Below are 125557 nucleotides of genomic sequence, written 5' to 3' on the forward strand. Positions count from 1 at the left end.
TTTTACAAACATTTTATCTTGATTTCAATACTGTTGATGTACTGTTCTAATGATAGGAATGTTTGCTTTGCATGAATGCTTTTGGAATGTTGTATGTTGCCGTGTTGGTCGTGTTCAGACGGTGAGGAAAACGTTGGAGACCAAGAACTCTTCGATGACCAGCAGGACCAGCACGAGTTTGTGAACCAAGGCAAGTATAACATGGGACTTCCTTGATGTCCTATTTCACTTTAAGCAATTACTCATTTGCATGTGTCTAATTTTGATACCCATAAGGACATCCTAGTGATTGTTATCCTGTTCTTTGTCTCCTAAGGGTTAAATGCATATGGGTAGATTGCTAGTGCTCTAACTGAACTTGATATACATATTGATGAATGATACTATGGAACAAAGAGAGTAACCTGAATTATAACAACTGTTCCATAGGGCGAAAGTGCAAATGACCTTTGTTCATGTTGCTCCCGGCCCTCCATAAGGACTTATCTGTCGGCAAAAGCTGGGACTGACAGTGCAACCGGGAGAGTCATATGGCTCTGACTTTAGCTCAGTAATAGGACCTTTCCTAGCTGGTTAGAGGTTACCTTTTTGGCGCAAATGGGGCTTGCCACTTTGGGTATAGGGCTGCCTCTGTTCCTATGAGTATAGCCGTGATGGATTTGTGCCATAGGAAAGGGGGGTCCCTACATCTGCCTGCCAAGGAAACCTAGCGGCCCTAACTTGTTAGGGAAACCTATGAAATGGCTTCATAGTGTACCCTGCCCGCTCACCTTGGAAGTGACATGGGAGTAATTAACCCGGGCATATGGGGATCACGACTCGCAGTGAACGTGCACCACCTCTGCAGAGGGTAACAAACTGTTATAACAGCCGTGCTCACGGTTACGAGCGGCCCAGAAAACTCATAGAATAACTGGTTACTTGATGATGATCATTTAAGTTGTTCTATGATGAAATATGGTAAACCTGACCTTGATATATGTTCTTATGGGAATTAAATGGGAGCTTAAGCATAACTTGATAATACTTGAGAATAAAAGTTTGACCTATTAAAAATGCTAACTGCAGTAAACCAGAGTCTATCCTTTTTGAGCTTCATAACCCCATGTTAGCTTGCTAAGTACGGAACATACTTACACTTGTTTATTTTCTTTACTTGGATAAAAATCCTGGATGGGTAACAGATGACAACGGGTATGAGGATTTCCCGGAGGATTATTAGGCTTGTGGTCAACCAGTTGACCTTCCCTGTGATGACGCCCACGAGAGTTTCATTATCTTTTTATTATTCCGCTGTGATGTATAAGACTAAATTTTATTATAACTCTGATGTATGAGACACCGTGATGATACTATTGTAATTTGTCAGCTTGTGTGTGTGATTGATTCCTGGGCACACATGAGTTTTGTGCATTCAATTTTATCCTTAAAATTGGGTGTGACAAATTGGTATCAGAGCCGTGTTGACCGTAGGACGCAAGCCTAGTTAGAAAAAGGTCGTTTTAGCATCTTTACTCCTCTAGTTTCTTGCTTACTGACTTATTTTTATTATTTTATTAAAACATTTATGCTTTTCATACCTTAATCTATTATTTAAAATTGTTGATTCTAATTTCTATCTCACTTTAAATCTATAGATGTCTCATAATCCGAAGACTGCTCGACTCAGCACAGCCGGCTATCGTGCCATGTTCACCCCGCGTGCCCCACCGGCGGAGAGGGAGATTGTGATCATCTCCGACGACGAGGAGATGGCTACACCGATGCCTACACCTACTCCTACACCAGTCGCCGTGCCCGTCTATCCTGTGGTAGCTACACCTGAGGAGTCGACGGCTACTTCCCTTACACCTGCACCCGCCCCAGCTGCCCCCGTGGAGGACGAGGAGATTGGCTGGAAGTGCAAGTACTACTTCAAGCCAGCTCCAGAGATAGCCTACTACCACACTCTCCTCACCCACGTGCTGGACGACTACTTCCCTGACTTGCACGCCTCCATCAGCTACCACTGCGCCGAGTACAAGCACCCACTGGAGGCTACCTTCTGGAAGGTAGAGCTGGTGGTCACCGCATGGAATGATATCATCAATGGACATGAGGTGGAGACTGTCCACAGTGCCCCTGCCAGGAGAGCCCATGCTTTGGATGGCATGGAGGATGCAGCACAGAATGCCTACATCCACTACCATGGTCGTCGCTTCGAGGCCATGAGGGAGGATCGTTTCAGGTTCCTTCCTCGAAATGATCATGAGGGTGTTTGGCAGGTTTTGGCTCCACCAGAGAATGACCCCACTTTGGAGGCAACGGTGCAGCATGTCCACGCTATGTAGGGAGTGGATGATGAGGTCAAAGGAGAACTACGTGTATCTCAGAGGGCGCAGAGACGTCTTCAGAAACAAGTGGATGAACTTCGAGCACAGCTGGGACAGCCTTCCATCTACAAGAAGAAGCGCCGTTCCTTCACCATGATTGACACCGCTCCATAGGTGTTAGGTGCCTTGATCTAGATTATCACGTCGTTAGTTCGTGTCCTTATTTAGTCTTGTTGGTCTTATGAACTTGGTTGATTAGATGTTTGATTTGTGAACTTGGTTGAGTTGGTATTTTGCTTGATTGCTGGAAGTTTGTGGGCATGTCCACAACTTCCTTAGATTGGAACTTTAAATTTAGAATGAAATCTTAATGCAGAAGTATCATTTTATCTTATCTCTGCTGTGCTGATTTCTGGAGCAGCCTGTGTTCTTTATCTGGTAACTCAAAATCTGGGATGATAAAAATTCTGAAATTTTTGTGGAGATAACTAGACCTCTGTATCTCTCAAGTGTCTTTGGAATCACATCAATAGCTATTCAGGTTCGGGAGATCTAGCTGGCACAAGTTGATGTTCCTGCGCTGTCTGGAACTCAGAACAGTTTCGGTTTAGCTCTATTTTTGACTATGTGCGAGTTCGAATCTGTAAAAATGGTATAAATGAAAGTTGTAGCTGATGTCCTAAGCTTTCTAACGAATCTTGGTGCACCTCTGTTGGATCTCGGAAACTTGAGTTATAACAGTTTTACTGAACTGCTGAAATTGAATCTTGCCCAGAAAATTTTCAGCATTGTTTCTTATCTTTTGTAAGCTCTCTATAATTGGAAAAATCTCTAAGTTTTGCACATTTGTTGGAAAACAGATGGCCGCAAGAGGAGGAAGAGGCAGAGGCCGTGGTCGTGGGCATGATGCTCTTATGAATCCACCACCGCCACCTGTGACCATGGAGCAAATATTGGGAATGCAAGCGCAGCTGATGCAAGCTATGATGCAGCGCTTGGACAATGAACCTGCAAGAGGTCCACCGCCTGTCCAGGTTAGAGATAAGCGTGGAGAGTTTATGAAAGGTCGTCCACCGGTGTTCATACATGCCACAGACCCTATGGAGGCCGATGATTGGTTGCGTGCTGTGGAGAAACAATTGAACATAGCACAATGCAACAACCTGGAGAAGGTGTTGTACGCTTCCGGGCAACTCCAAGGAGCTGCTCAGGATTGGTGGGAATCATTCCAGTTTGGACGTCCCAACAATGCTCCTGATATCACTTGGCAGGAATTTAAGGACAGTTTCAGATCATACCATATTCCTGATGGACTAGTGGAACTGAAGCAGGAAGAATTCAGATCTCTCAAGCAAGGATCAATGACTGTGGCGGAATATCGGGACAAGTTCGCACAACTATCTCGCTACGCTCCTAATGATGTAGCGGATGACAAGGATAAGCAACGCCGTTTCCTCAAGGGACTCTATGATGGACTGCAGCTCCAGCTGATGTCTAATACTTATCCTAACTTCCAGTCTTTGGTGAATCGCGCAATCGTGATTGATGATAAGCGCAAGGAGATGGAAGCTAAGAAGAGAAGGCTCCAAGGGCAAGCTTCTGGAAGCAACACTCGCCCACGTGCTTATCCCCAGCAAGGTTTCCAGCAGAGGAATCAAGGACCAACTCATCAGGGAAACCGTGGTCAGTATCCTCAGCGGAATCAGTTCCAGCAACGCCCTCAGTATCAGCAACAGTTTGGAAATCAGCGTCCTCCGCAACAGACTAGCAATCCTACAACACGCCAGGGAGTGCCTAACAATGCTCCTGTGAAGAGTGGTGCACCCAACAATCCCAATGCCTGTTACCGATGTGGAGAAGTAGGTCACTATGCTCATCAGTGTCCTAAGAAGCAGAACCAACAAGCACCTCAGAACCAGACCAATAATCAGAAGATCAACGCCCGACCACCTCTCACAGCGAAGGTGAACTATGTGTCATCTGATGCAGCTCAGGAGACGACTGAGGTCATGTTGGGTACATTCAGTGTCAACTCTATTTCTGCTACCGTACTTTTTGATTCTGGTGCTTCGCATTCTTTTATCTCTCAAGCTTTTGTTAGAATGCATATCATACCTTTGTGTGCCATGAAAAACCCAATACTAGTGAATTCCCCGGGAGGTAGTATGCCCACTTCTTATTGGAGCCCCTCAACTAGCATTTCCTTAAGGGGGGTAGACTTCAAGGTGAAGCCTATTGTGTTGAGAACAGCGGGAATTGACCTTATCCTGGGAATGGATTGGATGAAACAACACCGGGCAGTGATTCAGTGTCAGGAGAAATCTGTGGTTGTGACCTCACTCAATGGGGATAGAATCTGTGTAGAAGTAGTAGTGCAAGCTCAGCCTACAGCCACAGTGAATCAGCTAGATGGTGAAATCAATGAACAAGATCATGTCGTGGAGGAATTTCCGGATGTCTTCCCCGATGACTTGCCAGGTATGCCACCTGACTGAGACATTGAATTCATTATTGAATTATTACCTGGAACTGCACCAATAGCTAAACGTCCATATAGAATGGGAGTTAATGAATTAGAAGAGCTTAAGAAACAACTAAAAGAGTTGCAAGAAAAAGGTTTCATACGCCCCAGTTCTTCCCCGTGGGGGGCACCTGTGATCTTTGTGGATAAGAAGGATGGTAGTCAACGGATGTGTGTGGATTACCGCTCACTTAATGAGGTTACCATCAAGAATAAATACCCTTTGCCTAGGATAGATGATTTGTTTGATCAGTTGAGAGGAGCTCATGTGTTCTCCAAGATTGATCTCCGATCTGGTTATCATCAGCTTAAGATTCGGAACTCGGATATACCCAAGACAGCATTCACTACACGGTATGGATTATATGAGTACATCGTTATGTCTTTTGGATTGACCAATGCACCTGCATACTTCATGTATTTGATGAATAAGGTGTTCATGGAGTTTCTGGATAAATTTGTGGTAGTATTCATAGATGACATACTAATATTCTCCAAGACAGAAGAAGAACATGCGGAACACATAAGGATGGTCTTGCAAAAGCTTAGAGAGCATAAGTTGTACGCTAAGCGGAGCAAGTGTGAGTTTTGGTTAAAGGAAGTCTCTTTTCTAGGTCATGTTGTCTCCAATGGTGGTATAGCAGTGGATCCAGGCAAAGTGCAAGATGTACTGAATTGGAAACCACCAACTACTGTAAGTGAGATTCGTAGCTTTTTGGGATTGGCTGGTTATTACCGAAGGTTCATTGAAGGCTTTTCCAAGCTAGCCAAGCCTATGACAGCTTTGTTGGAAAAGAATGCTAAGTATGTATGGTCAGATAAATGCTAGGCAAACTTTGAAGAGCTAAAGAAGAGATTGACTACAGCTCCAGTATTAATTTTGCCCGATTTAAACAAGAACTTCTCTATATATTGTGATGCATCCCATTTGGGTCTTGGATGTGTGCTTATGCAAGAAGGAAGAGTGGTTGCATATGCATCCAGACAACTAAGGAAGCATGAGTTGAATTATCCTACTCATGACTTGGAATTGGCAGCTGTGGTTCATGCTTTGAAGATCTGGAGACATTATCTGATTGGACATAAGAGTGATATCTATACTGATCATAAGAGTTTGAAGTATATCTTCACCCAATCAGATCTGAATTTAAGACAACGTCGTTGGTTGGAATTGATCAAAGACTATGATTTGGAAGTGCATTATCACCCGGGAAAGGCAAACGTCGTAGCTGATGCACTTAGCAGAAAGAGCTATGCCAATGGAATTCAGACAACACCTATGTCAGCAGAGTTGTGTGCTGAAATGGAGTATCTCAACTTGAGCCTGGTCACTAATACAATGGAATTGGTAATAGAGCCTACACTGGAGCAGGAGATACGCAAAGGTCAATTGGAGGATGAAAAACTTAAAGAGATAGCAGAGAATGTAGTGCTTGGAAAGGCACCCGGATTCAGAATGGATGAGAATGGAACTCTTTGGTTCGGGAAAAGGATATGTGTACCGGAAGTGAAAGCTATCTGTGATGCAATTCTGCAAGAGGCCCATGAGTCTGCTTATTCTATACATCCCGGAAGTACCAAGATGTACTTGGATCTCAAAGAAAAGTATTGGTGGTATGGTTTGAAGAGGGATGTGGCAGAATATGTGGCTTTGTGTGACACTTGTCAAAGAGTGAAAGCTGAGCATCAAAGACCTGCAGGGTTACTACAACCAATGAAGATCCCTGAATGGAAATGGGAAGAAGTTGGCATGGATTTTATTGTAGGATTACCCCGCACTCAAAGAGGTTATGATTCAATATGGGTAATAGTGGATCGACTCATCAAGGTCGCTCACTTTTTACCAGTCAAGACTACTTATAATGGTGCAAGATTAGCAGAGTTATACATGGAACGAATAGTGTGCTTACATGGTGTTCCCAAGAAAATTGTGTCGGATAGAGGCACCCAATTTACATCACAATTCTGGCATAAAGTACATAGATCTTTGGGAACAAAGTTGAATTTCAGTTCTGCTTACCACCCGCAAACCGATGGACAGACTGAAAGGATCAACCAGATTTTGGAAGATATGTTGAGAGCCTGTGCACTTCAGTATGGTGATAGTTGGGATAAGAGTCTGCCTTACGCAGAGTTCTCATACAACAACAATTATCAAAAGAGCCTCAAGATGGCACCTTTCGAGGCGTTGTATGGACGTAAGTGTAGAACGCCTTTGTTCTGGAATCAGACTGGAGAAACCCAAGTGTTTGGTCCCGATGTCCTTAGAGACGCGGAAGAACAAGTAAGAATGATTAGAGACAATTTGAGAGTGGCTCAGTCTCGACAGAAGAGTTACGCTGATACCCATAGAAGAGAGCTGACTTTTGAGATTGGTGATTATGTGTACCTGAAAGTGTCACCAATGAGGAGTGTGAGAAGATTCAATATGAAGGGAAAGTTAGCCCCAAGGTATATAGGACCTTTTCAGATCCTAGAGAGACGTGGAGAAGTAGCTTATCAGTTTGAAAATTTTATTTATAAAAAGAAAAAAAAGGAAATTTCCTTCCATCTCCTCCCCTTCCTCACATTCGGCCCGCTGGCCCCTCTTTATTTCTTTCCGCGGCCCAGCACCAGCCACAGCCCAGCTCGCCTCCCCTTTTCCCGCTCGGCCCAGCTACGCGCCAGCAACCAAACCGCGCCAGCCCAGCCACGTGCTCCGCGCCAGCCCAGCTACGCGTGGCCCAGCAACTGCCGTCGCCGCGCGCCTTCGCCCCGCGCCCAGCTGCTGACGCCCGGGCCCGCTTGTCAGCGCCGTCTTCACTGCGCGGCTCGGCAACCGCCCGCTCCTAGCGCTGCAGCAACCGCCGCCACGATGCGCGTCGTGGGAGCATCCTCCCCGCCCCTCGGCCTCGTTAAAAAGGCAGCCGAGCCCCCCCCCCCCTCGCGCGCCCCCTGCTGCCCCCGCTCCATTTTCGCCTCATTCCCGGCCGCAACTGCCGCACGGAGGAGCTCCGAGGATTGCCGTCCGCCGTCCGAGCTCGCCGGCGTGTTCCATGCCGCCGGCCATGGCTAGCCTCGCTGGTGTTACTGTTCCGGCCGGCCGAACCCCCCCAGGCCGATCCTAGCCGTCCCTTGCGTGATCAACGGCCAGGAATAGAAGATACCCCTTCGCGGGTAGATTTGCTAAAGAGCCCTTCTAGTTTCACCGAATTGAACCCGCAGTCCAAGGCGTATTTCCTCGAGTACGCATTCTCGTTTTGAAAGCGTAAAGTTCACTGTTTAAGTCAAAAGTACGCTTTCAGTATTTACAGAAATGCCATTCGAACTGTTTCGCTTATAAAATTGTCGTTTTAGCTCCGAATTGGTCCATTCAAATCGCGTTAGCTTCGTAATTTCATAAGCTACATGTTGGAGCTACTGTTAGTCAAGTTTGGAACTTTTTAATTTCATGATTAGATTTAATTAAATATAGGGCTATAGGAAAACCCGTTTTAATCATAACTATCGCATTTTAGCTCCGTTTTTCGTGAAATTCGCGTTGACGTGATCGTAGCGAAACGTAGATTAGTTTTACAAACATTTTATCTTGATTTCAATACTGTTGATGTACTGTTCTAATGATAGGAATGTTTGCTTTGCATGAATGCTTTTGGAATGTTGTATGTTGCCGTGTTGGTCGCGTTCAGACGGTGAGGAAAACGTTGGAGACCAAGAACTCTTCGACGACCAGCAGGACCAGCACGAGTTTGTGAACCAAGGCAAGTATAACATGGGCCTTCCTTGATGTCCTATTTCACTCTAATCAATTACTCATTTGCATGTGTCTAATTTTGATACCCGTAAGGACATCCTAGTGATTGTTATCATGTTCCTTGTCTCCTATGGGTTAAATGCATATGGGTAGATTGCTAGTGCTCTAACTGAACTTGATATACATATTGATGAAGGATACTATGGAACAAAGTGAGTAACATGAATTATAACAACTGTTCCATAGGGCGAAAGTGCAAATGACCTTTGTTCCTGTTGCTCCCGGCCCTCCATAAGGACTTATCTGTCGGCAAAAGCTAGGACTGACAGTGCAACCGGGAGAGTCATATGGCTCTGACTTTAGCTCAGTAATAGGACCTTTCCTAGCTGGTTAGAGGTTACCTTTTTGGCGCAAATGGGGCTTGCCACTTTGGGTATAGGGCTGCCTCTGTTCCTATGAGTATAGCCGCGATGGATTTGTGCCATAGGAAAGGGGGGGTCCCTACATCTGCCTGCCAAGGAAACCTAGCGGCCCTAACTTGTTAGGGAAACCTATGAAATGGCTTCATAGTGTACCCTGCCCGCTCACCTTGGTAGTGACATGGGAGTAATTAACCCGGGCATAAGGGGATCACGACTCGCGGTGAATGTGCACCACCTCTGCAGAGGGCAACAAACTGTTATAACAGCCATGCTCACGGTTACGAGCGGCCCGGAAAACTCACAGAATAACTGGTTACTTGATGATGATCATTTAAGTTGTTCTATGATGAAATATGGTAAACCTGACCTTGATATATGTTCTTATGGGAATTAAATGGGAGCTCAAGCATAACTTGATAATACTTGAGAATAAAAGTTTGACCTATTAAAAATGCTAACTGCAGTAAACCAGAGTCTATCCTTTTTGAGCTTCATAACCCCATGTTAGCTTGCTAAGTACGGAACGTACTTACACTTGTTTATTTTCTTTACTTGGATAAAAATCCCGGATGGGTAACAGATGACAACGGGTATGAGGATTTCCCGGAGGATTATTAGGCTTGTGGTCAACCAGTTGACCTTCCCTGTGATGACGCCCACGAGAGTTTCATTATCTTTTTATTATTCCGCTGTGATGTATAAGACTAAATTTTATTATAACTCTGATGTATGAGACACCGTGATGATACTATTGTAATTTGTCAGCTTGTGTGTGTGATTGATTCCTGGGCACACATGAGTTTTGTGCATTCAATTTTATCCTTAAAATTGGGTGTGACATTGACCCTCCGAAGATCATGAGGCAGCCATCCAGTGTCAAAAATCCACCGTCCTTCCCCTTGGCGTCGTCTGCGAGCGGCCTAGGCTCCTTCCTATGCTCCCCTTTATTGGAGCCTTGGACAAGAACCGCTTCATGAGGATGCAGTCCTTTTATAGGTGCTTGATGAGGAAGGCATGGTGAAAGGACCTAGGATGCCTGCCTAGAGGGGGGTGAATAGGTGTTTCTAAAATTAACACCTTTAAATGTGGAAACGATTAGTAAAGAGAGTTTCCAAAATGGAAACTCCAAATTAAGAGTAATACCACCCCTCATAAGTTAGCCACAGAGTAAACAAGGTATAAAGAATATATCTAGAAGCTACAACCCTGCAACACAAAGTTAGAACAGAGAATCAAATAAATTCAGCACTGAGCTCTATTACCGGATGTGTCCGGTAGGTATACCGGACGTGTTCGGTACACACGTGTTACTGAAGAACACCCTAGCATAGGAACCAATACTAGATGTGTCCGGTACACATGTGTTCTGAAGAACACCCTAGGCATAGGAACCAATACCGAACGTGTCCGGTATACATGGTTTCAGTGGAACAGCCCCAAACTTGCTCCTTTCGATTTCTATCTTCCAACCAAACTGCAAGTACCTAATAGAGATGACAAGATACACAGAGAACCTACACAAGAGCTAGAGCAACACAAATATCAAATGAAATGCGAATTAAGACACGATATTTGTTTTACTGAAGTTCGGACTCGTTCGAATCCTACTCTCCGTTGAGGGGGCTATGGGCGAAGGTGGAGGCTTGGGGGTATTTATAGCCCCCTTGGGAAAACTAGCCATTTTATAGTCGTTGCCATACCGAACACGTCCGGTATGACTTACACTGCGCCAACGGTAACTGAGTTACAGTGACATTGTGAGGCGTCGGAACTCCCGACCGTCGGAACTCCTGACCCTCAACACATTTGAAAGCTACAGTAACTAAGTTAAAGTATGTGAGGTCTTGGAACTCCCGACGCATGCCGGAACTCCCGACCGTCGGAACTCCCATCTCATGTCGGAACTCCCGACCCTCAAGGTATTTGAAAAATAGCCAGTTGGCCTCTGGCCGTCCATACCGGTATGAATACTGGACACGTCCGGTATGACCAAGACAGTGAACCCTCCAAGTCAGTTAAGCGTGAGACGTCGGAACTCCTCGACCATTGCCTGGAACTCCCGACTCACGTTGGAACTCCCGACGAACCAACCCTGAGAACAACTTTTCCATTGCTGGGCAAATACCGGACACGTCCGGTATTGACAGACCAGCAAAAATGGGTTAGCTCTTTTGTCTCTCAAACACTCAAAACTCACATGGGTTGGCTTAAGCACTAATGAAACATTATCTATCAACATGATGCATCCCTCTTAATAGTACGACATTCCTATTAACTCAAATTTAAAGAGTATAACAAATTTAAACCTTTTGAGTTGATCTCTTTCAACCGAAGCCGTGTATTCCAATCTTCATCAAGTGAGGGTGCCAACATGTTAACTTTGATCTTTTTCACTTGAGCATAGCCATCTTGAGCACGTGACTTGATTCCATTCATCAAATATGAGTAACTCCAAATGCATCAAGTCACTTCCAACACTTTGTCCAATATAGATTTGATCCTCCACATCAATATGACTATCATAGCTTGATTAGTACCTCAACTAAATGCAAGTACTTTCTTCTTCACCCTAGCTAGGTTCTTTGGCCGCCAAGCCGTCGCTTGCCCTTCACCCTTGCTTAGTACCTCAAAGCCTTTCCTTGCTATCTTCACCATCTCAAGCCATCAAGTCACATCTTGTGTTGAATCATCCATTCATTTGTATTGTTATCTTTTTTATTTTAATTTAGCAAGCTTCAATATAAGACCATTCCATATGCAATCCCTCATGTCTCATCAACTAATTTTTACCGAGCTTGCTTTCACATAGTACATGGAAATCCCACAATAAATAAGCCTTTGCATGAATTCCATTTGCATTGTTGTCTTGTGCTTGAACTAGATTGTTTATACAACAACACATCATTTTGGCTTTCATTAAGTACCTGTGAGATAACCTATTACCTGTCCACACTTAGCAAATGGGTTAGACCTTTAATCACGTTGTCATTCAATCATCCAAAACCCACTAAAGGGCTAGATGCACTTTCAATCTCTCCCTTTTTGGTGATTGATGACAACTTGATTAAAGCTTACAAAAGAAAATAAACATTTAAACTTTTGGGTTCAATGATTTATGAGAGGCTCCCCCTTAATATGTGCTTGTGATTAGAATTCATAAAATGACCTCAAATGTCAATTGCACATACTAAAACATATAGGAGACTCCCCCTAAATCATTGCATCCGTGGGGTGCATGTGTGTGTAACAAAGTAAAACCGTGATGCATATGACAAGATATATCACACAAAAATAAATATAAAGGCATCACATCAAATATTTTCATTCTAGCATGCATAGTCCTTATGAAAATAAATAAAACACATGTATGTCACACATAACACTCAATACACATTTTCTCAAGTCCACAAGCCACTAATATATAAATAAAGATCATGTCTCAAGAGATACATAGATAAAGCAAAAGTAAGTCTCATCTCTCAGATGATACAATCTATCTCAAACTCAAGATACATCAATGAAGCTCAAAAACTACGGCCTATCAGTACATATCTTCAGATACAAAGATAAGCAAATGAAACAAATATCCTGAAGCTTTAATCAGTCACTCTCCCCCTTTGTCATCTATCACCACAAAGGTCCAACAATGACATACTGGGCACAAAATAGGCTGCAAGTTGTCTCTAAAAGCTATGATCACTCACCATCATCTTCATCTCCTCCAACATCCTCATCATCTGAGCGTGGAGCACTGGCTGGACGAGAACCACCCGCACTAGATGAGTCAAAGCCACCAGACCCATAGTAGCTAAAACCACCTATGAGGTCAGTCCACCAGTCAGAAGCATACTCGTCTGTAGCACTGGGATGTGGCTAAGAGTGAGTAGGCACCTGAGCCTATAGTGGTGGTGCCTGCTGCTGCTGCTACTGCTCCTGTCGCTGAAGAAACTCAACAAGCTCTATGTCGTACCTGGCCTACTGCTGCTCCTCAGTCTCAGGCTCACTGGCTCCCTCATTTGATAGTGGAGACCTAGGAGGATCAAGCTCAAGTCTAGCAGCAAACTACTTCAAAATCCGAAGTGTCCTTCCTCCTAGCCTCCCTCTCCTTCTGCTGACAGGTCTGGATGTCCTTGCACATCCCAAAGATAGCACTGAATATCTTATGAATAGGAGAAGGAGGACTGCGGACAACATGAAGGAGCATGTGGTAGAGGGGAAGCTCCTCCTGCTACTGCACCACCTGCAGGTGCATCTGCCTCTGGTGCTGCTGCTACTCCTCCTAGACCTGCTAGAAGTACCCTAATCTCATGCAAGTCTGCAACAATCTTCAGGGCCTTATGTACCTTGTCAAACTCAAAGGTATGCCCTATGACCCGCTCAATCATGTGCGTAATGTAGGGAGCAAAACTACAGCCCTTGAGGGGCCTCTCGCCAACGCTCCTGATCTCGCACCATATGAAGTCAAAGACGCTGAAAGGTCATGCATCAGGTGCCATCCTATGGAGCAGGTTCCTAGAATAATCTACAATGTTTCCCTTGTCTCCACCCTTGTAATCAATGGTCTTCCTGAACATCCTGTCTAGGTATCTATAAGTAGGGTGAAGACCTAGAACCTTCCCCACTGCTCCTCTCTCACCCCCTGGTGGGTACATGTAGGTCAGCTGCTCTAGAGGGAGTACCTGCTCTATATGGATCTTGTCTCTCTGAAGATCCTCCTATGAAAAACCAAGCAGGGCGGCAAAAGCATCATAATCCACACTTTACCACTGGCTCTCAAGCATCCAGTGCATGCGCCTCTCATCCTCCTCAACATACAGGGTGGCATAGAATTGAGCTACCACCTCTGTGTTCCAGTAATACTGGAACTCCATAATCTCATAAACCCCTGTATGCTGGCAAATGGCAATAGCGTGATCAATGGAGGCCTTCTGCAACTCTCTGACATACTACCAGTCAATCCACTGAGACCTGACAATCACTGTGTTCCTGGTGAGGATCACACTAGTGTAGAAGTCTACATGAAAGGCTGTCTGAAATCGATGATCAAACTGAATCCTAGGCAAGCCCCTTGGATCAATTCTCCTCTCATCTCTAGCTCTTCTGGTCATGCCTTTCCCTCGATAGTCAACTCTAGACACATAAGAGGGTACACTAGGTGGATGTGTCTCAAGTAATCCATAGTGCATACCCTGGCCTGGCTGGTGCTAAGCTGGAGGTACTGCCTGCTCCTCCTCAATCTCGTGCTCATCATCTGAGTTCCCACCATCTGAACCTCTGTCAGTGCTCTTCCTCTTTCTGGTACTGGGCTCCACTCTATACTCCTCTATATCTATGTCAGAGGAAGAACTGTTGTCTCCCTCTCTGTATTGTGGAGCACCCCTAGTAGCTCTAGAGAGTCCCCTGCTGCTGCTCTGCTCCTGCTGACTGTATCTAGGATGCATGTCCTGCCTTGCCTTCTTGTATTTCTCTAGTGCTGGATCATGCCTATGCTTGGATCTGGGCTCCTATCTTCCACTCATGGTTGCTGCCCTGTATCCAAAAAGATTTGCAAAGAATCTTAGATACATGCCCAAACAATATTTCTTATATCATCATCCATATATACAATTATTTATCCAAAATCTCGCAATCACTTATCCCAACCATGGTCAAGGTTTGCAAAATTAATTTAGACAAACAATCATACATAAAAGGATAATAATCAATGAGTATTGAGTTGAGGCTGCAGTTGAACCTGCACTGCTAGCTCATACCAGACACGTCCAGTATATGTACACAGCAACCCTAACCAGGGGCTCACGCTCAATCTCATCTTCAATTCAATCCAAACTTTGGGCATTGCTTCTAGACAGGTAATGTAGCATCTCTACCAAAGGGATTTCAAAAAACATGCCCTAACCGCTTAGATCAGAAGAGGTCCGGGATTAGGGTACCTTGAGAGAGTGAATGAAGATGCGATTGGAAAACCAAGTCCCGGAGCCTTCGATCTTGATGCAAATCTCCTCCGATCCAATCTCCATCTCTTCTTTTTCTCGGTGGAATCACTCGATCACCAATTTGGTGGAACAGCGGTGGCTGCATCGGCTTGGAGGAGAGAAAAGAGAGATAGAGGACCAGGGCCGAAGGGGAACCGGCTGTTTTATAACCTCGCTCATACCGTGCATACCGGACATGTCCGGTATTTATGGGCTGGCTGTTTTTGTTCCAAATTTCATTCACTTAATTCCAATCCCCTTCTCTATCATTTCTTGATCCAAAAACATATATGTCCTTGATCCAAATATGGTGTAATTACTTTTCTTATCCAAATGCCATGAGTATCACTTCTCTTTTTCAAATATTTGGCATATATAGATTTTGATTACTTGAGAGAGATATTGTGAGACATAGTAGATTGTGGACTTAAGAAAGCCATGTCATGTGTAATTAGCCAATCAAACAATCAAGGTGAACTATAATTATCACATGACAAGGCTAGGTCACAAAGACCAAGATTCAAATAGTTTTTCAAATTCACACCACCTACACATGCTAGTTATGGGTTTTGAAAAACATCTCTCCTATGTCACACAAATGCACATTCTAACATATAAAGGGCCTTAGATGCACTTACAATGCATATATGTAAATACATACCTTTGCCTTGACCCCACAAGAATACCACTAAGAAGATACATAGCATGATAATCTTTATGTTGACCTTAATTGCCAAATAATCATGCTAGATACGAAATCAATTTTTCATCCAAAGGACTACAAAGAATGCGAGATAAATTTGTTAGTCCACAAGGTGCAAAATAGAAACTGAGCTCCCCCTAAATAAGTGCTTTAAGTAATTTGAATGACTTTTATCTAGCACTTCATTCTATTAAGAATTTGGGCGTCAATTTTCTATTTTGAATCACAACCAAATAATTTGCCATATTTAAATTTGAGTTCAAGAGATGCTCACAATCCATTAAGATTTGATAAACCACAAGCTTTGAGTAAATTAAGGATATATGAAAATATATGGATCAAAGACTTAGTTGCAATCCAATTAGTGTTCTGGTTCCTGCAATACCGGACACGTCCGGTAGGTGCAAGACAGAAACAAATAATCCGCTGCTTGTGATTCTTCGTTTAGCTCTATTATTTATTGTATACCTGCATCTCAACAAATGAATTGCTCTACTAGAGGGCTATTAAAAGCACCATATGACAAACATGATAATTATCAAGTAAAACTAATTAGCCAATTTCAATTTTTCACAGATATGCCTATTTGTGAGTCATTGAGTACAAAACAAACAAAGTGGCTATCCTATAGGGTTTAGGTACTTGTTACCAATGGTGAAGATGAAGTAAATGATATATTCATTAAATTATCTTTGGGTCAACCATATAAGAGATTATGATAAGAATTAGTTGATAGATTGAGTGAATATTTTCAATTTACTTGCTCAACCACCCCGAGGCCATCATCTCATCACCAAGTACCTACATCATTAACCTAAGCACACTTTGGTACACAACTCTTATTGGGTCCTTTTGAGTTAGTCAACAATTGCTTAGGCACCCAAATGGCTTTAGCACTAGTTTGTGGTGAACACATCACCTTGCTAGTGCTAACTCCATTTGTGGTCTTCCTAAGCATATCATTATAAACAAATGTGTTTGGCTTAGGAGCGTTACCATTTGGGCATTCATAGCTTAGATGCCCCTTTCTTCTACAAGCATAGCATATGCGGCCTTTGTTTGCTCTATGCTTGCTTTGCTTGTATGGACATCTATCAACCTTGTGGCCCATCTCATTGCATCCATAGCATCTTCTTGTTGCAACTTGGGCTTCCTTTCTTGCCTCTTTGTACATTGGGCATTTCTTGGTAGGATGCCCCAATTTCTTGCTCATGAGACAAGCGCTTTGTACATCACTTTTCTTTTGGTTGGCCAACTTGCTTGAGGCCTTTTGTTTGGCCGCTTCACACTTGTCGGCCCAACTCTTATGTGGACACATTGCCCACTCATGTCCATATAAGCCACAACCATAGCACATCCTTTTTCCATGTTTCTTGCTCTTGGTTGTGTTGGCCTTGCTTGAAATGTGGTTCTTTTGTTGGGCTTTGGAGGAAGTAAGGTTTGAACCCTTCTCAAGCTTCTTCACCATGTTATCACGGTTATCATGAGAAGGTTGTGCTTTCTCCTTACCCTTCAACCGAATCACATCTTTCTTTAATCTATCCACCTCTTCTTTGAGCTCTATGTTTTCTATGAGATTTAGCTCAATCGAAGATTGGCTTGCTTGAGGAGCACACTCATTAGTACAAGAAATATTTGATTGAGATGGTGTACTAGTGAGTGAATGTGTGAGAGGTTGAGAAAATTTTACCGATGTGATCACAACCTCATGAGCCACCTCAAGCATAATGCTTGATTCTACTACTTCCTCATGTGAGCACTTGAGACGAACATAGTTTGCTTGTAGCACATCATACTTGCTTGATAGTTCATCTAGCCTTGCCTTGAGCTCAAAGTTTTCCTTCTCTAGTTGTGAAACACTAGAAGAGGAGTTAGTAACTAAGGCATGCTCAATTGACAAATTTTCATACCTTTCACTTAGAGCCTTTAGTTCTTTCATCTTGGAGATGAGAAACAATTCTTGCTTTTGAAGTGATTGCTCTTGCTTCTCAATCTCTTCTTCAAGCTCATCATTCTTTTCAACTATCTTCATGATGATGAACTTGTCTTTGTGGTTGAGATGATTAAGGTTGTAGTTGTCTTCAACTTCAACATCACTCTCATCTTGATCATCTACTTGTGCTTTCTCCTTTTCTTGATCTTTCTTGTTACTCTTCTTCTTGCTTTTCTTGGCCAAGAGACACAAGTGATGAGTATCATGAGATACTAAGGTTGACTCATCACTTGGTCACCACTGGGCTTGAGCCTCATCATCACAGACAGCCTGCTGTCCTGCTACCACGGCCATATCGGACATGTCCGTTATGTGTAGGCAGACAGCAGGTTATGCGCTGCTTGCACTTCTTCCTCTGGCTCGGCGCTCTTGAGGTCTTGTGAGGCTTCTTCGCTGTATGAAGACACAATGGACAAATTTTCCATTGACTCGATCTCAAGTGCATCATCACATTTGGATTTTCCATATAACTCAACAAGCCTAGTCCAAATGAGATGAGCACTCTCTGGAGGTGGTTGTCCATTGAAGATTGCCTCATCTTGAACCTCTACACTCAATGTACTCAACATGACATTAATAGCTTAAGCATTGAGTTGCACGCATATCTCTTCCTCTTTTGACAAATTTTTATAGTTGCTCCAATCAACTATAGGAAGAGGTATGCTTGCATCCACAATATGCTCAACAAGAGGACTAATATCCCTAAAAGCATTGAGTACATGAATTGACCAAGGTAGAAAGTTTGAACCATCATTTTGGAGAAGCTCCGGCTCCAACTCGATAGGCGTCAACATCCTTTTCTCACGGCGGTGAAGTTTTAGGTGAGAACCTCGCTCTGATACTAATTGAAAGGACCTAGGATGCCGCCTAGAGGGGGGTGAATAGGTGTTTCTAAAAATTAACACCTTTAAATACGGAAACGATTAGTACAGAGAGTTTCCAAAATGGAAACTCCAAATTAAGAGTAATACCACCCCTCACAAGTTAGCCACAGAGTAAACAAGGTATAAAGAATATATCTAGAAGCTACAACCCTGCAACACAAAGTTAGAACAGAGATCAAATAAAGTCAGCACTGAGCTCTAATATCGGACGTGTTCGGTAGGTATACCGGACGTGTCCGGTACACACGTGTTCTGAAGAACACCCTAGCACATGAACCAATACCGGACGTGTCTGGTACACTTGTGTTCTGAAGAACACCTTGGCACAGGAACCAATACCAGACATGTCTGGTACACATGTGTTCTGAAGAACACCCTGGCATACCGGACGTGTCCGGTATACACGGTTTCAGTGGAACAGCCCCAAACTTGCTCCTTTCGATTTCTATCTTCCAACCAAACTGTAGGTACCTAATAGAGATGACAAGATACACAGAGAACCTACACAAGAGCTAGAGCAACACAAATATCAAATGAAATGCGAATTGAGACACGATATTTGTTTTACCGAAGTTCGGACTCGTTCGAATCCTACTCTCCGTTGAGGGGGCTGCGGGTGACCCAGCGAAGGTCAGCCCTAGAGGGTACCACGAAGGTCACTCTAGTTGGAGTCTTTTCCAACTCCTTTTCCTCCTTCCACTAGTTGATTCCGAGGAGGCGCAATCGACCATTACAAACTTTCCGAGGCACACCATAATCTCTCGGGTGCTCTCCGACGACGCCTAGCCGTCTAGGACTGAAGAGTCCAAGAGTAACTAATGCAAATCATGAAATAGACAATGTGCACAAGTGCTCAAGTGCTGGCTTGCTCTCTTTTTCAAATTCTCTCTTAACCCACAAATGGATTTTGCGATTTGGATCACACACTCACTAAGAGAAGGTTTGGGAGAGTTGGCAAGGCTCAAAAATGTGTATTGCAATCAGTAGAATTAGCAGCCTCCAAAGGTGGAGGCTTGGGGGTATTTATAGCCCCCTTGGAAAACTAGCCGTTTTATAGCCATTGCCATACCGGACATGTCCGGTATGACTTACACTGCGCCAACGGTAACTGAGTTACAGTGACGTTGTGAGGCGTCGGAACTCCCGACCCTCAGCACATTTGAAAACTACAGTAACTGAGTTAAAGTATGTGAGGTGTTGGAACTCCTGACACATGCCGGAACTCCCGACCGTTGGAACTCCCAACTCACGTCGGAACTCCCTGACCCTCAAGGTATTTGAAAAATAGCCGTTGGCCTCTGGCCGTCCATACTGGTATGAATACCGGACATGTCCGGTATGACCGGGATAGTGAACCCTCCAAGTCAGTTAAGCGCGAGACGTCGAAACTCCCGACCATTGCTGAAACTCCCGACGAACCAACCAGAGAACAACAACTGTTTCCATTGCTGGGCAAATACCAGACACGTCCGGTATTGCCAGACCAGCAAAAATGGGTTAGCTCTTTTGTCTCTCAAACACTCAAAACTCACATGGGTTGGCTTGAGCACTAATGAAACATTATCTATCAACATGATGCATCCCTCTTAATAGTACCGCATTCCTATTAACTCAAATTTAAAGAGTATAACAAATTTAAACCTTTTGAGTTGATCTCTTTCAACCGAAGCCGTGTATTCCAATCTTCATCAAGTGAGGGTGCCAACATGTTAACTTTGATCTTTTTCACTTGAGCATAGCCATCTTGAGCATGTGACTTGATTCCATTCATCAAATATGAGTAACTCCAAATGCATCAAGTCACTTCCAACACTTTGTCCAATATAGATTTGATCCTCCACATCAATATGACCATCATAGCTTGATTAGTACCTCAACTAAATGCAAGTACTTTCTTCTTCACCCTAGCTAGGTTCTTTGGCCGCCAAGCCATCGCTTGCCCTTCACCCTTGCTTAGTACCTCGAAGCCTTTCCTTGCTATCTTCACCATCTCAAGCCATCAAGTCACATCTTGTGTTGAATCATCCATTCATTTGTATTGTTATCTTTTTCATTTTAATTTAGCAAGCTTCAAATATAAGACCATTCCATATGCAATCCCTCATGTCTCATCAACTAATTTTTACAGGGCTTGCTTTCACATAGTACATGGAAATCCCACAATAAATAAGCCTTTGCATGAATTCCATTTGCATTGTTGTCTTGTGCTTGAACTAGATTGTTTATACAACAACACATTATTTTGGCTTTCATTAAGTACCTGTGAGATAACCTATTACCTGTCCACACTTAGCAAATTGGTTAGACCTTTAATCACATTGTCATTCAATCATCCAGAACCCACTAAAGGGCTAGATGCACTTTCACATGGTTTGGACATGGCCCTTCGAGCAGCTTCTCGAAGTGGTCTAGGGTACCCTTAGTTGGCTTTCGACCCCCCTTGTGGTCGGCGATGGCCATGAGCGAGCCCTCATGTCACTGCTTGTTCTTCTTCTTCTTGGGATGGTTGGAGGCACCTTCGCCGACATCCTCGTCCCGCTTTGCCTTGCCTTTGAGGTGCTCAAAAATTGCCCCGTTCGCCTCCTCGCCCGAGGCATGGCTGGTGGTGATGTCAAGGAGCTCCTTGGTGGTCCATGGGCCCTTATATCCTAGCTTGTGAACTAGGGACTCGCAGGTGGTTTTAGACAAGAAAGCTCCTATGACGTCGGCATCGGCGATGTTGGGTAGCTCGTTGCACTACCATGAGAAGCACCGGATGTACCCACAAAGAGTTTCCGCAGACTTCTGTCGGTAGTTTTTGAGATCCTATGGGTTCCCAGAACATGCATATGTGCCGTGGAAGTTTCCCACAAAGATCTCTTTTAGGTCCGCCCAACTTTGGATTCAGTTGGGCGGAAGGTATTCCAACCACGTTTGCGCTGAATCAGCCAAGAACAATGGAAGGTTGCGGATAATGAAATTGTCACTATCCGCTCCACCGGCTTGGCAAGCAAGCCAATAATCCCCGAGCCATAGTCCAGGGTTCATTTCCCTAGAGTATTTCAGGATGTTGGTCGGTGGTCGGTACCGCGGTGGGAAGATGGCGTTGAGGATGTGTCAGCCAAAGGCCTGAGGTCCCAGCAAGTTAGGGCTCAGGCTTCAGTCCTCACCATTGTTGTAGCAGTCCTACCATGATGTAGGGTGGTAGCCACGGCTAGCCTCCTCCCTTGCATCACTATGGGTACGCCTACGAGCGTCGAGGGTATCACGCGCGTCATGGTGGAGGCCGAGACGCTCATGCATCGGGACCGTGGTACGTGGCCTACCGCCTTGCTGCGTCTGGTGGACTAACATGTCCTTAGTCGAGTCACTCTGAGGGAGTGTGCTGGCTGGCGTCGAGCTCACATCATCGGAATAGCGAGCTCTTGGCCTGCTACGCTACGCCGCATGCTCGAGTAACATGTGAATCTCGTGATGGGCCCGACGATCCTCTGGTGTCGCAGGCCTTGGAAGCCCCTGAAGCTAGGCCACCACAGCAGCGATGTTCTAGCTTGCTCGATGAAGTGTGGGAGGGCTTCGTTGTCCTTGATGATCCTCCAGTTCATCATCGCGGGCCACGACACACGCACACCCACCGTCTCGGTGGCGCTCGATCTCTCTCTTGAGCTCCACACATTCCTGCTCGAGCTGGAGTCATGCTTCCTCGATCTCTTGGTGTCGGGCCTTCAGCTGCTCTACCTGCAAGCGAGGTAGGGGCCCCTGCATCCCCCTCGACCTTGTTGTTGAGGTCGTTCATTAGGGTAGCCTCTCCCTCATGGATGCTTTCAACGTATCCCTCAGGGGTACCTGCCATGAAACATTCATGAGAAGGGTGATGGCTATCCCTGCTGGAGTCAGAGTCAGAGGGTGACCCCGATTCACCTGTGAGGAGGTCGTGGAAAGATTCTGTGACATATTCGGTCATCCCCATGAACTCGTCATTCGCGGGGGATGGAGGCATGCATTGCGCGACAAGGTGGCCAACGGTCTCTATGGCGTTGCGGAGACCAGACGTGAGCGCTGTTGGGGCACTTCGGATGAGGTATTCTGGGGAGAGCAGCTCTCCTCTAGCAAGCTAGTGTCATGACTGTTGGCAAACGAGAAGGTGAGGTGGCATAGGTCCTCCTAGGATAGTCGGGGTCCTAGGAAGGTGCTGAGCTGGTGCTCTAGCCTCCCATAATCGAAGCCGAGGAGCTGGTCACTCTCGGGGGCATGGGCCTCCGGTGCGTGTAGCTGTAGCTCTTCAAGCGCCTCGGCGATCGCATCGAGGCTGGCAGAGTGGAGAGGTTGGACGATGATGGGAGCCCGCACCAACTCTCCCTCCATCGTGATGATGAAGTCTAGGTTCCCGAAGTGCACGTGTGTGCCCAGGACCCAGCTGATGCTATGACTAGCCATCCGAGGCCTGATGTGGACATCCAGATGCGCAAAAAGCCCCTACCTGGCACGCCAACTGTCAGGTGTTTTGAGTTATCAACTAGTAAATTTCTAGTATTGCACGTCTGGCTCGGATGGTGTGCTTAGAGGACATGAGGTTTATACTGGTTCGGGCAGAAAGTCCCTACATCCAATTCGTCGCTGCTGCTTATGTTACTAGCACTGAAAGTTTGTAGTAGGGGTTACCAACGAGCGAGAGAGGGACAGGTCCCAAGTCTCTGATGTGTGTGTGCTCCTAAGGAGTGTTAGGGCGTGTGTTTTGATGTCTACAGCCATGTAGAGTGGTGAACCGCCGTCCCCCCTCCTAGGGCATCCTGCTTCCTCTTTTATAGATGAAGGGGAAGAGCAGGTTACACAGAGAGAAAGAGGGAGAAGCGCCAAGGAGAGGAAGGCTTCCAGGACTCGCGCGGGCCTTTCTTCTCCTTTATGCGGGTCCCGCCTGACACTACAGATGGTGATAGGGATGGCTCCACGCCGGGCGCCTGTTCACCGCTGATGCCATGCCTCGGCGTTGTCAGCAGGTCATGACTGTCCCATTCCATCTCGGCGGGCGACGTGGTGAACCAGCGTGCTAGTTAGCGGCCGTACATTGAGTAGGCAGCATAGTAACCACGTGTCCATCACTGTTGGTGATGTGAGTTCCCTAGAGTGACATGTCGCGGGCATGGGTCATGTTGAGATGTGCCCGCTCCCTGCACGATGCCAGAAGATTGACCTTGGGTTGTACTTTCTGGCACGTAGTGGTTGGTGGTGGTACGGGCTTCTAGTCAGGAGCCATGCCTGAGGGGTCGAGCGAGATGGAGCCCCCGACCCTAGAGGCCGAGCAAGGCAGAGCCCCTAACCCTAGAGGTCGGGTGAGGCAGGGCCCCCGACCTAGAGGTCGGGCAAGGTGGAGCCTATGCACCTAGGGGTCGGTTGGAGCTGTAGTTGCGCTCTTGACTGCTCGGATGAATCAATGTTGATGACCATTAGCTCCTCCTCTTCGGGTACCCTAGTATTGGTCCCCAACATGTGGTGTCTAGGCTAGAGGCTACCTTCATTTGCCTCGTACTCCACGGTTGAGGGGTAGGCGGCAGGTGGTGATAGCCATGTCCGCCCCCCATAATCCCCCATGTCTAGGTATGGCGTAGAGCTATAGGCCGGTATCGCCTGGCAGACCAGGTGCGCTCCGGTGCCCGAAGCAAGTCTATAGTGGCAAAGCTATCTTAACTTAGGATCTATATCCTTAGAAAACCTCGCTACCCAAACTATCTTTCTTCTTGTTATCATTAGGTGAACTAGCTTAAGAGACTCTTACACCTCTGTTCCTTATGGAAATACGATACCCTGAAACTTCTAGATGAAATGCTACAACGGTAATTCCGTGCGCTTGCGGATTACTTCTGTATGCGTTAAGAAATACCAACGGAACCCACAGATAGATTGTGGTAGTTGGCAGGTGGTGACAATCCTATCCGTCCTATGTATTCCACATGTTCAGGCTAGTTCTTAAAGCATAGGTTTCAATTGTAGTATATCTCTATCAACCCTTCTCATCCTATTTTTGTTGGTGTTTGGACCGTACCCCGAAGTGTTATCCATTCCTACTTGCTATTCCTTGGCTTAGTTATATTGCTATAGTCTTAACTAGAGTTGTGCTTCATAGTAGAATTAACTCAGGGTTCTTGTACTCACTCGTTGTAACACCCCAGCTCGTTAGAAGCCTATAGTTGTTATGTTGTTGGCCTATGTGGCACACCGCACATGAGGAGATGTTGGTGGTGGGATACCATCTTGGAAGTTTAGGAGGGTGAGGGCTAGCTTATAATCTTTATCGTTCCAAATGTATCACCTCTAGGTTAACCCATTTACACAAAGTGAGGACGGAAGTGTAAGAGAGGTGTTACACATATGTAGGCCCATTCCACATGCGGAGCTGGCTATATAAGGAGATCTTGGACGCGGTGTTACACTCCTTGTCCTCCCATTAGCTTTGCATTTATCTTATAGCTTTCTTCATGTCTCTTGTATCACACTACCTTTGTTTATTATCATCACCCCTGTCTAGAGTCAAAAGATTGTTTGTAACTTAGTCATTATAATGTTTATCTTATAGCGTTCTTCTTGTCTCTTGTATCACACTATCTTTGTTTATTATCATGACCCCTATCTAGAGTCGAAAGATTGTTTGTAACTTAGTCATTAGAAATCATACCGATCAATCATCTCTTAGCCATACATCTATTTTCCCCGATGATATAAATACGAAATTGGAATACTTCAGGGTAAAGTGCTGCATCGATATTCTATGCGCTTGCAGATGAGCATAAAAATATCAATAGACCACATCCAACCACTGCAACGACAACATTAACAACGTCCATAACAATGACAACCTATGGCAGAACCGCCCAAGTTATATGGCCCACATGTGCCTATCATTGTGCTTCAGACTTCTGACTGCTACACATGGGAGCCAAACAACTCGGTAGTCTGTTGGGTGTCCTCAGGGAACCCCGAATCATCCATGTTTACCTTTTCGAGCAGGATACATCACAGGAAGCATTGCAGTATTACAATAGTTGTACAAATATACAAATATATTACATCAGAGTAAGTAGCGGAAGTCTTACAAACCATAAGTTTTACAAGCCATTTATTTAGTTATTACAAACTATAAGTTTTAGCCATCCAGGCAGTGGGGGAGCAAAACAGGTACCACTTATACTACAATCAAAAGAAGTTCACCCTGCCCAAGGGTGCACAACAACTGCTCTACTGCTAGGACTCCTCCTCCAGCAACGTCATGCAGCAGGTGCAAAAGCCTAACTGCTCATGAGGCTCACCTGCAACAAGGGTTTAAAAAACCCTGAGTACAAAGGTACTCAACAAGACTTAACCGACAAAAGGGAAAGACTCCAAGGATATGCAGGCTTACGAGGAATCAAGGTAAGTTTGTAGCAAGAATCAAGATTAACTTTTGCAGAAAAGGTTACTAATAATTGATCCTTACTTTCAATGTTTTAGCTCAAGTTGAATAATTATAAGTCTCTCATTTGCATCTAATCTAAATCAATCACTTCTTTAATCATCACATCTCATAACCAATTCACTAAAGTTTCAGCTATTAACTACGATGTAGAGCAGAGAATTGAGTCTTCTTCTCCGCGAAGCAAAGGTGATTCGAATCGATTTGGCCCAGCTGGGGTTTCCTTACCACACGACATATGCAGGTCTAGGACCAGTCCTGAACCTACATATATCAACCCTCACTCGGGTCCCCCAAAACATGAATGGGTTGACGCTACCCGAGAGCATAGTACTCCACCTCCCTGCGCCACTCCTGGCGGATTCATAGGATGTGTACATGCTACTCTCGCCATCTCTCCACTCCCAGTGCGTGGTTGGCCTTTCACATAGTGGAATAGCCAAGGTATTAGGCTTACCAGAGCATGTGGCTAGTACTACAAGGTCTCGACTTACAACAGGTCTACAATGGTACAGGTCCTCAATCGACACAAACAGGAACAAGCATGACCAGGTAAACCTGTCGGCTTAACCACCAGACACACAACCCATGTCTCGTCCGGTCTTTAGTTAAACATTATTCATTATTAAACTCTTAGGACATTTCCTAAGTAAGGAACCATTGCGAACGATGAAATCACCACTCAACCCTTATCACTAAGCAAGGCTAAGCATAACGAACTTATGTGACTAAAAGGGTACAAGGAATGGTATTAGAATATCAAGGCAGGTAATGCAAGCAATTGGTTTTCAATCAACTGATATAGTACTCAATGCACCAAGCATAAGACTTAAGTGAATAATATTTGTAAAACACAAGGAAGTGGTTGTATGCTCTGGGGCTTTCCTATGGTGTCGGGGTTGTTAGTTACTCTAGAAATACCATAGCCCTCAGACCCAACCTCCACAGAGTGAAAACCCTCCTCTGGGCTTTGCTCAACACTAGGATCACCACTCTCGTTCACTAAATGGAAGTAAATATGCATGCTTTAGAATGATGATGTGCTAACACAACATAAGTGTCGACACAGAATTTTCATCCCGTGCCGAGGACACACGTAGCAAGCCGGAAGGGTCTGCTCGATGGAGCAGATCCACCTAGCTTCAGCGCAGGGATGGTCGATCCTGCGCAATCCTCCCGAGACATGCCAATCAATTTGACCCTATAATTGACAAGGAGAGAAAGTTCATCAGTAATTAAGGGCGGAACTTGCCGATGTTGCCAGACAGTCCCGATTGTGCGGCTATGAGAGCCGATATGAGAGGAGATCGACTAAATAGTCAATTCCAGCATATTCATAAGAATAAATCGATTAAAGCTCATTGGGTTGTATAAGAGGAATCGGTTATCATACAAGATAGATATCATTATTTGAGCAAATATTAATCAATGGCAATAAGATACTGACAATGATCGGTTTATACTGAGCCAATGATTACAAGTAACCGAACCCCTTTTATATAAAGAAACAACTCAACACCATTTAACCATTTAATAAAGATAAGCCTAATGGACATGTTAGATCTCATCTATCACCATAACCAGTGGGGCATGAGGCAGAATCATGCAGGCCGTAGAAACAACAATAGACTCGATGACCCTAACTCATTACTAATATCAGTGGGGCATGAGGCAGAATCATGCAGGCCATAATACAATAATAAGATCATGGGGCTAATACATCTTTCAACCTATCTTTACTTCAACTGGTCTCGTGATGCGAACTGTTCGTGAAAGCATTCGATATCGGCTAAAACAACCGATTCAGGCATAGCGCACAGTTAGGGTCATGCCTTATCAGGAATAGATCTACTAAATAATGATCCCCACTCTACGGTGCTAACAGTGGGGTGTGAGGCAGAATCACACAGGCCGTGATAACAGGCCATGGAACGGTTTTCACTAGCCAATAGATCTACTCGAGACACAGCATGCCTTAACCGCACGCTATGCACGATTAAGATTGATATAAAACAGCCGATAAAAACATAACTCATCGTTTAGGGTGTAGATTAGGTCAGTTCTAGATTAGCAAATGATGGGTTAAATAAGATATAAGGCTGATCCAAATCAATCTCAATCGGGCAGAGTGATATTGCTGTAATTAGATAAACAATGAAGGCAATAAGCAATATCGGTAACTTAATGAATCTACCAAAGACTGTCATTCTAAGGTAGAGCCGATAACTTGACCTTGATCTAGTTCATGCAGTGGGGGTCGACCGGATCGATGCAGCCATACTTGAACTAGACAAGAATCGATAACTAACTTATACCAGAGTCGCAGTGGAGGTCGACCGGATCGATGCAGCCATACGAATAGATGTATAAGCCATGACGGTACTTACAACAAGCAGTGGAGGTCGACCGGATCGATACAACCGTACTTGCTGAAGAACTCACCGAGATCTACTCTACTCCTACTCCTAAGGGGTGGCCAGAGCCGAAAAAAAGTAATTAACTTGTATTTGATTGATTCGTTGTTTTTTACAATAGCCGGGGTTTGATATTTATACTCGGAGTCTAAACATGAATCCTGTCCAAGCATGACTCATTACAATTTTTGATACTAGAGAAAACATTCCTAATTTAAGATAACTTGGACTCTAATCTTTCCCTTTTTGTAGAGTCCGGCATGTCTCGTCCCAGCACCGATCGTAGCCTCTGTCGTTGCCTGCTGGCGCTATCTGAAGAAAGCCGATTCCAGCGCTGCATCTGAATCAGCTAGTTCCGATCTGCATGCAACTGATTCCTTAATGACATGATCTCAGGGAGCTTTCAAGTCCCTACGACTCTTCTTCCAAATTCTAGGTGTAAACACATGCCCCCCAATTTTGGGATAAAAGAAATTTTATTCCAAAATGATCACGTCTATGTCCCCGATAGGTCCGCAATCACGGGACAAGAATCTTGATCTAGGGGTCTACTATTTGTCGCCGTCTATACCAGCTCATGAGCCCATGCCTCAAAACTTTTATGAGAGCATCACTGCTTCATGAGCACTTTGACTCATCCTTCCAGGCCGGCTATAAAATGTCTATCCGACCCTGGCAAGAGCAACTCGACAATTCAGCCATGTTTCTCTTCTATCTGCCTCCTCGAGTGCTCCCAACTCCGCTGGACCCTCCATGGTCTATCTTATGAAGATCTCAAGTGGCTAGAAGAATTCTTGTGCATAGGGTGATTGTGTCACTTATTCTAGCGCCTCGTTGAGCAAGAAGACCAGCCATTGTGGTTAGGAGAACTCTTGTGATATCGTCTGAGTCTTCTCTCCATGCTCACAAAGTTGTTCTAGTGTTTGTGAGGGCTAGAATGTATGGACATCTTCCCTTTGTTGCTCCTCCAAACACCCACCGGGAAAGCCTTAGGCTTCTTTCCCATAGTTTCTCAATTTACCGAGAAATCTACTAGGCATATGTTAGGCGGGCGACCTTTCTTCTTCTCTGGTACAATTTTATCGATGGGCCAATGTAACTTGGTTCACAATGAGTTTCGGCCTTATGGAGATTCGGACTCCCTTCAATCCAAAGAAGTCTTGGCGGGTTAATCTCTGGTCAATGTATCCATCCCACGATACTTTGTAATCTGGGGAAGCAAAAAATTCGAGTCCGTTATCTCTTCGTCATCCGTCCCCTGAATTTCCAGAGTGTTGATCCGTTTCCGTTTCTGATTTCAATTCCACACTTCCATCGAAATCTATCTTCTCGCTTTCCCGGGCTATATATACGGGCTACGGTTGTGGATAAAAAAACAACCCTCTTCGTCTCAATACTCCTTCATCTTCAGTATATTTCCTGCCTTTCCGTAGGTTCGAGGTCATGGAGAACAACAAGAGGTCTGCTGAAGAAGCCCTCAACGGATCTACATCATCACGCCAACATCTTCGTCGTCAAGAGGATGCATCTTTGGGTACTCCCATCGCTCTAGATCAAAGGGCTGACTCCGCCCAGCCCTTGGGGTCATCTTCTGCACCAATTCACCACCAGTTTCCTCATCACTTGAGGCGACAGATCGGTAATGACGATCCGCTAGCCTCCATCGATCGGACCGACCAGCATCTAGCCAACTAGCCTTTCCCTAGCGGAATCAGCTTTGGCCATGATTGAAGATCGATCACCCCCCGAGGTCGGTCTGGTGAGAGAAAGGTTGGCCAGGGCTGAAGCTAGAATCATGGGTGAGATGTCTGCCATTATTTCTCTATTTTTTCCTTGATTTTGCCCTCAAGATTTCTGATCACTCTTTCCTTGAATATTTTAGATCTAACTGCTCAGTTGGAGAGTCTTCGATCAATCGCGGATCATGCGGCGGGATTTGTCAATGCCAGGGGCACCGTTCCAGTGGTTCGCTTGCATGACATCCCGAATCAGTGTCAGGGAGGTTGCCCTTCATGGCAGTTCGTCATGGTGCTGCCATGGCGTTGGCTGCTGCACAAGCCCATTCGGGCCAAAATCTTCGGCTTCTTCCCCATGGTTTTCTGGATGCAACGCACCCTAGGGAGCATGAGCGCTTGGTTGAGGATTTTATGAGCGCCGCCAACTCTGTAGCTTTTAATACCCTGGCCGATGATATAGTAGGCAAAGTGTTTTCCGGCCCAGTAGCTTGTAATAGGTGACGTTTAGCAAACAACTTCCTTGCCTTGAGTGATTTCCCTTTGTTTTGTGCTTCATACCCTTCACTTTATTCGTGTTTGCTTTGCTTCTATAGGCGATACACATCGTATCGGCTTTTACTCCTTTGGGTTCATTTTTTGCACTGGAGACGATATCTTTCCAATATCGGCTATTAAAGCTATTGACCGAACAGATCGTTTATTAAGTATTGATCCAAACGCTAGGATAATATTTCTTTAAATATTTCCCGTTGATTGCTCGGCCAAATTCTTCCTCTCCTTTTAGTGTTTCCAAGATATAAGCATTACCAGGCGCACAACGTTTGATCCGATAAGGTCCTTCCCAGTTAGGTGACCATTTACCGAATTCACTGTCCTTTGACCCGATCGGCAATTTTGCTTTCCTGACCAAGTCTCCTTCGGAGAATTGCTTAAACTTGACCTTTTTATTATAATATTTTGCAACCCTCAGTTTATTGGCTTCGATACTTTCAAAAGCGCGCAGCCGAAGGCAACTCAAGTCCTCCAAATTGTCTATCATAAGATTCTTGTAGACTTCGGCTGACAAATCATTCTGCAGTGTGACACGCCTTGATCCAGTCCAAACTTCCCAAGGAAGAACTGCATTATGGCCATACACAAGTTCGTAGGGCGACGTTTTAATTGATCCATGGCAGGCCATCCTATATGCCCATAGCGCCTCATTTAGCGTCGAATGCCACTTCCTTGGCTGTTCCTCGATCTTTTTCTTGATTAGCTTAATCATGATCTGGTTGGATGCCTCTGCCTAGCCATTAGCCTAAGCATAGTAAGGAGAGGAATTTAGTAGCTTGATTCCCATACTGGCAGCAAAATCCTCGAACTCTTCTAATGTGAACATTGTCCCTTGATCTGTAGTTATGGTTTGAGGAATCCCAAAACAATACACAATGTGTTCCCTGACAAAATCAATCATGTTCTTTGAGGTTACCGTCTTCAAAGGAATTGCCTCAACCCATTTAGTGAAGTAATCTGTTGCTACTAATATGAACTTATGTCCTTTGCTTGAAGGCGGAAAAATCTGGCCAATTAAATCAATTCCCCAACCTCGAAACGGCCATGGCTTGATTATTGGATTCATGGCCGATGCAGGCGATCTCTGGACATTACCAAAACATTGACAGTCCTGGCACCCCTTGTAATATTCAAAACAATCTTCCAATGTTGTTGGCCAAAAATATCTAGCTCTGCGGATAATCCATTTCATCTTATAAGCCGATTGATGAGCTCCACATATCCCTTCATGTACCTCACCCATCAACACCTTAGCTTCTTCTTGGTTTAAGCATTTGAGCAACACCCCATCGACTATTTTATAATATAACTGGTCATCTAACAAAACATATTTAGTCGATTTATACCTTAGCTTTCTGGTAACTTTCTGAGACGGATCTCTAAGGTAATCGGCTATTTCGACTCTCCAATCATCACTTGAGGTTCCACTACTCAAGACTTCTTGAAACACTCGATACCCTGATGCACTTTGAGCTAGACGGTTAGCTTCTTGGTTTTGTGCTCTTGGAATATATTGGAAAGAGATATGAAGAAATCCCTTGAGTAACTTTTGGCACTCATCATAGTATCCTTTCAACGTCTCTTCTTTGCACTCATATAGGCCGATCAATTGATTAATAATTAACTATGAATCTCCAAATACTTCAATTGCTTCGGCCTTTACTTCATGAAGAAGTTGAAGTCCCTTGAGAATAGCTTTGTACCCCGCTTGATTGTTAGTAACCATTGGCTCAGTTAGAAGAGAAAACTCAAAACTTGCCCCTCGAGGCAAAATAATAACAATACCGATGCCACCACCCTACTTGCATGATGACCCATCAAAGAACAGCGTCCAAGGCATCGGCTCTACATAACTAATGCTTGGCTTGTGATGCTGGGTGATAAAATCGGCCATTACTTGTCCTTTGACTGCTTTAGCCGATTTGTACTTCAAGTCGAATTCCGATAAAGCAAGAATCCACTTTCCAACTCTTCCATTCAGTATTGGCATCGATAGCATGTGCTTAACCACATCAGCCTTGGAAATAACTGTACACTCGACCGATAATAAGTAGTGTCGCAATTTAGTGCAAGAGAAATATAAACACAAGCATAATTTTTCGATGGGAGAATATCTCGTTTCCGGGTCCAGTAGTCTTCTACTCAGATAGAAAACAACTCTCTTTTCCTTCAAATTCTTGCATCAGGGCCGATCCAATTGTCTTGTCATCAGCCGATATGTACAGCTTAAATGGCTTACCTTGCTGAGGAGGGACCAGCATAGGTGGACACTTCATATATTCTTTTATCTCTTCAAACACCCTTTGTTGTGTGTCACCCCACTTGAATTCTTGATCATTTTTCAACTTCAACAAAGGAGAAAACGGCAGGATCCTTTCCGACAAATTTGAAATGAACCTTCTGATGAAATTAATCTTACCAAGCAGAGACTGCAACTCTGTTTTGGTAGTCGGGGGAACTGCTTCATCAATTGCCTTCACACTTTTCTGACCAACTTTGATCCCTCTCTTGTGGACCATGAATCCTAAAAATTGTCCGGCTGATACTCCAAAAGCACACTTATTAGGATTCATTTTCAAACCATGCTTCCTCATGCATTCCAGAGTCTCACGCAAGTCAGCCAGATGTTCTTTGTACCCTTTGGATTTTATCATCACATCATCGATGTAGATCTCAACAATCCTGCTGATCAACTTATGGAAAATATAATTCATCGCCCTTTGATAAGTTGCACCAGCATTCTTCAGACCAAAGGTCATCACAACCCACTCGAATAGACCGATTGCGCTGGGCCACCTGAAAGCGGTCTTCGCTATGTCTTCCTTAGCCATGAAAATTTGATTGTATCCTGCATTATCGTCCATGAAGCTAATAACCTTGTGCCCGGCTGCTGCATCTACTAACATATCAGCTATCGGCATTGGATAATCATCCATAGGTGTGGCTTTGTTCAGATCCCTGAAATCAATGCAAACCCTCAATTTTTCATTCTTCTTATATACAGGGACAACATTCGATATCCACTCTGCATATCGCACGGTCGGATAAATTTTGCTTCCAGTAACCTTTCAGTCTCCTTTTTGATATCATCAAGCACGTTCAGGTTGAATATCCTCGGAGCTTGTTTAAACTAGCTGATATCCAGGTTTGATTGGCAACCGATGTTCGACAATCGACCGGTCTAAACCAGGCATCTCATAGTATTCCCAAGCAAAGCAGTCTTTAAATTCTTTTAATAAATCAATTAATTCCCGCTTATACTCCGGATCCAACTTGGCACTTATGTACGTCGGCCTAGGTCTATCTCCAGGACCAATATCTACTTCTTCTAATTCATCGGCCGACGTGAAGCCATGTCCTAGTTTGCCATCTGTACCATCTATTAGATTATCCATTAATACAAAATTTTAAAGCCGACAGCTTGGATCGGCTGTTGGCTTTCACCATTGACTCTGAATTCTAATGGTAATAGGAAAGCCATTTGGATATTAGCTGATGGTTGCTTCCTATCGGCGATTTGCTTAGTATGCCACACTTGAGTTTTACTCGGATGCCTGAGCCTGTTCCATCTCTTTATTCCTTAGGCGTTGCACCCTTCTCTTCTGGCTTCTTGTTAATCCTCCTAGGACACCATTGGCCTTCCTGCCAAGCATACTTTCTTTCGTTGCCTTCCTCTTCATGATCAGCCCAGTCTTGATCAACAACTCTTTTTCTAAGCCGATCATGAACACTTTTATTTTTTAGGCACCGATCCATGCTATTATGATGACATGCATCTTGAATATGGATAGACCAGTGGTTGGTTTGAGACTACCTATACTCCCGATATTGATTGCTGCATTCTAGGATAGTCATGTCTGGTAGGCAACTTCAAACCTTCGTTCCAGCAATGTCTGAAGAAAGGACAATTCTAATGTAATTCGACTTGTTTCCTTTCATACCTCTCTTCTTCCTAGTTGATGCCAGTACGCTTGATCTTTCAACCAACTGCTGATAATCTTTTTCCTTCTGTCGCTGCCATTTATTCAATAGAATCCGAGATGTGACCCGCGGCTTTGTTGTCTATGTTTTTTATGTCTTCCCCTGCTCATATCGGCTCTTTTGCTCGGCACGACGTCTTCTAATCTCTCTGTACTCAGTCAGCCTGATATTTGCATCTTGGGATCGACTGTTCCAGCTTCTTTTGATTTGGTTGATGTTAGGACCTTAGTTTTTCCTTTGAATAGCCCAGCATCAACCATGTTTTGATCTCCTGGGAAAGGATTATCATCAACTTTCATTTTCCGAGGCGTATCAAATTTGAGCCTCCCCTGCTGAATAGCTCTCTGTATATGCTGCCTGAAGATTCTGCATTCATTAGTGGAATGAGAAGTAGCATTATGGAACTTGCAGAACTTCTTGTTCTTCAACTGATCATGGGGCAACATGACATGACCATCGGGCAACTTGATCTGCCCTTTCTCAAGTAAGAAATCAAAGAGCTTGTCTGATTTGGTGACATCAAAGTCATAGCTCTCTTCAATTCCTCTTCTCCCAAGGATTTGGCACCATTACTGTCTTCTTACCCCAATTCCACTCAGCTACAGCAACCTCTTCTTCTTCATCCTCATAGTCAGTCATCGACTGAGTATGGATCATAAGCTTCGGCTACTGTGGCTACTCTTCTGGAATCGGGTATCTCTACTGTATACTCTAGAATTGGCTATTGAGCGCTGCTACTAGTTGAGCCAATTGACCCAAGTTATCAAATTCTTAGTCCCAGTAGCTTTTCTTTCCACATCGGCAGCATTCCTTGAACAGCTAAAGCATCTAATTAATCATCGGCCAAGTTTAAGGAGAAGCATAAGTTCCTGGTTTCTCGGAACCTCTGAAGAAATTCAGTGCCCGATTCATTAATCTTCTGTCTCATAGTTGTCAGATCGGTAATCTTCTTTTCTCCAATCCTAGTGTAAAAATATGTATGAAACTTCTTCTCCAGGTCAGCCTAATTGGTAATGGAATTGACTGGCAATGACAAAAACCAAGTGAAGGCTGGCCCTGATAAGGACAGAGAGAAGAAACAAACTCGATGGGCATCCTCAACTGATGCTTCGCCCTAATTGTGTAAGATACCGACTGACATGTTCTATCATGCTTGTACTGTCTTGGCCAGTGAACTTAGCGAATTCTGGGAGCCTATAATTTGTGGGAAGAGCGACCAAATCATACCATTCTAGATATGGGCGTTTGTACGAAAAGGTCAGCCCTTTTGGCTTTAGGCCGAACTGATTCTTCATCATCTCGGTCACCTTCAGCAGCAACTCGTCAGCTTGCTGATTTGGATTTCTTTGTACTTAGTTGACCCATCTATGGATTGAAATCCCGTGTGCCCTGATATCCTGGATTTGGCATCATGTGAAGAGTGTTATAATCTGTGCCATAGTGATACCCTTGTGGAATCTCGATCTGTTGAGTCCTCTGCTGGCTTGCTGCTTGAAGTCTCTGATTATAGATATAAAGATCTATATCACTATGGATCCTTTGAATTGATGGTGCTATTTTCTGAGCCTGACGATGGTATGTGGCCTGATGCGCCAAAATTGATCACCTGGTTCTGACTTTGCCCCACTGGCTGTTGCACATGCTGTACTAACGGTCTAGGATTATACTATGTCTGATTTGCAGTAGTTCCTTGAGTTTGTTCAGATGAACCCTGAACTATCTAGACTGTCACCATTACTAGCTGGTGCTGCTTCTTGATGGCTGGTACCGACTTGATTAGTCCCTTGGGTTGACGGATCTGGAATGTTGTAACAAGTCGATCCAACCTGACCAACTGGAATCCCATGAATCACCTCTTTCATGGCATTGTGAAATGCGTCCACGAAGGCTTCATTATAGGCTTGATATGGCATCACGAATAGGTTTGTCTATGACTTCCATAAAGAAACGCCTGTTTTTAGCTTCGACTGTATCTAGTGTGTCCAGTGTAGTAGAACTCTTGGTAGTGAAAATTTCTAAACAATTGTGTTGTCACGTGTTTTGGTGTAGGACAACAAACACTTCTTCTAAAATTCTTGTAGCTTTGCAGATGACATCTTTGTCTCTATCAGGTAGATCTTCATAATGCACCATAAGGATGTCGTCGTTGTTGTGAGCCATCATGACGATTGTGGGGTCCCACCGGGCGTGCCAGAAACATGTGTCGACATAGAATTTTTGTCCTGTGCCGAGGACACATGCAGCAAGCCGGAAGGGTCCACTCGATGGAGCAGATCCGCCTAGCTTCAGCGCAGGGATGGTTGATCCTGCGCAATCCTCCCGAGATGTGCTAGTCAATTTGACCCTGTAATTGACAAGGAGAGAAAGTTCATCAGTAATTAAGGGTGGAACTTGCTGGTGTTGCCAGACAGTCCTGAATGTGCGGCTATAAGAGCCGATATGAGAGGAGATCAACTAAATAGTCGATTCTAGCATATTCATAAGAATAAATCGATTAAAGCTCATTGGGTTGTATAAGAGGAATCGGTTATCATACAAGATAGATATCATTATTTGAGCAAATATTAATCAATGGCAATAAGATGCTGACAATGATCGGTTTATACTGAGCCAATCATTACAAGTAACCGAACCCCTTTTATATAAAGAAACAACTCAACACCATTTAACCATTTAATAAAGATAAGCCTAATGGACATGTTAGATCTCATCTATCACCATAACCAGTGGGGCATGAGGCAGAATCATGCAGGCCGTAGAAACAACAATAGACTCGACGACCCTAACTCATTAATAATATCAGTGGGGCATGAGGCAGAATCATGCAGGCCATAATACAATAATAAGATCATGGGGCTAACACATCTTTCAACCTATCTTTACTTCAATGGTCTCGTGATGCGAACTATTCGTGAAAGCATTCGATATCGACTAAAACAGTCGATTCAGGCATAGCGCACAGTTAGGGTCATGCCTTATCAGGAATAGATCTACTAAATAACGATCCCCACTCTATGGTGCTAATAGTGGGGTGTGAGGCAGAATCACACAGGCCATGATAACGGGCCATGGAACGGTTTTCACTAGCCAATAGATCTACTCGAGACGCAACATGCCTTAACCGCACGCTATGCACGATTAAGATTGATATAAAACAGCCGATAAAAACATAACTCATCGTTTAGGGTGTAGATTAGGTCAGTTCTAGATTAGCAAACGATGGGTTAAATAATGATATAAGGATGATCCAAATCAATCTCAATCGGACAGAGTGATATTGCTATAATTACATAAACAATGAAGGCAATAAGTAATATCGGTAACTTAATGAATCTACCAAAGACTGTCCATTCTAAGGTAGAGCCGATAACTTGACCTTGATCTAGTTCATGCAGTGGGGGTCGACCGGATCGATGCAGCCATACTTGAACTAGACAAGAATCGATAACTAACTTATACCAGAGTCGCAGTGGAGGTCGACCGGATTGATGCAGCCGTACGAACAGATGTATAAGCCATGACGGTACTTACAACAAGCAATGGAGATCGACCGGATCGATGCAGCTGTACTTGTTGAAGAACTCGCCGAGATCTACTCTACTCCTACTCCTAAGGGGTGGCCAGAGCCGAAAAAAGTAATTGACTTGTATTTGATTGATTCGTTGTTTTTTACAATAGCCGGGGTTTGATATTTATACCCAGAGTCTAAACATGAATTCTGTCCAAGCACGACTCATTACAATTTTTGACCCTAGAGAAAACATTTCTAATTTAAGATAACTTGGACTCTAATCTTTCCCTTTTTGTAGAGTCCAGCATGTTTCCTCCCAGCACCGATCGTAGCCTCTGTCGTTGCCTGCTGGCGCTATCTGAAGAAAGCCGATTCCAGCGCTGCATCCGAATCAGCTAGTTCCGATCTACACACAACTGATTCCTTGATGACATGATCTCGGGAGCTTTTAAGTCCCTGCGACTCTTCTTTCAAATTCTGGTGTAAACAATAAGTAAGGTGCAACATTGATTAAGATGACTTAACAAGATTAATTACTTGAGTACAGCTTTCCTTCACTTAACATTTAGGTTAATTACTCACAAAGCATCATTGTTTTTATAATTAACAGGTTAATTATGAGCACAACATGAAAATGATTAAGTTGCCTAAGGAACAACAAAGGATTAGTGTTCCAAGGTCTACAATCAAGTCAAAAATTACATCAAAGCCATTTAGGGATTTATAGAAATCATTTTGGTATTTTTATTAATCCATAAAAGACATTTGAATTAAGTGGACAATTTATTTTCATCAAAACAGAGCCAAACTTTTTGTGAAGGCTGATTTAAGCATGAAAAGCATTTACAAAACGTTTCATGATTTTAGGATAATTATTTTAGTCTATAAAAAACATAGAAGGTTCATTTATTAATTAAAAGATGCAATTTTTATACCTAGCAAAACTACTGATTTTTACCAACTCATATTTTTCCATGATTAAGCACATGATAAAAAGCTTACACAAATTTTTTTATAATTTTATCAGCTGTAATTATTTAGTTATGAATTAAACAAGTTTCATGATTTATTAGCATTTTCAGAAAAACGAAAAAGGATGAAAATCCTTTTCTCACTCAACTCTCCCTTACTCTCTCTGACTGACAAGTGGGACCGGTCAACTGTGCACAGTGCGCCCGCACTGACCGCGGCGAAGACGCCTTTGACCTGGCGGGTAACTCGTCGGCGACGAGACCTACCCCGCTGCACTCCTCTCGTCCTCGTCCACCTCCTGGTGGTACTGGTTGAACGGCTGGCGCCCGACGGCGAGCACTACGGCGGCTCCGGCGAATCGGTGGTACTCCGGCACGGTGGCTACGGTCGACGGAGGCGATTCCAGGTGACGCAAACTAACTCTACGCGATCCTCTCGACCTCGCGAACTCGCTAGCGGTGACAAATGAACATCTACAGGCATGGCAGCATACCCGCCGGATGCCATGGCGGCACGGTGGAGCTCCTGGCACGGCGGACCAGCCCAACGGCGAGGTCCCCAGCGACGCAAAGGTTACATGTGCACTCAATACACACACACGCGCACGCGCCCAAGGGGTCGGTTGAGCGCGCGCAGCCTAACTACACTCGCGATCGCGGCCAGCGGTGGCTCAGCAAAGTAGAGCACACCGGCACGCCGTCGCTCCTGGCCACTAGTCCATGGTAGAGGTAAAACGGACGACGGTGTTAGCATCAGGAGCTCACCCCAACTTTGGAACGGTGGCTAGTTGAGACGAGAACACGGCGGAGCTAGGTCGTCGACGTTGGGGACGAAGACGGCGGCGCGGCTCACAGGACACGGCGGCGTTCCGGCTCGTCAAGGGCTCCTACCGTGAAAACCAAAAGGCTAGTGAGCAACAAGGTGACAAGATGAAGTGGAAACACACGTCAAGGTTGAGACGGAGGTGTGCCACAGAGGGCTGCCCACGGTGAGGGGCTCACAGCGGCAATCTGCTCGACGCCGAAGAAGAAGAAGGCGCCTGGGCGACTCCGACGGCTAGCGATGGCGCTGGGTTGCTCAAATGATGCGCACAGGTGAGGCAAGCGTAGTTGCAAGGCGAATTGCAATGCGGTGGAGTGGTGGCGGTGATTCTACCGGCGAACTGGGGTGCTCGATGGCGGCGCGAAAGGGAAGAAGGTGAGGGCAACGACCGGCTGGGCGAGGTATAGGCGAGGGCGAAACGTCTGGGCATCCAGCAGTTGTTTGCGAACATTGAGGCAAAGCAGCTGCGCGTCACATGCGCATTAGGCGACGAAAACAATCGGCGGCGGTGGTGAGCAGGCAGGCAGAGTGCTCCGGTGACGTGCACTATAGCAGCTTGACAGTGCCCCTTCTCTCCCCTTTTTCTCCCAATTCCAAATGGCAACTCACTGACCTCCAAAAACAAAAGTTGTTCATCATACTTCGATCTTCAACTTTGCTTTAAGCATGAACATCGGAATCTAACTGGATAGAGAGATCTAATCTAAAGAAGGAAGCAAGATTGAAACTGAAATGCAGAGTTTCAGTTCAAGCAGTTAGGGTTTTGGAAAAACAGTTAGGTTAGCATCTTTGGTAAATTAATTGGTGAGTAATTAGTGAGCAAACAATTCAACTAACAACACCATTGTAAAGTACAAACTTTATACTTCAAAATGATGATTTTGTTTGATCAAGATTATTTGTGAAATTCCTTTTAATAGATTCCCCAAAATGGAATCCAATACTGAAATCCTAGCACTTGCCAAAAATGACTTAAGTATTGAAACTCAAGTTTGAATTAAAATTTGGAGCTCAAATTTTAAGGGTTTGGACTTGAATTCACACCCCATACTTGACACTAGTGTAAAGCACCTACTTTACACCTCAAAGTTTATTAGGGCATAATTTCAAGTATTTTAGTGAAATTCAAAAATAAAGGCCACAAAGTACCTTAAAAGGATTTTTTAGTTTAAGCACAAACCAACACAAAAAATGCATTGCAATACTAGTAAATAAATATTGATTTTAGTAAATACAAAGCATGGTGAGCTATTATAGATGATTAACATGATGATGACATGATCAAGTTTTAGTGATGCTTAACACCAGGGGTGTTACACAACCCTCCGGCCATCGTTGTAGGTCTCAAATATTCATTGCAATACTCGTTTAACTAAATACAAAAGGATTATATTAGGCACAAGTAACTTTGGGGTATGAGTGGTAAGGAACGTGTGTGTATTTCACATGTAAAATTGATACACCCGGTTTTAAGGACAAAACCTGATGCACACCATATGTGAGTCTTTAGAAACAAATCTCACATATAGCTACAAATGAGGGGTGTTATCAAATAATAATGCTTAATAACATAATGTACATAGTATAAAAGATATAACCTTAGGAACAATCAACGGATAAACAACTCCGATCTTCGGGTGTAGACTCCACTCCACTTGATCCAAACTGACTGGTTGATCACAAGCCTAACTCCTTTGAAAACTAGCAATCTGAACTTCGTCCTGAGGTGTGGGAGAAATTGCAAGAGTGAGTCCTATGTCGAACTCAACAAATATAGCCAGGGGTTTATGAGGCTCAAAAAGCTGACGCTGGTTTACTACGGTTAGCATTTAAGTCATCATCAAGTTTAGCATTTATTAACATCAAAGTAGCAATAATCCCATAACACATGATCAATGAACATGAATAATCAATATCTTAAACAATTAACATAAATGATCATCTTAACAAGTAAAAGTCATTATCCCTTAATGTAAGTGTTCCAAGGTCGCTCGTATCCGTGAGCACTGGCTAGTATACCAGTTTGTTAACTCTACGCAGAGGTGTACACTTTCACTGTGAGTCATGTTTCCCAAATGAGTGGGTTAATTACTCCCAAAACACCGGAAACCATATAAAGCCACCCAAGAGCTCAGTCTAATCGGCCAGGGCCGCAGGGTCATCAGATATAGGAACCCCTTCCAATAATATAAAAGACCGCTTCCATAGCTAGGCTGAACAGGACAGAGGCTTGTCCTATACCCAACTCGCAGACCTCTAACCAGCTAGAAAAGGGTTTCTCAAGCAACTAAAGCCAGAGCCATATAGCCCTCACAGCTGTACGTTAAATCCCGGATAATCAGTTACAAGACAAGTCCTTCTGTTGCTAAAAGTCATCTTGTTTATGTTTATAGCATATTCATTAATCAAGTTTCAAGATCATGATTGTTGCACTAGCAATAGAACTACCCAATGCAAACCTCCCTAGGATGACAAGGTAATTAAGTATTCAAAAGCTAGGAAATCCTACCATAGGTAGCAAGGAAGACACATGCATATGTATTGTAGTGAGCATCATGAATAGGACAACAAGGAAGGTCTTTAGCTATACTTGCCTTAAACTCAGATCCTTCTTCAAGTCCAAACCTTCAAAGAACTGCTTCTTGCTCACCAACTTGTTCTAGATCACCTGACGTAAATCTCACCGACTGGACATGATCAAAGAACACCACACAAGCATCCGATCAAACATGCATAGCAAACATAGAAAATTTAGAACAACACACCAATCAATAAAAAGGTTTGAAAACTAGCCTACGCATTGCTACGATCACACAAACGCGAAAATCACACTAATCAGACCTATGGTGAAACGAAAACGTCTATCGATATGCTTTATTTATTTTAATGATTATAAAACATGTATAAGATATCTCAGAGAAATATCTAAATTGAGTTAAGTCATTTTATACTTGAGTTATTAGATTTAGAAAACTAAGATAAACTATTCATATCTTAATTATAGTTATTTTGATATCATTTATGCAAATTAAATTTTGACTCACAAAGATATAATAACAAGTGAGAGTATATATTCAAAACATATATAGCGCGTATAAGCCCTTGCATTTATTATTTTTAAAAGGAAAACCAAAATGATGTAAGCATTACATCAGTTTAGGATTTATCAATGGAATAATTAATAATGTATTAAGGAGCGGATGTGCATGTATTATTTAATCAAAATAAACTTTAACTTTTCAAATTAAAAGAACATGTAAGAGCATCTACACTATAACTGAATATGACGTGGGTTCAGCTAAACAAATTATAATCAAAACATATATTTAAATTGATATAACCAGTTTAATATTCATTTATTAAGGCCGACGTGGAAAACCTATATTGCTTTTAATTAATTTAGAAAGCTAGTTGCACATTAATTAGATTTACAATAATTTATAAAAGACCGAAGTATATGCCTATGTTACTTTTAATTAGAGACTCAATTGCATAAGCACAAATCAAATTAATATTTACTTATAAAATTCAAAGATGTGAAACATGATAAATTTTCCTACTAATGTGTACCTCATGATCAGCACGGTCGTAAAAGAACAAGAACGAAATTAAACTGATTGTTTTTAATTGGGAAACCATTAACTAATTATTAATGTAATTAGTATTAGGTTAATAAATTCATAATTAACTGACATGATAAACTTTACTACTACTGCGTAGAGCACAAAATTACGAAACTAACGCAACTTAGAATCGCTCGAAACGGAAGTTAAGACGATGAAACGGTAAAGGATTAACGATCGGTGGCAAAACTGTAAATACATCATCTTGTACCTCTGGCCTCCTCCATCTGGACGTACGTGGCCATGGCAAAGAGGTTGCCTGCTGCTGCTGTGTTCGTGCAGGCAGGGAAGGGAGGGACTCGGCAACGATCATCTAGGCACGACGATGAAGCAGCATGTGAGGTCTTTGGCGGCAGCGGTTGTTGTCGAGATCGGCGAGATCACGATCGGTGGAAAGCAAGGCTATGGGCAGTTTCTGGCGGCGTAGATGCAAAACCACTGGACAAGGAAAGGGCTTAGACTCTTATAGGAACGGTTGGGCGTGGCGATCACATGAATCTCAGTAGAAAACAGAGGCAGCGGCGGTTTCCATCGGACGGAGACCGTCTCCGGCTCCTGCACGGCACCAGGAAGAGGATGGGGCAGACGTCTGGTGCTGGCCAGACGGTGGCCGCTGTGCTTACGGGAGGAAGCACGCTGGGCTGTGCGGCTACAACTAGGAGAGGTGATGTTTCTTATTTCTTTTTCTTTTATTTCAATGCTTTTTTTTGTAAATCCTTTTTAAATGAAATTTGAATTATTTTTGAGTTTTGGATCAAAAGCACTCAGTACATTAAATCATATGCACCAGCATGAATGCATCAACGATGTTGCTACAACTTATGATGAATTTTAATTTAATGAAAAAAATATTATTTTCATAGGTTTTCATGAGCACAAAAATACATAATTAAATCAATTTAGCACTATTTGAAAAGCGGCAAATTTTAGGGTGTTACAATTCTACCCCCTTAAGATGAATCTCGTCCTTGAGATTCGAAAGATAGTGATCAAAGACACTGGAATACACACTACCATTGGATCCACTTCACTTTCTCGAGTAGTTCCATCATCTTGATATGAATTCCACTTGACTTTGCACACTTGTTAACTTTACTCCAAATAACATACTCGTTGATCCCAGTGTTGACAAGCCCTCTGATTAACTCTCAAGTAACCCTAAACCAACTCTCGGGCAACTTCCAATTGTTAGGACTTTTTTTAGTCACCTTAATCGATCTGCTGCAACGGAGTACTAGCTTACTCTTCACACCAACACTCTATGTGCTTCTCATAAGATCCAATTGTATGACAAACTTTTGTTCTTACTGATCCCAAACTGCAACACAATAACTCTTAGCATGCTCTGCTATATCCTTTTTCAAATCCATGCTATCCAATCTCCTACTTCAAATATTCACCTTCTAATGAAGCCTTTTACTTGAAATTTCTCGGTTCAAAGTGAGTTCCAATCTTCAAAACATTATTGACTATATATACTCACTTTATGTTGCTCAACACAATTCTTAGTCCATGGTGTCGCTCGAATATTCTTAGCACATCTCCTTTTTGCTAAAAGCATTGGCAACGACTTTTACCTTCCCTAAATGATAGCATAGTCATATACATCTTGATTAACTCAATCCAACAATGATGTCACAAGCTCAATACCAACTTACGGAGGATGTCCTATAGATTCTTATGGTCCACATAGATATCACCTTTTCATCCAAAATAACAGTACTTCCATGCTCCACAATGGATAACTTCACCCTATGTGTTGAGTTGTCCAACGCACACTTACTTAATTGACTTGAGGCATAAACCACTTCTCTTCTTACATAAAGCACATCCATATCCTTGCTAACTGCATTATAAAGAAACTCTTGTGTTCAACACTATAGTACTTCTAATGAACCTATGATAGAATCTTACCATTTCAAGGAACTCCGAATCACTCTTGCATACTTAACCGGGTTCCAACTCAACACATCTCCCTTGAGTGATTCTCCTTATAATTCTATCATTAGAGACATCCCATAATCCAAGAAGAGAACTTCTTCCAAACAAAATTCACTCACTTAAGTTGCCATAGAACCAACTGTAGAGAAGTCCAATCATCACATTTTCGTATGCCATCAGTGCCAACATGTCTTGAGTTGAAGGTTGAACTCCCAAGTGATGATAGCTTAGCGAAGACCAATCCTGATAAAATATTTGAGCTCCTTGTAGATGATCCAACTTGTTAACAACCTTGAACAAAGATCTTTGTGTCTGATAGTGATTCATCAACCATAGGAATAACCGATACTTCCAAGTAAAGCTCTAGATTGTATGAGACCTCCATCTTGTGATTCCTTTATGCCTTGGCTACCCCCCTTAAGAAAAGATCAAGTAGGGGCACCAAAGGATAGCTTGAATCTTCTTCTAAGTCAGTTAACTTATCAGGATGACCTTTGATAACCAAGAGGAACTCATGTGTATAAGTAGGAACAAGTAACCTCAGTTTATTCGCGAGTAGAAAAACAGCAGTGCAGTAAAACTACTATAATTCCTGTTCTGTAAATCCAATAATGTCGTACTTTACACCGTTGGAAAGCTCATTAAATCCTTTATAACTTTCATGTAGAAGAATTCTCCATATTCTACAGCTAAGTTGGTCGAAAATAGTGCACAACAGAAACTGTTCCAGGTTTCAGACTACACAGAAACTTCAGCTTGTGATGACTATATTTCCCAAACTAAAATAGCTATGAGGGTGAATCCGGAGGCATATGATAGGTACAGAAGTCCAGTTGATCCCATAGAAATTTCGTAACATTTTCTCAAACAGGTATTGTGATATAACCAGAAAACCACATACTGCTCCAGATCTCAATCAGCACAGCTATATCCTCTTGAGATTTTGATAACTCCATAACCAAATTAGATATCAGGGTGATTCTTGTGGTCAAAGAAACATGTTGAAGTCTACTGTTCTCCAGAATTTTGTCATGATTTTTAATTACCCAAGAATAGAGATATAAACCAAAGATGATAGGTTGCTCCAGAAAGACAGGATATGAAAACAGAAGAAAACCAAAACCCAACTACCTATTTCATTAATCCTTATACCTTAGGCCTATTAACTAAATGAAATTGTGGACAAACCCACAATATCATTACAATCACTACAAAGATCCAAAGCAAGTAAATGCATAATGACAAGTCAACAAGCAATTAAGGAGCACGACTCACTCAATGACTCGACTTGCAAAGCTATCGTTTTCTTCATATTAAGGGCAAATTAAAGATCCTAAAGCTCTTCCTCCGATGACGTAAGGATATGGTAAGAGAAGATTCTAAAAGAATTTCAAAGCAAGGAGTATATAGAAACAAAGGCTTTAAAACGAGCATCAAGGAGATAAGAATTCCGTAGCTCAAAGGAAGCTATCAAGAAGGAGATAATAAGACAAGGATAAGAAATAGCAAACCAAGGAGCCAAGGAGATAGAAAAATACTTTTATAGTAAAGTAAGCTTTGCAAATCGACTAGTGCTAACTAGGCTTGCGTCCTACAGTCAGCATTGCTCTGATACCACTCTGATACACCCGGTTTTAAGGATAAAATCTGATGCACACCATATGTGAGTCTTTAGAAACAAATCTCACATATAGCTACAAATGAGGGGTGTTATCAAATAACAATGCTTAATAACATAATGTACATAGTATAAAAGATATAACCTTAGGAACAATCAACGGATAAACAACTCCGATCTCCAGGTGTAGACTCCACTCCACTGGATCCAAACTGACTGGTTGATCACAAGCCTAACTCCTTTGAAAACTAGCAATCTGAACTTCGTCCAGAGGTGTGGGGGAAATTGCAAGAGTGAGTCCATGTCGAACTCAACAAATATAGCCAGGGGTTTATGAGGCTCAAAAAACTGACGCTGGTTTACTGCGGTTAGCATTTAAGTCATCATCAAGTTTAGCATTTATTAACATCAAAGTAGCAATAATCCCATAACACATGATCAATGAACATGAATAATCAATATCTTAAACAATTGACATAAATGATCATCTTAACAAGTAAAAGTCATTATCCCTTAATGTAAGTGTTCCAAGGTCGCTCGTATCCGTGAGCACGGCTAATATACCAGTTTGTTAACTCTGCGCAGAGGTGTACACTTTCACTGTGAGTCATGTTTCCCAAATGAGTGGGTTAATTACTCCCAAAACACCGGAAACTATATAAAGCCACCCAAGAGCTCGTCTAATCGGCCAGGGCCACAGGGTCATCAGATATAGGAACCCCCTTCCAATAATATAAAAGGTCGCTTCCATAGCTAGGCTGAACAGGACAGAGGCTATCCTATACCCAACTCGCAGACCTCTAACCAGCTAGAAAAGGGTTTCTCAAGCAACTAAAGCCAGAGCCATATAGCCCTCACAACTGTACGTTAAATCCCGGATAATCAGTTACAAGACAAGTCCTTCTGTTGCTAAAAGTCATCTTGTTTATGTTTATAGCATATTCATTAATCAAGTTTCAAGATCATGATTGTTGCACTAGCAATAGAACTACCCAATGCAAACCTCCCAGGGTGACAAGGTAATTAAGTATTCAAAAGCTAGGAAATCCTACCATAGGTAGCAAGGAAGACACATGCATATGTATTTTAGTGAGCATCATGAATAGGACAACAAGGAAGGTCTTTAGCTATACTTGCCTTAAACTCAGATCCTTCTTCAAGTCCAAACCTTCAAAGAACTGCTTCTTGCTCACCAACTTGTTCTAGATCACCGACGCAAATCTCACCGACTGAACATGATCAAAGAACACCACACAAGCATCCGATCAAACATGCATAGCAAACATAGAAAATTTAGAACAACACACCAATCAATAAAAAGGTTTGAAAACTAGCCTACGCATTGCTACGATCACACAAACGCGAAAATCACACTAATCAGACCTATGGTGAAACGAAAACGTCTATCGATATGCTTTATTTATTTTAATGATTATAAAACATGTATAAGATATCTCAGAGAAATATCTAAACTGAGTTAAGTCATTTTATACTTGAGTTATTAGATTTAGAAAACTAAATTAAACTATTCATATCTTAATTATAGTTATTTTGATATCATTTATGCAAATTAAATTTTGACTCACAAAGATATAATAACAAGTGAGAGTATATATTCAAAACATATATAGCGCGTATAAGCCCTTGCATTTATTATTTTTAAAAGGAAAACCAAAATGATGTAAGCATTACATCAGTTTAGGATTTATCAATGGAATAATTAATAATGTATTAAGGAGCGGATGTGCATGTATTATTTAATCAAAATAAACTTTAACTTTTCAAATTAAAAGAACATGTAAGAGCATCTACACTATAACCGAATATGACGTGGGTTCAGCTAAACAAATTATAATCAAAACATATATTTAAATTGATATAACCAGTTTAATATTCATTTATTAAGGCCGACGTGGAAAACCTATATTGCTTTTAATTAATTTAGAAAGCTAGTTGCACATTAATTAGATTTACAATAATTTATAAAAGACCGAAGTATATGCCTATGTTACTTTTAATTAGAGACTCAATTGCATAAGCACAAATCAAATTAATATTTGCTTATAAAATTCAAAGATGTGAAACATGATAAATTTTCCTACTAATGTGTACCTCATGATCAGCACGGTCGTAAAAGAACAAGAACGAAATTAAACTGATTGTTTTTAATTGGGAAACCATTAACTAATTATTAATGTAATTAGTATTAGGTTAATAAATTCATAATTAACTGACATGATAAACTTTACTACTGCGTAGAGCACAAAATTACGAAACTAACGCAATTAGAATCGCTCGAAACAGAGTTAAGACGATGAAATGGTAAAGGGTTAACGATCGGTGGCAAAACTGTAAATACATCATCTTGTACCTCTGGCCTCCTCCATCTGGACGTACGTGGCCATGGCAAAGAGGTTGCCTGCTGCTGCTGTGTTCGTGCAGGCAGGGAAGGGAGGGACTCGGCAACGATCATCTAGGCGCGACGATGAAGCAGCATGTGAGGTCTTTGGCGGCAGCGGTTGTCGTCGAGATCACGATCGGTGGAAAGCAAGGCTATGGGCAGTTTCTGGCGGCGTAGATGCAAAACCACGGACAAGGAAAGGGCTTAGACTCTTATAGGGACGGTTGGGCGTGGGGATCACATGAATCTCATAGAAAACAGAGGCGGCGGCGGTTTCCATCGGACGGAGACCGTCTCCGGCTCCTGCACGGCACCAGGAAGAGGATGGGGCAGACGTCTGGTGCTGGCCGGACGGTGGCCGCCGTGCTTATGGGAGGAAGCACGCTGGGCTGTGCGGCTACAACTAGGAGAGGTGATGTTTCTTATTTCTTTTTCTTTTATTTCAATGCTTTTTTTTTGTAAATCCTTTTTAAATGAAATTTGAATTATTTTTGAGTTTTGGATCAAAAGCACTCAGTACATTAAATCATATGCACCAGCATGAATGCATCAACGATGTTGCTACAACTTATGATGAATTTTAATTTAATGAAAAAAAGTATTATTTTCATAGGTTTTCATGAGCACAAAAATACATAATTAAATCAATTTAGCACTATTCGAAAAGCGGCAAATTTTAGGGTGTTACAAAAATTACGTGACTTAGTGACATGCGACGACACGACCGCAGGAGTTGCCTGGTGAGCTTTTCTCATGATTATTCTTCTTGCCATTTTTTGGCCTAATAATTTATAAAATTGTAAACTGACTTACGGAGCTAGCTATATTTCAGCCCGCCAATAGAAAATCGATTTATAGAGCTTGCAGTGTTCTAACATTCAGAAAGCATTGACATATATAACTATAGAGGCGAGCGGAGCCGCCGCCTTTAAAAACCATTCTAGTCATCTCTAAAGAAACTTTCTGTGGTGATAATTCTAGATTTGGATAAGACAAAAAAATTTAAATTTAGCCATTTAAAGAAAAATAATATAAATATTTTTTTCAAATGGATTTGTTCTAAAAATATAGTGTTTAATTAATCTAATACTATTTATTTGAGTTTATAAAATTAATATCTTTTATATATTAATTTAATTAAACTAGAATTGTTTGACTAGCGAGGAGCGAGAATTGTCTTTTTATTGCACAGACAGAGGGAGCAGTAGGTTGCTCTTCCAAGCTGCGCTGCACCGCGCGCGCAGTGCAGAGCTTCGGAGCACCAGGTCAGAGTATTTGGTCGGGGGAGGAGCAGGCGAGCAGCCATTGTAGTTGTCTGCTCTTTGCAGCAGCAGCAGCACCAGGTAGGTGATTCGTTAATGGTTTTCTGTACAATCCTTTGTTCCTGGTGGGATTGGATCGATAAATCATCTTTGAGGCTTTTACCTGTGTGCGATTAAAAAAGTTTACAATTACGCATAAGTCATTAAAAAAATTAAGCTCTCACGAGTGTCATTGTTCTGAACTTCTTGGCTCTCCAAGCCATTCCGTCTGTGTTCTGTTTGTTTTTTACCGTTTGGCAGCCCTTACATATGGATCCGGTCAGTGTAAACGTCCAAAATACCTTTCTCTTGTTCTATCCTCTTGCTTCTTTCTCTCTCTGTCTAGTGGGGGCCAAACTGTCAGCGACCCGGCTCCACCTTCCTCCTCGCTGCGCGCCAGCCTCGCGCCGCGCAGATGCCGGAGTGGAGCTCGCTCGCTCGCGCTCACGCTCGCGGCGGCCGGGCGGAGCTCCTCCCTCGGCATCCGCTGGAAGGACGCTGCCGAGGTTCTTGAGCCGCTCGTGCCGCTGCTGTAGCTCCCCTTTGCTGACCCTGTCCATCACCGCCTTCACCACCACCTCCGCGGTGGCCGTGCTCTCGCCGACGACCACCACACACCGCTTGGTCCCGCTCGCCATGCAGTCGAGCACGCGCATGGCGTCGTCGTCGGACTTGTTGGGGCGCCTGCTGCTTGGGTGACCGGAACCTGGTGCAGGAGAGCTCGTCGTGTGGTCGCTGGATGGTATCGTCGTGTTCGGTTGATGCTCCGGTGACGAGATGGCCTTCTCGACGTTGGCCTTGACCTGGGAGCTGGAGAAGCCAGCCTCACGCATGACGCGGCTGACGCTGGGGTCATCGAGGATGGAGATGATGAGTTGCTCGATGTCGACCTTGGCGGCGAGCACCGGCTGCGGCGGTTGTCCCTGTGCCTGCCCTCCTTCTACGGCGTTGGTGTGCCTGCACGCGCTTGAATGCGGCGACGAGCGCGTTGGACAGCACGGGCGTGTGCTGCTTCCCGTGCCCGCCATGGTGGAGGGGGTGGGGGTGGAACATGACGGCGGCGGCGGGGCCGGCTGTGGGGAGGTGATTGAGCGCGACATTGAAGCAGAGCTCGAGCGCATTGCACTGCAGCGGGTGGGAGTGGGAGCGGATGCAGGCGGCGTGGAGGAGCCCCACCGCCGAGAGCAAAGCGCTGGCGACGTGGAGCGGGGTCACCTGAGCGTGGCCGCGCCGCCGGGCCAAGGCCACGGCCTGCCGCACCACGGCCGCCGCCTCCACGGCCAGCGCCTGCTGCACCTCGCAGCCTCCAGCTCGCATCCTGCGCTTGCTCGCTTGCTGCTCCTGCTGGCTTTGGCGAGATGTCTGTCCTCGGCAACTGATGTAATTTGGGAGCAACGTGCAGGCGCAGGTGCCTGGCTGGACTGGATCCTCTTGCTTGCTACCTGTGGTGCCTGGCCGTCAAGTTCCCTAGCGTCCCCGCGGGGACCGCCACGCGGCCGTTCTCGCAAGAGAGCCCCGTCCACGAGCACGCGCCCGCGGCGTCCGAGGCGTTCCACGCCAGGCACCGCCCACAGCGTCACGGAACGCCAGGAGCTCACGAGGTCGCCGGCCCCCGCCCGCGCCGCCGGCGCCGCGACGACGAGCAGGAGCACGGGGAGCGCAGAATGGAGGCGCAAGAGAAAGAGAGAGAAAGAGAAAGTTTGGGTGGCTGACAAACGGACTCCACTGTAGGATAAAATGGTTATTTCACCTGTCTGTTTGACACCGTTAAATAGAAAAGCGGACGGAATGGCTTGGAGAGCAAAGAAGTTTAGAACGATGGCACTCGTGGGAGCTTAACTTTTTTAAAGGCTTATGCGTAATTTGAAACTTTTTTTAATGGCACAGGTAAAAGCCTCGTCATCTTTCTATTGAAATGGAATTTTTTCTACTGCGTCAGCCCGACGGCCCCACATTCCTGAGCACGCCGGCAGGGACCAGCCGAGGCGACCTCGCCGGCACCACGGTCTCTTTACATCTCTACTCTCCGACGCATTGGACGGACTCATACTCCGCTCGATCCGCCTCCGCCGGTCCTCAACCACTTAAGGCCACGCGTCAGAGGTCGGTCCCTGAGCACACTGACCTGCTTGACGAATTGCTGCATTGCAGTGCCGAATAAAAATACATGGCTCTAAGCCTCTAATCTTCTTTTCTGTCATATCTTGGCTTCGTAGTCCTCAGATGTATCCTGCTCAAGGTCTGATGACTGATTGCGAATTGGGATTCACCAATCGCCATGCCACAAGGATGCAACTTGCAAAGCTAATTTCATCGTTTGGTTATCTGATTGTTCAATGGTGGGCATTTCTTACCTCCTTGTTATAATGTTACTATATTCGGTCCTCTGTTTTCTTTCGTTTGAGATGAACGTCATTGGTAGGATATGTTTTTTGGGAAAAAAATCTTGGCATAAAAAAGTGTATTGTTCTCTTGTTTGCTAAATTCTGATTTAAATTATTTTGAATATACACCGCAACATCTACCCATGTCTCATGACTCATTTTATATTTTGATCCTGATGAATTGAGATGGCCACAAAATCACAATGGGTGTTTCGATTTTATTGCAGAGGTTCTTGGTAGACATCATACTAAGAATCTTAAGTTTTTCCATATACTTATCCATGGTATATCATGTGCATGTTATAATCTAGATAAACAGATGTGTGCAGCGTAATGGGTTCAAACCTAGTAATGGATAAAGATAAAGGAGAGTTATAATTAATTCTCTAAAATGAACTAGAAAGTATGTATGACTCTATAGTAAGTTGGAGTCTGAAGCATCCGTTTCTGTTTATAGAAGAATAAGCTCAAGTATGAACCATCGACTCTGCTAACTACCCAAGATACACTTGGTTCTCTATAAGGCATAGATCACGTCTAAGTATGAATAGTAATGTTTCGAGGCAACACATTGAACATATGGATAACACACACATATATGAAAAAAACCATTAGGTCTGTTTACATTCCTCCAAAATTCAGGAGTAGCTCATTCAATAGGGATTTTAAAGGAGTTGTTGGGTACCATCCCTTAATTTAAATACTTCTTTGCATAATGATTACAATGAAAAGATATTTGGAGCAGCAGTTCTGGTGTTGATGGAAGGAATATAATGTGATAGTTTCCATATCTGAGATGATAAAAGAAAGGATCTTATTCCAAAAGGAATTTCGGGCTGTCTACGAATAATAAATATGCTTTATCCATCTTGGATATCGATCTGTCATCCTCTGGAGGCCAATATGTTAGAAACTCGCTGGGACTGAGAGGCCTAAAAATTCCAAAGGATATGTTAGCATTGGCAGAATGTAGCATGAACCATATGATGTTGTATGTGCTGGCTTTTTGGAGCAGAAAACATAGTCCAAATTATGAATAGAAGGCAAGAAAATAGGAGTAGCTGATGCACATATCTTGATTGTAACTTTTTAACTAAACAAATGAAAGGAAAACCCCAATCCTTTGTAAACATATACATGGAACTTAGATTACTTAAACAATTGATAATGCAAACTATGGTCTCTTTGTAACATGTGTAGTTGGACCTGAAAGTTATAATGTCCTTAGGCCAAAGCATCCCATAAGTTTCCAATTATTACAAGTAAGTAAATTGATCAGCAAGTTTTATTCAGAATAACAGGGCCTGAGCATAACTGCAAACCATTTTGGCCTTAGGTTTGTCAAAAGTGGGTAGCATTTGTGCAAGAAACTGACCAAAGGGATTCACTGTTCCAGTGTTCATACCTCATTCCTGCATTGCATTGAGCTTTTCAACAATATCCGCTATGGAAGGTCTCATCTTGCGTTCATGTTCCACACATTGTAACCCAATTTCAACACACATTTTAATTTGCTGGAGGCGATCTGGATCAAATGATGTGTACTTGGATGGTATGTGGCCATCTGTCCAACTTTTTTGTACCTACAGGTTTCGATGTTCCTCCTGTTATATCATATATGCAAACTAAATCTAATCTAGTCTATTTGAAAAAATTGAAATCATGAAAATACCAAATAACATGATCTTACTTTCTCAATAAATTTTCGTCCACACTTGTCTTCAGCGTTAGGAGTATTCTTTTCTCCGGTGCTTATCTGAATGATTAGTAGACCCAAACTATATATGTCTGACAGGGTAGAGATTTCACCTCTGTATAGATATTCTGGAGCCATATATCCTCTGAACAGAGTTCATTAAAACTTATTTACTGTGATTTTTTTAAAAAAATTGAATCTAGTAATAAAGGAAAATAGTCATTTCACATTTTTTTTACTTACAATGATCCCACAACATTTTGAGTGTTCATTCGGGTTTGCTCTTGACCAAAGAGTCTTGAAAGTCCAAAATCAGCAATTTTGGGGACCATATTATCCCTCCGAAGATCATGAGGTAGCCATCCAGTGTCGAAAATCCACCGTCCTTCCCCTTGGCGTCGTCTGCGAGCGGCCTGGGCTCCTTTCTATGCTCCCCTTTATTGGAGCCTCTGGACAAGAACCGCTTCATGAGGATGCAGTCCTTGTATAGGTGCTTGACGAGGAAGGCATGGTGAAAGGACCTAGGATGCCGCCTAGAGGGGGTGAATAGGTGTTTCTGAAAATTAACACCTTTAAATGCGGAAACGATTAGTAAAGAGAGTTTCTAAAATGGAGACTCCAAATTAAGAGTAATACCACCCCTCATAAGTTAGCCACAGAGTAAACAAGGTATAAAGAATATATCTAGAAGCTACAACCCTACAACACAAAGTTAGAACAGAGATCAAATAAATTCAACACTGAGCTCTAATACCGGATGTGTTCGGTACACACGTGTTCTGAAGAACACCCTGGCATAGTGACCAATACTGGATGTATCTGGTACACATGTGTTCTAAAGAACACCCTAGCACAGGAACCAATATCGAACGTGTCTAGTATGGATACCGGACGTGTCCGGTATACATGGTTTCAATGTAACAGGCCCAAACTTGCTCCTTTCGATTTCTATCTTCCAACCAAACTGCAAGTACCTAATAGAGATGACAAGATACACAGAGAACCTACACAAGAGCTAGAGCAACACAAATATCAAATGAAATGCGAATTAAGACATGATATTTGTTTTACTGAAGTTCAGACTCGATCGAATCCTACTCTCCGTTGAGGGGGCTACGGGCGAAGGTGGAGGCTTGGGGGTATTTATAGCCCCCTTGGGAAAATTGGCCATTTTATAGTCGTTGCCATACCAAACACGTCTGGTATGACTTACACTACGCCAACGGTAACTGAGTTACAGTGACATTGTGAGGCGTTGGAACTCCCGACCGTCGGAACTCCCGACCCTCAGCATATTTGAAAACTATAGTAACTAAGTTAAAGTATGTGAGGTCTTGGAACTCCCGACGCATGCCGGACCTCCCGACCGTCAGAACTCCCAACTCAAGTCGAAACACCCAACCCTCAAGGTATTTGAAAAATAGCCGTTGGCCTCTGGCCGTCCATACCGGTATGAATACTGGACACGTCCGGTATGACCAATACAGTAAACCCTCCAAGTCAGTTAAGCGTGAGACGTCGGAACTCCTGACCATTTCCAGAACTCCCGACTCACGTTGGAACTCCCGACGAACCAACCCGAGAACAACAACTTTTCCATTGCTGGGCAAATACCGGACACGTCCGGTATTGATAGACCAGCAAAAATGGGTTAGCTCTTCTGTCTCTCAAACACTCAAAACTCACATGGGTTGGCTTGAGCACTAATGAAACATTATCTATCAACATGATGCATCCCTCTTAATAGTACGACATTCCTATTAACTCAAATTTAAAGAGTATAACAAATTTAAACCTTTTGAGTTGATCTCTTTCAACCGAAGCCGTGTATTCCAATCTTCATCAAGTGAGGGTGCCAACATGTTAACTTTGATCTTTTTCACTTGAGCATAGCCATCTTGAGCATGTGACTTGATTCCATTCATCAAATATGAGTAACTCCAAATGCATCAAGTCACTTCCAACACTTTGTCCAATATAGATTTGATCCTCCACATCAATATGACTATCATAGCTTGATTAGTACCTCAACTAAATGCAAGTACTTTCTTCTTCACCCTAGCTAGGTTCTTTGGCCGCCAAGCCGTCGCTTGCCCTTCACCCTTGCTTAGTACCTCGAAGCCTTTCCTTGCTATCTTCACCATCTCAAGCCACCAAGTCACATCTTGTGTTGAATCATCCATTCATTTGTATTGTTATCTTTTTTATTTTAATTTAGCAAGCTTCAAATATAAGACCATTCCATATGCAATCCCTCATGTCTCATCAACTAATTTTTACCGAGCTTGCTTTCACATAGTACATGGAAATCCCACAATAAATAAGCCTTTGCATGAATTCCATTTGCATTGTTGTCTTGTGCTTGAACTAGATTGTTTATACAACAACACATCATTTTGGCTTTCATTAAGTACCTGTGAGATAACCTATTACCTGTCCACACTTAGCAAACAGGTTAGACCTTTAATCACGTTGTCATTCAATCATCCAAAACCCACTAAAGGGCTAGATGCACTTTCAATCTCTCCCTTTTTGGTGATTGATGACAACTTGATTAAAGCTTACAAAAGAAAATAAACATTTAAACTTTTGGGTTCAATGATTTATGAGAGGCTCCCCCTTAATATGTGCTTGTGATTAGAATTCATAAAATGACCTCAAATGTCAATTGCACATACTAAAACATATAGGAGACTCCCCCTAAATCATTGCATCCGTGGGGTGCATGTGTGTGTAACAAATTAAAACCATGATGCATATGACAAGATATATCACACAAAAATAAATATAAAGGCATCACATCAAATATTTTCATTCTAGCATGCATAGTGCTTATGAAAATAAATAAAACACATGTATGTCACACATAGCACTCAATACACATTTTCTCAAGTCCACAAGCCACTAATATATAAATAAAGATCATGCCTCAAGAGATACATAGATAAAGCAAAAGTAAGTCGCATCTCTCAGATGATACAATCTATCTCAAACTCAAGATACATCAATGAAGCTCAAAAACTACGGCCTGCAGTACATATCTTCAGATACAAAGATAAGCAAATGAAACAAATATCCTGAAGCTTTAATCAGTCACTCTCCCCCTTTGTCATCTATCACCACAAAGGTCCAACAATGACATACTGGGCACAAAATAGGTTGCAAGTTGTCTCTGAAAGCTGTGATCACTCACCATCATCTTCATCTCCTCCAACATCCTCATCATCTGAGTGTGGAGCACTGGCTGGACGAGAACCACCCGCACTAGACGAGTCAAAGCCCCTAGACCCATAGTAGCTAAAACCACCTATGAGGTCAGTCCACCAGTCAGAAGCATACTCGTCTGTAGCACTGGGATGTGGCTAAGAGTGAGTAGGCACCTGAGCCTGTAGTGATAAAGTGTCAGGGTGCCCTAGTGCCTGCTGCTGCTGCTGCTCCTATCGCTGAAGAAACTCAACAAACTCTATGTCATACCTGGCCTACTGCTGCTCCTCAGTCTTAGGCTCACTGGCTCCCTCATTTGATAGTGGAGACCTAGGAGGATCAAGCTCAAGTCTAGCAGCAAACTACTTCAAAGTCCGAGTGTCCTTCCTCCTAGCCTCCCTCTCCTTCTGCTGACAGGTCTGGATGTCCTTGCACATCCCAAAGATAGCACTGAATATCTTACGAATAGGAGAAGGAGGACTGCAGCAACATGAAGGAGCATGTGGTAGAGGGGAAGCTCCTCCTACTGCTGCACCACCTGTAGGTGCATCTGCCTCTGGTGCTACTACTGCTCATCCTGGACCTGTTGGAAGTACCCCAATCTCAGGCAAGTCTGCAACAATCTTTAGGGCCTTATGTACCTTGTCAAACTCAAAGGTATGCCCTATGACCCGCTCAATCATGTGCATAATGTAGGGAGCAAAACTACAGCCCTTGAGGGGCCTCTCGCCAATGCTCCTAATCTCGCACCATATGAAGTCAAACATGCTGAAAGGTCATGCATCAGGTGCCATCCTATGGAGCAGGTTCCTAGAATAATCTACAATGTTTCCCTTGTCTCCACCCTTGTAATCAATGGTCTTCCTAAACATCCTGTCCAGGTATTTGTAAGTAGGGTGAAGACCTAGAACCTTCCCCACTGCTCCTCTCTCACCCCCTAGTGGGTACATGTAGGCCAGCTGCTCTAGAGGGAGTACCTACTCTATATGGATCTTATCTCTCTGAAGATCCTCCTATGAAAAACCAAGCAGGGCAGCGAAAGCATCATAATCCACACTTTACCACTAGCTCTCAAGCATCCAGTGCATGCGCCTCTCATCCTCCTCAACATATAGGGTGGCGTAGAATTGAGCTACCACCTTTGTGTTCTAGTAATGCTCGAACTCCATAATCTCATAAACCCCTGTATGCTGGCAAATGGCAATAGCGTGATCAATGGAGGCCTTCTGCAACTCTCTGACATACTACCAGTCAATCCACTGAGACCTGACAATCACTGGGTTCCTAGTGAGGATCACACTAGTGTAGAAGTCTATATGAAAGGCTGTCTAAAATCGATGATCAAACTGAATCCTAAGCAAGCCCCTTGGATCAATTCTCCTCTCATCTCTAGCTCTTCTGGTCATGCCTTTCCCTCGATAGTCAACTCTAGACACATAAGAGGGTACACTAGGTGGATGTGTCTCAAGTAATCCATAGTGCATACCCTGGCCTGGCTGGTGCCGATCTAGAGGTACTGCTTGCTCCTCCTCAATCTCGTGCTCATCATCTAAGTTCCCACCATCTGAACCTCTGTCAGTGCTCTTCCTCTTTCTGGTACTAGGCTCCACTCTATACTCCTTTGTATCTATGTCAGAGGAAGAACTGTTGTCTCCCTCTCTATATTGTGGAGCACCCCAAGTAGCTCTAGAGAGTCCCCTGCTACTACCCTGCTCCTACTGACTATATCTAGGATGCATGTCCTGCCTTGCCTTCTTGTATTTCTCTAGTGCTGGATCATGCCTATGCTTGGATCTAGGCTCCTATCTTCCACTCATGGTTGCTGTCCTGTATCCAAAAAGATTTGCAAAGAATCTTAGATACATGCCCAAACAATATTTCTTATATCATCATCCATATATATACAATTATTTATCCAAAATCTCACAATCACTTATCCCAACCATGGTCAAGGTTTGCAAAATTAATTTAGACAAACAATCATACATAAAGGGACAATAATCAATGAGTATTGAGTTGAGGCTATAGTTGAACCTGCACTGCTAGCTCATACCAGACACGTCCAATATATGTACACAGCAACCCTAACCAGGGGCTCACGTTCAATCTCATCTTCAATTCAATCCAAACTTTGGGCATTGCTTCTAGACAGGTAATGTAGCATCTCCACCGAAGGGATTTCAAAAAACATGCCCTAACTGCTTAGATCAGAAGAGGTTCGGGATTAGGGTACCTTGAGAGAGTGAATGAAGATGCGATTAGAAAACCAAGTCCCGGAGCCTTCGATCTTGATGCAAATATCCTCTGATCCAATCTCCATCTCTTCTTTTTCTCGGTGGAATCACTCGATCGCCAATTTGGTGGAACAACGGTGGCTGCGTTGGCTTGGAGGAGAGAAAAGAGAGATAGAGGACTAGGGCCGAAGGGGAACCGGCTGTTTTATAACCTCGCTCATACCGTGCATACCGGACATGTCCAGTATTTATGGGCTGGCTGTTTTTGTTCCAAATTTCATTCACTTAATTCCAACCCCCTTCTCTATCATTTCTTGATCCAAAAACATATTTGTCCTTGATCCAAATACGGTGTAATTACTTTTCTTATCCAAATGCCATGAGTATCACTTCTCTTTTTCAAATATTTGGCATATATAGATTTTGATTACTTGAGAGAGATATTGTGAGACATAGTAGATTGTGGACTTAAGAAAGCCATGTCATGTGTAATTAGCCAATCAAACAATCAAGGTGAGCTATAATTATCACATGACAAGGCTAGGTCACAAAGACTAAGATTCAAATAGTTTTTCAAATTCACACCACCTACACATGCTAGTTATGGGTTTTGAAAAACATCTCTCCTATGTCACACAAATGCACATTCTAACATATAAAGGGCCTTAGATGCACTTACAATGCATTTATGTAAATACATACCTTTGCCTTGACCCCACAAGAATACCACTAAGAAGATACACAGCATGATAATCTTTATGTTGACCTTAATTGCCAAATAATCATGCTAGATACGAAATCAATTTTTCATCCAAAGGACTACAAAGAATGCTAGATAAATTTGTTAGTCCACAAGGTGCAAAATAGAAACTGCGCTCCCCCTAAATAAGTGCTTTAAGTAATTTGAATGACTTTTATCTAGCACTTCATTCTATTAAGAATTTGGGCGTCAATTTTCTATTTTGAATCACAACCAAATAATTTGCCATATTTAAATTTGAGTTCAAGAGATGCTCACAATCCATTAAGATTTGATAAACCACAAGCTTCTGAGTAAATTAAGGATATATGAAAATATATGGATCAAAGACTTAGTTGCAATCCAATTAGTGTTCTGGTTCCTGCAATACCGGACACGTCCGGTAGGAATACCGGACACGTCCGGTAGGTGCAAGACAGAAACAAATAATCCGCTGCTTGTGATTCTTCATTTAGCTCTATTATTTATTGTATACCTACATCTCAACAAATGAATTGCTCTACTAGAGGGCTATTAAAAGCACCATATGCCAAACATGATAATTATCAAGTAAAACTAATTAGCCAATTTCAATTTTTCACAGATATGCCTATTTGTGAGTCATTGAGTACAAAACAAACAAAGTGGCTATCCTATAGGGTTTATGTCACACCCAATTTTAAGGATAAAATTGAATGCACAAAACTCGTGTGTGCCCAGGGATCAATCACACACACAAGCTAACAAATTACATAAAGTATCATCACGGTGTCTCTTACATCAAGAACCATAATATAACTTAGTCTTACATCACACAGCGGAATATAAAAAGATAACTCCCTCGTAGGGCTTCATCACAGGGAAGATCAACTGGTTGACCACAAGCCTAAAAATCCTCAAGAAATTCCTCATACCCGTTGTCATCTGTTACCCATCCGGGATTTTTATCCAAATAAAGAAAATAAACAAGCGTAAGTACATCCCGCACTTAACAAGTTAACATGGGGTTATGAAGCTCAAAAAGGTTGACACTGGTTTACTGCAGTTAGCATTTTTAGTAAGTCAAGCTTTTATTATCAGGTATTATCAAATTATGCTTAAGCTCCCATTTAATCCCATATGAATAGATATCAGGGTCAAGTGTATCATATATCATCATAGAACGTCTTAAATGATCATCAACAAGTAACCAGATATTCTATGAGTTTTTCGGGCCGCTCGTGACCGTGAGCACGGCTGTTATAACAGTTTGTTACCCTCTGTAGAGGTGGTGCACATTCACCACGAGTCATGATTCCCATATGCCCGGGTTAATTACTCCCATGTCACTGCCAAGGTGAGCGGGCAGGGTACACTATGAAGCCATTTCATAGGTTTCTCTAATAAGTTAGGGCCACTAGGTTTCCTCGGCAGGCAGATGTAGGAACCCCCTTTCCTATGGCACATATCTATCGTGGCTATACACATAGGAATAGAGGTAGCCCTATACCCAACGTGGCAAGCCCCTTTTGCGCTATAAAGGTAACCTCTAACAGGCTAGAAAAGATCCTATTACTGAGCTAAAGTCAGAGCCATATGACTCTCCCAGTTGCACTGTCAGTCCCAGCTTTTGCCGACAGATAAGTCCTTATGGAGGGCCAAGAGCAATGATCAAAAGTCATTCGCTCAGTCGCCCTATAATTCAGTTGTCTAAAACAAAGTTTTACCTTTTCATTCCATAGAACCATTAGTCAATATGTAGATCATGTTCAGTTACATTGAGCGCTAGCAAACTATCCATATGCAAATAACCCATAGGAGACAAGGAATAGGATAATCAATCACTAGGATGTCCTTACGGGTATCAAAATTAGACACATGCAAATGAGTAATTAATAATGGTGAATAGGCATCAAGGTAAATCCCATACTATACTTGCCTTGGTTAGCAAACTCCTATTGGTCCTGCTGGTCGTCGAAGAATTCTTGGTCTCCAACATTCTCCTCACCGTCTGAACGCGACCAACACGGCAACATAAAACATTCCAAAGGCATTCATGCAAAGCAAACATTCCTATAATTAGAACAGTACACCAAAAGTATAGAAAACAAGATAAAATGTTTGTGAAAATAATCTACGTCTCGCTACGATCACGTCAACGTGAAGTTCACAAAAAACGGAGCTAAAATGCGAAAGTTATGATTTAAACAGGATTTCCTATAGCAATATATTTAATTAAATCTAACCATGAAATTTAAAAGTTACAAACTTGATTAACAGTGGTACTAATGCGTAGATTATGAAATTATGAAGCTAACGCAATTGGAACGGGTTAATTCAAAGCTAAAACGACGATTTTATAAGCAAAACAGTACAAATGGCATTTCTGTAAATACTAAAAACGTACTTTGAACTAAAATAGTTAACTTTACGCTTTCAAAACGGGAAAGCTTACACGGGGAAATGCGCCAAGGACGGCGGGTTCTATTACATGAAAACAAAGGGGCTCTTTAGAAATTCTACCCACGAAGGGGTATCGGCCAACGGTGGCCGTCGGATTTGAAATGAAGGGCTAGAAATAGATCTAGGGAGAGAGAAGAAGGGGTGGTTGGCCGGAACAGTGTTTTTGGTGGCTGTTCAGCCATGGCCGATGGTGAGAGCTCGCCGGCGTGCGGGAAACTCGGCCTATGGCCACGGGGTGCCCAACCGAAAGCACCAGGGAAGAGAGGGGGGGTGCGGCGAACTCTCCTAGGCCGATAGAGTGGTCGGAGGGTGCGGCCGTGGCGGTGGTGGCCATGGCCGGCGGTCGGAGGTTGACGGCGCTTGCGGATAGGGCGCTAGAAGCCATGAAACATGAAATTAATGGCATGGTACGAAGGAGGGGAGCATGGGGGTCTCAACATGGGGAAGAAAGTGGTCGGACACAGCTCGGGGAAGGCGGGCCACGCGGCGGTTCCAAGCTCGGTGGATGGCGGATCACGGCGTCCATGGTGCGGCAGTTTCCTCGGGCACGGGCAACGCGAGAGGAAGCGGGGAGAGGCAGCAGGGGGGTGGCTCGGGCGTGGGCTCTGTTTTGTAGAGGCAGGGGCGCGGGGGGCGCTCCCATGACGTGCGACGTGGGCGCGGGCGACGGTTGCGGCTGACGCACGCTGCGGTTGCGGGAGGAAGGGGGCAGCTCTGATGGGCGGGGCCGGCTATTAGCGGCTGAAGAGAAGAGAGCGGCGGCGGTTGCTCATGAGTTGGGCTAGCGCAGCTTGCTGGGCCGAGCAGCCGAGGCGGTTGCCAGCCCGCCCGAGTGGGCCGGCGCCTTGCTGGGCTAGCGCGGTGTGCAAGGAAGGAGAAAAAAAAGGGGGCTGGGCCAACGGGGAGAAAAAGGCCTACGGGCCGAAATGAAGAAGGGAGGGGAAAAATGAATTTTGCCTTTTTCTTTTTCCAAATAGATTTTCAAATAGGTTTTGAATTCATTTGAACTTTGAATCAAGATTAATCATCACAAAATTAGATATGCGGCAGCATGTATGCATCAAGAAGTTTCAAACCTTATATTTAATTTTAATTCCACAAAATTTATTATTTTCCTATATTTTAATGCACACATATTTGCATAAATAAATCAAATTTACTAATTTTAAAAGAATGTAATTTTTTTAGGGTGTTACAATTCTACCCCCCTTAAGATGAATCTTGTCCTCGAGATTCGGACGACGTCGACTTGGAGATAGGGATACTCAGTCTCTAGATTCTCCTTTACTTCCTCATGTAGTCTCATCGTCTTGATAAGGATCCCACGTTTCAACGAAAATTCCTTACTTTATTGGTCAGAAGGAAATTCTTCCACCAATCTTCAAAACATGAATGATTGAGGTTAAGTTGCTCGAACTTGGAATACAATTCTTGATCCTTGGTGTCACCTGAACCTTCTTAGCACAACTCCCATTGGTAAGGGCATCGGTCATGACTTTCGCTTCTCCAAGTGATAGCACTTTTCCAAGTCATAATCAATTTTCATTCCAACGAGGATATCACCCATTCAAGACTAACTTAGTGAAGATGTCCTGTAGATTCTTGACCCAAACTAACTTAAAAGCTTCTCCAGTAGCTCAACCAAAATCTTAATGATCTTGGATAAACCTTCGTTGAACCTTTAACCAAACCTCATTGAGACTCTGAGTTTCTCTCACATCTTTGGGTACCACCACGCTTCCGCTACGCAAACAAGAACGTAGGACACTTCGGCTTGCAAATTCTTCAACTTGGCTACCCCCCTTAAGAAAAGATAGACTAGGGGACACCAAAGTATAGCTTACATCTACTTCTTTTAGATGAGCTAGCTAGTATCAAGATGTCCTGACATCCCAACGATACTCTTGTGTATGGGCAAGAAACCTGAAATTCCTCGCGAGATGAAAAACAGCTATGCAGTAAAACAGCTGTAACTCTCATTCTGTTAATCTAATGAAGTTGTAGCTTATACCTTGGAAAGCTTATAAATTTCTCCACAACTTACTTATAGAACACTTTTCCAAATTCTGCATTTAACTTGGTCAAAAATAGTACACATCAGAAACTACTCCAGATTCCAAACAGCACAGATGCATCGCCTTGTGATTTTTGTATCTCCATAACTAACATAGCTATCAAGTTGATTCTTGCGCTCATAGAAAGATATTGAAGTGTACTAGTGTCTAGAATTTGCTCATGATTTTTGGTTATCCAAGAATAGAGATATAAACTGAAGAGTGTAGACTGCTCCGAAAAGACAGGATGAAGAGAACAGAAGAAAACCATAACCCGACTATTTGTTTCACTAATCCTTATACCTTAGGCCTATAAACTAAATGAAATTGTGGGAACACCCAACAAGATCATTGCAATCATTACAAAGATTCAAAACAATTATAAGCATAATGACAACTCAACAAACAATAAAGATGCACAATTCAATCATTGACTCAACTTGCGATACTATTGTTCTCATTGCACCAGGGATAACAATCCTAAGACTTATATTCAGATTACGTAAGAAGGTGATGAAGAATAGTTCTAAAAGCATATCAAATCAAGGAGTAAAGATGAGAACAAAAACTTCAAAATAAGCAGCAAGGTAGAGATGAATAGCAAGGATAGAGTAGAGAAGAAAATATCAAGGTTCATAGAGCAAGGGTTGTTGTAGCAACATCTAAACCTTAAAACGACCAGTTTCTAACTAGGCTTGCGTCCTACAGTCAATACTGCTCTGATACCAATTTGTCACACCCAATTTTAAGGATAAAATTGAATGCACAAAACTCATGTGTGCCCAGGGATCAATCACACACACAAGCTGACAAATTACATAAAGTATCATCACGGTGTCTCTTACATCAAGAACCATAATATAACTTAGTCTTACATCACACAGCGGAATATAAAAAGATAACTCTCTCGTAGGGCTTCATCACAGGGAAGATCAACTGGTTGACCACAAGCCTAAAAATCCTCAAGAAATTCCTCATACCCGTTGTCATATGTTACCCATCCGGGATTTTTATCCAAATAAAGAAAATAAACAAGCGTAAGTACATCCCGCACTTAACAAGTTAACATGGGGTTATGAAGCTCAAAAAGGTTGACACTGGTTTACTGCAGTTAGCATTTTTAGTAAGTCAAGCTTTTATTATCAGGTATTATCAAATTATGCTTAAGCTCCCATTTAATCCCATATGAATAGATATCAGGGTCAAGTGTATCATATATCATCATAGAACGTCTTAAATGATCATCAACAAGTAACCAGATATTCTATGAGTTTTTCAGGCCGCTCGTGACCGTGAGCACGGCTGTTATAACAGTTTGTTACCCTCTGTAGAGGTGGTGCACATTCACCGCGAGTCATGATTCCCATATGCCCGGGTTAATTACTCCCATGTCACTACCAAGGTGAGCGGGCAGGGTACACTATGAAGCCATTTCATAGGTTTCTCTAATAAGTTAGGGCCGCTAGGTTTCCTCGGCAGGCAGATGTAGGAACCCCCCTTTCCTATGGCACATATCCATCGTGGCTATACACATAGGAACAGAGGCAGCCCTATACCCAACGTGGCAAGCCCCTTTTACGCCATAAAGGTAACCTCTAACAGGCTAGAAAAGGTCCTATTACTGAGCTAAAGTCAGAGCCATATGACTCTCCCGGTTGTACTGTCAGTCCTAGCTTTTGCCGACAGATAAGTCCTTATGGAGGGCCGAGAGCAATGATCAAAAGTCATTCGCTCATTCGCCCTATAATTCAGTTGTCTAAAAACAAGTTTTACCTTTTTGTTCCATAGAACCATTAGTCAATATGTAGAACATGTTCAGTTACATTGAGCGCTAGCAAACTACCCATATGCAAATAACCCATAGGAGACAAGGAACAGGATAATCAATCACTAGGATGTCCTTACGGGTATCAAAATTAGACACATGCAAATGAGTAATTAATAATGGTGAATAGGCATCAAGGTAAATCCCATGCTATACTTGCCTTGGTTAGCAAACTCCTGCTGGTCCTGGTGGTCGTCGAAGAATTCTTGGTCTCCAACGTTCTCCTCACCGTCTGAACGCGACCAACACGGCAACATACAACATTCCAAAGGCATTCATGCAAAGCAAACATTCCTATAATTAGAACAGTACACCAACAGTATAGAAAACAAGATAAAATGTTTGTGAAAATAATCTATGTCTCGCTACGATCACGTCAACGCGAAGTTCACGAAAAACGAAGCTAAAATGCGAAAGTTATGATTTAAACAGGATTTCCTATAGCAATATATTTAATTAAATCTAACCATGAAATTTAAAAGTTACAAACTTGATTAACAGTGGTACTAACATGTAGATTATGAAATTATGAAGCTAACGCAATTGGAATGGGTTAATTCGGAGCTAAAACGACGATTTTATAAGCAAAACAGTACAAATGGCATTTCTGTAAATACTGAAAACGTACTTTGAACTAAAACAGTTCACTTTACGCTTTCAAAACGAGAAAGCGTACACAGGGAAATTCGCTAAGGACGGTGGGTTCTATTACATGAAAACAGAGGGGCTCTTTAGAAATTCTACCCGCGAAGGGTATCGGCCAATGTTGGCCGTCGGATTTGAAATGAACGGCCAGAAATAGATCTGGGGAGAGAGAAGAAGGGGTGGCCGGCCGGAACAGTGTTTTCGGCAGCTGTTCAGCCATGGCCGACGGCGAGAGCTCGCCGGCATGCGGGAAACTCAGCCTACGGCTACGGGGTGCCCAACCAAAAGCACCAGGGAAGAGAGGGGGGTGCGGCAAACTCTCCTAGGCCGATAGAGTGGCCGGAGGGTGCGGCCGTGGCGGTGGTGGCCATGGCCGGCGGCTGGAGGTTGACGGCGCTCGCGGATAGGGCGCTAGAAGCCGTGAAACATGAAATTAATGGCATGGTACGAAGGAGGGGAGCATGGGGGTCTCACTGCGGGGAAGAAAGTGGTCGGAGACGGCTCGGGGAAGGCGGGCCACGCGGCGGTTCCGAGCTCGGTGGATGGCGGATCACGACGTCCACGGCGCGACAGTTTCCTCAGGCACGAGCGACGCGAGAGGAAGCAGTGAGAGGCAGTAGGGGGGCGGCTCAGGCGTGGGCTCTGTTTTGTAGAGACAGGGGCATGGGGGGCGCTCCCACGACACGCGACGTGGGCGCGGGCGGCGGTTGCGGCTGACGCGCGCTGCGGTTGCGGGAGGAAGGGGGAGGCTCTGACGGGCGGGGCCGGTTTTCTACGGCTGAAGAGAAGAGAGCGGCAGCGGTTGCTTGCCAGCCCGCCCGAGTGGGCCGACGCCTTGCTGAGCTGGCGTGGTGCGCAAGGAAGGAGAGAAAAAAGGGGGCTGGGCCAACGGGGAGAAAAAGGCCTGCGGGCCGAAATGAAGAAGGGAGGGGAAAAATGAATTTTGCATTTTTCTTTTTCCAAATAGATTTTCAAAAGCATTTTCAAATAGGTTTTGAATTCATTTGAACTTTGAATCAAGATCAATCATCACAAAATTAGATATGTAGCAGCATGTATGCATCAAGAAGTTTCTAACCTTATATTTAATTTTAATTCCACAAAATTTATTATTTTCCTATATTTTAATGCACACATATTTGCATAAATAAATCAAATTAACTAATTTTAAAAGAATGTAATTTTTTTAGGGTGTTATAGTTTAGGTACTTGTTACCAATAGTGAAGATGAAGTAAATGATATATTCATTAAATTATCTTTGGGTCAACCATATACGAGATTATGATAAGAATTAGTTGATAGATTGAGTGAATATTTTCAATTTACTTGCTCAACCACCCCGAGGCCTTCATCTCATCACCAAGTACCTACATCATTAACCTAAGCACACTTTTGTACACAACTCTTATTGGGTCCTTTTGAGTTAGTCAACAATTGCTTAGGCACCCAAATGGCTTTAGCACTAGTTTGTGGTGAACACATCACCTTGCTAGTGCTAACTCCATTTGTGGTCTTCCTAAGCATATCATTATAAACAAATGTGTTTGGCTTAGGAGCATTACCATTTGGGCATTCATAGCTTAGATGCCCCTTTCTTCTACAAGCATAGCATATGCGGCCTTTGTTTGCTCTATGCTTGCTTTGCTTGTATGGACATCTATCAACCTTGTGGCCCATCTCATTGCATCCATAGCATCTTCTTGTTGCAACTTGGGCTTCCTTTCTTGCCTCTTTGTACATTGGGCATTTCTTGGTAGGATGCCCCAATTTCATGCTCATGAGATAAGCGCTTTGTACAACACTTTTCTTTTGATTGGCCAACTTGCTTGAGGCCTTTTGTTCGGCCGCTTCACACTTGTCAGCCCAACTCTTATGTGGACACATTACCCACTCATGTCCATATAAGCCACAACCATAGCACATCCTTTTTCCATGTTTCTTGCTCTTGGTTGTGTTGGCCTTGCTTGAAATGTGGTTCTTTTGTTGGGCTTTGGAGGAAGCAAGGTTTGAACCCTTCTCAAGCTTCTTCACCATGTTATCACGGTTATCATGAGAAGGTTGTGCTTTCTCCTTACCCTTCAACTGAATCACATCTTTCTTTAATCTATCCACCTCTTCTTTGAGCTCTATGTTTTCTATGAGATTTAGCTCAATCGAAGATTGGCTTGCTTGAGGAGCACACTCATTAGTACAAGAAATATTTGATTGAGATGGTGTACTAGTGAGTGAATGTGTGAGAGGTTGAGAAAATTTTACCGATGTGATCACAACCTCATGAGCCACCTCAAGCATAATGCTTGATTCTACTACTTCCTCATGTGAGCACTTGAGATGAACATAGTTTGCTTGTAGCACATCATACTTGCTTGATAGTTCATCTAGCCTTGCCTTGAGCTCAAAGTTTTCCTTCTCTAGTTGTGAAACACTAGAAGAGGAGTTAGTAACTAAGGCATGCTCAATTGACAATTTTTCATACCTTTCACTTAGAGCCTTTAGTTCTTTCATCTTGGAGATGAGAAACAATTCTTGCTTTTTAAGTGATTGCTCTTGCTTCTCAATCTCTTCTTCAAGCTCATCATTCTTTTCAACTATCTTCATGATGATGAACTTGTCTTTGTGGTTGAGATGATTAAGGTTGTAGTTGTCTTCAACTTCAACATCACTCTCATCTTGATCATCTACTTGTGCTTTCTCCTTTTCTTGATCTTTCTTGTTACTCTTCTTCTTGCTTTTCTTGGCCAAGAGACACAAGTGATGAGTATCATGAGATACTAAGGTTGACGCATCACTTGGTCGCCACTGGGCTTGAGCCTCATCATCACAGACAGCCTGCTGTCCTGCTACCACGGCCATATCGGACACGTCCGGTATGTGTAGGCAGACAGCAGGCCATGCACTGCTTGCACTTCTTCCTTTGGCTCGGTGCTCTTGAGGCCTTGTGAGGCTTCTTCGCTGTATGAAGACACAATGGACAAATTTTCCATTGACTCGATCTCAAGTGCATCATCACATTTGGATTTTCCATATAACTCAACAAGCCTAGTCCAAATGAGATGAGCACTCTCTGGAGGTGGTTGTCCATTGAAGATTGCCTCATCTTGAACCTCTACACTCAATGTACTCAATATGACATCAATAGCTTAAGCATTGAGTTGCACGCATATCTCTTCCTCTTTTGACAAATTTTTATAGTTGCTCCAATCAACTATAGAAAGAGGTATGCTTGCATCCACAATATGCTCAACAAGAGGACTAATATCCCTAAAAGCATTGAGTACATGAATTGACCAAGATAGAAAGTTTGAACCATCATTTTGGAGAAGCTCCGGCTCCAACTCGATAGGCGTCAACATCCTTTTCTCACGGCGGTGAAGCTTTAGGTGAGAACCTCGCTCTGATACCAATTGAAAGGACCTAGGATGCCGCCTAGAGGGGGGTGAATAGGCATTTCTAAAAATTAACACCTTTAAATGTGGAAACGATTAGTACAGAGAGTTTCCAAAATGGAGACTCCAAATTAAGAGTAATACCACCCCTCACAAGTTAGCCACAGAGTAAACAAGGTATAAAGAATATATCTAGAAGCTACAACCCTACAACACAAAGTTAGAATAGAGATCAAATAAATTCAGCACTGAGCTCTAATATCGGACGTGTTCGGTAGGTATACCGGACGTGTCCGGTACACACGTGTTCTGAAGAACACCCTGACACAGGAACCAATACTAGACGTGTCTAGTACACATGTGTTCTGAAGAACACCCTGGCACAGGAACCAATACCGGATGTGTCTGGTACACATGTGTTCTGAAGAACACCCTGGCATAGGAACCAATACTGGACGTGTTCGGTATGGATACCGGATGTGTCCGGTATATACGGTTTCAGTGGAACAGCCCCAAACTTGCTCCTTTTGATTTCTATCTTCCAACCAAACTGTAGGTACCTAATAGAGATGACAAGATACACAGAGAACCTACACAAGAGCTAGAGCAACACAAATATCAAATGAAATGCGAATTGAGATGATATTTGTTTTACTGAAGTTTGGACTCGTTCGAATCCTACTCTCCGTTGAGGGGGTGGCGGGTGACCCAGCGAAGGTCAGCCCTAGAGGGTACCACAAAGGTCACTCTAGTTGGAGTCTTTTCCAACTCCTTTTCCTTCTTCCACAAGTTGATTCTGAGGTGGCGCAATCGACCATTACAAACTTTCTGAGACACACCATAATCTCTCAGGTGCTCTTCGGCGACGCCTAGCCGTCTAGGACCGAAGAGTCCAAGAGTAACTAATGCAAATCATGAAATAGACAATGTGCACAAGTGCTCAAGTGCTAGCTTGCTCTCTTTTTCAAATTCTCTCTTAACCCACAAATGGATTTTGCGATTTGGATCACACACTCACTAAGAGAAGGTTTGGGAGAGTTGGCAAGGCTCAAACATGTGTATTGCAATCAGCAGAATCAACAGCCTCCAAAGGTGGAGGCTTAGGGGTATTTATAGCCCCTTTGGGAAAACTAGTCGTTGCCATACCGGACACGTCCGGTATGACTTACACTGCACCAACGGTAACTGAGTTACAGTGACGTTGTGAGGCGTCGGAACTCCTAACCCTCAGCACATTTGAAAACTATAGTAACTGAGTTAAAGTATGTGAGGTGTTGGAACTCCTGACGCATGCCAGAACTCCCGACCGTTGGAACTCCCAACTCACGTCGGAACTCCCGACCCTCAAGGTTTTTGAAAAATAGCCGTTGGCCTCTGGCCGTCCATACTGGTATGAATACCGGACACGTCCGGTATGACCAAGATAGTGAACCATCCAAGTTAGTTAAGTGCGAGACGTCGAAACTCCTGACCATTGCTAAAACTCCCGATGAACCAACCAGAGAACAACAACTTTTCCATTGCTGGGCAAATACCGGACACGTCCGGTATTGCTAGACCAGCAAAAATGGGTTAGCTCTTTTGTCTCTCAAACACTCAAAACTCACATGGGTTGGCTTGAGCACTAATGAAACATTATCTATCAACATGATGCATCCCTCTTAATAGTACGACATTCCTATTAACTCAAATTTAAAGAGTATAACAAATTTAAACCTTTTGAGTTGATCTCTTTCAACCGAAGCCGTGTATTCCAATCTTCATCAAGTGAGGGTGCCAACATGTTAACTTTGATCTTTTTCACTTGAGCATAGCCATCTTGAGCACGTGACTTGATTCCATTCATCAAATATGAGTAACTCCAAATGCATGAAGTCACTTCCAACACTTTGTCCAATATAGATTTGATCCTCCACATCAATATGACTATCATAGCTTGATTAGTACCTCAACTAAATGCAAGTACTTTCTTCTTCACCCTAGCTAGGTTCTTTGGCCGCCAAGCCGTCGCTTGCCCTTCACCCTTGCTTAGTACCTCGAAGCCTTTCCTTGCTATCTTCACCATCTCAAGCCATCAAGTCACATCTTGTGTTGAATCATCCATTCATTTGTATTGTTATCCTTTTCATTTTAATTTAGCAAGCTTCAAATATAAGACCATTCCATATGCAATCCCTCATGTCTCATCAACTAATTTTTATAGGGCTTGCTTTCACATAGTACATTGAAATCCCACAATAAATAAGCCTTTGCATGAATTCCATTTGCATTGTTGTCTTGTGCTTGAACTAGATTGTTTATACAACAACACATTATTTTGGCTTTCATTAAGTACCTGTGAGATAACCTATTACCTGTCCACACTTAGCAAATGGGTTAGACCTTTAATCACGTTGTCATTCAATCATCCAAAACCCACTAAAGGGCTAGATGCACTTTCACATGGTTTGGACATGGCCCTTTGAGCAGCTTCTCGAAGTGGTATGGGGTACCCTTAGTTGGCTTTTGACCCCCCTTGCGGTCGGCAGTGGCCATGAGTGAGCCCTCATGTCACTGCTTGTTCTTCTTCTTGTTGGGACGGTTGGAGGCACCATCGCCAGCATCCTCGTCCCGCTTTGCCTTGCCTTTGAGGTGCTCAAAAATTGCCCCGTTTGCCTCCTTGCCCGAGGCTTGGCTGGTGGCGATGTCAAGGAGCTCCTTGGTGGTTCGTGGGCCCTTATATCCTAGCTTGTGAACTAGGGAGTCGTAGGTGGTTTTAGACAAGAAAGCTCCTATGACGTCGGCATCGGCGACGTTGGGCAGCTCGTTGCACTACCATGAGAAGCACCGGATGTACCCATGAAGACTTTCCCTAGACTTCTGTTGGTAGTTTTTGAGATCCTATGGGTTCCCAAAACATGCGTATGTGCCCTAGAAGTTTCCCATAAAGATCTCTTTTAGGTCCGCCCAACTTTGGATTTGGTTGGGCGGAAGGTATTCCAACCATGTTTGCGCTAAATCAGCCAGGAACAATGGAAGGTTGCGGATAATGAAATCGTCACTATCCGCTCCACCGGCTTGGCAAGCAAGCCAATAATCCCCGAGCCACAGTCTAGGGTTCATTTCCCCAAAGTATTTCAAGATGTTGGTCGGTGGTCGGTACCGCGGTGGGAAGATGGCGTTGAGGATGTGTCAGCCAAAGGCCTGAGGTCCCAGCAAGTCAGGGCTCAGGCTTTAGTCCTCACCATTGTCATAGCGTCCGCCATGATGAGGGTGGTAGGCATAGCTAGCCTCCTCCCTTGCATCACTATGGGTACGCTTACGAGCATCGAGGGTATCACGCGCGTCATGGTGGAGGCCAAGACACTCATGCACCGGGACCGTGGTACGCGGCCTACCGCCTTGCTGCATCTGGTGGACTGACATGTCCTTGTCGTGTCACTCTGAGGGAGTGTGCTGGCTAGCGTCGAGCTCACATCATCGGGATAGCGAGCTCTCGGCCTGCTGCGCCACCCCATGCTCGAGTAACATGTGAATCTCACAATGGGCCCAACGATCCTCGGGTGTCGAGGACTGTGGGGGTATTAACCCCTATACCCTTACGGCTAAGATTGGGTCGGCCCGGATCAGTGGGTCCGGTCCACCAAAAGACGACGCGCGGCCTGGCCAACCTGTTCGGAGTCCCACACAAAGAGTCAAGACAGATTTGGCGATCAAGCAAGATCTTGGTCGGTTAGAATAGGAATCCTTATCCGGTCACCTATGGCAATTGTAACTGACTAGTATTAGTTTCCAGATCTGTAACCCTGCCCCCTGGACTATATAAGGTGGGCAGGGGACCCCTCTAAAAATCATCTCTCATTGACATACAGCAATACAATCAGACGTAGGACGTCGGTATTATGCCTTTTTGGCGGCCGAACCTGGATAAAACCTCGTGTCTGTCTTGCGTCACCATCTTGTTTGTGGCTTGCGCATATGTCTGCCGACAATCTACTACCTTGGGCATACCCCTAGGTAGACTGCCAACCATTTCGTCGACATGGACCTTGGAAGCCCCCATGTGAAGTGTGCCCACTTGTATTTCTGAAAAGAAATGTAAGTGAATCTTGAAGCGTAGCATCCTTGATCATCAGAGGCGTAGGGGTCGAAAAACAAACACATTCACCGCAAGGTGAAGTGTGCCCACTTAGTCCCCGAGCCTGGTAGTAGGTGTCATAGGCACATGATGCCAGGGTCTAAAAAGAATTCCCAGTTAAGTTGAGAACCCAATCGTCGTACAGGCGATACGAGATGCACCGGCAGGTGCATCGTACCGATGTCGTACAAGGTGAAGTATGAGCCTTGTAGCAAGGTCTAAATAAATGTCTCTCAACTGTATGTGAGTACAAATCACATGTAGCCGAGGAGAATGATCTCCGAGCAGTGGTCGGGATAGTTCCCGAGCACGATAGTAATCCGTTTAATCAATCAAAGCATTAGGGTCGATTAAATAAACACATTCACCGCAAGGTGAAGTGTGCCCACTTAGTCCCCAAGCCTGGTAGTAGGTGACGTAGGCACGTGGTGCCAGGGTCTAAAAAGAATTTCCACTGGAGTTAAGAATCCAATTGTCATACAGGCGATACGAGATGCACCGGCAGGTGCATCGTACCGATGTAGTCCCCGGGCTTGCTGGAAGGTGAAGTATGAGCCTTGTAGCAAGGTCTAAATAAATGTCTCTCAACTGTATGTGAGTACAAATCACATGTAGCCGAGGAGAATGATCTCCGAGCAGTGGTCGGGATAGTTCTCGAGCACATTAGTGGTCGGAGCAGTCCCCGAGCACGGTAGTGGTCGTAGCAGTCCCCGAGCACGGCAGTGGTCATAGCAGTCCCCGAGCACGGCAGTGATCTGGGCAGACCCCGAGCACGGCAGTGGTCTGGGCAGTCCCCGAGCATGGCAGTGGTCTGGACCATCCTTGAGCACAAGACATGCAGCGAAAAAACGAACGCCGCTTGTACTATTATTTGGTGTATTTATTTATCTTCTTATTCTGTCAAGTCCAATCGTACACGTCTAGTAAAAAAAGCAGACAGGTATAGCACGTCATACTGTCTTCTTGCCCTTTCTAGCAAACAGTCGCTTGGCACCTGTAAAGAGGTGCGTCAGTGTGGGCCCTCTCACACTAGCAATGAAGAGGCGCGTACACTAGTAACGAAGGGGTGCGTTTATTGTCATAGATCTCGAGGTTGTGAAAACAACCGTCTACGGCGCATGCGCACGTCTCCCAAGAATCTCAGGCGGACGAAATGACGGAACTCTTGGTTATTTATAATATAGAACTAGTAAGTTATTTTTTACCAATCCCCATTATCATTCACCGCCGCAGCCTTCTTCTTCCTCTTGCCAAACCCTATTCCTCCAAAATCATCGCCCATCACCCCTCCACCGTATCCACCCCTTTAGCAAGGATAGATTAATGGCGAAGAAAGATGCCCAGAAGAAAGCTGGAGTCATGGCGAAGGAGTGGTGGAAGTCAAGGAGCAATGAGTAGACCATCGAAGACCTCATCACCATGGGAGTGCTCCATAACAAGGCACTCGCGGGATGGCGCACGCCAGAAGGAGAAAGCTACCCCGATCCACAACCAGGTGAGATTGTGGTTTTCGAGGATTTCTTCAAGCGGGGTTTTGGGGTTCCAGTGCACCCTTTCCTCCAGGGGCACTGTTTGTACTATGAGATTGGGATTTACAATCTGCATCCCAACTTGATTCTTCTTGTCTCCACCTTCATCCATCTTTGCAAAGCATATGGTGGCTTCTAGCCCCATTTTGACCTCTTTTGCCATCAGTTCTGTCTGCAGAAGAAAGGGAGCGGCGGCTCGAAGATAGCCAGAGGCATATACCTCAATCTGCGTGATAGGATGAAGGTCTAGTACTTGCACTACCCTTGGAACACATCGCTGGACGAATGGTACAAGAAGTGGTTCTACATCCGTGAAGAGCCAAACACGATCACCCTGTGCGACGTGGGGTTCATTCCGGAGAAGAAGAACAGCTGGTCGGAGAAGCCCGAGCACTTGGAACAAATCGCAGAACTACTCGGGATGATCCCATGGGAGAAACTGGATGGTCCAAGCATGGTTGGGAACTTCATCAGCCGAAGGATCCAGCCCTGCCAGAGGAGGGTACATCTGGGCTACGAATACCAGGGTAGCGCTAATCCAACGAGGACCAGGAAAGAGGCGCTCGACAAGATAGAAATCAAAGCCAGGATTGGAGAGCTATTCAACTTAGTTGATCCGAATTATGTCAGGTTAAGCGACATCAAGCACGCCTTCAAGCTGGCCCGACCTTCCCCAAAGGTAAATTATGCTGCCTTGTACCTATAGAGTTATGTTGTAATGAAAATTGACTGTGTTGTCATCTTTATGTTTCCCAGAATAATGGCCGTGACAGGGCAGCAGTGTTCGTGTCTCCACCCCCTGGTGTGGATTGGCCACAAGTTGTCGGCCCAACCGCCCAGACCAGTGCCAGAGCCGAAGACGTCGACTGGGCCGTACTCGGGGTTGGGGAGGAGGCAACGGCCAAGGCTGCTGGCAAGCGGCCGGTAGCCAGCAAACGTCATTAGGCCATCTTCCCACTGTCAGATGATGAAATAGAGGATGCAGACATCTTCTGACTCATTCCTCGAAAGAGGAGGAGACAACTGGAGTCGATGGAGCAGGGTGGCTCCTCCGTGCCAGCGGGGATCGCATCACCGACCACTGCAACATGGAGGACAAGCGGCAAAGGGGTCGAGCACCAAGCCCTGGCGCCGGTACTGGTCGTGGAAAAAGACCCGGTGGCACCTGCCGAACACGTGGAGCAAGCACGGTTGAAGAGACGCTCCTTTGCCACGTCATTCCATGCTTCCAAGCTATAAGTATTTGCAACCTTGATGTAAGCTTACAATCTGTATTGGATACTATTGTCTTTTGAACTTATCTTTGATATATTAGGTCGGCATCCACCGAAAATCCCAAATAGCTAGCCGGGTGCGGCATGGCTTTGCCAGCAATGGCAAAGAGAACTGCCCAGCAGCCGGCTATGGAGGAACCTGTAGAAGAAATTCCATCGGAGCCTCAGTAGATGAGCAGCCAGACGACAGTCCTCGAGCAGCTGGTCGAGAAGAGAGCCGAGCCAAGTACAAGTGCTCCGAGCACTAACCCTGCTGAGGGGGATACGTCGGCGCCAAGTGGACCAGACCAAGCCATGGAGCAGTAGCCGGAGGTGGCATAGAGCACGCTTGCCGATGCCATGGCTCATGGGAAAGCCATAGTGGTCACAGAGACTACAAACTCTAGACCAGTGCCGCTTCCTGAACAAGAGGCCGAAGAGGATGAAGTAGAAGAGGTCCTGGGCCGTCCCCAAGACAAACATCAACATGTATATGTGTCGCGCTGGCAGAACGATGAGTGGGTTATGCATGAGGAAATCCCAGAGGTCGAAGAGACCCTGAAAGTTGAACGAGAGGTAAAACGTCTGGTGATGGAAGTCCAGGTATGTTTGGCTTGACCACTTGATCCTGTTATTCAATCGAACTGTCTGACTTAGCTTGTTTACATGCAGGACTTGATGAAGACCGCAAAGTACCAAAAAAAGTGCTTCGACCAAATTGAGGGGATCATGGCAAGCAATAGAGAACTAGCTGCCGAGGTGGAACGCTTGCGCCACCAACTTGAAGCCGCTGACCAGGAGAGGATGGAGCAAGAGGCACAAAACCAGAACCTAACCGTCCAGCTCAGTAACAAAGAGCAGGAAAAAACAAGTAAGTTGTCATTTTATCACAGCAAGTGCATGACACGTGTTGTTGCATTGTTGGTAGTGACGGCTGTAGTGCAGGCTTGGAGGCCGAAGTAGTCCGTCTCTAAGAGGAGAATAGCCGTGTGGCCGTAGAGTGTGGTCGCTTGAAGGAGGACAAGGAGAAACTGGCGCACGACCAGTCTCAACTCTAGGACAGCACAACTCAGATGAAGGAGGAACTGAAAAGTAAGTGTTCCAGACCACCTTGCTCATTCTGTTGGCCGCCTTATCCTATTGTGGCATAACCTTTTAATATCTTGTGCGTGTTACAGTTTTAAAAGTCAATGCCAAGAAGCATCTGGAAGCCGTGATGAAAGATCGTGACGACTAGAAGGCACGATGCCTAGAGATCACCGAGGATCAAGACACATGGAAGAACCGGTGCTAGGAGGTGGCAACTGGCATTTTGCCTGTCCTCGACCTTATCGACCCGGCGCTTACAGAGGAAGTGCTAAGGACACCGCGGCTCGGACTGGTCGAGAGATGCTGAAAGGCATGGGGATGGCTCCAAGAGTTCGTGAAGGAGGTGGGTGAGTACACAGGTGCACATGTGCTAAGCATGGTGCGTGCCCACTACCCCCTGATCGATCTCAAGCGCCTAGAGGCTAGGTACCCGAAGGAGGTAGACCCAGACAAGGCTGAGGAGCTTCGGATGACCCAGCTAGACCTGTCGTCAAAGATAATTGGTGACATTAACCTATGTGGAGGCGGGACAGCACCTATATAGGGTATGCCATCGACAAGCCAGCTGGAAACGCCATCCGTTGCGAGCCAACCGACAAAACCTGCGGTCTCGACCAGCCAGGCATCGGCAGGGCCATCCCCTTTAGCTTGACCAGTACAAGAGTCCCCGAGACTCGAGTAGGATATTGAAGCAGCGAGCAGCGGGTGCCGCATGTCCCGACTAGCCAATAGAATAGGCTAGAGCTGTAGAAGAAGGATGTAGTTGTGTTATTGTAAACTTGGGCCTCTCCAGGCAAGCTTGTAATAACGTAACTGTATATCATCATAAGCTTGTTTGCGCTGTATAAAACATATTTAAGCTTGAAACTCATTTTGGTGTAACTAAGTGAGAACATGTTAACGTTCTGTTTAGTTGTACCATTTTACTCGACACGTCATCCCAAAAAGTTTGTGCGGCCCTAGTTTGCCATGTGGTCGGAGTGTGAGGTGCGTGACCTGTGCACACATAGACGCGGACAAGTCAAACCAGGGGGGACCTGCCAATCACCCGTAGCATAGAGAGCGGATCCCATGCACGCGTTGGGAGGAAACGAAGACAAGGCCTGCTCTGAAAACCACAGAAGGAATGGTGGTCGGCTTTTATTGGCTAAGTTGGAATAACCATAAAATTCGAAGTGACACATTAGAGTGGTCGGAGAAATCATAATAGCTTTATTGATTTAAATCGAAAGTACAAGAGGTGTACATATCTCAGTAGTTAAGCATAGAAACGTCTAAGCTTGTCGATATGCCATGAATTTGGTACGTCCATACCGTCCAGGTGAGCTAACCTATAAGACGTTGGTCGTGTGACTTCCTTGATCATGAAGGGGCCCTCCCATGGGGTTACGAGTTTATGGACACTAGCCTGATTCGTCTTCCACTTTAGGACCAAGTCCCCGACCATGAAGAAATGCTCTTTAACGTTTTTGTTGTAGTACCTACGTAAAACAGCAAGGTATTTGGCTGTATGTACACAAGAATCGAGCCGCTTCTCTTCTACACTATTCACTTCTAGCTCCCGTACTTCATTGACCTTGCCTTCGTCGAAGTTCTCTACTCATGCTGATCTGAAAGCTATATCTGCTGGGAGGACTGCCTCAGTGCCGTAAACCATAAAGTATGGTGAGACGCCGGTGTTACGACTGGGCTGAGTTCTAAGGCCCCAGACCACGGCTGGTAACTCTTTGAGCCATCTTCAGGGAGCTTTGTCATTTTCTCTGTACATCCTCTTCTTCAATGCGTCCAAGATCATACTAGGTAGGGGGGCCCTCTAGGGGTTATCCCCTTTAGGGGTTGTGCATGCTGATCTTCCGGTGAATCAGATGGCGATTTTCTTCATCAACATCATCCGCAACTGTAGTCGACCACGACAACATCCTTCAACGATGCATGTCAACGTCGGCAGGACGACAACCTGCTCCGCTGGGTGCAGTCGCCGAGCTCCGACCACCAGACCACGTCGACCATGTCCCGAGTAGCTCCACTGAGCTCCGACCACCAGACCACGTCGACCACGTCCCGAGCAGCTCCGTCGGGCTTCGACCACCAGACCACGTCGACTACATCCCGAGCGGCTCCGCCGAGCTCCGACCACCAGACCACGTCGACCACGTCCTGAGCAGCTCCACCGAGCTCCGACCACCAGACCACGTCGACCACGTCCCAAGCGACTCCGCCGAGCTCCGACCACCAGACCACGTCGCAATGATGATCGCCATGAAGAATGGTGCTATGACAACCGCGACCACCATCACAACAGGCCGAAAAGTACGAGGATCGGACAACTTTACCGCTGACCAGATTTCTATCCAAAGATAAGTACACTTCTAATATTTATATTTAATATAATTTTCATTACGACATTTCTCCACAACGTCCTTGTCATGATTATTCTTCAAATAACGTTTGTCCATGTATACCATCTTAAATATAACATACATCTATACTTAATGTAAATCCTCGACCAGTCATGTTGACACTCGATGCCTCCAGAGGTGGCCCTGTCTCCGGCTCCTCCCTACACGTGCACGAGCATCTGCCCTCTGCGTTATGGGTGGTCAGCAGCGGCTCCTTAGCGACGCATTGTTTTTCCTACACGTGCACGGGCTCCGCGCCCCCGCGTTATGGTTGACGGGCTAGCTAGGGCTAGAGACTCAGCTACATACTAACTGGTCAGGCAGTTTATATTAAGTATAAACACAAACTTCACATTAACACTGATGTTTACAAAGCACCAACTGCTTTATCACATCATGCTCATTTGCAAATGACTACTGAACGTCATAAACTATTTCTTCACCGTTGATTTTTCTCCATAATTTATTATTTTGTACATCATGTACTACCATTCTATGTATTTATATTGTAGGGATCTCGAGCTACGCTCGGGGACTTCGCCGCTCGCCCCTCAACCTGTGCTCGGGGACTGCCTCGACAACTCTCCGACCATAGCTCGTGGACTCTGCCGCTCGCCCCTCGACCTGTGCTCAGGGACTGCCTCAACCACTCTCTGACCACAGCTCGGGGACTTTGCGTCTCCACTACATGCGACTGGTGACTCACATACAGTTGAGATATTCTTTTTCATTTAGACCTTGCTACAAGGCTCATACCTCGCCTTCCAGCAAGCTCGGGGACTACATCAGTACGATGCACCTGCCGGTGCATCTTGTATCGTCTGTACAACGATTGGATTCTCAACTTAACTAGGAATTCTTTTTAGACCCTGGCACCACGTGCCTATGTCACCTACTACCAGGCTCAGGGACTAAGTGGGCACACTTCACCTTGCGGTGAATGCGCTCGCTCTGATGGATCAAATGCCTCCGATTCTACAAGGACGACGGTGTCTCTTCTCAACTCAGAGTCAAAGTGGGCACACTTCGAGGGAAATATTTTTCAAATTTTATCTTGAGCCCCTTACATCCTTCTGGCAAGCTCAAGACGATGCTACTCGAAGGATACAAGGCGCTCGGGGACTAGCTGTGGGGATATGGCCCCCGGTATCCTCAAGACAAGACATGGGCCACACCATCAGAGGTGGCCCGGCCCATAAGATCGAGGCGTGCATGGCAAGATTATAAGTTGTACTAGATATTATAATAGTACCAAATAGGATACTTTACTTGTAACCCTCCTCCTCCAGACTATATAAGGAGAGGCAGGGGTCCGCCTCAGGGAACATCGACAATGGATCACCTCAATCAATACAGAATAATGAGACACATGATGTAGGTATTACGCCAACACGGTGGTCGAACCTGTATAAATCTTGTGTCTTGTGCCTCTGTAACCATCTAGTTCCTGATTACGCGCACTGTCTACCGACAATCTACCACCACGGGCACCCCCCTCGGTGCACTGCCGACCATATTTCGTCGATAGTGGCGCGCCAGGTAGGGGGCCCCTCTAGGGGTTATCCCCTTTAGGGGTTGTTCATGCTGATCTTCCTGTGAATCAGATGGTGATTTTCTTCATCAACATCATCCGCAACTGCAGTCGACCACGACGACATCCTTCAATGATGCATGTCAACGTTGGCAGGACAACAACCTACTCCGCTGGGTGTAGCCGCCGAGCTCCGACCACCAGACCATGTCGACCATGTCCCGAGCAGCTCCACCGAGCTCCGACCACCAGACCACGTCGACCACATCCCGAGTAGCTCTGCCGAGCTCCGACCACCAGACCACGTCGACTACGTCCCGAGCGGCTCCACCGAGCTCCGACCACCAGACCACGTCGACCACGTCCTGAGCGGCTCCACCGAGCTCCGACCACCAGACCACGTCCTAAGCGGCTCCGCCGAGCTCCGACCACCAGACCACCAGACCACGTCGCAATGATGATCGCCACGAAGAACGGTGCTATGACAACCGCGACCACCATCACAACAGGCCAAAAAGTACGAGGATCGGACAACTTTACCGCCAACCAGATTTCTATCCAAAGATAAGTACACTTCTAATATTTATATTTAATATAATTTTCATTACGATGTTTCTCCACAACGTCCTTGTCATGATTATTCTTCAAATAACGTTTGTCCATGTATACCATCTTAAATATAACATACAGCTATACTTAATGTAAATCCTCGACCAGTCATGTTGGCACTCGATGCCTCCAGAGACGGCCCTATCTCCGGCTCCTCCCTACACGTGCATGGGCGTCTGCCCTCTGTGTTATGGGTGGTCGGCAGCGGCTCCTTAGCGACGCTTTGTTCTTCCTACACGTGCACGGGCTCCGTGCCCCCGCATTATGGTTAACGAGCTAGCTAGGGCTGGAGACTCAGCTACATACTAACTGGTCGGGCAGTTTATATTAAGTATAAACACAAACTTCACATTAACACTGATGTTTACAAAGCACCAACTGCTTTATCACATCATGCTCATTTGCAAATGACTACTGAACGTCATACGCTATTTCTTCACCGCTGATTTTTCTCCATAATTTATTATTTTGTACATCATGTACTATCGTTCTATGTATTTATATTGCAGGGATCTCGAGCTATGCTCGGGGACTTCGCCGCTCGCCCCTCAACCTGTGCTCAGGGACTGCCTCGACAATTCTCCGACCACAGCTCGTGGACTCTACCGCTCACCCCTTGACCTGTGCTCGGGGACTGCCTCGACCACTCTCCGACCACTGCTCGGGGACTTTGCGTCTCCACTACATGCGACTGGCGACTCGCATATAGTTGAGATATTCTTTTTCGTTTAGACCTTGCTACAAGGCTCATACTTCGCCTTCCAGCAAGCCTAGGGACTACATCAGTACGATGCACCTGCCGGTGCATCTCGTATTGCCTGTATGACGATTGGGTTCTCAACTTAACTAGGAATTCTTTTTAGACCCTGGCATCACGTGCCTACGTCACCTACTACCAGGCTCGGGGACTAAGTGGGCACACTTCACCTTGCGGTGAATGTGTTTGTTTTTTGACCCCTACGCCTCTGATGATCAAGGATGCTACGCTTCAAGATTCACTAACATTTCTTTTCAGAAATACAAGTGGGCACACTTCACAGGATGGAAATCTTTTTCCTTTTTCTTAAGAGCACCATACATTCTTCGGACAACCTACTTCTCCGGTGATAACGGTGGTCAGAAATGTCAAGGACTCAAGCTTTACTATTGGGAGAAGGTTAAAATGGCGTGTCGCAGCATAATACATGGTGCTCGGGGACTAGCTATGGGGGTATTAACCCCTATACCCTTACGGCTAAGATTGGGCCGGCTCGGATCAGTGGGTCTAGTCCACCAAAAGACGACTCGCGGCCTGGCCAACCTGTTCGGAGTCCCGCGCAAGGAGTCAAGACAGATTTGGCGATCAAGCAAGATCTTGGTCGGTTAGAATAGGAATCCTTATCCGGTCACCTATGGCAATTATAACTGACTAGGATTAGTTTCCAGATCTGTAACCCTGCCCCCTGGACTATATAAGGCGGGCAGGGGACCCCTCTAAAAATCATCTCTCATTGACATACAGCAATACAATCAGACGCAGGACGTAGGTATTACGCCTTTTTGGCGGCCGAACCTGGATAAAACCTCGTGTCTGTCTTGCATCACCATCTTGTTTGTGGCTTGCGCATCTGTCTGCCGACAATCTACTACCTTGGGCATACCCCTAGGTAGACTGCCAACTATATTTTGTCGACACAGACCTTGGAAGCCCCCAAAGCTAGGCCACCACAGCAGCGATGTTCTAGCTTGCTCGGGTGATGTGTGGGAGGGCTTCGTCGTCCCTAATGATCCTCCATTTCACATCGCGGGCCACGGCACGCGCACACCCACCATCTCAGTGGCGCTCGATCTCTCTCTCGAGCTCCACACATTCCTGCTCGAGCTGGAGTCATGCTTCCTCGATCTCTTGGTGTCGGGCCTTCAGCTGCTCTACCTACAGGCGAGGTGGGGCCCCTGCATCCCCCTCGACCTCGTTGTTGAGGTCGTTCATTGGGGTAGCCTCTCCCTCATGGATGCTTTCAACGTATCCCTCAGGGGTACTTGCCATGAAACATTCATGAGAAGGGTGATGGATGTCCCTGCTGGAGTCAAAGTTAGAGGGCGACCCTGATTCTCCCATGAGGAGGTCATGGAAAGATTCTGCAACATATTCAGTCATCCCTATGAACTCGTCATTCACGCTGGATGGAGGCACGCATTGCGCGACAAGGTGGCCAACGGTCTCTACGGCATTGCAGAGACCAGACGGGAGCGTTGTTGGGGCACTTTGAATGAGGTATTCTAGGGAGAGCAGCTCTCCTCTAGCAAGCTATGTCATGATGTTGGCAAACGAGAAGGTGAGGTGGCATAGGTCCTCCTAGGACAGTCAGGGTCCTAGGAAGGTGCTGAGCTGGTGCTCTAGCCTCCCATAATCGAAGCCGAGGAGCTGGTCACTCTCGAGGGCATGGGCCTCCGGTGCGTGTAGCTGTAGCTCTTCAGGCGCCTCAGTGATCGCATCAAGGCTGGTGGAGTGGAGAGGTTGGACGATGATAGGAGCCCGCACCAACTCTCCCTCCATCGTGATGATGAAGTCTAGGTTCCCTAAGCGCACATGTGTGCCTAGGACCCAGCTGATGCTGTGACTAGCCATCCGAGGCCTGATGTGGACATCCAGACACGCAAAAAGCCCCTACCTGGCATGCCAACTGTCGGTGTTTTGAGCTACCAACTAGTAAATTTCTAGTATTGCACGTCTGGCTCGGATGGTGTGCTTAGAGGATATGAGATTTATACTAGTTCGGGCAGAAAGTCCCTACATCCAATTCGTCATTGCTGCTTGTGTTACTAGCACTGAAAGTTTGTAGTAGGGGTTACCAATGAGCGAGAGAGGGACAGGTCCCAAGTCTCTGATGTGTGTGTGCTCCTAAGGAGTGTTAGGGCATGTGTTTTGATGTCTACAGCCATGTAGAGTGGTGAACCGCCGTCCCCCTCCTAGGGCATCCTGCTTCCTCTTTTATAGATGAAGGGGAAGAGCAGGTTACACAGAGAGAAAGAGGGAGAAGCGCCATGGAGAGGAAGGCTTCCAGGACTGCGCAGGCCTTTCTTCTCCTTTATGCGGGTCCCGCCAACACTGCAGATGGTGATAGGGATGGCTCCATGCTAGGCGCCTGTTCGCCGCTGATGCCATGCCTCGGCGTTGTTAGCAGGTCATGACATCCCATTCCATCCTGGCGGGCGACGCGGTGAACCAGCGTGCTAGTTAGCGGCCGTACATTGAGTAGGCAGCATAGTAACCACGTGTCCATCACTGTTGGTGATGTGAGTTCCCTAGAGTGACATGTCGCGGGCATGGGTCATGTTGAGATGTGCCCGCTCCCTGCACGATGCCAGAAGATTGACCTTGGGTTGTACTTTCTGGCACGTAGTGGTTGGTGGTGGTATGGGCTTCTATCAGGAGCCATGCCTGAGGGGTCGAGCGAGATGGAGCCCCCAACCCAGAGGCCAGGCAAGGCAGAGCCCCTAACCCAGAGGTCAGGTGAGGCAGGGCCCCCGACCTAGAGGTTGGGCAAGGTGGAGCCTATGCACCTAGGGGTCAGTTGGAGCTGTAGTTGCGCTCTTGATTGCTCGAATGAATCAATGTTGATGACCATTAGCTCCTCCTCTTTGGGTACCCTAGTATTGGTCCCCAACACGTGGTGTCTAGGCTAGAGGCTACCTTCATTTGCCTCGTACTCCATGGTTGAGGGGTAGGCGACAGGTGGTGATAGCCATGTCCGCCCCCCATAATCCCCCATGTCTAGGTATGGCGTAGAGCTATAGGCCGGTATCGCCTGGCAGACCAGGTGCGCTCCGGTGCCCGAAGCAAGTCTATAGTGGCAAAGCTATCTTAACTTAGGATCTATATCCTTAGAAAACCTCGCTACCCAAACTATCTTTCTTCTTGTTATCATTAGGTGAACTAGCTTAAGAGACTCTTACACCTCTGTTCCTTATGGAAATACGATACCCTGAAACTTCTGGATGAAATGCTACAACGGTAATTCTGTGCGCTTGTGGATTACTTCTATATGCGTTAAGAAATACCAACGGAACCCACAGATAGATTGTGGTAGTTGGCAGGTGGTGACAATTCTATCCGTCCTATGTATTCCACATGTTCAGGCTAGTTTTTAAAGCATAGGTTTCAATTGTAGTATATCTCTATCAACCCTTCTCATCCGTTTTTGTTGGTCTTTGGACCGTACCCCGAAGTGTTACCATTCCTACTTGCTATTCCTTGGCTTAGTTATGTTGCTATAGTCTTAACTAGAGTTGTGCTTCATAGTAGAATTAACTCAGGGTTCTTGTACTCACTCGTTGTAACACCCCAGCTCGTTAGAAGCCTATAGTTGTTATGTTGTTGGCCTATGTGGCACACCGCACATGAGGAGATGTTGGTGGTGGGATACCATCTTGGAAGTTTAGGAGGGTTAGGGCTAGCTTATAATCTTTATCGTTCCAAATGTATCACCTCTAGGTTAACCCATTTACACGAAGTGAGGACAGAAGTGTAAGAGAGGTGTTACACATATGTAGGCCCATTCCACATGCGGAGCTGGCTATATAAGGAGATCTTGGACGTGGTGTTACACTCCTTGTCCTCCCATTAGCTTTGCATTTATCTTATAGCTTTCTTCGTGTCTCTTGTATCACACTACCTTTGTTTATTATCATCACCCCTGTCTAGAGTTAAAAGATTGTTTGTAACTTAGTCATTATAATGTTTATCTTATAGCGTTCTTCTTGTCTCTTGTATCACACTATCTTTGTTTATTATCATGACCCCTATCTAGAGTCAAAAGATTGTTTGTAACTTAGTCATTAGAAATCATACCGATCAATCATCTCTTGGCCATACATCTATTTTCCCCGATGATATAAATACGAAATTGGAATACTTCAGGGTAAAGTGCTGCATCGATATTCTATGCACTTGCAGATGAGCATAAAAATATCAATAGACCACATCCAACCACTGCAACGACAACATTAACAACGTCCATAACAATGACAACCTATGGTAGAACCGCCCAAGTTATGTGGCCCACATGTGCCTATCATTGTGCTTTAGACTTCTGACTGCTACACATGGGAGCCAAACAACTCGGTAGTCTGTTGGGTGTCCTCAGGGAACCCTGAATCATCCATGTTTACCTTTTCGAGCAGGATACATCACAGGAAGCATTGCAGTATTACAATAGTTGTACAAATATACAAATATATTACATCAGAGTAAGTAGCGGAAGTCTTACAAACCATAAGTTTTACAAGCCATTTATTTAGTTATTACAAACTATAAGTTTTAGCCATCCAGGCAGTGGGGGAGCAAAACAGGTACCACTTATACCATAATCAAAAGAAGTTCACCCTGCCCAAGGGTGCACAACAACTGCTCTACTGCTAGGACTCCTCCTCCAGCAACGTCATGCAGCAGGTGCAAAAGCCTAACTGCTCATGAGGCTCACCTGCAACAAGGGTTTAAAAAACCCTGAGTACAAAGGTACTCAACAAGACTTAACCGACAAAAGGGAAAGACTCCAAGGGTATGCAGGCTTACGAGGAATCAAGGTAAGTTTGTAGCAAGAATCAAGATTAACTTTTACAGAAAAGGTTACTAATAATTGATCCTTACTTTCAATGTTTTAGCTCAAGTTGAATAATTATAAGTCTCTCATTTGCATCTAATCTAAATCAATCACTTCTTTAATCATCACATCTCATAACCAATTCACTAAAGTTTAAGCTATTAACTATGATGTAGAGCAGAGAATTGAGTCTTCTTCTCCGCGAAGCAACGGCGATTCGAATCGATTTGGCCCAGCTAGGGTTTCCTTACCACACGACATATGCAGTCTAGGACTGGTCCTGAACCTACATATATAAACCCTCACTCGGGTCCCCCAAAACATTAACGGGTTTACACTACCCGAGAGCATAGTACTCCACCTCCCTGTGCCACTCCTGGCGGATTCATAGAATGTGTACACGCTACTCTCGCCATCTCTCCACTCCCAGTGCGTGGTTGGCCTTTCACATAGTGGAATAGCCAAGGTATTAGGCTTACCAGAGTATGTGGCTAGTACTACAAGGTCTCGACTTACAACAGGTCTACAATGGTATGGTCCTCAATCGACACAAACGGAACAAGCATGACCAGGTAAACCTGTCGGCTTGACCACCAGACACACAACCCATGTCTCGTCCGGTCTCTAGTTAAACATTATTCATTATTAAACTCTTAGGACATTTCCTAAGTAAGGAACCATTGCGAACGATGAAATCACCACTCAACCCTTATCACTAAGCAAGGCTAAGCATAACGAACTTATGTGACTAAAAGGGTACAAGGAATGGTATTAGAATATCAAGGCAGGTAATGCAGCAATTGGTTTTCAATCAACTGATATAGTACTCAATGCACCAAGCATAAGACTTAAGTGAATAATATTTGTAAAACACAAGGAAGTGGTTGTATGCTCTGGGGCTTTCCTGTGGTGTCGGGGTTGTTAGTTACTCTAGAAATACCATAGCCCTCAGACCCAACCTCCATAGAGTGAAACCCCTCCTCTAGGCTTTGCTCAACACTAGGATCACCACTCTCGTTCACTAAATGGAAGTAAATATGCATGCTTTAGAATGATGATGTACTAACACAACATAAGTGTCGACACAGAATTTTCATCCCGTGCCGAGGACACACGTAGCAAGCCGGAAGGGTCTGCTCGATGGAGCAGATCCACCTAGCTTCAGCGCAGGGATGGTCGATCCTGCGCAATCCTCCCGAGACATGCCAATCAATTTGACCCTGTAATTGACAAGGAGAGAAAGTTCATCAGTAATTAAGGGCGGAACTTGCCGATGTTGCCAGACAGTCCCGATTGTGCGGCTATGAGAGCCGATATGAGAGGAGATCGACTAAATAGTCAATTCCAGCATATTCATAAGAATAAATCGATTAAAGCTCATTGGGTTGTATAAGAGGAATCGGTTATCATACAAGATAGATATCATTATTTGAGCAAATATTAATCAATGGCAATAAGATGCTGACAATGATCGGTTTATACTGAGCCAATAATTACAAGTAACCGAACCCCTTTTATATAAAGAAACAACTCGACACCATTTAACCATTTAATAAAGATAAGCCTAATGGACATGTTAGATCTCATCTATCACCATAACCAGTGGGGCATGAGGCAGAATCATACAGGCCGTAGAAACAACAATAGACTCGATGACCCTAACTCATTACTAATATCAGTGGGGCATGAGGCAGAATCATACAGGCCGTAATACAATAATAAGATCATGGGGCTAATACATCTTTCAACCTATCTTTACTTCAACGGTCTCGTGATGCGAACTGTTCATGAAAGCATTCGATATCGGCTAAAACAACCGATTCAGGCATAGCACACAGTTAGGGTCATGCCTTATCAGGAATAGATCTACTAAATAACGATCCCCACTCTACGGTGCTAACAGTAGGGTGTGAGGCAGAATCACACAGGCCATGATAACATGCCATGGAACAGTTTTCACTAGCCAATAGATCTACTCGAGACGCAGCATGCCTTAACCGCACGCTATGCACGATTAAGATTGATATAAAGCAGCCGATAAAAACATAACTCATCGTTTAGGGTGTAGATTAGGTCAGTTCTAGATTAGCAAATGATGGGTTAAATAAGATATAAGGCTGATCCAAATCAATCTTAATCGGGCAGAGTGATATTGTTGTAATTAGATAAACAATGAAGACAATAAGCAATATCGGTAACTTAATGAATCTACCAAAGACTGTCATTCTAAGGTAGAGCCGATAACTTGACCTTGATCTAGTTCATGCAGTGGGGGTCGACCGGATCGATGCAGTCATACTTGAACTAGACAAGAATCGAGAACTAACTTGTACCAGAGTCGCAGTGGAGGTCGACCGGATCGATGCAGCCATACGAAGAGAAGTATAAGCCATGACGGTACTTACAACAAGCAGTGGAGGTCGATCGGATCGATACAACCGTACTTGCTGAAGAACTCACCGAGATCTACTCTACTCCTACTCCTAAGGGGTGGCCAGAGCCAAAAAAAAAAGTAATTAACTTGTATTTGATTGATTCGTTGTTTTTACAATAGTCGGGGTTTGATATTTATACTCGGAGTCTAAACATGAATCCTGTCCAAGCATGACTCATTACAATTTTTGATACTAGCAAAAACATTCCTAATTTAAGATAACTTTGACTCTAATCTTTCCCTTTTTGTAGAATCCGGCATGTCTTGTCCTAGCACTGATCGTAGCCTCTGTCATTGCCTGCTGGCGCTATCTGAAGAAAGCCGATTCTAGCGCTGCATCTGAATCAGCTGGTTCCGATCTGCATGCAACTGATTCCTTAATGACATGATCTTGGGAGCTTTCAAGTCCCTACGACTCTTCTTCCAAATTCTGGTGTAAACACATGCCCGCCAATTTTGGGATAAAAGAAATTTTATTCCAAAATGATCACGTTTGTGTCCCCGATAGATCCGCAATCATGGGACAAGAATCTTGATCTAGGGTCTACTATTTGTCGCCGTCTATACCAGCTCATGAGCCCATGCCTCAAAACTTTTACGAGAGCATCACTGCTTCACGAGCACTTTGACTCATCCTTCTAGGCCGGCTATAAAATGTCTATCCGACCCTGGTGAGAGCAACTCGACAATTCAGCCATGTTTCTCTTCTATCTGCCTCCTCGAGTGCTCCCAACTTCGCTAGACCCTCCATGGTCTATCTTATGAAGATCTCAAGCGGCTAGAAGAATTCTTGTGCATAGGGTGATTGTGTCACTTATTCTAGCGCCTCATTGAGCAAGAAGACCAGCCATTGCGGTTAGGAGAACTCTTGTGATATCGTCTGAGTCTTCTCTCCATGCTCACAAAGTTGTTCTAGTGTTTGTGAGGGCTAGAATGTATGGACATCTTCCCTTTGTTGCTCCTCCAAACATCCACCGGGAAAGCCTTAGGCTTCTTTCCCATAGTTTCTCAATTTACCGAGAAATCTACTAGGCATATGTTAGGCGGGCGACCTTTCTTCTTCTCTGGTACAATTTTATTGATGGGCCAATGTAACTTGGTTCACAATGAGTTTTGGCCTTATGGAGATTCGGACTCCCTTCAATCCAAAGAAGTCTTGGCGGGTTAATCTCTGGTCAATGTATCCATCCCATGATACTTTGTAATCCGGGGAAGCAAAAAATTCAAGTCTGTTATCTCTTCATCATCCGTCCCCTGAATTTCCAGAGTGTTGATTCGTTTCCGTTTCTGATTTCAATTCCACACTTCCATCGAAATCTATCTTCTCGCTTTCCCGGGCTATATATACGGGCTATGGTTGTGGATCAAAAAACAACCCTCTTCGTCTCAATACTCCTTCATCTTCAGTATATTTCCTACCTTTCCATAGGTTCGAGGTCATGGAGAACAACAAGAGGTCTGCTGAAGAAGCCCTCAACGGATCTACATCATCACGCCAACATCTTCGTCGTCAAGAGGATGCATCTTGGGGTACTCCCATCGCTCTAGATCAAAGGGCTGACTTCGCCCAGCCCTTGGGGTCATCTTCTGCACCAATTCACCTCCAGTTTCCTCATCACTTGAGGTGACAGATCGGTAATGATGATCCGCTAGCCTCCATCGATCGGACCGACCAGCATCTAGCCAACTGCCTTTCCCTAGCGGAATCAGCTTTGGCCATGATTGAAGACCGATCACCCCCCGAGGTCGGTCTGGTGAGAGAAAGGTTGGCCAGGGCTGAAGCTAGAATCATGGGTGAGATGTCTGCCATTATTTCTCTATTTTTTCCTTGATTTTGCCCTCAAGATTTCTGATCACTCTTTCCTTGAATATTTTAGATCTAACTACTCAGTTGGAGAGTCTTCGATCAATCGCGGATCATGCGGCAGGATTTGTCAATGTCAAGGGCGCCATTCCAGTGGTTCGCTTGCATGACATCCCGAATCGTGTCAGGGAGGTTGCCCTTCATGGCGTTCGTCATGGTGCTGCCATGGCGTTGGCTGCTGCACAAGCCCGTTCGGGCCAAAATCTTTGGCTTCTTCCCCATGGTTTTCTGGACGCAACGCACCCTAGGGAGCATGAGCGCTTGGTTGAGGATTTTATGAGCGCCACCAACTCTGTAGCTTTTAATACCCTAGCCGATGATATAGTAGGCAAAGTGTTTTCCTGCCCGTAGCTTGTAATAGGTGACGTTTAGCCAACAACTTCCTTGCCTTGTGTGATTTCCCTTTGTTTCGTGCTTCATACCCTTCACTTTATTCGTGTTTGCTTTGCTTCTATAGGCGATACACATCGCATCGGCTTTTACTCCTTTGGGTTCATTTTTTGCACTGGAGACGATATCTTTCCAATATCGGCTATTAAAGCTATTGACCGAACAGATCGTTTATTAAGTATTGATCCAAATGCTAGGATAATATTTCTTTAAATATTTCCCGTTGATTGCTCAGCCAAATTTTTCCTCTCCTTTTAGTGTTTCCAAGATATAAGCATTACCAGGCACACAACATTTGATCCAATAAAGTCCTTCCCAGTTAGGTGACCATTTACCGAATTCGCTGTCCTTTGACCCGATCGGCAATTTCATTTTCCAGACCAAGTCTCCTTTGGAGAATTGCTTAAACTTGACCTTTTTATTATAATATTTCACAACCCTCAGTTTATTGGCTTTGATACTTTCAAGAGCGCGCAGCCGAAGGCAACTAAAGTCCTCCAAATTGTCTATCATAAGATTCTTGTAGACTTTGGCTGACAAATCATTCTGTAGTGTGACACGCCTTGATCCAGTCCGAACTTCCCAAGGAAGAACTGCATTATGGCCATACACAAGTTCGTAGGGCGACATTTTAATTGATCCATGGCAGGCCATCCTATATGCCCATAGCGCCTCATTTAGCGTCGAATGCCACTTCCTTGGCTGTTCCTCAATCTTTTTCTTGATCAACTTAATCATGATCTGGTTGGATGCCTCTGCCTAGCCATTAGCCTGAGCATAGTAAGGAGAGGAATTTAGTAGCTTGATTCCCATACTGGTAGCAAAATCCTCGAACTCTTCTGATGTGAACATTGTCCCTTGATCTGTAGTTATGGTTTGAGGAGTCCCAAAATGATACACAATGTGTTCCCCAACAAAATCAATCATGTTCTTTGAGGTTACCGTCTTCAAAGGAATTGCCTCAACCCATTTAGTGAAGTAATCTATTGCTACTAATATGAACTTATGTCCTTTGCTTGAAAGCGGAAAAATCTGGCCAATTAAATCAATTCCCCAACCTCGAAACGGCCATGGCTTGATTATTGGATTCATGGACGATGCAGGCGATCTCTGGACATTACTAAAATGTTGATAGTCCTGGCACCCCTTGTAATATTCAAAACAATCTTCCAATGTTGTTGGCCAAAAATATCTAGCTCTACGGATAATCCATTTCATCTTATAAGCCGGTTGATGAGCTCCACATATCTCTTCATGTACCTCACCCATCAACACCTTAGCTTCTTCTTTGTTTAAGCATTTGAGCAACACCCCATCGACTGTTTTATAATATAACTGGTCATCTAACAAAACATATTTAGTCGATTTATACCTTAGCTTTCTAGTAACTTTCTAAGACGGATCTCTAAGGTAATCGGCTATTTCGACTCTCCAATCATCACTTGAGGTTCCACTACTCAAGACTTCTTAAAACACTCGATACCCTGATGCACTTTGAGCTAGACGGTTAGCTTCTTGGTTTTGTGCTCTTGGAATATATTGGAAAGAGATATGAAGAAATCCCTTGAGTAACTTTTGGCACTCATCATAGTATCCTTTCAACGTCTCTTCTTTGCACTCATATAGGCCGATCAATTGATTAATAATTAACTATGAATCTCCAAATACTTCAATTGCTTTGGCCTTTACTTCATGAAGAAGTTGAAGTCCCTTGAGAATAGCTTCGTACCCCACTTGATTGTTAGTAACCATTGGCTTAGTTAGAAGAGAAAACTCAAAACTTGCCCCCAGAGGCAAAATAATAACAATATCGATGCCACCGCCCTGCTTGCATGATGACCCATCAAAGAACAGCGTCCAAGGCATCGGCTCTACATAACTAATGCTTGGCTTATGATGCTGGGTGATAAAATCGGCCATTACTTGTCCTTTGACAGCTTTAGCCGATTTGTACTTCAAGTCGAATTCCGATAAAGCAAGAATCCACTTTCCCACTCTTCCATTCAGTATTGGCATCGATAGCATGTGCTTAACCACATTAGCCTTGGAAATAACTGTACACTCGGCCGATAATAAGTAGTGTCGCAATTTAGTGCTAGAGAAATATAAACACAAGCATAATTTTTCGATGGGAGAATATCTCGTTTCTGGGTCCAGTAGTCTTCTACTCAGATAGAAAACAACTCTCTTTTCCTTCAAATTCTTGCATCAGGGCTGATCCAATTGTCTTGTCATCAGCCGATATGTACAGCTTAAATGGCTTACCTTGCTGAGGAGGGACCAGCATAGGTGGCCACTTCATATATTCTTTTATCTCTTCAAACGCCCTTTGTTGTGTGTCACCCCACTTGAATTCTTAATCATTTTTCAACTTCAACAAAGGAGAAAACAACAGGATCCTTTCCGACAAATTTGAAATGAACCTTCTGATGAAATTAATCTTACCAAGCAGAGACTGCAACTCTATTTTGGTAGTCGGGGGAACTGCTTCATCAATTGCCTTCACACTTTTCTGACCAACTTCGATCCCTCTCTTGTGGACCATGAATCCTAAAAATTGTCCGGCTGATACTCCAAAAGCACACTTATTAGGATTCATTTTCAAACCATGCTTCCTCATGCATTCTAGAGTCTCACGCAAGTCAGCCAGGTGTTCTTTGTACCCTTTGGATTTTATCATCACATCATCGATGTAGATCTCAACAATCCTGTTGATCAACTTATGGAAAATATAATTCATCGCCCTTTGATAAGTTGCACCGACATTCTTCAGACCAAAGGTCATCACAACCCACTCGAATAGACCGATTGCGCTGGGGCACCTGAAAGCGGTCTTCGCTCTGTCTTCCTTAGCCATGAAAATTTGATTATATCCTGCATTATCGTCCATGAAGCAAATAACCTTGTGCCCGGCTGCTGCATCTACTAACATATTAGCTATCGGCATTGGATAATCATCCATAGGTGTGGCTTTGTTTAGATCCCTGAAATCAATGCAAACCCTCAATTTTTCATTCTTCTTATATACAGGGACAACATTCGATATCCACTCTGCATATCGGTACGGTCAGATAAATTTTGCTTCCAGTAACCTTTCAGTCTCCTTTTTGATATCATCAAGCACGTTCAGGTTGAATCTCCTCGGAGCTTGTTTAAACGGCCGATATCCAGGTTTGATTGGCAACCGATGTTCGACAATCGACCGGTCTAAACCAGGCATCTCATAGTATTCCCAAGCAAAGCAGTCTTTAAATTCTTTTAATAAATCAATTAATTCCCGCTTATACTCCAGATCCAACTTAGCACTTATGTACGTCGGCCTAGGTCTATCTCCAGGACCAATATCTACTTTTTCTAATTCATCGGCCGACGTGAAGCCATGTCCTAGTTTGCCATCTGTACCATCTATTGGATTATCCATTAATACAAAATTTTAAAGCCGACAGCTTGGATTGGCTGTTGGCTTTCACCATTGACTCTGAATTCTAATGGTAATAGGAAAGCCATTTGGATATTAGCTGATGGTTGCTTCCTATCGGCGATTTGCTTAGTACGCCGCACTTGAGTTTTATCGGATGCTTGAGCCTGTTCCATCTCTTTATTCCTTAAGTGTTGCACCCTTCTCTTCTGGCTTCTTGTTAATCCTCCTGGACACCATTGGCCTTCCTGCCAAGCATACTTTCTTTCGTTTCCTTCCTCTTCATGATCAGCCCAGTCTTGATCAACAACTCTTTTTCCAAGCCGATCATGAACACTTTTATTTTTTAGGCGCTGATCCATGCTATTATGATGACATGCATCTTGAGTATGGATAGACCAGCGGTTGGTTTGAGACTACCTATACTCCCGATATTGATTGCTGCATTCTGGACAGTCATGTTTGGTAGGTAACTTCAAACCTTCGTTCCAGCAATGTCTGAAGAAAGGACAATTCTAATGTAATTCGGCTTGTTTCCATTCATACCTCTCTTCTTCTAGTTGATGCTGGTACTCTTGATCTTTCAACCAACCCTGATAATCCTTTTCCTTCTATCGCTGCCATTTATTCAACAGAATCTGAGATGTGACCCGCGGCTTTGTTGTCTCTATTTTTTATGTCTTCCCCTGCTCATATTGGCTCTTTTGCTCGGCATGACATCTTCTAATCTCTCTATACTCGTCAACCGATATTTGCATCTTGGGATCGACTGTTCCAGCTTCTTTTGATTTGGTTGATGTTAGGACCTTAGTTTTTCCTTTGAATAGCCCAGCATCAACCATGTTTTGATCTCCTGGGAAAGGATTATCATCAACTTTCATTTTCCGAGGCGTATCAAATTTGAGCCTCCTCTGCTGAATAGCTCTCTGTATATGCTGCCTGAAGATTCTGCATTCATTAGTCGAATGAGAAGTAGCATTATGGAACTTGTAGAACTTCTTGTTCTTCAACTGATCATGGGGCAACATGACATGACCATCGGGCAACTTGATCTGCCCTTTCTCAAGTAAGAAATCAAAGAGCTTGTCTGATTTGGTGACATCAAAGTCATAGCTCTCTTCAATTCCTCTTCCCCAAGGATTTGGCACCATTACTGTCTTCTTGCCCCAATTCCACTCAGCTGCAGCAACCTCTTCTTCTTCATCCTCATAGTCGTCATCGACTGAGTATGGATCATAAGCTTCGGCTACTGTGGTACTCTTCTGGAATCGGGTATCTCTACGTATACTCTGGAATTGGCTATTGAGCGCTGCTACTCGTTGAACCAATTGACCCAAGTTGTCAAATTCTTGTCCCAGTAGCTTTTCTTTCCACATCGGCAGCATTCCTTGAACAGCTAAAGCATCTAATTAATCATCGGCCAAGTTTAAGGAGAAGCATAAGTTCCTGGTTTCTCAGAACCTCTAAAGAAATTCAGTGCCCGATTCATTAATCTTCTGTCTCATAGTTGTCAGATCGGTAATCTTCTTTTCTCTAGTCCTAGTGTAAAAATATGTATGAAACTTCTTCTCCAGGTTAGCCTAATTGGTAATGGAATTGACTGGCAATGACGAAAACCAAGTGAAGGCTGGCCCTGATAAGGACAGAGAGAAGAAACAAACTCGATGGGCATCCTCAACTGATGCTTCGCCCAATTATGTAAGATACCGACTGACATGTTCTATCGTGCTTGTACTGTCTTGGCCAGTGAACTTAGTGAATTCTGGGAGCCTATAATTTGTGGGAAGAGCGACTAAATCATACCATTCTAGATATGGGCATTTGTACGAAAAGGTCAGCCCTTTTGGCTTTAGGCCGAACTGATTCTTCATCATCTCGGTCACCTTCAGCAGCAACTCGTCAGCTTGCGGATTTGGATTTCTTTGTACTTGTTGACCCATCTGTGGATTGAAATCCCATGTGCCCTGATATTCTGGATTTGGCATCATGTGAAGGGTGTTATAATATGTGCCATAGTAATACCCTTGTGGAATCTCGATCTGTTGAGTCCTCTGCTGGCTTACTGCTTAAAGTCTGTCATTATAGATATAAAGATCTATATCTCTACGGATCCTTTGAATTGATGGTGCTATTTTCTGAGCCGACGACGGTATGTGGCCTGATGTGCCAAAATTGATCACCTGGTTCTGACTTTGCCCCACGGGCTGTTGCACATGCTGTACTAATGGTACAGGATTATACTATGTCTGATTTGCAGTAGTTCCTTGAGTTTGTTCAGATGAACCCTAAACTATCTAGACGTCACCATTACCAGCTGGTGCTGCTTCTTGATGGCTGGTACCAACTTAATTAGTCCCTTGGGTTGATAGATCTAGAATGTTGTCGATCCAACCTGACCAACTAGAATCCCATGAATCGTCTCTTTCATGGCATTATGAAATGCGTCCACGAAGGCTTCATTATGGCTTGATATGGCATCACGAACAGATTTGTCTATGACTTCCATAAAGAAACGCCTGTCTTTAGCTTCGACTATATCTGTGTGTCCGTGTAGTAGAACTCTTGGTAGTGGAAATTTCTAAACAATTGTGTTATCACGTGTTTCGGTGTAGGACAACAAACACTTCTTTTGAAATTCATGTAGCTTTGCCGATGACATCTTTGTCTCTATCAAGAAGATCTTCATAATGCACCATAAGGATGTCGTCGTTGTTGTGATCCATCATGACGATTGTGGGGTCCCACCGGGCGTGCCAGAAACATGTGTCGACACAGATTTTTTATCCCGTGCCGAGGACACACGCAGCAAGCCGGAAGGGTCCACTCGATGGAGCAGATCCGCCTAGCTTCAGCGCAGGGATGGTCGATCCTGCGCAATCCTCTCGAGATGTGCCAGTCAATTTGACCCTGTAATTGACAAGGAGAGAAAGTTCATCAGTAATTAAGGGTGGAACTTGCCGGTGTTGCCAGACAGTCCCGAATGTGCGGCTATAAGAGCCGATATGAGAGGAGATCAACTAAATAGTCGATTCCAGCATATTCATAAGAATAAATCGATTAAAGCTCATTGGGTTGTATAAGAGGAATCGGTTATCATACAAATAGATATCATTATTTGAGTAAATATTAATCAATGGCAATAAGATACTAACAATGATCGGTTTATACTGAGCCAATGATTACAAGTAACCGAACCCCTTTTATATAAAGAAACAACTCAACACCATTTAACCATTTAATAAAGATAAGCCTAATGGACATGTTAGATCTCATCTATCACCATAACCAGTGGGGCATGAGGCAGAATCATGCAGGCCATAGAAACAACAATAGACTCGACGACCCTAACTCATTACTAATATCAGTGGGGCATGAGGCAGAATCATGCAGGCCGTAATACAATAATAAGATTATGGGGCTAACACATCTTTCAACCTATCTTTACTTCAATGGTCTCGTGATGCGAACTATTCGTAAAAGCATTCGATATCGACTAAAACAGTCGATTCAGGCATAGCGCACAGTTAGGGTCATGCCTTATTAGGAATAGATCTACTAAATAACGATCCCCACTCCACGGTGCTAATAGTGGGGTGTGAGGCAGAATCAAACAGGCCATGATAACGGGCCATGGAACGGTTTTCACTAGCCAATAGATCTACTCAAGACGCAACATGCCTTAACCGCACGCTATGCACGATTAAGATTGATATAAAACAACTGATAAAAACATAACTCGTCGTTTAGGGTGTAGATTAGGTCAGTTCTAGATTAGCAAACGATGGGTTAAATAAGATATAAGGATGATCCAAATCAATCTCAATTGGGCAGAGTGATATTGCTATAATTAGATAAACAATGAAGGCAATAAGCAATATCGGTAACTTAATGAATCTATCAAAGACTGCCATTCTAAGGTAGAGCCGATAACTTGACCTTGATCTAGTTCATGCAGTGGGGGTCGACCGGATCGATGCAACTATACTTGAACTAGACAAGAATCGATAACTAACTTATACCAGAGTCGTAGTGGAGGTCGACCGGATCGATACAGCCATACGAACAGATATATAAGCCATGACGGTACTTACAACAAGCAGTGGAGGTCGATCGGATCGATACAACCGTACTTGCTGAAGAACTCGCCGAGATCTACTCTACTCCTACTCCTAAGGGGTGGCCAGAGCCAAAAAAAGTAATTAACTTGTATTTGATTGATTCGTTGTTTTTACAATAGCCGGGGTTTGATATTTATACTCGGAGTCTAAACATGAATCCTGTCCAAGCATGACTCATTACAATTTTTGATACTAGCGAAAACATTCCTAATTTAAGATAACTTGGACTCTAATCTTTCCCTTTTTGTAGAGTTCGGCATGTTTCATCCCACCGCCGATCGTAGCCTCTGTCATTGCCTGCTGGCGCTATCTGAAAAAAGCCGATTCCAGCGCTGCATCTGAATCAGCTAGTTCCGATCTACACGCAACTGATTCCTTGATGACATGATCTCGGGAGCTTTCAAGTCCGTGCGACTCTTCTTTCAAATTCTGGTGTAAATAATAAGTAAGGTGCAACATTGATTAAGATGACTTAACAAGATTAATTACTTGAGTACAGCTTTCCTTCACTTAACATTTAGGTTAATTACTCAAAAAGCATCATTGTTTTTATAATTAACAGGTTAATTATGAACACAACATGAAAATGATTAAGTTGCCAAGGAACAGCAAAGGATTAGTGTTCCAAGGTCTACAATCAAGTCAAAAATTACATCAAAGCCATTTAGGGATTTATAGAAATCATTTTGGTATTTTTATTAATCCATAAAAGACATTTGAATTAAGTGGACAATTTATTTTCATCAAAACAGAGCCAAACTTTTTTTGAAGGTTGATTTAAGCATGAAAAGCATTTACAAAACGTTTCATGATTTTAGGATAATTATTTTAGTCTATAAAAAACATGGAAGGTTCATTTATTAATTAAAAGATGCAATTTTTATACCTAGCAAAACTACTGATTTTTACCAACTCATATTTTTCCATGATTAAGCACATGATAAAAAAGCTTACACAAATTTTTTTATAATTTTATCAGCTGTAATTATTTAGTTATGAATTAAACAAGTTTCATGATTTAGCATTTTCAGAAAAACGAAAAAGGATGAAAATCCTTTTCTCACTCAACTCTCCCTTACTCTCTCTGACTGACAAGTGGGACCGGTCAACCGCGCACAGTGCGCCCGCACTGACCGCGGCGAAGACGCCTTTGACTGGCGGGTAACTCGTCAGCGACGAGACCTACCCCGCTGCACTCCTCTCATCCTCGTGCACCTCCTGGTGGTACTGGTTGAACGGCTGGCGCCCGACGGCGAGCACGACGGCGGCTCCGACGAATCGGCGATACTCCGGCACGGTGGCTACGGTCGACGGAGGCGATTCCGGTGACGCAAACTAACTCTACGCGATCCTCTCGACCTCGCGAACTCGCTAGCGGTGACAAATGAACATCTACGGCATGGCAGCATAACCGTCGGATGCCATGGCGGCACGGTGGAGCTCCGGCACGGCGGACCAGCCCAACGGCGAGGTCCCCAGCGACGCAAAGGTTACATGTGCACTCAACACACACACGCGCACGCGCCCAAGGGGTCGGTTGAGCGCGCGCAGCCTAACTACACTCGCGATCGCGGCCGCGGTGGCTCGGCAAAGTAGAGCACGCCGGCACGCCGGCGCTCCGGCCACTAGGCCACGGTAGAGGTAAAATGGACGACGGTGTTAGCATCAGGAGCTCACCCCAACTTTGGAACGGTGGCTAGTTGAGACGAGAACACGACGGAGCTAGGTCGTCGACGTTGGGGACGAAGACGGCGGCACGGCTCACGGACACGGCGGCGTTCCGGCTCGTCAAGGGCTCCACCGTGAAAACCAAAAGGCTAGTGAGCAACAAGGTGACAAGATGAAGTGGAAAACACGTCAAGGTTGAGACGGAGGTGTGCCACAGAGGGCTGCCCACGGTGAGGGGCTCATGGCGGCAATCTGCTTGACGCCGAAGAAGAAGGCGGCGCCTGGGCGACTCCGACGGCTAGCGATGGCGCTGGGTGGCTCAAATGATGCGCACAGGTGAGGCGAGTGTAGTTGCAAGGCGAATTGCGATGCGGTGGAGTGGTGGCGGTGATTCTGCCGGCGAACTAGGGTGCTCGACGGCGGCGCGAAAGGGAAGAAGGTGAGGGCAACGACCGGCTGGGCGAGGTATAGGCGAGGGCGAAGCGTCTGGGCGTCCAGCAGCTGTTTGCGAAGCATCGAGGCGAAGCAGCTGCGCGTCACGCGCGCATTAGGCGGCGAAAACGATCGGCGGCGGCGGTGAGCAGGCAGGCGGAGTGCTCCGGTGACGTGCACTGTAGCAGCATGACAGTGCCCCTTCTCTCCCCTTTTTCTCCCAATTCCAAATGGCAACTCACTAAGCTCCAAAAACAAAAGTTGTTCATCATACTTCGATCTTCAACTTTGCTTTAAGCATGAACATCTAAATCTAACCGGATAGAGAGATCTAATCTAAAGAAGGAAGGAAGATTGAAACTGAAATGCAGAGTTTCAGTTCAAGCAGTTAGGGTTTTGGAAAAACAGTTAGGTTAGCATCTTTGGTAAATTAATTGGTGAGTAATTAGTGAGCAAACAATTCAACTAACAACACCATTGTAAAGTACAAACTTTATACTTCAAAATGATGATTTTGTTTGATCAAGATTATTTGTGAAATTCCTTTTAATAGATTCCCCAAAATGGAATCCAATACTGAAATCCAGCACTTGCCAAAAATGACTTAAGTATTGAAACTCAAGTTTGAATTAAAATTTGGAGCTCAAATTTTAAGGGTTTGGACTTGAATTCACACCCCATACTTGACACTAGTGTAAAGCACCTGCTTTACACCTCAAAGTTTATTAGGGCATAATTTCAAGTATTTTAGTGAAATTCAAAAATAAAAGGCCACAAAGTACCTTAAAAGGATTTTTGAGTTTAAGCACAAACCAACACAAAAAATGCATTGCAATACTAGTAAATAAATATTGACTTTAGTAAATACAAATCATGGTGAGCTATTATAGATGATTAACATGATGATGACATGATTAAGTTTTAGTGCTGCTTAACACCGGGGGTGTTACACAACCCTCCGGCCATCGTTGTAGGTCTCAAATATTCATTGCAATACTCGTTTAACTAAATACAAAAGGATTATATTAGGCACAAGTAACTTTGGGGTATGAGTGGTAAGGAACGTGTGTGTATTTCACATGTAAAATTACGTGACTTGTGACATGCGACGACATGACCGCAGGAGTTGCCTGGTGAGCTTTTCTCATGGTTATTTTTCTTGCCATTTTTTTTGGCCTAATAATTTATAAAATTGTAAACTGTACAGAGCCAGCTATATTTCAGCCCGCCAATAGAAAATCGATTTATAGAGCTTGCAGTGTTCTAACATTCAGAAATCATTGACGTATATACACATATATAGCCCTAGAGGCGAGCGGAGCCGCCGCCTTTAAAAACCATTCTAGTCATCTCTAAAGAAACTTTCTGTGGTGATAATTCTAGATTTGGATAAGACAAAAAAAAATAGCCATTTAAAGAAAAATAATATAAATATTTTTTTTCAAATGGATTTGTTCTAAAAATATAGTGTTTAATTAATCTAATACTATTTATTTGAGTTTATAAAATTAATATCTTTTATATATTAATTTAATTAAACTAGAATTGTTTGACTAGCGAGGAGCGAGAATTGTCTTTTTATTGCACAGACAGAGGGACCAGTAGGTTGCTCTTCAAAGCTGCGCTGCACCGCGTGCGCAGTGCAGAGCTTCGGAGCACCAGGTCAGAGTGTTTGGTCGGGGGAGGAGCAGGCGAGCAGGCATTGTAGTTCTCTGCTCTTTGCAGCAGCAGCAGGTAGGTGATTCGTTAATGGTTTTCTCTACAATCCTGTGTTCCTGGTGGGATTGGATCCATAAATCATCTTTGAGGCTTTTATCTGTGTGTCATTAAAAAAAGTTTGCAATTACGCACGAGCCATTAAAAAAATTAAGCTCTCACGAGTGCCATCGTTCTGAACTTCTTTGCTCTCCAAACCATTCCGCTTGTGTTATGTTTGATTTTTACTATTTGGCAACCCTTACATATGGGCCCGGTCAGTGTAAACGTCCAAAATACCCTTCTCTTGTCCTATCCTCTTGCTTCTCTCTCTGTCTAGTGGGGCCAAACTATCAGCGACCTGGCTCCACCTTCCTCCTCGCCGCGCGCCAGCCTCGCGCCGCGCCGATGCTGGGGTGGAGCTCGCTCGCCCGTGCCCACACCGGGACGGAGCTCGCTCGCCCGTGCTCACACTCGCAGCGGTCGGGCGGAGCTCCTCCCTCGGCATCCGCTAGAAGGACGCTGCCGAGAGGGGCACGAACTGGAGGTTCTTGAGCCGCTTGTGCCGCTGCTGCAACTCCCCTTTGCTCACCCTGTCCATCACCGCCTTCACCACCACCTCCGCGGTGGCCGCGCTCTCGCCGACGACCACCACACACCGCTTGGTCCCGCTCGCCATGCAGTCGAGCACGCACATGGTGTCGTCGTCGGACTTGTTGGGGCGCCTGCTGCTTGGGTGACCGGAACCTGGTGCAGGAGAGCTCGTCGCGTGGCCGCTGGATGGTATCGTCGTGTTTGGTCGATGCTCCGGTGACGACGACGACGAGACGGCCTTCTCGACGTTGGCCTTGACCTGGGAGCTGGAGAAGCCAGCCTCGCGCATGACGCGGCTGACGCTGGGGTCGTCGAGGATGGAGATGATGAGCTGCTCGATGTCGACCTTGGCGGCGAGCACCGGCTACGGCGGTTGTCCCTATGCCTGCCCTCCTTCCACGGTGCCACGCGCGCTAGTGTGCCTGCGCGCGCTTGAACGCGACGACGAGCGCGTTGGACAGCACGGGCGTGTGCTGCTTCCCGTGCCCGCCATGGTGGAGGGGGAGGGGGTGGGGGTGGAAAATGACAGCGGCGGTGGGGCCGGCTGTGGGGAGGCGATTGAGCGCGACGTTGAAGCAGAGCTCGAGCGCCTTACACTGCAGCGGGTGGGAGTGGGAGCGGAGGCAAGCGGCGCGGAGGAGCCCCGCTGCCGAGAGCATGGCGCTGGCGACGTGGAGCGGGGTCACCTGAGCGTGGCCGCGCCGCCGGGCCAGGGCCACGGCCGCCGCCTCCGCGGCCAGCGCCTGCTGCACCAGGCAGCGCCGGCTCGTATCCTGCGCTTGCTTGCTTGCTGCTCCTGCTGGCTTTGCCGAGATGTCCGTCCTCGGCAACTGATGCAATTTGGGAGCAACATGCAGGCGCAGGTGCCTGGCTGGACTGGATCCTCTTGCTTGCTACCTGTGGTGCCTGGCCGTCAAGTTCCCTAGCGTCCCCGCGGGGATCGCCCCCGAGAGCGTCGCCCCGGGGAGCCGCAGCACCGTCACGCGGCCGTTCTCGCAGGAGACCCCGTCCACGAGCATGCGCCAGCGGCGTCCGAGGCGTTCCACGCTAGGCGCCGCCCCACGGCGTCACGGAACGCCAGGAGCTCGCGAGGTCGTCGGCCCCGCCCATGCCGCCAGCGCCGCGACGACGAGCAGGAGCACGGGGAGCGCGGAATGGAGGCGCAAGAGAAAGAGAAAGTTTGGGTGGCTAACAAACGGACCCCATTGTAGGGTAAAATGGTCATTTCATCTGTCTGTTTGACACCGTTAAATAGAAAAAGCGAACAGAATGGCTTGAAGAGCAAAGAAGTTTAGAACGATGACACTCGTGGGAGCAACTTTTTTAACGACTTATGCGTAATTTCAAACTTTTTTTAATGACACATAGGTAAAATCCTCGTCATCTTTCTATCGAAATGGAATTTTTTCTACTGCGTCAGCCCGACGGCCCCACATTCCTGAGCACGCTGGCAGGGACCAGCCGCGGCGACCTCGCCGGCACCACGGTCTCTTTACATCTCTACTCTCCGACGCATTGGACGGACTCATACTCCGCTCGATCCGCCTCCGCCGGTCCTCAACCACATAAGGCCACGCGTCAGAGGTCGATCCCTGAGCACACGACCTGCTTGACGAATTGCTGCACTGCAGTGCCGAATAAAAATACATGGCTCTAAGCCTCTAATCTTCTTTTCTGTCATATCTTGGCTTCGTAGTCCTCAGATGTATCCTGCTCAAGGTCTGATGACTGATTGCAAATTGGGATTCACCAATCGCCATGCCACAAGGATGCAACTTGCAAAGCTAATTTCATCGTTTGGTTATCTGATTGTTCAATGGTGGGCATTTCTTACCTCCTTGTTATAATGTTATTATATTCGGTCCTCTATTTTCTTTCGTTTGAGATGAACATCATTGGTAGGATATGTTTTTTTGGGAAAAAAATCTTGGCATAAAAAAGTGTATTGTTCTCTTGTTTGCTAAATTCTGATTTAAATTATTTTGAATATACACCGCAACATCTACCCATGTCTCATGACTCAGTTTATATTTTGATCCTGATGAATTGAGATGGCCACAAAATCACAACGGGTGTTTCGATTTTATTGCACAGAGGTTCTTGGTAGACATCATAATAAGAATCTTAAGTTTTTCCATATACTTATCCATGGTATAGCATGTGCATGTTATAATCTAGATAAACAGATGTGTGCAGGGTAATGGGTTCAAACCTAGTAATGGATAAACATAAAGGAGAGTTATAATTAATTCTCTAAAATGAACTAGAAAGTATGTATGACTCTATAGTAAGTTGGAGTCTGAAGCATCCGTTTCTGTTTATAGAAGAATAAGCTCAAGTATGAACCATCGACTCTGCTAACTACCCAAGATACACTTGGTTCTCTATAAGGCATAGATCATGTCTAAGTATGAATAGTAATGTTTCGAGGCAACACATTGAACATATGGATAACACACACATATATGAAAAAAACCATTAGGTCTGTTTGCATTCCTCCAAAATTCAGGAGTAGCTCATTCAATAGGAATTTTAAAGGAGTTGTTGGGTACCATCCCTTAATTTAAATACTTCTTTGCATAATGATTACAATGAAAAGATATTTGGAGCAGCAGTTCTGGTGTTGATGGAAGGAATATAATGTGATAGTTTCCATATCTGAGATGATAAAAAAAAGGATCTTATTCCAAAAGGAATTTCGGGCTGATATCGATCTGTCATCCTCTGGAGGCCAATATGTTTGAAACTCACTGGGACTGAGAGGCCTAAAAATTCCAAAGGATATGTTAGCATTGGCAGAATGTAGCATGAACCATATGATGTTGTATGTGCTGACTTTTTGGAGCAGAAAACATAGTCCAAATTATGAATAGAAGGCAAGAAAATAGGAGTAGATGATGCACATATCTTGATTGTAACTTTTTAACTAAACAAATGAAAGGAAAACCCCAATCTTTTGTAAACATATACATGGAACTTAGATTACTTAAACAATTGATAATGGAAACTATGGTCTCTTTGTAACATGTGTAGTTGGACCTGAAAGTTATAATGTCCTTAGGCTAAAGCATCCCATAAGTTTCCAATTATTACAAGTAAGTAAACTGATCAGCAAGTTCTATTAAGAATAACAGGGCCTGAGCATAACTGCAAACCATTTTGGCCTTAGGTTTGTCAAAAGTGGGTAGCATTTGTGCAAGAAACTGACCAAAGGGATTCACTGTTCCAGTGTTCATACCTCATTCCTGCATTGCATTGAGCTTTTCAACAATATCCGCTATGGAAGGTCTCATCTTGCGTTCATGTTCCACACATTGTAACCCAATTTCAACACACATTTTAATTTGCTGGAGGCGATCTGGATCAAATGATGTGTACTTGGATGATATGTGGCCATCTGTCCAACTTTTTTGTACCTACAGGTTTCGATGTTCCTCCTGTTATATCATATATGCAAACTAAATCTAATCTAGTCTATTTGAAAAAATTGAAATCATGAAAATACCAAATAACATGATCTTACTTTCTCAATAAATTTTCGTCCACACTTGTCTTCAGCGTTAGGAGTATTCTTTTCTCCGGTGCTTATCTGAATGATTAGTAGACCCAAACTATATATGTCTGACTGGGTAGAGATTTCACCTCTGTATAGATATTCTGGAGCCATATATCCTCTGAACAGAGTTCATTAAAACTTATTTACTGTGATTTTTTTTTAAAAAAATGAATCTAGTAATAAAGGAAAATAGTCATTTCACATTTTTTTTACTTACAATGATCCCACAACATTTTGAGTGTTCATTCGGGTTTGCTCTTGACCAAAGAGTCTTGAAAGTCCAAAATCAGCAATTTTGGGGACCATATTATCACCCAACAAAATATTTTCAGGCTTAAGATCCATGTGAACGACAGGCTGATCCATTTCCTTATGTAGGAAATGTAAACCATTGCAGATTCCTTGAACTATTCTAAACCGTGTGTCCCAGTCGATTCTATTAGATTCGGCTGAAGAAGTAGAACACAGAGATATGTAAGTAATCTTTACCAGAAACAAAAATCTTATTGTACTAATAACTCTTTTTGAATTTTTTGGTTTATAATATGAATTTTAATTACTCATTTATCTCAAAGTAGCAACTGAAAACTCAATAGGATGCAATAAAGGAATTAAATAGTGGCGAATGCTGTCGAATATTGTAGTACATGTACATACCAAATAGATAATTGTCAAGGCTTCCCTTAGGTAGATATTCATAGCAGAGAAAAATTTCAGCTATATCTACAATGATATATCTTCCATTGTGCTGCACCACCTTCTTCTGTGATTCATGACAGTAGCCCACCAACTTCACAATATTTTCATGTTGGGCTGCCATAAGATTACAGACCTCATTACTGAATGTTTTGTCCGCCACAGGACAATTTTCCCCAAGTTTCTTCACAGCAATCATTTCCCCATTCTCCGCAATTCCCTATGTCAAGTATCATATATTATGTATATTGGCATTCTGACATGTGTTCAGTCAACTTCAGAAGGCAGGAACAAATTTAAGGCGTATATGATCATACCTGGTAGACTGTTCCAAATGCACCTTTACCAAGTTCTAGCTCAGGAGAGAAATCTTTTGTGATTTGCTTCAGGAAGCTTGCTGGTATATCCTTGGGCAATGTGCTTAGAAGACTAGACGTGCTGTTAGTAGTCATCTCTGACGATTTAGAAGGTTGTGATCTGAGCGACAGCAAGACACAGCACAAGGTATGGATGGTTAGAACATCTAATTCATGGAAATATGGCACAGTACTTAAACAACTTATGCAAGAAAGAATAAGCTAAAAAATTAGAAAAACATTAGTTAGAAAATATCCTGGTGTTTCGATGTGTTGAAGTGTTGTATATAGTATTTGTTTCAGATATGAACTATTGCATCCTAAGCTTCCACTGGCATACCCCTCAACCGGAATTAATCTAAACTCGCATTATTTTTGCTCGTTTGAAAAAGTTTAAAAAGTTGGGGTGTATGTGTATCCATCTGTTTTCATAACTAAACCTGTTCGTCCATTGTGTGCAGTCCACATCAACCAAGAATGGTTGTATCCCCGAAAGATTCAGACTGGTCCAGGTTATGCTGAAACTTTCATTTCAGTGTTCATAATGCATCTATCAGGCGTCAGCACAGTTTCTGTAGGGGCTTTCGGGTTTATTTTTTCCCCCTCGAATTAGATATGACAAATGATTCAGTACTAAGTTTTGTTCAAATCAGAATGCAGGTCCAATGGAACAAGCTTTCAAATGTGCGGGAGCATACAAATGCTATCACAGATGCGATGAATTAAGGATAACAGTGCGCTGCGATGGCAAGCGAAAACAAGCACAAAGCCTTGCAAAATTCATGTGAAGAACAGTGAGGACAAGAAGACTGACCTGGAAGGGAACAGCCGGAGGATGCAGAGCAGCAGAACGACTGGGAGAGACGGAGTCGTGAGTATCTATATGCTAACTGGCGGGGAGGAAACGCGCTTCTTGGACGCGTCGCGGCCATGGTGAAGGTGGGTACGACGCGGGTCAATCTGACAAGTCAATGGCCACACGCTTTTCTGTCAGGAATTTTTTTATTTATTCCAGAGTTCAATTTTTTTGTTCATTGGAACGCTGAGTACGGAGGTGAGAGAAAAATTCCATGGTGAAGCACGTTGCCGTACCTGATGTTGTATACTTGTATATGGACATGAGCCTGCTGCGTGGCCATGCGAAATGGTGAATGAATTGCCTTGCAGTTTCTGAACTTCAGGGATACATGGGCCCAATGTCCATGTAACTTCCATCTTATACTTCGCGTGGTCCTAAGGGATTCTACTGACGAAATGCAAAAGCTTACAAACTACGAATTGAGTTAACTTCACTTCAATGGAACGGAAGTTAATTTCGGAGCATTTTGTTATTATTACGGCATGCTATATTCAACTTCATTTTGCCTTTAAAATGTTCCCTTTTGGTTGAATTCCAATGAAAATAAGCTTTGAGAACACTTATTACGCAAACCAAATATTTCTTATCCAATGATTTACCTATTTTTCACTTCTTTCAGAACAAAAATATCAGAAATGAAACAAACGTAGCAAGTAAAAGCCTCCATTAGGGAAAGAAAGATGAAGCGGAAAAGGTGCTAGGAAGAGGCTAATAAGTTAATTTCTTACTGTGCGTGTCAGTGTTGAAAAGTAGAAATCAGTTTGTCGATACCTTATTGTGTCCATTCTAAATTGTAAATCGATCTACCTTTTCTAGATACCAAAATGATTTATAATTATATTTGTATATATAGTGCTAACTGTTAACTGTTAGCTAGCTAGTTTTTAGCTCTAGCCTATCCAAAAAGAGGCTAATAAGTGACCTAATCTTTTATTTAAGAGCATCTCTAAGAGTATCTAATAATCCTTCCCAATCCTTGTTTTTTAAGGAAGAATGGAAAAAAAAAATCCATCTCCAACAACTCCTAAAATGACCTCCTAATCTTTTAGCACTTGGCAAAAAAAGGGCTGATGCACGTAAAGATACGCGGACGGCCCGTTGCGCGTATCCGCGCTCCCCGTCGCACGCTCCTTTTGCGCCGTCATTTTCTGCCATGGTCTCCACGTGGAAAAGGAAAAGGAGGAAATACAGGGTTCCAGGTGAGAAAATCGCAAGAGAGAAAGATCTAGTGAGAGGGCTTAAATGGATATAGAAACAAATTTAGGATTCCTGATGCAAAACATCACAATTCTTGGGACCGACCTTTTGATTTTTTTAGAAGTGGAATATTAGAAACTATTGGAGATGACCGTCTTTATTCCTCCCAATAATTTTTTAGGAGTTGAAAAACATCATGTTTTTAGGAAGAAAAAATATGATACTCTTGGAGATGCTCTAAGCCTCTAACTGGTTATTACCCAAGTAAATAATCAACAACAACTAACTCAATGTATTTTTAACCTCACCTAATAACTAATGCCAACTTATCCAAACAGGCCATAAATCTAGCAGCCCGAATTTGTGTTATTAGGGCAATCGGATAACATTAACCTAGCGATAGTGCTTTCGGACTTGCTAGCGCCCGGATGTTCGATCTGGAGCGCTAGCGTCGGACGGTGCTCCCTTGCCCGCACTTGACATACTCAGCTCCCTAGCCCCCGCACCCATCCTGCTCCGGAGGCCACGCGGGCCCACACATGCGTGAGGACCACCTTGAGCCTGCTTCGTTTCACGCGCCCGCATGCACGCAGCAGCAGTAGCACAAAACAGGCGCGCTGCGACCCATGGCGGCATGGTGACCCACGGTGGCGCACTAGCAGCAGCATGTGCTTCCCTGAGACCTACTTTTGAAACATCCAAATGAAACTCTGAAATAGATGAAATACTTGAAACATGCGCTTGAAACATGCATGTATAGACATAGCAACATGTGCAACACCAGATCTAAATGAAATATTTGCAACATACGTCTAAAAATAGATGAAACACTTAAAACATGCGCTTGGAATATGCGTGTATAGCCATTGTAACATGTGTAACACTAAAATCTACTGAAACATCTAGATAAAATATTTGCAACATAAGTCTGAAACATCTGAAACATACGCTTGCAACATGCGTATATAGCTATTGCAACATAGGCAACATCCAGATGAAAACACTTGAAAACGTACGTCTGAACACCTGTAACACTTGAAACACGACATCGCTGGTGACCACGGCCTACCTAGTGGGGAACTATGGTAGCCCCCTCCTTGACGGGCCGGGGACTCGACGGCGACAGACTTGGAGGCGGCGGCGAAGGCCTCAGCCTCGATGGTCGCGGCGGTGCGCTCGGCATCATGCTTCAGGACGACATCGTAGCGCTGGGAGAGGACGCTAAGCACCGCGAGCGTCTACACAAGGCCACCAAATGCTGAGCGACTGGAGCAGCACCTCCGCGACCTTGGTGCTCGCAGCAGCCGCCAGGGCGACGTCGACGGATCCCTCAGGGGTCATGGGCTGGCTGCTCGCGGCGACGGCTTTGGGGAGGGGGGTTGTCCTCCGCCATGGCTGTGACCTGCGGGGGAGAGTTCGGAGTGGACCACGCCGGAACCCATGGCGGCACGGGCTCAATGATGAGTGGAGGTCGCGTGGGTCGAGTGAAGCCAGGCTTCGAACGTTCTGGAGTAGTTTTTTTTTACAAACTTTATGGAGTGGAATGTTGAGGGCAAGACGTAGTGGGACGTTCGGGCTGTCATGGCCCACGACAATGGTAGCGTCCGGACACCCTAAGGAGAGCATTTCTGTAGTGCTTTGGTAGTTGTACACATCTCCTCGCATACCGGCTTAGGAGTAGTTAGTAATTAGTAAGAATTAATAAGAGTATATCCAAATAAGTTAATGCTAAAGGATGTGCTAGCTACTATAAATTTTTTGTAAGGTGAAGAATGTGAGTAAGGGTCGTCAACAATAATACAAATAGTAGCTCATAGTTGTATTTAGTAAGGAAAAAAAAGAGACAGTAAAAAGCAACTAGCTTAGCTGGTATGCTTTTCCATTGATTCATGTCTCCATGTTCACATGTTTTTCTTTGCTAACATATCATAACACTATTTTTTGGTATCTTTTTTGATGATACTAATTATAAACTATAAATAATAATATTTTCTTATATATATTTGGTCAAAGATGTAAATAGTTGATTTCTAGAGAAATGAAAATGACACTTGCTATGAAACGGTGGGACTATCTATTTGTGAGGCTAAAAAAAGTAGGAGAGAGGGGTAAGTAGTTACATGACTTAATTTTTTTTTTGAACGTTGCCAAAGTTGTGACAAGTCATAATAGAGTTAGCGGTTGGCTAATAGATGGTGTGGTCTTGATTCTATTCTGTGCACATATGGAGAATACTTTTTTCTCTAATAAGGCTAACATTTCTATGGGCATCTTTTGAACTACGGTTTTTTTTTTTGCATTTTTATGAAAATTAATTGATTTCTATCCTATATAATTTCTGCTTTTTTTTTTTGCTGCGTGGGTGGTGCTGGCCTAAGGACGCGGCACCAAGTCAAGTCAACCCAATGTCATCGCGATTCCAAAGCTGACGTAGTTGATTCTTGCAAGAATAGACAGCATTTCGTGCCTTTGGTTTTGGTCCTTGCCTCGTTTAGTTCGTGGCAAAGTTGTCGTTTGTACGGTGTTCGATGTGACGGTGAACACGATAGCAATTTCGTTTGTATTTATGAATTATTGTCCAAACATTGACTAATTAGGCTCAAAAGATTCGTCTCGCAAAGTTCAACCAAACTGTGTAATTAATTTTTGATTTCATCTATATTTAGTACTTCATGCATATACCGCAAATTTGATATGACGGGAAATCTTCTTTTTACATAGTTTGGGAGTTTTGGAGTAACTAAACATGGCCTTGGATGCCTCCGCAGCTTTCCTCCAGCCTTTTACTGTAGTTCGCAGCACACGGCTTGAAGCGTGGGACTCGGAACTCGGAAGAGACGCCACCATTGGAGGAGCTCTCTCCTCGCTGAACATCATCAGGTAAAGGTCTCTCGTCTCTGTTGCTGCTTCTGACTAACTAGCGCGGGATGAAATGAATTGTGGGGTTTTGTTTTGTGATTCCGTTTATTTTCTGATGATAAATCGTGGGTTAATAAAGAATAATAAAAGCACAAGAAACAGATAAGGAAACACCCCATCCGTTCTCCCATGTCGCCGCTCAAGTTCCCGCCAGCATCCCGCCGCCGTATCATCCCTGGAGCTCGAGGCGCGCGCCGGCACGGCCAGCCGGAGCGACCTCTCCGCCTCCTTTGGCTGCTTAATCGCAACTCCCCCGTGTTCCTTTCCACCCGTCGGGTGTGACGCCGGACACGCGCACACGCAACCTGCTCGAACAATCGCCGCACCGCCGAGCGCCCCTGACGGATTGCAATCCTAATCCTCTGATGCTGCTCCGCTCTGCCCACCACTAGATCCACGACCAAATTCCACATATTCATTGGAAGGGATGCCGGGAAGTGATGAGAATCGTAATGTCCTGACAATTTCCTGCTGGTGCTGGTTGATTAATGAACAAGGCTATTTCCTTGCATAGCCCGTGTATCTGTGACATCCATTTCATTTGCTTTCGGAAGAAACCATAATAACAGGATGTTGTTCTTTGTAATTTCTGAAGAGAGGAGCATCCTTTTTGCTCCAAGACTAAACCTTGTAATTTTGTTTGAGATATACATGGCACCATCCGGCCATTATCTTTGGTGAGCTGTTCCTGACTCTGATTATCATTGACAGTAGTAAAATCTGCTTTGTGAGGGCCACACTTTCATAGTGAACCTACGGGTTATTATATTTGATGAGGTTTCTAGCTAATTTTTCACTGTCACGTGTTGAAACTTATTTAACGCATAGCACAGTGTGCAGAATGTAAATATTGCAAACCAAATATACTGGGAGCGCAACCGAATAACAATGGTAGTCATGATGAATTCTCTAAATCAAACTGCATAAGGTTACTGTTTCTAAAAACGGTTGCCTCTTCCCACTGTAGGAATATTAATTGCCAATGTTACATTGGAAGCAATCCCATGGACGTTTCCAGTTAATTTGATTCCATTACTTACAATAGCTTATTATGCAATCTGCAACAAATTTATGTTTTTTTCCCATTCAGCAGAGATGGCAGAGGCAGCACTCCTTGCTCTCTCGAAGATTGGGTCCTATTTAGGAGGAGAAGCAGCTACCTTCATTGCAACCAAATTTTCTAATTTGATCGAGCTACCAAACACTGTGCGGCGTATTCATAGGGAACTTCTGATGATGAACATCTTTATACGGAAGACAGGTGCATCCTATCTCAGTGATGAGCTCCTCAAGGCTTGGATCACAGAAGTGAGAATACTGACCTACTGTGTCGAGGACATAATGGACAATTTTTCATATCATTCTCTTCAATTCAAGCAAGACCCTAAAGGGAAAAAGTTGGCCAATGGGTTAAGCTATGGTCTAGTGTTTAGTGGAATTGCTGATGATTTAGCTCAGATAGAGAAGGAAATTGAGCATGTTTCGAAGTTGAAGAATCTGTGGTTGAACTCAGTCCATGAGCATCTTCCTACTCAAGTTAGCAGTCCTGAACAGCAATTCCCTCAATACAGTTTGCCCCAACTTGTAAAGGATGAAAACCTGCTGGGGTTAAAGGAAGAAAGAGAGCAATTAAAGGAATGGTTGATTCCCAATGCACCTGTCAACATGAAAAATATGCCAGCTCTCAAGGTGGTATCTTTGTTGGGTATGGGTGGGATGGGAAAGACCACCCTGCTCACTTAGTGTGTATGATAAACTGAAAGATATCTTCGAAATCCATGCTTGGCTCACTGTCTCACAAACATACAGAAGTGTAGATGCTTTGCTGAAGGAGCTACTAAAGATTGTTAGTGCCTCTGAGCACACAACAACAGCTCATGTTAACAGTGTCAATCAGAAGGAAGCGACTGTACCAGTTGACATTGATGTAGGACACAAGAAACAGCTGAAACCAGATGATATCGACAAAATGAGCATCTTAGACTTGAAGAGTAATTTAAAGGCAGTCCTGAAACATAAGAAATATATAGTTGTGTTAGATGATGTATGGCCTAGTGCAAGCGGTAGAGTCTTACCGCCTGTGACCGGAAGGTCCCGGGTTCGAGTCGTGGTCTCCTCACATTGCACAGACGAGGGTAAGGCTTGCCACTGACACCCTTCCCCAGACCCCGCACAGAGCGGGAGCTCTCTGCACTGGGTACGCCCTAGATGATGTATGGGATCGTCGAGTTCATGATGGAATAAGCGATGTGTCTGAAGATTGTGGGAAGGAAAGTCGCATTGTCATCACAACAAGGAAACAGGATGTAGCTGCTCTTGCCACACCAGGTTACCAGCTCAACCTGAATCCATTAGACATCAAGGATGCACTCCAGCTCTTCTGTACAAAGGCTTTTCCCAGCAAAACCCACTTTGATTGGATATCAGAACTTCTTGAGTGTGCTAATGATATGATGAAGACGTCTGAGGGTCTTCCATTGGAGAAGTGCCCACTCGAGCTTATAGAGCTTGCTAATCATATTGTTAGGAAATGTGAGGACTTCTCGGTGGCAAAGTGTCCATCTGAGCTTCAGGATCTTGCTACTTATACTATAAACAAATTTAAGGGTTTATCACTATCAGCATGCCCATTAGAGCTTTAGAATCTAGCTACTCTTATTGTAAAACAGTGTGAGGATTTACCTCTGGTAAAGTGTCCATCAGAGCTTCAGGAGATTGCTATTGATATTGTAAAGAAATGTAGGGGTTTGCTGCTGGCTATTGTATCAGTAGGCAGTAGGTTGTCTTCAAGGAAGCAGATAGTGCCAGTTTGGAGGCAGATGTGCAATGAGCTTGTGAGCTGGAAAAAGATGACCAGGTTCGAGGAATTCTAAATCTTAGCTACTATGACTTGCCAAGTGACCTTCGAAACTGCTTCCTATACTGCAGCCTGTTTCCGGAAGATTACCACTTCTCAAAGGATGACCTTGTGCGACTGTGGGTTGCTGAAGGATTTGTTGAAAAGAAAGGGGATAGCACTCCTGAGGAGGTAGTAGAGGGCTATCTTACCGAGCTGATCCACCGCAATATGCTGCAACTTGTGGAAAATGATGAGCTTGGCAGGGTGAGTACATGCAAAATGCATGACATTTTAAGAGAGTTGGCCCTTTGCATCTCTAAAGCGGAAATGTTTGGTACAGTAAACGATTTTGGTGCAATGGTGCAGATGGGCACAGATGTTCGTCGCATATCTTCTTATGGATGGAAGAAGATGAAAAAGAATAAATCCAAGATGAAATTTCCATACCTCCGAACCCTGATGGCAAGTGATACCATTGTGGACTATGTACCATCAATACTATCTGAATCAAAGTACCTTACTGTCCTTGAGCTGCAGAACTCTGATTTCCAGGAACTGCCTACATCTATAGGGAATCTGTTTAATCTGAAATACATTGGCCTAAGAAATACAAGAATAACATCTCTGCCAGACTCCATTAAGAATCTCTGCAATCTCCAAACTCTTGATGTCAAATCAAATAGTATAAAAGCACTGCCACCTGGTATAGTGAAGCTCACTAAGCTAAGGCACCTTCTTGCTGACAAATTTGCTGATAAGAACCAGTCAGAGTTTCGGTACTTCGTCGGAGTGGAAGCTCCGGAAGGGCTTTCGAACCTTGAAGATTTACAGACTCTTGAGACTGTGCAAGCAAGCATGGAGTTGCCGGAGCAACTTGATAAGCTTTTGCAACTAAGAAGCCTGTGGATAGATAACATCACTTCTGCCCACTGTGCAGGGCTTTTTGCTACCTCCACTTCTTTCCAGTTTGCTTCTATCTGCAGCTGATGAAAATGAGACACTTCTCTTGAATCATTTCAATCCGACTTGCATGAAGCTCCACAAGCTAATTGTAAGAGGATCTTGGTCTCTAACGGATTGTCCAATACTTCAGAACCATGGCAGATATCTCAAGTATCTTGCCCTAAGCAGATGCCATTTTGTAGGAGATCCGCTGGTGGTTCTAGCATCTACTGTACCAAACATCATGTATCTGAGACTTAACAATATACCTAGTCCACTTACTTTGGACCTTCCAGAAGGATCCTTCCCACACCTGAAGATACTAGTTTTGAAGAACATGAATGATGTCAGCCTTCTGAAAATTAGTAATGGTGCACTTCCAGTCATAGAATGTCTATATATCACATCACTGCCAAAATTGGAGACAGTCCCTCGAGGTATCAAATCCCTGGGCTCCTTGAAAAAACTCTGGCTGCTGGATCTCCATAGTAACTTCAAGGCTCAATGGGACATGGCTGGAATGCAGAAGGATCTACAGCATGTTCTGGAGATACGTGCCTAACAGCAGAAGCTTTGTTTGTGTTTGTCAAACGTGGCTGCTCTTTCAGTAGTAAAAGTGTGCCACGATGCAACTGTGCCCACTCCAAAATCCATCAAGTTTGCAGTTAGACATTAGGGATAGCTGCATTTGTCAATCTGGATCATTTGTCAGATGTTGTTTTCGAAATAATAATTCCTGAAACATGGTTTGCTGTCTTTGCCATCAGTATGCAATCTAGACTTACCAATGTCGATGTTCTTTTTTCTTGTTGTATCTAAGGCGCCAGTTCATTTAAGAACATTACTCTATTCCTACTGAATTTGCAATGTTATTACTATGTCAGCTAAAACTTTTCTTGTATCACACATATGCTTCTGTTGAAATGAACTAGTAGGGCCTTACAGTGCCGTTCCTTGTATGTTCATTATTATCTACTCCATCTATTCCAAATTATAAGCTGTTTGGGTTTTTTTAGATACATTGCTTTTTTTATTCCAAATTATCTTCTCCATCTATTCCAAATTATCATCGCATTTGGATCGGTGCCAATCTTGTTCTCTAGAAGAAAATCATCGAAGCCACCCATTCCAGCATGCTCGGTGGCCATTTGGGTTTTCTGGTCACCTATATGCAACTGAAGCAAATCTTTTCCTGGCGAGGGATGAAGTCTGCAGTTCGCGATTTTGTCAAATCGTGTCTCATTTGCCAGTGCACTAAACCGGATAGGGCCCGTCTTCCGGGTCTTCTTCAACCCTTGCATGTGCCGGCCTCAGCGTGGCAAGTGATCTCTATGGATTTCGTGGAGGGTTTGGCCCGCTCTAATCATGCCAACTCTATATTGGTGGTCGTCGATTCCTTCACCAAATACGACCACTTCCTTCCTCTGTCTCACCCGTTTACGTCGGCCGACGTCGCTAAGGTATTCTTCAACAATGTTTATCACCTACATGGGTTGCCCACTGCTATTGTCTCAGATCGTGATCGCATATTCACGAGTCAGTTATGGAGGGAATTGTTCGTGTTGGCAGATGTCCAGTTGCAAATGTGTTCTAGCTACCATCCCCAATCCGTTGGTCAGACAGAGGGGCTCAATCAAACAATGGAAACTTTCCTTCGTTGTTTCTCCAATGCTTGTCTGACGAAGTGCTATGCCTGGTTGCCTCTTGCGCAGCAACCGCGCGTTCACCCTTTAAGCTCTGTATGGATACCCTCCGTGTCATTTTGGCATCTCTGCTTTGGACTCAGTTGATGTGCTGAGTAATGACTGACCATATCCACCAGCATTTGTGCTGTGCTAAGGAGCGTATTGAAAGCTCTAGTTTGGTTTTGGTGAATTGATGAAACCCTAAGTGCTAACCTAGTTTATCAAGTGCTCATGACATAGGTAGCACACTTCAAGTAGAAGAAGCTAATGAAGATCATAGCATGACAATGGTGATGGCATGGCGATGATCAAGGGCTTAAACTTGAAATGAAGAAAGAGAAAAACAAAAAGCTCAAGGCAAAGGTATAAACCATAGGAGCTATTTTGTTTTAGTGATCAAGACACTTAGAGAGTGTGATCACACTTAGGTTTGATAGCCGTACTATTAAGAGGGGTGAAACTCGTATCGGAATGCGGTTATCAAAGTGCCACTAGATGCTCTAACTCATTGCATATGCATTTAGGATCTAGTGGAGTGCTAATACCCTTGATAACATTTGTGAAAATATGCTAACACATGTGCGCAAGGTGTTTGCAGGGTTGAGATGGGTTTGGGTCCCTCTCTCCCTCCCGCCGAGCTTGCGAGGCGGGATTCGGCGCTTTTGGAAAAATGAAATGTCTTTTTTCTATTGCGCCGGATGCAAAATTCTTGGTGGTTGGCACATTTGAGCAAGGGTGAAGAAGTTAGAGTTGAAATGGAGTTGGTCGAAATGATGCTGGCGTCGGTCTACTGACCGGACGCTGGGTCACTCAGCGACCGGACGCTGAAAGGCTGCGTCCGGTCAAGCTGTCAGACGGCACAGTGGATAGGGTTGAGCACCGGACGCTGGTCTGCGTCCGGTCAAGGTGGACCGGACGCGTCCGGTCGGAAAAAACATGCCTCGGGGAGCTTACTGGAAACGACCGGACGCTGGGGCTTCAGCGTCCGGTCAGTTTATACCGGAGCGTCCGGTCAGGTCAAGTGACCGTTGGAATCAGGACACGTGGTCGTCTGCGAGCGACCGGACGCTGGGGTCCAGCGTCCGGTCAACACGACTGGAGCGTCCGGTCAGAACGCGTTTTGCCCAGTGAAGGGGTATAACGGCTCTATTTGATGGGGGCTCTATTTATAACCCCATGGCCGGCTCAAGGGATAGCTCTTGCACATTTTCATTGACATAGCAACCTTGTGAGCCTAGCCAAAGGACTCCCACTCATCTACATCATTGATTCATCATCATAGTGAGATTGAGAGTGATCCAAGTGCATTGCTTGAGTGATTGCATCTAGAGGCACTTGGTGTTCGTGTTTCGCTGCGGATTTCTCTTGTTACTCTTGGTGGTTGCCGCCACCTAGACGGCTTGGAGCAGCGAGGATCGTCGAGCGGAGGTGGTGATTGTCTCCGGCTCCGATCGTGGTGATTGTGAGGGGTTCTTGACCTTTCCCCGGCGGAGCGCCAAAAGGTACTCTAGTGGATTGCTCGTGGCTTGTGTGATCCTCATCTTGTGTTGGTTGTGCGGCACCCTATTGAGGGTTTGGCGTGTGAAGCCAATTAGCGCGTGAACCTCCAAGTGAGTGAATCGCCACAACGAGGACTAGCTTGCCGGCAAGCAAGTGAACCTCGGTAAAAAATCATTGTCTTCATCATTGATTCCGAGGTGATTGGTCATCATTGTTATTCATCTTCGTGATTGATTGGTTCATTCATCTACACGGCGGTATAACCCTCTTAATCACTCTCTTTACTTTACCGCAAACTAGTTGACAAGCTCTTTAGTGTAGCTAGTTGTGAGAGCTTGCATGCTTGGTTGGTGTGGCTCTTTAGTTAGCCTTTGAGAGCACACTAACATAGGGTAGTGTCATTGCTCTTGTGTGAATTGACACTATCTAAACTAGAATTGTGGTAGGTGGCTTGCATTTTGAGTAGGCTAGCGTAACACTCGCTTCGCCTCATAATTGTCTAACCATTTGGTTAAGTGGTGTTGTAGAAATTTTTATTAGGCTATTCACCCCCCCTCTAGCCATTAGGACCTTTCACGTATGAAGCATCAAACTGACAAGAAACGATCTGAGCGCCAATTCCAAGGGGTGATCTGGTGTTTGTCAAGCTCCAACCTTGTGTTTAGTCTACCTTGGCGCCGAGGGCTAACCAGAAGCTTGCATTCAAGTTCTATGGTTCCTATCCGATGATCGCTCACATTGGTTCTGTTGCTTAGAAGCTCGAGCTGCCAGTTACCTCTGCCATTCACCCGGTGTTTTACGTTTCACAATTGAAGTCGGTAGTGACATCAGGTACTCCAGTTTCCTCTCCTCTGCCAATAGATATTGATCTGCCTCTGGTGCCTATAGCTGTGTTGCAGCGCCGTTTCCATCCCACGGAGGTCGGTTCAGTCGAATAGGGGGTCTCATTCAGTGGTCCAATTGGCCGGCTCATATGGCGACCTGGGAGACATTGGATCATCTGCGCCAGACGTTTCCTAGAGCTCCTGCCTGGGGACAAGCACGTCGGCCTTCAAGCATCGGGAACTGCTACTAGCCCTTCTACTTCCAGCCACAGGATGTGGAGAATCATGGGCCTCGCAGGAGTGGACCCAACGTGTGCCGTGGCCCGTGTGGGTTTGACTAGTTCCTGTGTGCACGAGGTGGGCAAGGCCCATGTAACTTAGTATATGATGAGCTGCGGAGAGTGGAGAGACAGGCATCACGAAATTTGTAAACAAACTCTGAATACTCGTTAACCATGTCCTCGCCGATGCATCGTCTTCCTTGTGTTGTTCGTCCTCCTCTGTCCCCAATTTCTCCACCATTTTCTCAAATCTGCTGTTAACACCGCCCTCCCCCCACACGCAGATCTGCAGCTCTCCCAAAACTATATTATATATACAAATTCAAGAGGCAATCTCATGTCGTTGTGCGTTCCAAGTTCCTGGATCCATGACGATCAGCTCGGCACGAGGGTCTCAGTCACCCACCTGCCTGCTCGCGCGAGGTTCTTGGCTGCCTGCATCACGCGCTTGTAGCTCACCCGCCCAGACTGCATCCATCTAATGGCTACACCAACACCAATGCGAGGCTCCCGTACGGCTGATCTGTATTTATATTTCAACTTTTATCTATGAGAAATCAATTTTTTTTAGTTTTTGCGGCAATGCACGAAATTAGTTACCTGGCATACCCTTGTAGTCTGAAAGGTCATTTTACTCTATATGCGTTGTTGAAAAAATCCTAAAAAAAATACTAGACCATTGTATGATGCTGGCAGAACAACTCTTACGAGCTTGGAATCAATGTATCCAGCTATTCTCAACATCAATATGCATACGAGATTTATTTATGGGTTATTACACATGCACCTATTTTATTTATTGATTTTTGTAAAAAAAGCTCAAGGGATAAAGACGGTAATGAAAAAAAGCCCGCTCTCCTTCCGCTTCCAGCAGCCACCAGCCTGGCGCGTGAAGGATACGCGACGCCACAAAACTCATCTTCCGGGCAATAAAACCCTGTAGCGCATCGGCATCGCCTCCCATAGCAATCCCCAGAGTTTTCGATTCCCGCAGCCTGATCTCGATCTCGATCTCCCGACCACAGCTCCGCGCGCGCGCTTCGCGATCTCGACCCGGCGGCTCCCTCGGTCGATTCCGGCAAGGCCGCCCGCTGGTGCTCCTCCCTCCTCGCCTGATGTCCGCAGGTGCTCCTCCCTCCTCGCCTGATGGCGGAGGATGAGGAGCGGCCATGGCCGCCGATTAAGATGAAGCGTTTTCCGTACGCCGTGTACTGCGTGTTCGGTGGCATGGGCCGCACCGGGGAGAACCTCCTCGCCGCTTGCGTCGGGATCCACTATCTGCTTATCATGGTCAATCTCCTCTCCTTCTACACAGACGGTGAGCAGGCCCGCTTCTGGACACTCGTCAGCCGCGTCGTGCAGTCCCTCTGCTACGCCTCCACGACGCTCATCACGTGCACGCTCATCACGTGCGTGTTCATCCGCTACTACATGCGCGTGTATGGGGAGTACCACGTGACGTTCGATCTGCCGCAGCAGCACCTGGCGCCCGCAGCGGCAGCGGAGCAGCTCCCACCTCCCCCTCCGGAGATGGACATGTGTTAGGTTTGGTCCGTGTGTGCGGTATGTGTTTTCTTGCTGGCCCCAGGTGCCTTCTCTAACCCATTCTTCAAGTATCTGTTTTAGTTGCTTAATTACAGGTGTTGCTGCTCTCCTTGTTCAAGGTACATTCCCTCCCAATCCCGGCCCTATCTTTGATTATATTCAGCATCTTTAATGTCGTATTGCTTAAT

The 125557-nt window shown here is 44.4% G+C and overlaps 1 protein-coding gene, 1 long non-coding RNA gene and 2 pseudogenes across 3 annotated transcripts; 1 reads left to right on the forward strand and 3 right to left on the reverse strand.

The window, feature by feature from the left end:
- Positions 1-53821: 53821 nt before the first annotated feature.
- LOC136486769 (uncharacterized) lies at positions 53822-55256 on the reverse strand. Of its 2 annotated transcripts, XR_010766946.1 has the most exons (4): positions 55162-55256; positions 54913-55063; positions 54628-54805; positions 53822-54154 (listed from the first exon to the last, which is right to left on the reverse strand). It is a non-coding gene; the product is annotated as an uncharacterized lncRNA (long non-coding RNA). The 2 variants fall into 2 exon arrangements; XR_010766945.1 differs by having other exon boundaries at positions 54913-55250.
- Positions 55257-73998: 18742 nt separating this feature from the next.
- LOC136488873 (protein SMAX1-LIKE 3-like) lies at positions 73999-107189 on the reverse strand (annotated as a pseudogene).
- Positions 107190-107537: 348 nt separating this feature from the next.
- On the reverse strand, positions 107538-111735 carry LOC136486768 (cysteine-rich receptor-like protein kinase 44). The gene is made up of 7 exons (XM_066483763.1): positions 111593-111735; positions 110740-110899; positions 110384-110642; positions 109944-110175; positions 109694-109844; positions 109409-109586; positions 107538-108935 (listed from the first exon to the last, which is right to left on the reverse strand). The coding sequence occupies exons 2-6, from the start codon at positions 110872-110874 to the stop codon at positions 109410-109412; spliced, it is 954 nt and encodes a 317-aa protein (XP_066339860.1). The 5' UTR covers positions 110875-110899; positions 111593-111735; the 3' UTR covers positions 107538-108935; position 109409.
- A 3868-nt stretch (positions 111736-115603) lies between these two features.
- Positions 115604-120371, forward strand: LOC136486771 (disease resistance protein RPM1-like; annotated as a pseudogene).
- Positions 120372-125557: the final 5186 nt, after the last annotated feature.

The sequence above is a fragment of the Miscanthus floridulus genome, chromosome 10 (genome assembly GCF_019320115.1).
Source record: "Miscanthus floridulus cultivar M001 chromosome 10, ASM1932011v1, whole genome shotgun sequence".
Taxonomy (NCBI): domain Eukaryota; kingdom Viridiplantae; phylum Streptophyta; class Magnoliopsida; order Poales; family Poaceae; genus Miscanthus; species Miscanthus floridulus.

Coding starts and splice junctions, on each gene's coding strand:
- LOC136486768 (XM_066483763.1), bottom strand. CDS start 110,874: ATGACTACTAACAGCACGTCTAGTCTTCTAAGCACATTGCCCAAGGAT. Junction 110,643..110,739: donor CATTTGGAACAGTCTACCAG/GTATGATCATAT, acceptor TACTTGACATAG/GGAATTGCGGAGAATGGGGA. Junction 109,587..109,693: donor GACGAAAATTTATTGAGAAA/GTAAGATCATGT, acceptor CGAAACCTGTAG/GTACAAAAAAGTTGGACAGA.